The sequence below is a fragment of the Pagrus major genome, chromosome 4, assembly GCF_040436345.1.
Source record: "Pagrus major chromosome 4, Pma_NU_1.0".
NCBI lineage: Eukaryota > Metazoa > Chordata > Actinopteri > Spariformes > Sparidae > Pagrus > Pagrus major.
In genome coordinates this window covers 23,495,094-23,639,272 of record NC_133218.1, presented here as the reverse complement: position 1 = coordinate 23,639,272, position 144,179 = coordinate 23,495,094, and the positions used below count along the sequence as shown (strand labels likewise).

At 39.7% G+C, this 144,179-nt stretch overlaps 1 protein-coding gene across 1 annotated transcript; it reads left to right on the top strand.

The window, feature by feature from the left end:
• The first annotated feature begins 40,369 nt into the window (after nucleotides 1-40,369).
• On the top strand, nucleotides 40,370-119,851 carry galnt18b (UDP-N-acetyl-alpha-D-galactosamine:polypeptide N-acetylgalactosaminyltransferase 18b). Its single transcript, XM_073464785.1, has 11 exons — nucleotides 40,370-40,607; nucleotides 69,936-70,131; nucleotides 72,324-72,490; nucleotides 80,701-80,884; nucleotides 82,051-82,248; nucleotides 82,498-82,612; nucleotides 101,798-101,983; nucleotides 105,258-105,395; nucleotides 108,244-108,339; nucleotides 114,227-114,391; nucleotides 119,705-119,851. Exons 1-11 carry the CDS (start codon nucleotides 40,370-40,372, stop codon nucleotides 119,849-119,851), a joined length of 1,830 nt encoding a protein of 609 aa, XP_073320886.1.
• The last annotated feature ends 24,328 nt before the right edge of the window (nucleotides 119,852-144,179 follow it).

Below are 144,179 nucleotides of genomic sequence, written 5' to 3'. Positions count from 1 at the left end.
ATCTGAGCTTTGAAAAAAATAATAAATGAACTATAAAGTCAGTGACCATGAATCTTTAAACTGAGCTGAATTAATCAATTTGAGTCAGCAAGGCAATTTGGATTTAAGGGCCAGTTAAAGTAGGTAACTGTGCGTTATATCATAACAATTTGTAGCTTTAATTATTATTCTGGCAGCAGAATGTTTTCTGAGTTTTTAATGAGGGAAGTTTTAATAGTAAAGGCAAGGTAACTGGAGCATCAAATTCAAGTTTTTAATAAAACAAAGGCATCTCCATTCACATATTAATTAGTGTTATAATAGTAGGATGGAAAAATGCTGCCTTTTTGATAGTTTTTCATATGTGAGACAAATGAGAGAAATGGATGTAAAGATGCACTGTGATTTTCAGCTGTGTGGCTCTGGGTTAAACTGAGATCTGTGTGATAAATACTTTGTGTTTTGTGTGGACAGGACTTTGTGCATATGGTACATCACTGGACTGAAATAACTGAAGGGGAGATAAGTCACCCAACCATTCATGCCCAACAAGAGCTTACTATGTCAGGACTAAAAGATAAAAAAAACGACACTGACAGACTAATACATCCAAATCACATGTCAGAGTTTGCCACACAAATTACATTACTACAATAAAGATATTAAATAATTCATCATTCAACATAAATAAGCTGCCAAACCTCATCTTCAGAGGGAGGTAAAACTAAAGTTAGATGGTATAAAAGTGCAAAATACCAGCTGCAGCAAAGTGGAATCTGTAGTTTGATGAGATGAATTTATGGATTTCACTGTATGCAGTCCAGTGGATCCAGGCAGCAAAGTATAATGGATACGAAAAATGAGAGGATCTATACTAAATTGGTTTCTGCAAATTCTCCTCTTTCTTCCACTGGAGTAGAAGTCTGTGCTGAGGCGAGAACAATCCAAGGCCATAACACCGAAATATAAATCTGTTGAAATGATGCACAGATGCTTTATGGAGGGGAACAGGGAAACGTACAGGAACGCCTCATGAAAGCAACAATGTCGGAGTATTTCTGTGATAGCGGCCGACTGAAACTGTTAAGCAGGCAGTAAAAGTGGGACACATGGGAGGGACGTGGATCACTGTGTTTGTCTGTAAAGAAGGACAAGTAATGATCATAATGAATAAATATGAGCAGCCACAAATTATAACAGCAAAAAAGCAACGGAGGCTGCTGCCAAGCTCCCAAAAGATAGCTAGAGGAAAACTGCATGTGTAAGTAAATAGGCTTATCACTGTGAGGTCATTAAAGCACTGTGGGGATTTTTTTTATTAATACAGTATGATGTCTTCACACTAAGGCAGTGGAAGGATTTTCAATTCACAGAGCCTTTCTTTTGCTCTGTGTCCCCTAAAGGCTCTGCTGATGTGAGAATGGGTGCAACCTATTGATTTAGTCACTATCAAGACTCCAAGGAAGAAATTTAACACTGTGCAAAAAGGTGAAAAGGGCCAGAATCAAGAAATATTATGGAGACTCTGTAGAATAAGGACCATTTCTGATGCATATTTAGAGTTATGTTGATATGAGCCTTATCTCGTCAAATATGGAGTCAATTGTCAGTCGTGAGGACTACTACTGTGTTACTACTAGTGCTACTACTAGCCGGGGGAGCCGGGAATCGAACAAGCGATTACTGGACAGAACACTCAACTACTACTGCTGCTACTACTAACCACTTTTCATCCTGAGATGCAGGATTACTACTACTGTGCTACTGCTACTACTACTGCTACTACTAACCACTCTTCCTCCTGTGAGCAGCAGGAGTACTGTGCTACTGCTGGCCCAGGAAGCTGGGAATGGAACCAGCAACCTTCCCATCCCAGGACAAACCACCACCTCCTGAGCCACGGGAGTACTGTTACTACTGCTGCTACTACTGCAAGTGCTACTGCTACTACTGCCACTGCCAAGCAGTCTTCCTCCTGTGAGGCAGAAGTGCTACTACTGCTGTGCTACTGCTACCACTACTACTACAACTATTACTCCTACAACTACTGCTGCTACTGGCACACTTACAACAATAAAGTTCATTCAGTAAATATAGCAGCTCAACTAGTGTGATTCTCTTTAGTAGTCTGAAAAACATTCACATTTGTATCCTCACATTACCTCCTTCCTCCACAGGACTCTGGTGATATTGATGCCCCATTTTTCCACAGAGTTCAGAGCATTTTATATATTTTGAGCCCCACAGCCTGAGCAGGTTAGCTTAGCTTGGAACTGAGTCATTGTCGTGAGACAGAAAAGCCAGGGCTAAGCCCGACTTTAGCTTGGTAACCCACTAATCCTGCTTCGTGAGAAAGGCCCTTGAAAACAAAATCTTAATGTCACATCTAATCCCAGAAGCCTCCATCCTCCAAAGTTCCCTTCAACTAAGCTTCCTCATGCACCCGCTCGCAGTGCAAAGTAGAACTTGTGAATTGAAAATAAGCTCTTTTCATCTGTCATAGCCCTCACTTTTCACTCGTTTTCTGTTGATGTGTACAAACTGTAAATTATGTGCAAAAATAAGCCTTACAAGACAAAAGGCTTATCAAAGGATATGAATTTGAATTGAATGAATGGAGAATGACACACCTTGGAACAGGATGGATACCGTAAAGCGCTGAAATAAGAGAAATGAATAGCGAAGCAGCTTTGAAATAAGTTGCATTTGTATACAAGGACACAGTTACACTGATACATTATCCAGATTTCATTTTACTTTCATACTTTCATAGTCCGAGATCGACAGACAATGACACCTTGATACCACAGAAATAAAAGTGAATATTTTAGGTCAGGCTGTAGCCAGATTAGATAACATTCTTCTCCCATGATGGGGAAACCACCTCTCCAGGTGTCATAATAAACAATGGCTCCCAGTAGAACCAACCCACTGACCTCTAACTCAACTTTTTTCAGCACACAAAGTCCTCTTTGTTTCTTTGTCAGTTCACACAGACTCACACTGCGTCCTCATTAGCATACCAAATGCCTGAGACACGTGATATACACCTGCTCTGCTCTAATCTCCCTCAGTGCAGGTGTGGTAACATGATGCAGATCAGATTAGGCTTGTGCCTGTGTCATGTTATCTGACACAGGTGTGCCATCAATAGCAATTACGTACCTATGAAAGTAGGCAATTATTAAAAGAAAGATTGCTTCAAGGCTCCTGTATATACTCTCATACAGTGCAGTATGGGGCTGTTTTTGGTGAAAAATGATTGACTCTTATTGTCAGTGGCAAGTTAAAAGATTAAATCAAGAAGCTGAATGAGTGTTGCACTCTCAAGTAGGTGTAGCTGAAATTAGTGTGTTTTACTCCCCTACGGAGCAAAACAGCTTTGAAAGGGCGTCATAAAAGGTGACAAGTCAAACTTAAATAGCATCCTTATTGTTTGGATATACAAACTCTTTTTGTACATGCAAGGGAAACGGTGACGGTCAAGAGAGGAACGTGATAAATCATTTTATAATCAGTCAATAAGAGCTTTGACAACCATCTTTGAAGGCGTCAGATATTTAAGACCAAATAAACCAATCAGTAGACCCAATAGTTTACTTAATAGTGAGCAGGATATTGAGATTTCTGACACTAATCATTTTGCGTCATTTCTGCCAGATGTTGAGTCAATGTGGTGCATAGCACTGAGGGATTGTTAGCACAAAGTCTTTTGCAACATGTAAGCTTCGTCATTGGCGTGCAGATGTTAGCATTTAGCTCAAAGGCTAATGTAGCTACAGCCTGACAGAGCTGCTAGCATGGCTGCAGACTCTTGTTTCCTATTTCATCACAGTGCTGTTGTTGACCAGACATTCATCACACTGTCTGTTATGCCTCAAAATTGATATCTCACTGTCTGGCACTGATAGTGACTAAGATTTTATTAGACCCATCTTGCACAGTCTGATATGCAATGAATCTGAAGTATCACTGTTATCACACAGTAAATAGAGGCCTTTGGTGGTGGGATGTGAGACACACATACATGTATATATGATTTTTACATTTCTCAGAGAAAAACAGACACAGAGGGAGTGAAAATGTACAAACTTTATATCAATATTTCAACTCTAACAGTTCAAAACAAGATGATGTTTTCCACTTCATGTCTTGCTGGTGGGATTTGCTGTCTTCTCTATTCAAGTGGGGCATCTGTGAGGACTTGTGCTCAAAGCCCCTCTGCTCTTATCTCCACCCTGAGCCCAGGATAAAACAGGACAGGACTTGCTGTCGTAAGTTGGCCCTTTTTAGTCAGTTTGGCTCCTTTCCTATATCCTACGCTGACCTGGAAATGAAAAGCTTGGAGTGGGGGCTCTGGTGAGATGATAGAGCTGTGTCCCCTTCTTCCCGACAGAGCTGATCTTTAATGCCGCTTTGCCTCTCCTTAGCTGTCAATCTGCTCTCCTTCCAACCGATAACTGGCAGCTCCTGCCTTCTCCTAATTGTGTCTCTTCAGCTTAAGTTTGTCATAACATATTGGTGCATGGCATCGCGGTGGTTATGAGCATGGACAGCCTTGGCTGCTCTGACAGCTCGGTGCTTCGAAGCTTATGCCTCAGATCCCCTGTAGTGGAATTGAAGATTATTTTTTTTCTTGATCCTTGTCCAGCAACATATTTTGCGGTGCAGAGGACAGAGGACCACCTCCACCTCCATCACCGCCTCCATCATCCTGCAGAGTCACAGCAGTGCAGCTTGGGTGTCCTCATTGCACTGCATGGCTGCATTTAGGAATCTGTTTTCCCGAGGACATTTTCATGCTAGCAGGGGCTTAATAACACATTAAGCTCGGAAGGAAATGGGTGTCATTAGTGTGCAAAGGAGGAAGCTGGCAATAACCTGCTTATTAGATATAGGGTAATAAATAAATAGACATTTAAATAGATAATTTGAAAGCAAGGTGTGCCATATGGAAACGTCCAACAGAATCAGTGGCTAATCTCCGCTGCTCATAAACCCCTCATTTACTGAGGAAATATGTTCATATGAAAACAGCCTCTCTAAACCTGCCAGAAATTACAAACTCAGAGTAAAATAATTAATTAGGGGAGACAGAAACTGTCTTTCTGAATTGACATTACATCTACCAAATTGCATGCAGATTGCATTGCATCTGCCAGATAATGACTTGCTGAAATATCAGACAGATGAGCACTGAAACACACAGAAGTGCCTGAAGTACTTAATTTTCCAGTGTCGGTGTAGATTAGAAATTACTAAATTATAATGGAATGAGGACTGAGATCAGTGAAGGAAATTTAAACAGAAATATCTAATTCTTTAAAAAAAGTAATTAACTAAAATGTATTCTCCTCACTGCTTAACAAATCTCCTGTAAACTAATGGAGCAAAAACCCAAATTATAGGAACCTACAGAACGGCATAAAAGATTTTTAGTTGGCCAGACAACATCATTAGGTTGGGGCACGCTAGAGGTCCCTGTGCCTCGCTTTTCAGTCAGCTTAAACATCTCCTCACAAAACAAGGATTCTGTTTCCGAAGTTTACTTTTTTTTTTTAAAACTGTGACAAACAAGATGACATTTTAAATTTACAGATAAAAAGGAAAGTATTACACAGCAAGTGTGATAAACCGTATTCGCACGGCGGCCATTTTCCTCTGACGACCCACTCAGGGTGGGAATCCCAAATGCTGGGATAATTTCATTCTGCTTAGTTGAACAGATGTACCGTAGGGAATCTGGCAAAGTGTTATCATCTCACTACCTCCTGATTGAAAAATAATGATTGACAATGTAAATCTGGAGGGACGTTGGGCCATCTTTCAGGCTAAAACAACATGTTTGATACCCCGTTAGCTAACAGTAGCATTAAACCACTTCCTAGCTAACATTACCTTTTGATTACATTCCAATGTGTTTCCCTTCCAGGTTAAAATAAATGTGTCCAAGGTGAGTGCTGATATTTCAGAATAATTTACACCTCTCCTATGATATCATGCATCACTGTCAAATATGATATGGACCAATATCCCATCACGTGATGCACTGGGGCCCAAAAATACTTTTTCCCATAAGCTAACATTGTGAAAGAAGCGTCTTTAAAACGGTGGATACATTTCCTTCCTGTTTCCTTCCAAGGTCAAACGAAATGAAGCCATTATACAACGTGTGTTGCACTCTTCACCCTGGAAGTTAAGCATGTCTCCTTGAACAGTGGTGCAGGTCTAATAACTGGTTTAAGAGATTGGACAGGATCAGTTTCAGCATCAGCAGCTCGATTTTCTGTGCTTACGGTGCAGAACAAGGACCAGACTGCTGATATCACCGACCTGTGAGTCATGCTGACAGAACATCTGATAAAATTGTTTGGTTTTAGGTTGCTTGTTTCATTCTCCTGATTATAAAGTTATCTTTCAGTGTGTAACCATCTCCTTCTTGAGTTGATTTCAGTGTCATTGTTGTCTGTGTGGAAGTTAGCTCTCTGCTCATTTTCTTCCCACAATCCAAATAACCACGAAATGTGCATATAAAACCTTTTTATCGGAAGTAATAATCTGGGTTACTCCATTATAGACTTGTTTTGGGTGTTATCCTGCTTTCTGCCTGGTTTGAACTGGTTGCCAGACAGTTTGTTCTTGAAACTTTAAAAAGGAAAGAAAAAACTGCTTTATCTTGCTGCATAATCAAGAAGAAGAACAGCAAAACAATGACTGATTAAAAACTAAAATCATCATAATATAAGCAGCATATCTATATAGGCATCTCTGGTTCTGTTTTAGGACCGCTCAGGTTGCTCTGTAATGTATGAATGTCACACGATGAACCTCAAGTGCCTGTCCTTACACTAATATTATTCTCAATATGGATAGTGCCCTTGAGGGAAATCACACATACAGACATGATATTGGTCTCTGTTGCTGCAGGGACTTCCTGTTGACCTTAATAGCACAAATCAATGTGACACTCTCAGCTGTTTTTAGAGTCTCAGAAGCACAAATTGAGCAATAAAAAAATCTCAATGAGGCACCAAGAAAGCTTGATATAAAACATATCTGCAAGGATTACTGGAGACTAATGGTCCAAAAATATTCCTGTTGACCTCTTGATTTTTCACGTAGCCCCACAGTCAGGTGAAAACTTGCCCTTGACCAACACTTGACATTTTATTCCAGAAACCACACTGGCTAGACTTTCATGACATTTGTTGTGGATATTCATGGATTCCTGACCTTTCCTCTGCAGCAACTGCTGTCAGGCTAAAATTTCCACATTTTCGCAAGAAGTGTGGTTTCCCCTGAAATCTGGTGAGCTCTCTCACTCTTTCCAAAAGATGAACTCTTTCCTATTTGGAGACTACATGAGCATTCCTCTGGCACCATCCCCAGGTCAAAGAAACACAATTTGTTGAGCACAATCATGCTCTCAATGGGAATAAACCCATTAGATTTTCATGGTGCTTTGGCCTTTCCTCCAGCACTACCCTCAGAGTAAAATTTACATTTTTAGCTGCAGGAGGTCGGAACAATGAACAAAAAGGCTGCAACCTTGCAGAACTCGCAGGACTTTCTGACCTGTTTTTTCTTATTTCATCAGTATTTTAACCACTGTGGTCTACTATCTGGAAAAGAAGACATCCACTGTGGACTAATGATATCCTGCATGTTGCAATTTCGTTGTTTTGTCTTTGTGTTGTTGCAAAATACATGATCCAACAAAAAACAGGCACATGAACAATAAATAATGCAAACTTATTGCTGCTGTGGCCAGTGAACATGAAGTAAACTACCCAATCATCCACCTGTCTGTCATGCTTCTACTTTTCTATTCAATCTGTGTGTTTATTGGCTCAATTTAATATCAAGGTCTGTTTCGAAGCCTTATCCATTTCCACATGAAATCAAATTTCCTGACTCTGACATTGATATAAAAAGGCTCTGCTATGAGTTTATAATGGTGCAGTCCAAACACAGGGAGAGGCTGTAGCATGAAGCATTGAGCAGGCGTCCATGGCTGCTGGTCAGCTGAGGTCGAACTCAAAATGATCCACTTGCGGATTTTGAGAAAAACAGTTCATTGTCAGTCGACCGAGAAAGAGTCAAGGGAAGTGACTCCAAAGAGTGTTTACTGGACTGTCCATCTGAATATCTTCCTCCATTGTGGGCGGCTCAGAGCAGAGAAGTAAATATCAGCTCGTCCTGGATGATACAACAGGTCAGACAAGTAAGGCGTGAGACAGGGTCTGACAAGCACAGCTTTCTTTTTTCCGGGCCAAAGCAGGTGGTGCATATAATATTAATGTTTCCACTGAGCCTCTACAACTGTTTGGCCAGGTTTCTCAAACTCTTTGGTCTGAGCTATCTTCATATAGGCCTACTGTTATGCCTAAAAAGATATCTAATGAATCCTGCATTAATCTACAAGCTGTAAACACAATGTTGGCACATTATCAGCTCAGAAAGTTGTTATGGCAACAATCTTGGCCTACTGTATTTATCCTTTTAGCTCTGTTTTGGTCTCCAACTCCCGAGGGAAATATTTGGCTCTTCAGCTGCTAAATGCTCCACTATGTTGACTGAATTCAGGAATTGCGAAGGCATAAAAAAAAAAAAGATGAGATGGTGGGAATATCAACATGTTTCTCAGACAAATGAAGTTAGAATAAATGTACAATGTATTAACTTACCATCAACTAAAAATATTAGGTTCAAAAGCCTCGGCCACTTCTGAAAATGTCAGATAACACATATGACTTGTGAGCTTGGACTTCCACTGACATGTTCAGGTGGACTCTTCTCATGAACACGGTTAACACGACCTCATTTGGATGCAATATACTGTATGTTCACCATTTTAATGTATTGTGTTAGCATATTAATATTTGCTAATTGGCATAAAACTCAAAGCTCAGCTGAGGCTTAAGGGAGTCTATAGTGTCTATAGTCTATAGTTTAAATAGAAGGGGTGAAGCCAGCGTCTTGTTATGGGAAGGTTGTTGGTTCGATTTCCCTGGTCTGCATGTCAAAGTGTCCTTGGGCAAGATACTGAACCCCAAACTGCTCCTGATGTGCTGGTAAGCACCTTGCATGGCAACCACCGCCATCAGTGTATGAATGTACGTATGAATTACTGTAAGTCGCTTTGGAGAAAAGTGTCTGCTAAATGCCCTAAAATGTAAAAATGTAAATGAGTCTCATTAGTTTTGAGGTATTTTATCAAAAGTCAGGGGAGCGCCAAAAGATTAAAAACTTCCTGACTGTGGTGCAGGAATGTGTGGGACATTTTGCTAAAAAATCATGAATGCCAACCTCATGGTGGCACTAAAAAAGTCAAGGGATGAGTTAAGTCATTATGTGGGTCGCATGAACGTCACAATCCAGCCAGTAGTTGCTGAGCTATTTCACAGAATACAGTAAGTGAAACCTTTGATTTGCCGCTGGTGCTAAAGGGAAGGACGGGGATGACCAAAATCATTAGAATAGGCTACATCGTGTTGTAACCATAAATGTCTGTGCAAAATTTCATGGCAGCCCATCCATTAATTATAGTAATATTTCAGTCTGGAACACAGCGGTGGGCCAACCGAATTGCGGCTATTATGGCTTAAAACTTTTGGACAGCTTTAAAGACGAAATTGGCAGCGTGTGCACGTTGTCACGGTTTTAATTAAAATTCTTTTGAGGTGGTCTGTGTCTTTTATTTAATTCCTGCTGTTGCAGAACTTTAAAGATAGCCCTCCTCAGGTAATGTGCTGTTAAGAAAAACACTGACTTTCAGTGAGCCGGCTGAATTTTGACGAGCTAATTACCATTTTTCAGTAGCAAAGTATTGAGTGGATCAACAACCGCAGTGTTTTTGTAACCATAATATATTGATTAAAAACACTGAAGATACCAGCGTCAAGTTAAAACTGCCTCAAAAAACATACAGATTAGTTTTTTATGTTACTGCATCACTCAAACCTTCTGCTAAAGTCAAATGGGTTTTTCCAGATGACTGCAAATGCTGCTAATTTCCACACTATTTCTTACCTAGCCATTTGTTTCCCCAAATTAATTAGCTTTATTGAGGTAAATTGCCCACTGTGTGGTGCCTGTTAGAAAGCAATGGTGAATGGGAAATGGTTTGTAAGGGAAAAAGCTGGCAGATAAAAACGTGAACAATAGAATCCCTGAATACAATTAAGCAAAAGAATTAGAAGTCTCTGCAGTGAAAAAGAAATGTCCTGCCTCAGTAAATCCTCTCGTTCATGCAGGGAAAAAGAACTTTGGTGCACAGATAAAGTAAAGCCTTTCATTCCTCTGTGCGGGGGGGCTCTCGGTGTCCAAAAATGGAGGAGAATTTCAGACTTCATTTTCATGCAGGAGCTGTGAAGTCAGTGTGCATGATATTAGGAACACCTTCCTCACTCAGTGGTACTGTATTTTCCTCCCAAGACAGCGGGAATGCTTTGAAAAAATTGATTTTACAAGATGTTCCACATGAATGCTGGCAAATACTGAACCCTTGGTCCTTTCATGTTTCTGCCAAATTTGGTCACGGTGGGTCTCCACACCCACCTACAGATAACCAATTTGAATCTGAGAAAAGCCCCACGTGTAAGTTTAAATCACTTGCATGTTAATGGAACCATTCCTGGAAAATATAATCCTTGAGGAATGAGGAATTATCAGATTTACACGTGACACATTTGTCATATTAGAATATGGTTAATAAGTCTTGATGTTAAGATCTGATGTTGAATTCAAGTGTTTCTCCATTATATCAGATATCCCAGTACAGTACGTGCGACTTGGCATATGAACTGCATTTAACAGGCCAGACACACTCAGACAAACTCACCGGAGTTGCTTGCTTTAGACTAGTTAGTCCAGTTTATTTGACGTGTTTATCACCAGACGGACGATCCTCTCCACAGGGGCTCTCGACGTTGCTGTGTTGAGTTCCACATAGTCTTTGATGAAGAGAGGTGGTTCAGGGTCTCAATCTCAAACCCAAAGTTTAAATATTCAATGACTTCAGTGTCGGAAGGATGAAAGCTTTATCCACCTCATCCAAAGCAAAGTTATTCACTGCTGCTGAAGGGTCTGTTGCATTGCATCCTGCTCATCGTGTCTTTAACACTTGCAATGTGAACAACTTGTGTTACGCAAGTAACAACATAACTGTTCTGATTAGTATTTGTAATTTGATTCCTGAATGTAGGACCAGTAGAGACAAATGTAATGTGATTACAAGATTACAACACAAGCGACAAAGACACAAGAAACATTATTATTACCAGCCTGTCAGTAATATGAATCCTAATAAATGTACGTGCCGGATTTATTTTGACTTTCCGACAAAAATGTCTCCTACAAAATAAGATTTTTTCAGAGTTGCATCATTATTGAGACAGAAAAGCTAAACAGAATTTGCACTAAAGTCCTTGCTTATTATTTTATTACACATCTGTCGCACTCCGCCATAAGTGGATTAATTTAAAACTAAATATTCTCTCATCAAACAGGGACAAAACTACAGATTGGCAGAAGAAAACAAAAACTTTTGTCACAAATATATATCCCATCATGTTTTATTCTATAAAATAAGACCTATTATGCTCATTTTCAGGTTCATAATTTTATTTTGGGTTACTACTAGAATAGGTTTACATGATTTAGTGCTCAAAAAACACATCAGTTCTCTCATACTGTCCAGTGCTGCAGTTCTGTATTCTCCCTCTGTCTGAAACGCTCTGTTTTAGCTCCTGTCTCTTTAAGGCCCAAAGTCTGCTCTGATTGGTCTGCTCACATGTGCCCGACCCAGCACCTCTAACAACAACACAGCGGCTGTGTTAAATCAAGTTCTTACATGCCAAACTAGCCGCTAGGCAGAAATTATGCAAATGTGTGACATGGTGACGAAGTGTGATGTCACAAAGTCACAGAATTAAAAGAAGCGACCACTGACGAGGCATTTCAGGAGCAGTGTTTTCTGTGGGAGAGAGGAGCTTCTGTTGGTGCAGACTTTTTACCTTTTTAACTTTCAAGGTCTCAAGGTTTTACAGGCACAAGAACCTATAAAACACTGAAGGAAAGGGAAAAAAACTAAAAGCACAAAAGGTCTCCATTGAGATTCATTAAACTGCAGTGCACTGGACTGCAACATGGTCAACAAGCACATCAAGGACTGCAAAATCTGCCAGTTGAAACAAAAATTGGGGTTTAAAGAAAACATGATAGTTGAGGGTTACTGAGTGTTGCTCAACTACATGCACACTGTGTTTTTGCAGGATTTCTGTGTACTGTATGTGTCTCGGTGCTTCTGCTTCTGTTTATACTGTAGGTCGGATTGAAGCAAATATTATGCATTATACAGTAAGTGTTCCTTTTTAAAGTGATTTTGGATGATGCAGAGTAGTTTCCTGAGAGTGAATAAAAACCTGAATGTGTGCATGCCTCTGTTTGTTTTATTTATTTATTTATTTATGGCAGCTGATGTAAACAAGAACGCATCAACACAACAAACTGTAGCAAAATGACTCGATAATGTTGTGTGGGCTGCAGGATACAAAATGAGGTGTTCAGGGGGAAACAGCTTGGGATTATTTGGTTCACACATACAGAACAAGAGAAAAAAAAAGCAGCTGAGGGAATAAAATGATTGTAAATAAAAAGACATACTGATAAAGTTCTGCTGCTGAACTTATAGAAAGCTCGCTGACAAAGCTGATTAGTTACAAAAGATATGAATAATTAAAAGACAGTGTTAAACCCTTTACAGTGCCTTTAGCTGTGTGGGTTATTAAATTTTGATCTATGACAAGGTCATTTTTTCTCAAGTACCATTAAAGTAAGATAGAATATTCTGCAGAAATCTGTAATTTATTCACTGAGAACTTCAAGTAAAAGTTGAGGAGCATAAAAAAAGGCACAACTTTCAAAGGCTTCTGCACGAAGTTGTGAGAAAATCACATTGAGGGTTCAGTCTCATCAGGTTTTCATCTTCAGTTGTCACTGTTGCACATCATCATTAATTCATCTTACTTTCTTTCTCACTTAGCAGATGACACATCTCAAGCAGAGAAGCAGATGTATGAGCTGATTGATGTGATTTGTAGAACAGAAGCACACCATGCGAGGAACATTATACCGTGCAGTTTTGCATAGTTAGTCGGTTGGTGTGAAACAGATGCTGTCAGGAAACAGAGGATGACATGACTTCTAAATCATTTCTTCTTGCTTTCCTTTGTGTTTGTTATTTAGAAATGATGTTGGCATGATTTCCAAAGTTGGATTCCCTCTGAGCATGAAAACACCTTCAAAGAAGCCTTTCGTAAGATATCGCCAGAATTTTAGTTTCAAAAGTTACAAAAACATGTAACACTGTGAAGAAACAGCGGTGACATCGTGTCAAAGACGTATATGTTGCAGATGTCTACTTAAGTTAGCACGCTAACCAGCTAGCCTCTGGCCAGTCCTGTCTCATAGTACCACTTTTTTACCGCAAGAGGAGATCAGGCGTCAGATAGCCTCCATAGTTTCAGCTGAGATGTAAAAGCAGCAAGTTCACAACTTAGTCTACTGACGGTGCGATATGTGAGAAGTGGCCATTTGTCAAATTCATACTCAACAAACAAGGGGAAGCATTTTATCAGAGTAGCTGCTTACTGCTGCTGACTTTAGCTGCCATTAGCTTGTAAGCTTGGTTAACTGTGCAGCTAGCAGTCATATCAGAGCAGTGTTGGTGTTGTTTACTATCGAACTATCACCCTACAAAGTGGCTAGGGACTAACTGGTTAGCATGCTATCTTTAATAGCTATCTCTGCAGTGCAACACATAGATGTCTTTTCAAAACTGATTTCTTTGTGCTCTGTTGATAATTCCACAACAGATAAAAAAGTTTTTACAAAATAAAATAAACGCACAGAATGTCAAGAAAGGAAATATTTTATTATATTTTTTCTCGTCTTTTCCTTACTTAACAAAACAAAAAAATACAGCAGTTTACCCGCTGACTTCAAGTTTCTCTCTTTTACCAAAGTAAGACAAATTAATTGTTGTGGGCAGTCAGCTAATAGGGCCAATTAGCTCTACGGCTAATTGAGCTAGTTGCTGACAGCAGCTAATAGCTACAACCAAAGATGGCTACAACAAAGAGTATACTGAGCAGCAGTAAGTGTTATGCTGCCCCTTGTGGTTTTGGAGCTACCTTTGAATTCCTGCCATGTCTTATTCTACCTTTAAATGAATCTTTGTTGGATTTTGCTGCAAATAATATTTATATTCTCGAGCCCAGTGAACCTTAATGAGCTGGAGTGCTTCAAAAGAGACAAGCAAAAGAGGAAAACAATCTCATAACTAATGTGTAATTTTTCTGTTGCGTTTGTCACCACACACAGTGCACACTAGTTTGATTGACATGCTAAACAAGATTTATCTGTGTATTATGTCCCCACAACTCTTCATTGTTACCCTTGAAGTATAACCAGGCTTGCAGAATGGGATATACTCTATATCACTCACTCTTGACTTTATTGCCTTGTTTTCTTTTACATGCTTTGTGCAGCAACAGCAGGCAGCAGTGTAGTGTGCAGTTTATCAAAAGTGATTGTTCGTCCTGACAGCTTTCAGTGTGTGACTTTGTTTTCTCTTATTTAGTCGAGTCACAAAGTGCTTTGTATTGACCCTGCTGTGTTACAGGCACAGGGAAATTCTGCTTAAATCACTTCCATACGCTGAACTAGTCAGTGATGCTTCATCAGCAAGGACCAGAGCATTTAATTTGGATATTTACATAATTTATGCTTAGCTGCTAGTTTGAAACAGAGGAACTGATTTAGCACAGCTGCTCTGTTGTTGTTAGCCGTGCTGGTTCAGGCGTGTGTGAGCTGACCAATCAGAGCAGAGGGTATTAGGGAGGGGGGGGTGATTGTTTGAAGGTTTGTAGATGGACCCAAAAGCAGACAATCAGACAGGTGAAGGTTATAAGGTAATTGATTCAACAATCAGAGGGATAATAGTGCAATTCAGGGGTAGTCCATTGAAGCAGGTGAAAAGGGCTCTGCGAGGAGAGGGGTTACTTGAGGTCATGAAGCTCCAGAGTGTGCATAGAAGTGTAGTGGCCGGCTGGGTTTAGGTGCGGGGTTACCAGAGAGAACGGGGTCCTGAGAGCGTCTCACCACACCTCAGCCTAAGACGTACCTCTGAAACTCAAAAACAGAATTCCATACCAAATACCAAAATCATGACAACCCAAAATAAAATTATGAACCTGAAAATGAGCATAATATGTCCCCTGTAATGTAACTGTAAATGTAAATATAGTAGCCAGAAAATACCAGATCATGGTGACATCTACAAGTTTACTTCAAGAAGTTTAAAGTTTTCAGGTTTAAAATTGATCCTTTCTGATGCAACCCAGCCAAAAAATATTTATCTCACTGCCACTTTTGTGTTTTGCCAACAAGGAATAGATAAAAAACATAGTTTGAGTTTGTGTTTGTTGCATCAGTCCTTGTCTGAATCCATTTTGTGGAGGTGCTGCAGTCATTAGGCTGTCAGCAACTATGCTTGCTCTTCTATCAAATTCGGCGTTCTCCTCTGTGAGCTTGTGTCTTCATCAAAAAGCCTACAAACAATTTGAAACTTGACATTATAAAAAATAAAGAACTATATATCAGAGGACATGCAGGATCAAAATTACCAGCATATGTGAAAACTTTAAATATTTAAAAACGGCATAAAAAGTCCTCTAGTACCATCAGATCAGAGCCATGCATAAGCAGATTCAGTAGCCAGAGGCGAGTATTTAACATGGATCCCACAGGTTTGTGTCTCTCTCAACTCTGCATACATATGTTTTCAGTTCTTTTACTGCTCATAATAATGTGTGACTTTTCCAATAACCTTTACACTTTGAAAACCCACATCCTGAACACGGTCATTCAGCACAAAGCTTAAAGGATGTCCTTTGTTCAGGTGCTGAGCTTTAATACCCTACACTTAGAGGATTAAAGAGGGTGCGTGGGTGGAGGGGCAGACAGGTAAATGAGACTGTGGAGTTCAGAGAGGTCCACATCCGAACAAAACACTGGCCGGTCAGACACAGGGTACTGGGCAGGAACATACTACATGAACAGCCCTGGAGGAGTATCGGAGCTCACTGAACACTGGTAACATAAGATGCAGTGAGATGTTGTTTGATAGTGAAGTCAGCCACAGATGCAACTACCAAAACTTTTTATTTACCTGTTTATTTTGATTATGAATCTAAAATTCAAGGATTCCTTTTCAGTTTTTGTTGGCAATAGTAGGTATGCAGTGTGTGCTCTAATGACAAAGAAGACAAAGGGAAATAAATCTAATGAAGCCCTTAACAGGTAACAGGTGCTCTCTGAAATGACAATCAGTAAAAGACCAGGTGGCTCAAATTACAGTCACTTAACATCATCAGACGCTGATTTGTGCTCTTACTGCCTCGTTATATCCTGAAAAATTATTCTTGAATAAGATGTTTACCTCCTATTACAACTTTAATAATTTTTGTCATTACAAATAATCAAACCCTTACATTAAACAATATTGTATTTTTTGCCACAGTATAACCACATTATAACAGTGTTATTACATCATATTTCACAATTAATACCTTGTTTTTAGAGAGGATGGTAACACCTATAATAACCATCATTATTAACAGTAAATGTGTCATTATTTCATTGTAAACAAGCAATGAAATGCTTTATAAACCATGTATTAGGCAATTATAAAAGTTTATAAACATCAGTTGCAACTATTTAATGGCCATCAAAATAAAGTTTATGGATGAACTACACAGTATTTATTAACCATTTAGTATTATAAATATCAGTTGCAACTTAACAATAAACAGTCGCTGAATAAATGGTTTATTTTAAACAATTCAGTATGATAAGATAGAAACGAAGACCATGGGGCAATATGTGGACAATACAGTTAATATACAGTAAGTGAGGAAGTCAAACTTTATTTATAAAATTGTAAAAGTTACAGGGTTCTGTGCAATGCAAATATTGATGAAATATAGAACGTTAAAGCAGAAAATGACTGTAAAAAACAATAATAGCTACACAGAAGGTAAATACACATTACACGACAAAGCGCTCACAGAACAGGTGAGTTTTTGGCAGCAAAAATGTCAACCTCAGTGGTCTCAACGTAGACAGGGGACACAATAACAATAGTCAATAAAATATATTCAGGATGTGTATATTCAATACACTAACTATCCATATTGTGTACAGTATATAGTGTGCCTGTGCTGTTGAAATATAAAGTTGACCGCAGTGCTCATTTCAAAGAAATTTTATTTTTAACTTAACTTTATCTTTTTAACTATTATTACTATTTTTATTACTTACTATTACTATTCTTGAAGAGTTATATTAGTTAATTTTCACCGTACGCTACACAGAAATATTGTCTTTATTTTTCATGTGTGTGGTATGTGGGGGTAAGTATTGATCTGTTTTATAATAAGGTGGAAAATAGTTGCAGCAAAGCACTTAACTGTTTTTTTTATCACTCCATCTATTTTATATTATATTTTAAGCAACGCTGTAAATCAATGTGCAATCACCTCTCAGCAGATTATGTTGCTGAAAGAAGCTGAAAGTCCCTCTGCTCATCGGGCTGCTGTGTCCTCCCATCCACAACAACATCATGGTGTTTGGTATCAGCAGTTATACATGAACATAATAAATAGTCTACTGTCCTCTACGTCTGTTGCCAGTTGGAGAGTGACAAGTTGATTTATGGGACTCGGAGGAACAGTAATGAATTAATTAGGTTGATAAGATGCACTCTTCAAGGTCACTGTCGACTGAATCACATTCATCTGCCCACTGACTGTAAATCTGATTAATACACACAGAATGAGAATCAACAGTCAACAAATGACCATCCAAACGCCTGACAACTGCTCACATCCTCATACATTTTTTATCTATCGTCTTTAAATCGTCCGCCTGCTTACTGGGGCTTAAAAGGAGTCCGCAGAGGAGACACCAGTCACTTAAACATTATCTCACTAAGTAATTCAAACAATTTATTAGTTTTACACAAATGCATCTCCAGCACAACATTATCATTTCTGCTTAGTACAAAAAATAGAAACGTAATTAAAAATACAGTAATTAAAGAAAGCCAGAAGAGGACTGTGGATGTAGAGATCATAGTGTCAGATCAAATTATAGTAATTAGTACAATTACAACTTGTGCACAGAGTGTTTTTCTTGTTAAACACTCCCCTGCTGAATGTTTTGGGTCTTGCAGTAGCTGCACAACACACACATTTATGTTTTATGTTTTGTTTATATGTGGATGGGCAGGAGACAGGGAGCCCAGGACTAGGAGCTGGGGAAGGGGCAGAGTCTATAAAGGGGGTGAGAATCTTACCTGGGCCTTTCTGCCTGCAGTGAGGCACACCTGAGGGAGCAGCTGAGGCCAGCCTTTGTTTACTGTTTGATTTGTTTCCCCATGTTTGGCGAGGGACCGTGAATTGGAGTGATTTGCTTAGACATATCAGCTAAGGACCGATGTTCCAGTCACCTGCATGTTTCTGATTAAGGGAAAAGACTGCTAGTCTTAAAAGTGTTTATACAAAGACGCCCTTAGAGGAGCCAACCACTGTTGTTCCCCACGTTAGACTTCTAGAGTGCTTTTTACTTGCTTATTGAACGGGCCACTTTCTGATTTATTTTCTTTGTGGGGCTTTTGTTGCACAGTATTAGCAGGGGGACTGATGGGTGGAGTTTTCTGTAGAATCCCCCGGTTACATATTAAAGGAAATAACTGGAGCCATGGATATCTGCTTACTTAGATGTCATGAAAGATTTCCGAACATCAGCTGGTAGAGTCTCCCCAAGTGACTGGCAGAAACGTTTTGGGTTTTTTTTCAACAAAATTCAGTTTTTTATGAAACTTGATTTGACTTTGATATGTACATCAATGCTCATCATGCTCATACATGCTCATCGTCGGCCCATCTGGCAGTTCATCAAAACATTAAAACTGTCACGATGTTGAGATTCAAGTTTATTGTTTCTTATTTATTTTGTCATGGTCATCCTCATGTGTCATGTTGGATAACTTCCTGTGTTGTCTTGCTTTTCTCTCGTGAGATTGTCCTGATTAGTTTCATCTGTGCCTGACTAGCCTCATGTGTATTCAGTCCATGTGTTTTTCATCTTTCTGTCGTGAGTCCTTCAGTGTTTGCTCTTTGTGTTTCATCCTGTCTGTGTTCCCTGTGCTTTTTTCAGTTTGAGCTTAGTTTAGTTTTTGAATGTTTTTTTCGTTTTTGTTTTTTTCTTCAGCTTTTAGTTGACTGACTCTCTTTTAGCTCTTTTTTTTTGGTCCCCACCTACTCCTGGGGGGAATATTTGGCTGATTAGCTGCTAAATTGATCAGGTAGTCTTCTTCTTCACACAACTTTATTAATCCCACCAGGGGCAATTTTGTTGAACAGCTTGTACACACAAGAACAAACTTACAGTGACATGTTGACACATAAATAGATGAGTAGAAAAATAAAATAGCATAAAAGTAAAACGGAAAGTGTTAATATGTAAGTCAAATTAATAAAGGAAATAAAATCAATTGTCTGTCTGCTGTTAGGTGCTGAGCAGATAGTGTAGAGTGACATCAGAAGACAAAATATCAACAAAATGAACAAACTTTTTCAAACACAAATCTTTCAATGCCAATGTTTTCTCTATCAGTTCAGGTTTTGTTTTCTGTGACAAATGTTATTTTCAGTGCCAAAATTCACTCCATATTTCTAGAGTTTTGTCATTGGATCAGTTAATCAAAAGCGTAAAGTTGTGAGCTGGAAAAGCACCAAACAAAACAAGCAATAAAACACTAGAGCTGAGCTGAACTACAACATTGGGTGAAAATTCTCTGCAGGCTCCTTATTATGAGCAAACGTTTTACATACAAGAAGTCATGTGATCCATTGTTACAAAAGAAATATCTCTTATTGTCACTTTTAGAGAAAAACCTCAAAGAACTGAGAAGCCAGTTGCCAGTGGGATGTTATGTTCTTCGTTGTCAGAGGCACCCTGTTGCGCATACCCGAGTTTAGCCTCTTCTGTTTCCTCCGTGATAAACAGTCATCCTCTTCACCCTCTGTTCCCAGAGGTTTTTTTCAGAAGTTGAATCCCATTAGCAGACATACCACCTCACCAGGACCCCAGACTTAATTGAGTCCCAAAATGAATCCGTCACCTGTGTTCACCGCCAATTTCTTTTAGTTTAACTGAGGCACCACACTCCATTGATTGGTCGCAGGAAACTAAGAAGTTCCACTTTGCTCAGCAAAATGCCTCAGACTTGTTCCCGTGGAGGCCATTAGCTCTCTGATCAGAGGTGGTAAAGGCAGACAGGCTTTATCAAGGCTGAGGCTGTTAAACAGAGCTGGCCTGTGGGTTGTAGGTTTCATTGATGCTGCTGCTGAATGTGTTCAAGCTGTGTGAGACACCCGTAGTGACCCAGCAGGGAGCTCAGGGGGAGAAACTATCTCACCAGCTCAGCGTGTGCACCAAGCAGGCACCATTACATCCCATTTGCAAACATAGGCATTTGGATTCGATGCTGTTGTTCGAGGAAGCCAATTTAATTTTACTGCCCTGTATGCCTCATAGACGGCATCAGTTTGTCTGCGTGAGTGCATTTGTCATGCTCCTGCATTGCTGTTTCTGTAATGTCACGTTATTTTTTTCCTTTATTTGATATTTTTAGCGATAACAAGGCAACAATATCTCCAGCAGGGATCATATAGAAAAGGGTCTATAATTTGCAAAAGTGGCAATCTAATATTGCAGCGTGTTAGCATGTGAATAACTTCAAAGCTTTTTTTATAGTGCCTCATATAGGAGAGAGCGATCAGCCAATATAATTTTGCCATTGTAAGATTAAATGTTAATAATCCCCATAATGGAAATCTCAGTCGGGAGTTGGATGTAGATTAGAAGGATAGATATAATAGATTGATTTATACCTATAATTTACACCTCCTAGATTAAATCATTGTATCGGATGCAATTTGCAGTTCAGCTCAGGAACATGATGTTACAACAAAACATAGGAAATATATTAGTTACTGAAAACACTGACAAAAAGCAATATGTGTGGAAACATGACAGGGGTTTAGACCATGGCCCCTCTGTATGTGTCATTAAAGTCTGTCACAGCTCCTATTGCACATGAATCCAGCTCAGTTCAATTCAATAGGCTTCATTGGCATTGTGCTTTTATACATGTTGCCAAAGCACAATTAGAATTATGAAAAATAAGGAAACAACAACAACAACAAGTGTTAACAGCATTAGCTATTGAAAGTATCTGCACTGACAACATATGTTTAATTTGCTATCTTGCAATATGATATCTTTCTTTCTATGATGAAGCACCCATAGTTCTCTGTTAAAGGAAAAGTTCACTTGAAAATGTAAATGATCGGATTACATTTTCTACTGACATTATGAGGAGATGTTGCTACTTAACATATCTGGCATGTCCCGAAAAAATGGTGATAACATATTTCATTAGTTTGCTTCCAAAATCAGAGCCGTTGCAGCAGCATCAAGCTTTTTATGGTTACGTTCGGGCACTGGCAGCCCTCAGTTACTCGCAAATCATGCTCTTGGTGTTTAAATACATATTTCACCACAACATAATCGGGAAAACATATGGAAGATGTATATACACATATATTGTAAGAGACAGGGTTGTGTTCAACCCAGGTGAGCAGTTTACAGGTTTAGTCTGTCAAAATAAACCTGCGGTAAAAATTGGCCCAGCACTGACAAACCAGGGTCAGTACAAATGGTACAGTGTTATGTAATGGTGTTACTTTTATATTACTGTTGGGTTGCTGGGTCAAAACAAGCCTCCTGTGAGTGGTTTTCTACCCATTAGCACTGGGTTAAATTAGACCAGTATTGTACTAAATGACCTTCAATTAAAATCAGTTTTTTAAAATGTATGTATGTTTGTTTTTTTTAATGTGTATGTGACCGCTGATGGATTTAAAGGAGAACAGATGTTTGCTGTTTACAGATCTATACACACATTAACAGCAGATAACACTGTAAATAGGACAGCCAAATGTTTACAGCAGGAAATGTGTTTTTTTTTCTTTTGTGCTTTGTGGCTGAGATATGAAAAAGGCTGTTTTGACACTGCTGATGTTGTACCTGCTCAACATAAAGCTGTGAGTCATGGGAGCTCACAGGTTCAGGCAGTGGCTTTAGATGTCCCCAGAAATGTTAGTTTGTGAAGGTTGCAGCAGGCTTGTTTGTCACATCTTCACACTAAAGAGAGAATCATGTAGGTCCTGAAAAAACCCAACTCCTCAGGCGACTAATATCTTATTTATTTCCTTCAGTGTTGAGTTAAACATCAGTAATGTTGGGTTTCCTCAATCTCCTACCACGTTGGATGTGACACAACATTATATTCACCTGTGAAGTAAAACATTGTCTCTGAATGAGGACAGCAACTACACATCTGACCTTATTACAAGAGCTTCACATTAAAAATGTTTACGTGTGACAATTATCATTCACTGTCGGCAAAAGTTTCTGACGGATGACATTTAAAATATTCATATTCACAACCTTGATGAACTTCATTAAGTTTTACATCGATGGGTATCTCTCTCCAGGCAACATAGTTTTGTTGCGTGTTTGTGTTGTTTATAATTTCTTCCTCATTTACTGAACATTTTTTGTTTTGTTTGTCTCTTTTGTTTTAGGCACAAAGCACAGCTCAATACACACCACACATCAAACATTTTGTCAGCAAAATCACAGGTGAAACAAATTTAACGTTAACAATTGCTCATTCCCATCAGGTGTCCCAGTAAGCCATGCTAATGAACCAGCATGCACAGCACCAGGACCCTGGAACTGACTCAGCTAAATGGAAAGTCACAACTGTGTTTTACCTGCTATGACATGCCAAAATATCTACTGTGGAAAAGGTCTATCTGAATGGAAATGGACAGAAAGAGAAATGTTACGGTGTTAGTCAGAGGGGCATTTGCTACAAGGACGGATGCTCTTTTATTTATGACTTTCCATTTACATGTAGATAATTTGTTTGATGCGATGACTCATTGATTCAGTATCTATCTGAGGTCTGTACAAGTTAAAATCTATGGCTCCGACCTTTGTCATAGGGATTTATTGTATGTAGTAATACAAATTGTAATTGTACCATTAATTTCTCATAATTCCTTGTAATTACACTGGCACGCACAACTGTGAAAACAAAAATAAAAACATTTATATTTAGAAAAAATAACTACATGGTACTGTATTTGGGATTATGGTGAAATCGCAGTTTTAATGCAGAGCTTTGACAGCAACAGATGAACTACATTTGACAGAAAACCTAAATTTTAATTAAACAGATGTAACTTGTGTCTGCTACTTACTCTACTCGCTTTAAAAAATAATAAACAATAAATGTTTTAATCTATCAGACTACATAACTGCTTATTACACTCACCTCAGTACACTCTGCCCTGCATGATTTAGATCTCCCTCTGCTCCAACACGCCTAACTCATATGAATGGGTTGTTATCAGGCTTCAGCAGAGGTCGATGACGAGCTGATAATTTGAATCAGGTGTGTTGGAGCCGGGAAACATCTCAGAGGGGCCCCAGGACTAAGATTGAAAAAAAACACTCAACCAGTAGGTGATTTCATGGGTGACGCTAACCCTCTTATTAACAAAATTACCAAATGTATCCCCTTGTTAACCTGCCATCCCCCCTCTCCATCCCCTAGTAGCAGAGTGAATATAGGGGCAGAGGGCTTGCTTAGTTGAATATGTTTGTCTAGTCTGCTGGACTCATTGATGCTTTATCTGACTGACGATTGTGCGATGTAAAATCTATGACCCCCACCTTGGCAGGAGTGATTTATTGTATGCAAAGCTAGAAAAAAACAGTTCAGATATTTGCAAAAAATATCTTTAAGGTATTGTATTTGGGATTACAGTGACATTCCATGTAAAGAAAAGCAATATTGCACAGGCTACCCTGCTGTCAATACACTGTAACTTCAATAAAATAAAGGACTACACTATGTTTAAGTACACGGTATTATCACATAAATCGCATTAACTGTAAATTAAATTTACATGACAAGAAAAACAGTAATATCCTGCCAAAAGTCAAAACCATAAAATAAAGAACTATAATTCACTAAATTGTATTATTACAGTAACCCTTAAATATGTAACCCTGCTGCCAGTATTTTACTGTTAATCTACATAAAACTGTTTAAAGTGAATGGAAACTGGTGGGTATGAAATGGGATACAAGTGTTTAAATCAAACTAGTGCATGCCTGAGAAGGTCAGACATACCTTTGCTTGAAGATGAATCATTTTCTCTTATTAGACCTCATAATTAAGACGAGAGCGAGCCTTGTTATTTAATGTTCCTGCTGGCTTAGCGTTACAACCTCTCTTATCATAAATTCAGACAAAACGCTAATCGCAAATTAATGCAAGTGGGTTCTGCAAACATGTAAGAAAAAGAACCTATTTGTTTTCTTATAAATGGTTACAGATTTGGTCCGAAGGACTTCAGTAAGTCAGTGAAGTCTCTCTACAAATTAGGACTCTTCATTAGTGCATGGCTGTATGCTGAAGCCTCCACCAACATATGGTCCTCATGTTGTTTGTCTGGCATGAATGGTTTATATCGCAGGCTGATGCTGAATGAGCAAATAAAAGAACAGTGTCAGTGTCTGGCTGTAAAGCCTCTACCAAGGCTTTCTGAAGAGTCTGTCTGTGAGCCTGCAGTGATTTATGGAGTAATGCTGTTTTCTGAGAGCTCTTTCTGCAACTGTTTATGAGGGAACTTTTGGTCATCTATATGAAGTGAAAAAGCCCCAAAATCGCGATGCATCAACTTATAATTACAAGCTTTTTTTTCATCAGTTAGGTCATCTGTGTATTGTTAAAAAAGCATAAAAACAATGCATAATTAAGCTACATTATTCATATGGATTTTACCCTGCAACCATGCAGAATCAGAGTCTCTAGAGACAGCGGCGCGTGCTGTGTGAGCATGTGTGTTGGATGCTTCCGTGATCCAGTTTAATATAAAGTAAATTATGCCTTCTATTTTAAGCTATTACAGCGAGGTCAGAGCTATTTTAAGTACACTAAGCGGCACCTTATCATCTCTGAGCTTAGTCTTAGTTGTGTTTTCTATCGTCAAAGCTGGCAGTTCACAGTCCTGACTTCACAGCCGTGTCTAATAAAAAAGAAGCGGCGTGCTATCGGTTTGCAGCTCTGGCAGAGACAAAGGTTAGTTGCTTGTTTCCCCTCCCCTGAGCAACAAAGGAAACGAAGAAAAGAAACAGAAGGAGCAGTGTGATTGGAAGCTGGAAATCAAGTCGCTAATCAAAGCTGCGCCTGGATCTGTAACTCTAGCAGCTGGGTGTGGAGAGCTCTTCCCTGCTCGCCCTCATGGCAAAGAGACACACTAACCTGCAGTGACCAGAGGGAACAAAGATTCACACTTTAATTCATTTTACTTTTATGTTCTCCTGCTTAATGAAAATCAAATCAAATCCAAGCCAGGGGCCCCTCAGTCTCGTACTCTTTCTCTCTCTCCCTCTTCCTTCCCTATCCGTCTTTTCTTTCCCCTGTCGCTCGCCGTGTTGCTTTGAAGTGTAAATCAGATTCTACTGATGTATGAAAGTAGAGTGCAGACTGTACGCCAGAGACCATTTTACAGCACTGAGGGCATGCAGGGTGCAACCAGATGTAAGTGTATCTTTTTCACCGAGCGCACAGGTCAGTAATGCTTTATACAGCCGTGTGCACGCATCTGTTTGTGTGTTTGTGTGTGTGTGTGTGTGTGAAGCCACTTACCAAAGGTACTGCCGACTAAAATTCATAAAGGTTTTGACTTTTTTTTTGTTGCCTTAACTGTAGTAGGCAAAACGCTGTAACTATCAATTGCACACTACTTGTTATTGCTGTTATTTCCTCAATTTGTTCCTTTCAAGTAAGTTTTAGCCTGAGATTTATTCTTTTGCTCCCTCACTTTGCAGTTTGTTTTTCCTTGGGGGGGTTTAAAGAAAAAGATCTTGAATGAACAGAAGCAGATTCTGTTATTATAGAGCTCTGATCTACAAAACATGAATATTTAGTCCAGTTAATGTTAAGTTCAATCCGTCGTAAACAGCCCATCAGTTATCCCACACCCCTCTGACTTGTGATTCATAGAGATTTAATAAAGCAATCAGTAAGATAAACAATGATGAATTTAACCTGATTTGACTCATTAGTGTACTTCATGAGGAGAGACCTTTTAATAGAGCCTCACAGTCATTCAGGCTGGCACACAGGTCATTATAGTCACATTTGACATACCATCCAATCATGTACATCCATGTCCTGTCTCTAACACTTCGTGGTCTGTGTAAATATTTCGCTCCTGTTCACAATCTGAATAAACAAATGCTGAGCTCAGTATCCTCGCTGCTACAAAGCTGCCTTCCACTTCATCAACATTTAGTTGTGTGATGTTTTTTTAAAGAGCGAGTTAAAGTCCAACTGCATTGTTTTGTCTGCTACAGCATGCTACTCTGATGGCACTTGATGCTGAGGGTGGTCAGAGGTCAAACAAGCTTGAAACTCTCAACCTGAGAGAGAAGTAAAACCCTGCTTTTATGCCTACTTTTTAATTACTTACGTCCATCACATGCTGTGCATACCAGGTTCTGCCAGAGAGCTGTGCACTCAGAGACAGTCGGTATCAAGCCTCCTCGAAGGGAAACTTTTTTGTGGCTTTTTTATTTGTAGAGCCTGTTTCAATCCTGGTCCCGGTGTTCCCCTGTCTCCCTGCTCTATACACCTGATTCAAATGAACAGGTCATTATCAGGCTTCAGAAGAGCTTGATGAAGAGCTGAAAACACAAATAGCAGAGAGAGTGCTTGTGCAAAAGGGTTGTTTCCTAACTAATTGATCCCTTATCTGACTGAGGTTTGTGAAAGTGAGAATCTATGGCTCTGACCACAGCTCTGAAATATTAGTAGCCTAACTGTGCTGTGTATTGATAAATCCATGGTGCTTTCCCTTGTGCTGAAGCAAAAGACAGATTTGTAATTGTGCCTTTTTTCTCTCAGTCCCTCCCCTCTGTCAGTTTTATTTTGTATCTAGAATAACCTCTATACTGTATACTAAAAATACTCAATTCTAGCCACCTTCATGTTCAAAGTGACAAGGAGCAGCATGTAGCTGCAGAGGAGTGAGAGGATAAAGACACACAGATGCCTGTAGTTTGGTCAAGGAGACCTGCAGTAACGACCTTTGGGAGGTTTACATGGGTGTGTGTGTTGGTTGGTGGTGTAGGGAGTGGGGGGCTGTCCTCCTGGGCCATCACCCTGTTATAAAATAACAAATCTGACTCTAACCATTTGTTTTAATGATTAGTGGTATGTAAATCGTCATATTAGAAATAATTGCAGGTAAATAAAAAGTCATATTTACATTATATTTATTTACATTTTTTTTTTTTTGCTGTTTTTTTCTGCTCTATTACTGAAACACGTACCGCCAATGGCAGAGATATTTTCATCAGCATCGGAGAAGAAAGCGGGTGATTTGTATTAAAAAACAGTCACCTTGAGATGATTACTGCTCACAGCATCTTTCGACTATCCGACCTGACCAGCCGGACCACCCCAGAGTCGATGAGGAGCCATGCTAATCCAGCTTGGTATGACGGCTACTCCTGGCTAATGTCTGGTCACATGAAAAGGAAATGGACAAATGAGACAACATGAAATCAGTGACCGTGGTCTCCACCACCACATCTCAGATCAAGCTGTTGCACTCGATGGGCGTTGGACCATTTTCCAAGCCGACAGAAAGCAGGACAAGGAGAGGTGGACTCTGTGTTTACGTCAGTGATGCTTGGTGTTCACACTCAGTCAAAGTGGATGGACGGTGTTTCCCAGATCTTTGAGGATTTCTCATCACCATCTTGTTGCTGCTGTTTGCATTCACCCTGACGCGATTTCCAAAAGATGCACTATGTATGTGTGTATATTTGTATATAACCGTATATATGATCTGTGTTTTGTGTAGCATGAAGTTCACTTAAGCAACTTTTAATACGTTATGCAACCCTGTGTCATATAATGACCAATAAATGACCTTGTACCTTGAATCACATAAAGATGGAGAGTCTGTTCTCAGAGTGTATGAGTGATGTTGGGCTGTAATGTATTCACTTAGGCTGTATCTCCTGCAGTTTTGTTTCAGCATCGACCGCAGCTGTTTAACATGCATCAGAATTAGCCCGCCGCATGTTTTTACAGTAAGACTTTGATTTATTTTTGAAAGCTGTGCAGTCAGCAGTATGAGCTATATGTGGCCATGACTGCATTTGACTCATCACTCTCTTTTTATATCTGTGTGTGTTTTATCTTTGCTTTTGCTGTGATTCAGCACTAATGTAAAGTTATATATTTTTAGTTTTAAGATCAGCGCAATAGATGATTAATTAAAGTATAATACAAAAGAGGATTGTGATATTTTCCAGAGCTGCAACTGACAATCAAAACTCCACAGATACTTTTCCTGGAAGGCTTTACATTTAACCTAATTTGTTCAGAAATCAAAAGTATTTTCACATCTCGTCCTTTGAGACAGAATTTCTCTTTTCTTTCCTTCATCCAGGACTTAGAAATGAGCCACACCACCCACACGCCATGACCTGTAGAAGACTTCTTCTGACTCAAATGTGTAAAACTCATTACTAAGTCACCCACAGCTAGGAGGCATCACCTTTAATCAGTCAATATTGTTTAAGTGGATTTGCTGCAGGATCTTCTGCTTGTTACACCTCATATTGTAGAAGGTGTTTTTTTTCTTTTAGACAAAATGAGGTTCAGCATGAAATGTTTAGGCTTGTTAGAAACAGCAAATCATTCCTGGCTTAAAGGCTTATAAACAAGGGGATTTAAAACAGATTATTTTTTTCTACGAAGCTCATATTATCAGGATTAAACTTAAGTGCCCATGGGTGAGTACAATATAAAGAGAACACACAAAGTATCAAGAGCAATAAAGAGAGTTACACATTTCATTTACTGTGGTGATGAAAAAATCATTTTGTATTTTATTCCATTTAAAAGCAAATGTGCAAAGAATATTCAGCTTAGGGTGACTGGATGTGGGTAAAAAAGTGTCTTAATTGACTTAAAAATTATCGAAGGGCCTATGATGCCACACAAAGTCTTTTGTCATGACCATGAAAGGATTTATTCATCTTCACCCACGGACAAAACACAGTGTAGAGGCTTTGGGGTTCTCATTTTGTGTGACATACATCAGCTTTCCTCGCTGAGTTTGGCCAATTCACTTCATTTCCGCATGAGAGATGAGAAGAATTGGAAGCTAAAATGGATAAAGTAGGGCAAAGAAAAGAGAATTTATGCCAGGCATTAGTCTTCACAATTATAATGGTCAGAGATGATGAGTTCATTTCTGCTCCTAAGCCGCTGAAGAAAAGGCCATCAGACAAATCACATCTGAATCAGGTTATAAATGTTAAAATCTTGCAGCGCCTAGAGCTAATATACTCAGTAGCCTATAAGAAAAAACAAAAATACGACAGCATAAATGAAAGGACCCTTTTTTAATGTTATATTCATAAAGTAGAGAACATTTCTCCTCCAGCATCAGTCGGCAGTCAAAATTACAGTAAACATAATTGAGGTCACCTCTGCAGATCACTGCTGCAGTCAGGTTAATAAACAGGAATGAAGATAAATCCACTTTTTAATCATAAAAGTCACAAAGTAGTATCCCAGCTCTCCTCCTGTCAGTAAACGGCTCCGGAACAGAGCAGAATTCAATTGGACTCAGAGTGTTTATTCTCAAGGTCGGAGCTTTTATATAATGATACTGTCTACACAAAAACATCAGAAATTAGTTTGTTAGCATTTGGGGAGACATTTGTCTCATTTCTTGATGGGGCCTTGTTGTCTAAACCTACCTTGCAGCCTTTTCCTTGCCAGAAAAGTTCAAATATATAGGCCGTAAAGTTTTTTACAGCAATATCCCATAACTCATGATGGTTTTATAATTACGGTTGATGTCGTAAAGAATGTTTACAGACTGTAGCTGCAGCTAGTGTATTTGGATATTTTTTTTGTTTTTGATTGCAGCAAGTTCAACAAATACAAAGGCAGCAGTTATGCTCACGCTTTCTTTCCCTAATTGTCTGCTACCTTAGGCACAGATGGTGATCGCCTCACTCGATTCCTTCCTGCTTGCACAGAGAAAACCCACCCGTGATTTAATTTTCAGGGCATCAAACTGAGCTCATAAACTCTATTTCCTCTCAAAGCCCAGGTGAGTTCACCTACATTTTCTCCTTCACTATTGTGCCAAACATGACTGCTGCTTCTTTCAAACCTCCTGCTATCACTCTCTGATACATTAGTTAATTTATCTACATTAAAAAACAAACAAAAAAACACTTGAGTGCCCTTATGTTGTTTCTTCAGCTGAGAGAGTTCAAACCAGTCCTCTCACTGGTTACCCTCTGGGTTTGGGCTATTCATTTTTAATCATTTTTCTGAGCTCATTTGCTCTGCAAATACTTTGCCAAAATTAAAGACACCAATGTCTTGCTTCATGGTCCATTGAGGCTGTGTGCCTACCTAAGACCTGTGGCTTCTCATTTTTGGTGGTTCTATTTGAAAAGATGAGTTGCTGCACTTCACAGGCACCCTGCAGCGCACAACAACTTATTAACTTTCAGAGCACTGACCTCAAAATGCACAGAGAGATGAGATTATTAAAATTATTCTCAGTGAATGGATGCTATAATTCAAACGAGACTTCACCAGGTGGACACAGAATGGACTGTGAAAACACAAAGCAAAAGGTTTTTCAAGGTTTGTTGTGTCAGGTAGGCATGAACAGGCTTTATATGTTGTCAAGAAAACCTTCGCAGCCAAACACGATCTTGCATAACAGACTTGCAACAATCACTACAGTGTAGAGCCTTCTATGAAGCAGAATGATATCTGTCTGCATATTTCTGGAATACAATCAGCTTTTCAAACAGGCAGGTTTAATGTTCCCCCTGAAGAGGAAAGACTAGACTTTTTCTGTTAAGTCCATTTCATGTTTTATCGCTCATTATATGATGATTTAAGTGCTGCTCTTTCTTCTAAAATGTCTTTCATTTCTGAGTTCTTCTGGATGACTGATAATGAGAAACTTAGGCTATGTTTCAGGACAGGAACCTTTTGAGTGGCTGATTTTATTTGAAGACCATGAAACAGAAGACACAGTTCTTTCATTGCAAAATGATGTAATGTGTAAGAAGTTATGTTCATGTCTGACAAATGTTTTACAACTGCAACAGTATTTTTGGTGTTTTATAAGTCTCTTACACCCGCCCAGTGTGTCTAACCCTTTCCTAGCATTTTGATATGCCAAGTAGGATATGTGGTCCCCTGTATGAGATTGGTTCCTGCTGCTGAGGCTCTGCCCACCCCGCTGAACATCCTGATTGAAGTGGCACCCGGTCCAGCTCACCTATCCAGGGATGCAAATTTGGGGACACCTGATAAATTGTTGGCCGGCTTGCCAGCCGGGGCTGCTGGGAATTTAAGTGAACAGCTCATCACTGTGCCTCTTGTTACTGTTTCAGTCTAATAGATGTTAATCCTCCTTCAGGCTGATGTTAATTAAATTTGAGGCAATGGTTTACTACCTGGAGACTGAGACAGGCATAGTTTGGACTACGGATAGCCTTGTTTAAAAACATTGGCAACAAGGATGCTGTTTTGACTGATTTTTCATCAGGTGAGTCTAGTACTGAGGTTTTGCTTCCATTTTAAGAAAAGTTAGTTTGTCTTACTTAATACATAAGAATTGGCCACCTAGTAATTTGAGAAAACTAGTGGTGCAGCATATCACTGCTTACAGTAGCTGCTATCAGCTAGTTAGGAGCACCTGGTGAGTGTTTGTCTTGTCTACAACATGGACATAGAAAATAAAGTCTGAATACAGCTTTGAATTTTCCACAAGTGGGCCCCATAGAGCCTGCGCACAATAGACTTCTGCTGACCGAGCAAGTTAATTTATACCGTGTGGCTCTCCTATTCTTGGCTCAACTTCTGATGATGAAACAAGTCATTTGCAGGGGTTGTGATGTCAAAAAAACTATTTTAAAGCCACTTCCTTCACAGTGTAACCTTATAAGGAAAAAGTATTTCTGGGCACTCTTGCTGTGGCCTTGGACTACTTCAGGGGCATGCTATCATGCTTTGCATGCTAACTTCAGTAGATATCTCTGCAACACAGTATACAGATGTCTTTGACTCAATATCAAAACTGATCTTGTTATTCTGTTGATAATTCAAGTTAGTTTTATCAATGTTTTAAACTAACATTCTTGCATATTGCACCCTTAAAAGTCTTGTTTTTCTCTAAACAGCACCCAGAAGGCCTTTTTTGCCTTTGTTTCCTTTATAATTTTATTTTACCAAATTCATCTGATTTTGCGTGAGCTGGCTCATAACAAAGTCCCTGTGGGCTGGGCACTTGTATGTACATGACACAATGAATAAATGAATAAATAATAAATAAACAAACAAACAACCAGCAAATGTATTCATTTCTCAGGTATTTGCTGTACTGTTTTCATAACCTCTGCAATGTGCACACTGTATAATTCAATCCAATATAAACAGAATACAGTATGACTCACCAGAGTCAGCTCCTTTCTCACCCAGTTTCAATAACAACAAATAAATAAATAAATAAATAAATATATATATAACATGATACTGTAAGATTCAAAACAGCAGCATTTATTGCAGGATTGTTGAGTTGGATTGCATTAGACTTACAGGCACCTGTGATGTTGTGTCCACCTCTTGTAGATTGATGAGACGTGTGAGTCTTATGCTTTGTTTGCTGCCATGCATTTCACTTGTTTCATCATGTATTACAGCACTTCACTTTGTCATGTGAATGATTCTGATTAGAGCGATCCGGAAAGGTTCGTGTTTTCTCACTGTGAAGTCCTCTGAGACGTGCTCGTGATGAAAGGCTCTATAAATATACAAGCCTGAACTAAGTGTGATTCTCACCTCACAACCCCCCGTGTCCACACCAGGAAATATAGTTTCCCAGCTGCTTCACTTAATATGTGGTATTACTTAAAAATAAAATGATTAAGAACACTTCAATGTGAATAAAAAAGAAATTATACTCTAATCTCAATTTTCCTCTTCAGTTGTTGACAGTAAATCCAATCAAGTGTTTTAATAGATGATAAAAAAAATCAGATGGAGAGTAGAAGCACCAGTTTAATCTCCATCCATAAAGAAAACTGCATCCAGTTGATTCTTGTGTGAATTTTATGTGTAATATTAAAGACTAACAGCATACACCTTCAAATGCTGTGTGAACACGCATACAGATTAGAAGGAAAGGCTCGTTTCTGTCATGTGGCATGTTTTTCATTTAACTGCAAAGACGTTGTTGAATATTTTGTTCCTGCATAAAGAAATGCAGCCCAGTCACCAGAATGTGCATTTCTGCAAACCATGGATATGTTGACTCTAATATCCAGTTTTTGTATGTTGCAATTTTAAGTTTCTTTAGGTTTAATTTTATGTTGTTGTGTAATTTGATGTTATGCTGATGTATGTTTTTGCCTACCTGGTTCTGTCGCCGCAAACATGGCTGAATATTGTTGCGACGTCATGTCAAAATAACTGGTTTTGTCGGCACAAACACAACAACTGTCATTTCACGCTTAAAAAGGTGGAAACGCTGTCTTGAATAGGAGTTTCTGGTTTGGCAGCCTCCTTACCTGAGTAAAGATATCGTGTTGAAATATTACTTTGGCAAGCATGAGAGTCACTCATACAGATAGTACTTGAGTAGAAGTATCTATATATATAAATTGGTAAATTTAAACATGCACTCATTTGGCTCTGATGCAGCATGTAATCTGAAAAGTAACTAGTAACTTAAGTTACTAAATTAATATGGTGACAAAAAAGTTAGATATTTGCCTAAAATGTAGTGAAGTAAAAAGTATAAAGCAGCAGAAAATGGAAATACTCATGTAAAGTACAAGTACCTCAAAATTGTACTTAAGTACAGTACTTGAGTAGTTACATTCCATCACTGGATACAAATGCAGTCCTGTGGTCATGTATCTACCTGTTAATATACTCAAGCTAAAACTTAATAAACTAACTGCAAACTAAACTGTAGAGCAGCCTCACACCTGGCACCACAGACTTTATATTCATTTCAATAGTTTAAAGATTTTTTTGAAACTCAAAGTCTTTTTCAGATTCCTGTACAACAATGAGTAGTGTGCACCAGTTAAACATGAATTAATTGAAAGTGAGTCTGTGTCTCGGGGGAAATTTCCTTTTTCTTGTCGGCCTCCCGCCCACAGAGAGCTCAGAGTAAAGGGTCAGCCTCCTACACCATTTGAAGTGTGGATTTGTATCATTTCTACCATTAAATGGGGGGATTGTGAGACAATCAGGGGGTCATCCTCAGAACAGCACCTTTTGAAGCCGGCTGGGATTCAGTCTTTACCCAAATCTCTGCCTCGATGTGGACAAAATCCTTATCAACAAGTTCTCTGTAATTTAAAGCTGTTAATTAAAGGCATAATTTCAGGAGAGGGCTTGAAAGTTTATCACAATTATTTACTAATCTTCCCCATGTTGTCAGGCCCTAATGCTTCCATGTCGAGTGTGTGGTTTGTTGATTAATGGCCGCTGCCTCCACAGCTGAGGAACTTACAGCTGTGGAGTCTTTGTCTGTGGGACCTCACAGTGATGATTATAGGATAACCTCTCACACACACTAATTAATCAGCCCGCAAGAAGCCCGCTCGTTCAGAGTAAATGTGACAGCTGCTTGGCCGGGTGGATCACCCAGTGGGAGGATCGTAGGGCCTCTGAAACCAACCTCAAAGTGTCCCTGAGGCTGGCTCACATTCAAAAGGAATCGATAGAAGTTGCAGGTCTAACACATGCAGGTGTTTATTTCCTGTCAATTCAATGTGGACATGGCTTTGAGGTCACCTTCATGACAACACACTGTGTAACCTGGACATCCAGTGATTGTACTCACAAGGACGTGGTTTTTTTTTTTTCTAGTGCTGCCCTTTAAACAGAGGAGACGGTCGAAAATAACATAAACAAAGTGAAACCAGAGCTGAACGACACTCATACATCATGGTGTACGACGCTGTTAGATAGCGAACAAGCTAATCTTTGATCCAGTCCTTCAATGTGACTTGTCTGGTGACCTAGCTGAGATATAAATTTCTCATTACAATTTCATCGTATTTATCTGCACACTGTGCACATGTTTGCTGCGGCACACATCCCATTTGAACTTCAGAGGAAGGCACTAATCCAACATTTGATTAGAATAATTAAATGTCTCTCAGATTTGGATGAGATATTTCTACACCTCGCATTTAAAATCTATATTTTAGGTGATCTGAACATGGAAATACAGTCAACAACAACCCGCTGTGAGGACACTGGTGCAAAGTTTCATGGTACCACAATGTAGCCACAGTGCAATTACATCAAAACAGACTTTGTTAGAGGTGATTCATTGAAATATAAATCATGCAGTGAGTTATTTTCTTGATTCATCTTTTGATTCCCTGCACCACAAAAAGAGATGAGGCAAGTGGTGTGAGTGATGTCGGCATGTGACTCACTAAACTCCAATGACAAAGACAGATTCCTGCACAGACTAGTCACTTCTGCATTGCTTTATTAAAAAAAGATCAGCATTTCAGTCACAAAGACCTTCCTCAAGACAAAACATTCACAAAGTAACACAGTGTTAAAAATACAACCTTCAATTACACAACAATCCACAGCTGTGCTGGAGGCTTGTCCACAATCACATGCAACAGCTCATCAGATCAAGATCGTCATGAGCTGGCAAAGCACAAACGAGGGAAACATTTCTCACTTTTAGTATCATATACACAAAAAATAGGTCAAGTCTATAAGATACAAATACCCCAGGAGGTCCTGGAGCTCTGAATTCATCCATGCACATATTTACCAAACACATCTCCACAAGGATAACAAGGGAAAACAACAGAACAAGACAAATACAGTACAGCACTGTGATTAATAGTTTGGCCAACATCCTGATAGTGAGCTGAAACAATGTTAAAGCTGATTGATCTGTTAGTCAATCAACAGAAAATGAATGGCCAACTATTTTGAGACTTGATTAATCGTTTACAATGACTTTCTAGGATGACCTGATTCCAGTTTCTTAAATGTGAGCATTTGCTGCTTTTGCTGTTTTAGATAATCCCAAACTGACCACGTTGAGCCCCACAGCTCAGGTTTAGGTTTGCAAAGTCAGAAGCTTCATTTAAATCTCCTACTTTTATACATCTGCTGCTGGTTTGGCCTCTATCTCTCTCATCTTACTTTTATTTGTGATTTTATTATTTTTATTATGATGTGTTGCTTTTATCTTGATTTTGCACCATTTTTTGTCTTCTTGTTTTTATATCGGCTGTGTGTACTGTTTTTACTTGACCTGTGCAGCCCATTGTAAAAGTGCTAAACAAATAAAGCTTATTATTATAAGTTTATTGTTTTGTTTGAGTTTTTGGACGAGAACTAAAAAGAAGAAACTAAGTTTTAACAACTAATAAATTAATCAAGAAAATAACTGGCAGAATAACTGCTACGAATTGTTAGTTATTCTTAAAACCAAGCCGGTTTCTTCAAATTCTTTCCTTTGTCCACCCCAAACATATTTAATTAAAAGAGATATGAAATAGACAAAAGCAGAAAATCCTCACAAATGAGAAGCTAAAACTGGGGAATGTTTGGCTGAGAAAAACTTTTTTATCTATCTAAAGATGTAATCTGGCAGACTAGCTCATATTCAGCGTGTCAATCTTTTCATTAACAGTTTACACCATCAGCTGCAACTGAAGGGCACCAAATCCTCCAGTTTACTGACCTTTAACAGTATCGAGAAAACACTTTTTCATTACATCCACATAACTAGCAAATATAGAAAACCCTTCACACATTGCAAAGTAAAAACAAAACAAGCTTTTTGCTCTCTGGCAGGTCTGTTAGCTGAGATGAATGGGCAGCATGCTCCTGCATTGATCATATCGCAGCCATAAATGGCTGCTGCTGAGACCCACACGGCAAAGATCTGGACTGAATCACATAAAACACTGATGCTTTTTGACTGGAAAAATAATAAATTAGAGTAAATTACTGATCCCGGAGCATCTTTTTTAATACGAAGAGATAGAAATGCATTGGAGTTTTTTCTTTAAATGGCAGCATTTTCCCGGCTGTCAGTTCAATTCATCCATTCTTCTTTCATACGTTCTCTATAATGAAGGTGTACGATAGAAGTCGGCCACAAAGAAGACATAATAATGCGGTTTATTCCATCCATCAAAAATAATTCATGTATTATATTGATGTAACATTTATTTTTCCATCATGGAATATAATACATTCACTCTGGCAGCCTGCTGAGTCGTAGCTGTCTGGCGGATTGGATGACAAAGGCTGTTATTAGCAAATAATCATCTGGTGATGATGATACTGGAAAAGGCTGTCAAAACACAATCAAGAATTTCAGGGAAAATACAGTAAAAAAAATCTGATAGTCACTCAGATACAGCAGTTTCCATTTAAAGACACATCAGTTCCAGACAAATGTGAGATGTCCTCAGAGAAATAAAATAATGTTAGTAAAGAGCAGGAAGGACAGCTTTTAGTACTATGTGGAGCAGTCTTATATTCTCACACCTCTTGTTCTTAACAACCTCTCATCAACCACCTGCTGAATATGTTGATCTGTATGTTTGTATTTCATGTGGAAACTATTTTACCTGATTTGCTTTGCTGATTGGTCACCCTGGCCAGAATCTAAAACTGGCAATACCACTTATCGTTCTTAAGTAAATACTGATTGCAAAAATGACAATATCCATGTTTAGATGGATTCCCTATAAGCCTCACTTTCACTATGCTATTCGGCCTGTAACGGGGCTTGAGTTTTCAAGAGAAAATCAAGGTCACACTGTGCAAACAAAACAGGCAGAGGCTTTGTTTTCCCGGGTCGTCATTGGCAGGTAACAGTGGAACAACTGGAATGACTGTGGAAATGGAAATGGAAATGGAGGAGGCAAAGAAGGTGAAGAGGGAGAGTGATAGAAACCGAGGTTGAGCAAGAGTGAACGGACAGGCATTCACTCGATGGACAGCGCCGGGGTTGTGTCAAAGTCTGTTCCCAGTTGATATGTGTTTCCTCTACCAGTGGGTCTTGTGATGGTTCAAATCCACCAATCCTTCTCCAGATCAGTAAGCCACAAAAACCTGCGCGCTTAGTAATACAACAGTGTTTAACTCTGCCTTTTCGTAGCACTGAGATCAGGGTTTCTAGGTCAAATTGTGATTCGCACGGTTGTTTTTTGCTTTGGACAGTATCCTGGCTGTTAGCAGTAGCCCTGTTGCTAGAGGGAATCTGTCCAAGTTGCCAGGATTTAACGTTGGCAGTTAACGTTTCTCCAAGGTTGATATCTGTACCAAACGTGGCATATTCACATTATATTCTTATTATCACCTTTTTTCACATCAGGAGGTGGAGGGGAAGTTGGATGGCGTTATTACAGCCAACAAGGCTGCCAGTCGGCCGACTGCAGTTTGGGTCACATCACAGGATATTTTTAAGGACACCTGAGGACATTTTCAGACGCTTTTGCTGCGACACAACCGGCTATTTTTCATCTGAACTCAGAACATCTCCATCTGTGATTGTGGCAACCAAAAGAGGTATTTTAAGCCAAATCATGATGTTCTTCTCTCTCCACTCTATCAGAGTGTTTTTTTGTGCATAAACCTAACAAGAGCATAAGCACAGTGTTGCAACATGAAGAAATGTTTGGCTCTAACTTATCTGTACTTTTACAGAAAGTTCTGAGCTGAAATTTATTCTGGCAATTGGGTTAAGAGAAACACTAAGAAGGTGGGGGAAAGGTTGGAAATGTGTCTATTTCTGCTATAAACAAAGGCTGAAATGAAATGAAAGGAGCAGCAGGAGTGACAGCTCATCCAGCTTCAGATACACTGAAAAAATTATAAAGAGAGAGCTGTCAGACATGAAAACCCAGACGCTCTGCTGCGTTTACACTCCTGCACATATGAGAAATGGTGCATGGAGAGTGAACATCTTTACGATGCCTACATTTTAAGCTTTGTTCATGAGCCTCCTTTCTCCTTCTCAGCATCAGAAAAGTGCCAGAAACAAGAAATCCAATAATCACATCATGCCACAAAAAGAGGACTTACACAGTGCAAGCATGCCCCCAAACTACAGACTTTGAAGTGATCGTGATCAACACTGAAATTGACAGTTTTGTAGGAAAATGACTCATACTGTTCCTCACCACTGCTGTATGTCTTCAGGTTCACTTTATCTGCAGTATGTCCCTCTGAGCCGTAATTACTGTGCCTGCTATCTGTCTTACAGGTCTAATTGCAGCAGCAGCCTCTCATCTCTGCATCCTGTGTGTGTGTGTATATGTATGTGTATGTGTGCGTGCGTGTGTGCGTGTGTGTGTGTCTCTCATGGTGAGCTAGACCGGAGCCAGCCTTATAACATGACCCCACCACACCTTGATTTCCCGTGGAGACGCGCTGTCTCTATCTCGTGGCTCGATCCAGAACTGCAGCGGGACGAATCTGCGCCTCCGTGTCCGTTTGGAAACATCTGATCGCAGCAACTCCAAAAAGTGAGAGATCCAGCTGGACGTGTCTCACCGCTCAAGGAGGAAAGAAATCACGCATCAGATGCGCGATGTGAGGTCTGCTTGGCGCAAAACTGCGTGGACAGAAATAGGTTGTAACACTTTGCGGTCAGATCCACTCTCACAGTGAATCAGTGCGCTGCGGGGACGCGTGCAGCAGGGGCGGCTGTCAGTCCTCACCATCCCTCTCATTGGCTGCAGCGGGATGCTCGCTGTCTCTCCTGTTTCCTTGATCCTCAAATGCAACTGGAGCCGACGGAGGTTCAGCATGGAGCGAGAGAGGGAGCCTTCACCTGTAGATATTTCACATTAACCTGCCTTTCAGCATCGCGCCCCAAAAAAACGCCCGCTCGCCACTTTTCAAGTGAACGCCCCGCGCCTCGGATACCACAGTCCCCGGGAATAACTTCATTATTCCAGGCTTTTTGCGGGCGTCTGTCGCCCTGTCCTCCGGTTTGACGGGATACTGCAGGCTGTATGGAGGGATGTCGGCATGGCTTGCACCAGGAGAACCAAAACTTTGGTGTCCACATGCGTGATCCTGAGCGGCATGACCAACATTGTTTGCCTGCTCTATGTCGGATGGGTTACCAATTACATCGCCAACATTTACATCAAAGTGCCGATGCCTTTAGCGGAGAGAAAGTTGGAGGGTGACAAGAGAGGGGACACCATCCGGATCATGGAGAGGCTCGATCGGCTGGAGAATGTGGTCAACCAGCACATACAAGGTAAAAAAGCTCCATCACTTCACCTGCGGGGAGAGGAAGTTGTACTTTTTTTTTTATCTCACAGCAAGGTGTGTTCGTGTTGTCTGGTACAGAAGGAACTTGGTTTGTGTCTGTTAGAGATCAGGTTATTTGGAGGATGTGATGGAGGACAAAAGGCGCAGGGAGGCTGTAACCTCACTTATTGTAGAGTGACACTACAAGAGCAAAATAATTAGTCATTTGAAGAAGCTTGCAAGATAAATCTTATTATTATTCTGCCTTAAATGGATATCAAAAAGCCCAAAGCCTCATAACATCACAATAAACAGTGTACAACGTGACTCGGTTGGTTTACAGGCAGTGGAATTCATAAACTGTAGTTTTGGAGAAGAAATCCAAACCCAGACTTTTAATATTTACAGAATCAATGAGGTAATAATACAAACTCAGAAATACAGATTTTTGTTTTTCCATTACTGAGTAAACAAGCTGTTCTCAGAGGAAAATAAGTCAAAGTCAAACGGTGTGAAACTGTGTTGTCCTTTTAAGGTCAGTTTGTTTATTCAGTTTATTCAGTCATGAAAACAAAGAGAGCTTGTTTATAAAACTACACAGTGCACCTTTATCACTGTTAAATACATGCATGTGCCTCTTTATTAATGTTAATATGCATGTTGAATGTTGCACACTCTTTAAAATGGAGCTCCTCATACCTTGAACTGCACTCCACCTGAAAACCCAGTGTGACACAACAGTACGCATCCCCACTGAAAGCCATGAAGTGTTAAGTGCTGGCAGTAGAAGGAAATCTGCATTAAAATACAGTTACAACATTCATTTTCCGTGCTGGTGTATGTCTGACTCTGACTGTCCATTCATCCTTTGGCTACTTCTCATTCTATCAAAGTGATTGGGGAATAATTATGAAACTGTTCAATTCTCCGCTCCTTATACATTATTTAACTCGGGCTCCTTCTTTTCTTTGAGGAATGTCTGGAATCTTTTTCCTCAAATTCCTCCAAGCCTTTCGTCCACTGCCGGTGTACAGTTACTTTACACTCGATCACACATAGTTAATTTCTCTCCATCTCTGTGTCTTTAAAAGGAGCTATTCTTGTCATCACAGGGGGGCTCATATTGGGCAGGTCCCAATCTGAAATGGCACAGAAGCTGGCGCACGAGTGAGAGAAATGCAGACAGAGATCTGCTTATGCTGCTGTGAGCAATAAAGGCTCCGTGCTAAGCTTGGGTAAACATTCCTCCTGGAGGCAGGTCTCCATTTCAGCTTGGCACCCATAGGCGTCTGCTGGGCGGAGCTTTGTTCAGGTGCCCCCAATGACTTACCTCCGGAGTACATGTTCCAACTATTTCTGTTACTCTGACAGAAAAAGGTAATCCATGCTAGATTGGTTCTATAAAAACAGCAATGTTTCGGGAACACTTACAGTGAGTTTTTCCACTTTAGCAAGCCTTCATCTCTAATTAAAGATAACTATGGAGAAGCTTACTCATGTATAAAGCTTATACAGTCAATGGCAAATCACAAGAGCTTTGTATGCTTTATTTCAAGCGACTTATATATCAGTTAAAATGAGATTTAGTTTAGTTTCTATATATATTGAGCTACGGTCGCTTGACAGAAAAGACTGGAATAAGAGGAAAACAGCTAGCCCGGCTCTAAAGGTAAAAAAAAAAAAAAGTCTGTCAGTGTAAAGAGGTCAGTTATACAGTTTCCTTTACTCGTTTCCACCTGTTTCTGCTAGGCTAGGCTAACCGATTGTAGTGCCACATTTACATGAGCGTGGCATCAACCTTCTCATCTAACTCTTCCACAGAAAAAGAATTGTCGACTCATCCTTCAAAAACTAGCCGCGGCTCGTGGTCTTTTTATACCTCGTTTAAAACTGGGACAGTCATTCTGTAATTAGTAATAGAAAAAAAATCGCTTTTTTGTACTCGTTCTGTCATGATCTCATGCACAGTCAGCCTGCACCATCATTGGTCATTGCTCACTCTTTTAGATTTGTGGACCTGTTTCCAGACCTCCGACATTAAAAAAAAGCAGAGACGTGGCAACAGCGGCTCTCCGTGCTCGTCATTTTTAGACTTTGGGAGCACAGCGTCGTCGTTGACAACAGAATCTGTTGGGGCTCATGCTGAAGGAGACTGCGGATGTGAAATGCAACAACAAAAACTACTCTAACAAAATGACCTCTCTCTTTAAATGCAAGCCATATTGTCTGTATTTCCTTGATAATTGCCCTGAATGCATCCGCTGCAGATATAAACCCATAATCCGAGACTGTAAGTGGCCGATGGCGTCAACAGTCAGTGAGCTTCGGGCAGAGTCAGAGTCATTAGTGAACTTTTGACTTCTCTAAAAATACAATTTCTTCCTATATCTTTGAACAATGCAGAAATTGTATACATTCTGATTCCTGCATTCTTCAGTGCAGCACTGTGACTCGCACACTTAAAAGGATCCTGGTGCACTATCCGCACAGCCACATGCACTTAGTTTTAGTGCAGTGCAAGAACAGTCTGAGCTCCCACAGCACAGAGCATTAGTGCGTGTGAGAATGAAACATTTACTGCAGCTGAGTCACTGTGGACGGTCAGAGGAGATGTCTCTGGTGTCAGCTTCCCACTCGGGGAGGAGACAGAAATATTCCACCGCTCCAACTATGTGATGAAGTTAAGTGGCCTGTTACCAGGACAAAGCTACGTGGCAACAGCACACAAACTGGCTGAACTCTGTCTTGTATTAAAGTACAGTCAGCCGAGGAGAATTTATTGGAAAGTTGGACTGGACAGGTTCACACATGCCCACTATGAGGGCTCTTTGCTGCTCTCTTTGCCTCGTGATACCAACACAGAGGACGTGCCAAGACTGTAGACTATAACTGCTTGTGATGTGACATGAAAATGATTATTGAGTACTTTATGTCTGCACACTTGGTACATATACTGTGAATGAGGTGCTTTTGCACAGCTGTTCTATACATATGTATACATTTGGACATTTATAGCCTAGTTCTTTATCAATGTACATATCAGAAGACTTCCACAAATATTCATGTTTTTTCTGCTAAACACTGTTTATCTTCTTCTACTTCCATTCATTTTGTGTTTATTTGTTGCCCTGGGGGACGAGTTGTTGCATACAATTACTCTTGCAGGGATAAATGAGGCAGTATAGAACTAAAGTGAATACAGACGCAAATAGCCATTGTTTTCATTATTTTCCTGATTAATCCTTGAGTCTTTGAAATGTCAAAAGACGGAGGGAACAATGCACAATTTAATTTCATTTGCTTGTTTTTTTCTGTCTGACTAACAGTCCATAAACTGATTTTATTTATTTCATCACTTTATTCATTACCTCATATACTTGTCAGAGAGACATTTTTTTGGCTTGTTTGCTTGAAAGAGTACTGAAACAATTAACTTGGACCCCCTAATATTCTGAGTGCAACACCACTGTCGTAAATACAAATCCCAGGTCTGTAACAATTAGTCAGACGTCAGGTAGGTGCTAGCTACAAACAAAACTCATTATATCATAACAATGTTATGAGTTGAAAACTCTTATGTTGAAAGGAAGATGTATGTAACGCTGTGATCCTACCCTCTCACTGAAGTTACATAGTGCAGAAACAAGTGATAGAGACACCATTCACCCTGTTACAAGACACTGCACCATCAACATGATTCTGAAGCTGTTATTTTAAAGTAAAAAAAAGTTACATAATGTTCCTTTAATAATTATGTTGACAATGATATGGTCAGCGCAGGATTTATATCATTAGAAAAAAAAACCTACAGTAAGAGCTAGCAGTATGTGCATGAATGTACGGTATGATAGACATGCAGTTTCAGTAGAGGTCCTGCTTTAATAGGATGTTGTTCATGAATAGGCAGCTTGTTTCCTGGCTTGCTCTGACCTCTGAGGACGTGTATTACCAGAATGTAGTCTGCCTGCGCGGCCATGAGGCCTGCGAGTGCTCGTCATTAACGCGGTGCTGATTTCGCTGCAAATGATAGCGACAGCTCCCAAAGATGGCTTCAAGCAAATCCACCCGTCAAGTCAATTGAGCGGCTCAGTAAATCAGCGTTTACGTTGATGCTCAGAGGACAGTTATATTTGGATATTTATCTGATGTGATACTCCAGAGCGACAATGAGCGCAGGAGTAGAATAAATGAGTGTGTATGGATGTGTGCATGCATGTGTGTGTGTGTGCATGTTTGTGCATGCAGGTTATGGTATGCAGTTCCAGAGAGTACAAGTTACACTTACACATACTTCCAGGGGCTTTAAAATGCTCTGGCCGTTGGGAGAAAAGCAGTTAAAACACTCTTTTTGTTCAGTTTTAGAAGAAGGCAGCCTTGTTTCTTGCGAGATGAATACACAGTTTTTCTCATTTTTAATGTTATTAGATATGATATGTCTAAATGGGTGTCATAAAGGTTTTAAAATATATTAAATGCAAAGTGATCCAGGCATAATTACCATATATTGACTCAAACTGCACTGCATACTCCACTGCTGACTGAAATCTGTGGGCTTCATATCCAGAGACCTTCAATATTTGCTTCCCGTTTTTTAATTTCCCATTTTAATTTGGCCGTTTTCTTTTTTTTTTTTTTTTTAAATGATTTTTTCTGACAGATGCAGCATAGTGATAGATTTATTTATAGGTGCCAATTAAGTGTTTTCTAAGTTTGTTAAACGAAACAGATAATCACTGTTATGTAAGTATTATGTAAAAATATTCATGTTTTTTGTTGACAGGGAATATTTACCCCAAAAAGAAATTCGGGATGTCCTTCCCTTGTTGTTGATTGATTGGGTAACACTTCCATTGTGGCATAAAACAGTCAGAGGACTCCTGTAAGTGGGCATAAACTGATTAAGGCAGATGAGGCACAGGTGTGCTGGCAGGTGATGAGCAGGTGACTGGGGAACAGCTGGAACAGCTGAGGACGACTGCTTAGTGCAGAGTGACGGCTGAAGTGACAGGACAGGTTAGAACTGGCAGGAAAGGATGATGGCAGTAGTCTGCAAAAAATATTGAGACTATGAAAACTAGTTAGTTAATAGTTAATACAGTATCTGTGGTTGTGCACTGCCCCCCAATAAAATGTATAATCGTTCATAATAAAAGTAGGCCTACATCTGGGCATATTTAAATACAAAGCTGCCTTGTTTTCTGACTTCTCAGGTTCTCATAAGGGACGTCAAACGTAGCCACTGCCATCATATTTCACTTGTATGTTACTACAAAATACAGTTTGGCTGAGACATTAAAATATGAGTAATCCAGAAAAACAAAGTGTTAAAAATAGCAGGATTATGTTGTTGACTAAATTAATGTAGAGTTGAAAACTGCGTTACACGTACATTCAGATTATATGACAAAGACCAGGAGCTTCTCGACCCTTGTCACCCCACCCCCCCCCCCCCCAGCCTGTATTTGTAACTGGCTTTTATTTGTTTGTTTGGACCACACCCCAGACATTATTTTAGACCCTGATTTTATTTGAGGAACTATGTTAGCTAAATGCTAATGTTATCAGGCTAATATGCATGCTCTCAGTAAAAATGCTTACATTCTACTGTTTGGCATGTACAATCTTGAAGGTTCCCTGTTGACATTTTGACTTCTAGTAGCGCTAAGGAGCTGGTTTTGATGAGCTGGATTCACTTTTTTTTTTTATCTCTGCGTGACGCGACACACATTCCTGACAGTGGTTTCACACTATTCCACTGATCAACAGGTGGTGGTAACACGGCAAGATATGCTGAAATGTGTCAGTAAAGTCACGGAGGAAGAGGATTGCAAGTTAATAAGCACAAATGCAATCATTGCAGTATTACAAATACTGTGAAAATTGGTACAGCTGAGCCAGAAGGAAATGTCTTTAATTTTACCTTAATTGTAAGGTGTCTACTGAGTTTGGCATTTACAGTCGAGAGAAAATCTCCAGTGGACAAAATGAGTTTCTAAATCCGTGACAAGCCACTATTGGTTTTTATTAACTGGCTGATTTATCTTGACTGTCAAACAATGATGTGATTAGAAAAATATTTGTTAAGGGAATATTTTAATCCTGCTAGGTTGGCAGAATTTCGTGACCTATTCAGTAAGCAGCCACGTAGGACACCGAGCACATTAAGAGACAGTTTTATGCTTTTAATAGCCCAACCCTCTTAAAGGTTGTTGTGAATTCTTCAAGGTACAGTGATGATGCTTCGCAGGCCGTAAATAGAAAACAGAAGAGGCTTTACTGTTCTTCATAATTGATAAATATTAAATTATTGTGACCGAGGTCTCTATAAACATTCTGCTGTAGATTTATTACGAGTCTGATTCATCTGTCAGCACTCGCAGTTTGCAGCCTCTAGGCAGGGACACAGATGCTATGAGAGAGAGTGTGTGGGGTGAGGAGTGCAAGATATAAAACAGAATAACACCCATATTCTTGGTGGTAATTTCAATAAATTGAGAAATTATTGAAAAACAGGGATATGAATGCACTGGAGAATATTTGGTAATGAAAACAATTAATTATTTTGACTCCAGAGGGCAAAATAATCAAGAAGGCAATAAATTAGACGTGTAAAAGCCTTTTACAAGGGTGTCGATGAAAAGTCGTCCCCTGACATTTTCTACTAAATAGATCAGTTCACTATTGCAAATGTTCTCACAGTAGTTTTTCCCCACTGACTTTCTGCAGCCACAAGAAAATATGATAAGAGCCCCTTGTAAGTCAGACTGAAATCTGGTTTAGCTGTGACTGTATGAGATTTGCATTTTGTTAACCACAAGCCATTCATCTGTAAGCTTTGATAAACAGTGACGTATTCGTATGAACTTCAGAGCTCGGGGTCGGTTAAAGAAACACTATGAATATCCTCAGGAAAAACTTACAGCTGCATTCAATTTCTGACCAGTTGGAGAAAAATAGTTTAGAAAATCTCAAATTTAATACATAACTGCCTGCTCTCAGCAGACACAGAGCAACACCAGCATCCCATTAGAGTCCTCTTTCATGCCTGGTTTGTTCTTCCCGCCTCTGAGGAAAACATCTGGATCATTAACTTGGGAAATGCTCAACTCTCTAACCCTGTCTCCTTAAAGTGATAATGTATTAATTAGTGAGCTTATGGCTGGTAGACAGATTTAGTTTGGACAGAGCTAGCAGGCTAGTTGTCCAGTCTTAGTGCTAAGCTAAGCTAACCTGCTGCTGGCTTTGGCTTCATATTTACTGAATTTACTGGAGCTTCTGGAGTATCTTAAAATGCTTTCCTATGAGTGGGTAGGACTGATCTACAGTAATTTTCGAAGAGTTTCTTCAGGCGTTTCATCAAGTGTTTCCCATAGGCACTGTTTATGAGAAACACTTCTTAAGCTCAAGAAGTTTTTTTTTACAATCATCCTAGCCTAAATCTACCTTTGGGGAAGCAAGGCCTTGGTCTGTGCTGCTGCTGGTGCGTTTGGTGTCTGTCTGGCTGTTTGTGTTCACACAACATCACCCAGCTGCCAGCTGCTTAGATCTGCCTTCATCAACCATGTGGACCACCATGCCACATGCCAATTTCGTGATTTGTGCAGTTCATGAGTGCAGTCAGTACACAAAGCCAATCTGTTCACACCCCAAACGCCTCAATAAATGTAGTCAAATTCAACTAACTAACCTCTTAAACTGCCAGAGTTGTGTTAACAGAAACAATATATTTTTATACGTCAGATTGAAGCTGCATATTTTTGCCTCTTTTTTTGTCTACAACACAGTAGGTGTTAGTGTAAGTGTGCGATTTGTCATTATTGAGTCAGCTATTGCTGATGTGAGGTTATGATGGGGGATGGTGGAGATGGATGACAGTGTGAGAATCTGACAGAAGTGAATTATCACAGCCTTGAAACAAGATACATCAAAGCTAACTGTAATTTAGATCTTCTGTCAAAATATATTTTCCCAGCAGTCACTCAACATTAATCCATCGCTGATGAAGAAGAAACAGATCTGATGTTTTTTTTATTTCCTGCTATTTTTTTGTGTGCTCAGTGAAGCAAAAAACTTCAGTTGGCATCAGGCAGATGTTATTTAGTCATTTACATACAGTAGAAAACACAAAAAATGAAATTGTAGAAAAGCTCAGAGGGCTACCATATTTATTGGTGCAGCTGTTGCTCGGGAGGTTAGAGCGGGTTGTCCACTATCAGAAGGTCGTGGTTTGATCTCCAGATCCGCCATCTGCGTGTTGAAGTATCCTTGAGTAAGATACTGAACTCCAAATTGCTCCTGATTAGCAGGTCAGCACCTTGCATGGCAGCCTCTGACATCATTGTGTAAATGTGTTTGTGAATAGGTCAACGTGAAAATGCTTGAATGCTCAGTAGACTGGAAAAAGGGCGAGTCCATTTACCATCTATATGTTCCAATTTATCATATAGGCCTGCAAAGTCATTAATATGTCATAATAAACTAAATGAAGTATTATATTAGCTGTTGAACCGTCACCAAACTCTTCTGATATTCACATAATTAACAAATGCTGTAGTTGAAATTTGGTCCCTGACACTTAAAGTTGTCTGGACTTAAAGGTTCCTTAATTCTTTGTTTTCATCCCAGAGTGAAATGCCTGAGTAAATGGAAAACACTTAATGGCTTGTTTAGAATAAGGTTTTATTTGTTTTTGTCCATTAGGCTCTAACCATTTAAAGATCAAGGTTTCTCTTTCCAAACCGAGGTAACATAAGGAGAAAAACTGCTTTCAGACTGTTGTCAAGGGCAACATTTACAGAAGACAAAGGCTAAAACAAAAGATTGAATAAAAGATTTGATTAGAAAAATAAAATGATTAGAAGATCTCTTAATGAACAGGCTGTGATAATAATTTTTGTTCGCACATACTTTCAGAGGGAAAAAAGCTTGATACATCTAACTGAAGCACTTTTATGAGAACTAATGCAACTAATGTGTCGGTCTAATATGTACAAAAGACAGGAAGCACTTGAGAATTATATTTTGTGAAAGTTCCTTGAAATCCATCTAAGTGAGATTCACCTCCTGTAGTCGTGAGTTTTTTATGGCTCTGTTTGGGTTTAAATCACTGATGATAACTTCAGATTGTGTTCATGTAATGAAGAGGCTGTTAAAGTGTTTTATTCCCTGGATCTCAAACCACTCAACCTTTTCCGCACACAGAAGATTTAAGACTCAAGTCGCAGTACAGCCGCTGTCAGAGAGCATCTTAGTAACTGGTGAGAACAAGTTTCCACATGACTCAGTTGTCATCCGCTGTTGCTGACACATGTGAGTGTCAAATGCCTCAAGCTGATGACAAACTGCAGAAGAGCTGAAGAGGCTGTCTCGTCCTGTCACGTGTTGAGATCTTGCTTAAGCAGATGTATTGATGTGTTATTCAGAGCTAAAACATTTTGTCGAAAAACATTTGGTTGCATGATGGAAGTAATTGTTCATCGAAAAATGTTGAACAATTGCTGGTTCCTGCCTTTCACATGTTTGAGAAGATATTCCCTTTATCTTGTGTGTAATTGTTGCAGAGAGACATTGTCATTAAAACAATAGTCTGTCACATTTGATGGGCGCTGGCATGCACGCACACAGTAACGTTATTTTTAACAGTTAACAATTAATTCACAAAGACTACCGGCATCTTTTGAGGTGGAACATTTTCTTGCATGCAGTGCTGTAGCCAGTATTTTATAAATGCTGAGGTCAGTCATAGACCTACTAGAAGGAGCAGCATTAAAAAGGAATTAAAACAATGATGCAGATGAGACTGACCTCTCTTTCATGCATACATGACTTATTTAGTGAATTTAAATAATTCATTCATAATTTCATTTTTATGTCATATTTATGAATTATTATCTTATTATTTCAACTGTTTTTATAACTCATAACTGCCTTTATTTCATAATTTTACATCTTTTTTTTCATAATTTTGACTTTCTTTCTCATAATAATGACTTTTTTTATCTCATCATTTCTACCTGGCACTACACCTACGGTAGCATATAACTAGAGTTCCCGCTAACTGCTGCTAACTGTAGGTGCCATTAGCCTGTTACCTCTGCTAGTCTTGCAGCGAGCTGTCTTATCAATCAGTGCCCACACCACCGGAGGCCTGAGCTATCCTATCAGACTGTAGTATCTTGAGATACTACAGGAAGGGCTGGCATGAGGTGGTTAGCTTGCTTACTTTAGTGGATATCTCTGCAGAAATGTACATAAACGTCTTTGACATAATGCCAAAACTGTTATTTCTTCAAAATCTGTTAATAATTTTAGTTACTTTTTAATGTTTTAAAGTAAAATTTTGACATATCGCACCTTTAAGTTGTCTCATCTAAAATCTGGTGGATTTTTGTTTTATAGATTTGTTTGCACATTATGAAATAAAGTTATTATAAAAGATTTGATATGAACTCAAAAACATTCACATATATTCAAACACAGTTCAAACTACAAAATAAAGAAAAAGAAGAATACACAGTATACAAAATAATTCAGTGAACAGTACTGAGCTCACAGCTGATTTCTTTATTATGGAGCAGTTGATGCCTAAAGTTCAGTGTGTGCTTCTTCCTGATGTAAGTGCAAGCCATCAAATATTCACAAATGCCTCCAGGATGCAAATATTTAGCATAAAAGTAGAGCCAGCTTGGTTTATATTCGCATGTGGACGTCTCAGCTGAATTGTAGCTGAGGAGAACAACGATTGGTGAATCACGGCTCCAGAAGTGTTTCTTTACAATACTTTTCAGTTACCATCTGTGTGAAAATGAAAGTAAACGTGGTGCATTTGTTGTTGTCAGAAATAAATGTACTGGATATAGTGTATATGGTCCTGCAACATGGTTAACTTGCCTCTCATGTGTTAGTCATTTCTAGTAATAAGAGAAATGATGATCTGCGTTTTTATTTTCTAATTAACAAATCCGTGAAAATAACAAAACCTGATCTTGAATTGCAAGACACACCAATCTTGATGTTACTTAAGTGATGCCTCGATGTGGCATTTCTTCACAAGATTGCAAGGTTTTGGAAAGCTTTTGGATCCTGTGACCAAACACGATAGAGCCGTCAGGCAGTGCTTTGTCAGTCGGGTACAGAGGGCAGCGGCTGCCATCAGGAGCCTGCCAGCAGCCATTCAGTCTGCCTGGCCTGAGGTGCAAACCAGCACTGTGCAGAAACTCCCCTGTCATGTGCCTTTGTGGGGCATCTGCTGTGTGGCGATAAGGACCGGGCTGTTTCACTTTTTGCAACACAGCACAGAGTTTTTGAGCTAATTTTATATTTCATTGTACTGTTGTAGGAATTCATGCTAGATAAAATTCTCCCTCCCTCCCAAGTCCTGACTCATGATATTGTGAGACAGAGCAGGATATACATAGTTGCTTTTTTTTTTTTTTCAAAGTGATGTGTGAAATATAAGAGCACAGCAACAACAGAGCAACTAAACCTTCACAGTTCTGTACTGAGAGCTCTCTTTGCCAGTACCTCTGAATCAGCAGCCTCAGGTTCAACATAAAGACTCGCTGGACTTCTCAGCGAACACTGCGGCTAAAATATTGAAGAACATGGGTTCATTTCAGGCGGTTCGCTGAAACGCAGCTGTACCTCGCCTGGAGCTGGGTTAGGGTTAGCTCAACACATCTAGCTACTTTTCCTATGTCGTGAAACAACAGAAGCATCGTGCTCTCTTTGGTGTATTTGAGGAGGATGCAAATATAAAACCGGCTGGGGTCCGTTCAGTTCCATCTGTAAGTCACCTCCCCGACTTAAACATTTAGTCCGGATTTGAATCACAGTGAATCTATTGAGTGCCGCGTTTACAGTACTAGCCGTAGCATTTAGAGTTTGTATATTTGCCGTCACCACAACTGCTAGCTAGACTGCCAGGTTGGACAAGCCCAACATTTGTATGACTCCACTGCAGATGACTGAGCTGGTGTTGAAATAACATTAACAACAGTTAACCTCTATTGCAGCCAAACCCAAACATAAGAATAACGCAGCCTCATTTGAAAACTGTTCACCACCACTCTGTTCCTGTTACTGATGCGATATAAGTATCGGGCCGATGTTGTGTCAAAGTCTGTTCCCCGATTAAATAATGTTGCCATCCTGTTAGAATTGTGTTTCCTATTGACCCAAATCTCCACCGTTGGGTGCAGGTTAAGGTCAGCAGGTAGCACACAGATCAACAGGAAACAAACTTCACACCAGATTAAAATATGTAAGTTACATGAAGAATAACCCGTAATTTAATTACCTTGTTTTATCAGTTCAATTTCAAACTTAATCACAAAATGTTTTATTTGTGTATCATAAATGACATCTCACAGCCCACCTGCAGTACCTTCACAGTGTCACCGTGTCGCACACTTTGGGAATCACTGCTCTAGTACGAACTAGACTAACCAGCTACAACTTACTGAGTGGAAGCTAGTCAGCCTGTGTTTACATGTGGAAGACAAACTGAACAGGGTGCATAACTACTGCTACTGTGTGGGCTTGATGAAAAAGGCAAAAAATATCTCTAGGCTATAAAGGGTTATGCTCTTTTCAGTAGTGTGGCAGGATAGTTACTGCACATTCCCTGTTAGATGTCAAAAATGTCCAAAAACTGTTTTGTTTTCTTTTTATAGTTTTTGTTTTTCTTTGTTTTTTACAAATAAATGTCTTGAATCTCACATCAACTCTAACACGGTTAGTGCACTCCTCACCCTAAACTGTGATGTTTCTGCTGTTTGACTCGCTTGTTTATCACTTGCAGCCTCTCTTCACTGGAGGATTGGTGAGCCTCATTACTGGCCTTTAGCTTGTTTCTCCACCCTTAACAGGTGATGTGAAAGGTGCAACACATTTAGCCAGCTGGCTGTGTGTGCGAAGACAGCCGGAGGCTATTTTTCTCCATTTCCTCATGAATGGGCACGCCGGTTCAGACTTGCATCTGTGCTGTGAGGTTTTATATGACTGAGGTTAATGATACCTCTGATAATATTATGCATGTTACTGTGTGTCGAGTTGGATTTTATTTTCCAATTTTTTTTTTTTTTTTTTTTTTTGTATTATCCTTGTTTTGCATTCTTCTCCTGGAATTTGGACTACAAACAACTTATATTCTATGTATTATTGTATTTCAGTCAGTAATGTTTGGCTATAGTTAAGACTACAATAACAGAAACAGTTGAGTTTCTAGTTTTTACATCTTGTAGTTTGCTGTATTTTGCAGCCTGGATCGACATTTCCTTTTTCACCAAAAAATCAGCGGTTCATGGTCCAAACTGATATCGGCATATCCATCGACAAAGGAGCTTTGTCAATCAAGTGTATTCATCAGGGCCCAACAGAGCTGAGATTTTTTTTTTTCCAGTCAATCACTGCACCGTCTGATTTATTGATGTGTGCACCCACAGTCACAAAAACAGAACATAGAAGAGGTGAGTGTAGCCGGTGGAGTGACTGAAATGAAAACCTGTTTGTTGTTGTGCTTTGACGTGTGAAGAAACCGCCTTCGCAGCATTCAACATAAACCTCATTCACACATTCACCTGTTGTGAAAAGCACTGTTTTCCTATAATTTCCACAGAAGTTTTGGATTTTGAACCGCCAGTCCACGACTTTCTTTGATTTCAACAGCTCTCCTAATTTAAAGTCTGTGATGTTTATTTCTACATGAAAGTGATAAAACGGAGGGAAGGGGAGAAAATAAAAAAAATAAAAAAGAAACCTCAAAGGGTTCATTAAAAAATCTCTCCCGTAAAGGCAAGGGCAAACAGCAAATAAGGACACTGACTGAGCCACAGTGGCAGAAACATGCTCGTGTTTGCTGATAGCAACGCTGCATGTCGAGTGATTCCTATCTGATTTGAGATTAGCGTAGTTGCAAATGTCAGACAAAGACATGAAAGACCGCTGATGTGATAAACATCAATGTATTCATGTTTTTACTGCCTTTGTGACTCGTCAGAATATCTACGAGTACTCAGGACGACACTAGTTGATTTCTTGTTTGGTTGGAGAGAAAACCTAAACTAAATGATTGGCTTATCCATAATCAAAGTTGACACGTAACCAATTAAGTCCATGTGTTGATAAATTAGAGTAGAACAAGTAACTTAAATAAGAATTTATTGGATTTACTTGGGTTCGGGACAACCACTTTATCACATTTCAAGCTGGTGTTATCCCTCCTCCACAGGCAGCTCTGCAGTTTGACCTGCAGGTCATTTCTCCTCCTCTGAACAGAAATGGCAAAATCTTGATTGATATCACTGACCGGGCACTCGGCATTCTTGCAGATGTTGAAAATGGATGGTCAGTTATCACACCGTAAGAACTTGGCCGTTATTTGCCTCAGCCTGTCTACCCCATGAGCCCATTTCTGCTCCCCAGCATTTGTCTCACTTTCTCTCACTTCACTTTATTGTCAGTGTTTCCAACCACAATAACGGTCCTGTTAGCTGTGCAGGTTTTGACCCTCGGCATCGACTCGCACATCTCATTCATTCTTGTTAGGAAGATATGTTGACTTTTGTCAGTGCAGCTACTTCAGAAACCAAACCATGAAGATTTTGGACAGCATGTACATTAGTTAGCAGTACATATTATTGCAGTGAATGGTTTAGTTTTTGGACAGAAGATGGGATGAGTGTCCACAGGGTTCCTACACCCAACAGCATCAGAGGAGGGATGACTAAACGGTTTACCCAAGGCTGGTTGTTGCACTCCGACTGTTTCCACTCAGGACTTCCTAAAAAACTCTGTGTGTAGCCCGGGGTCAGCACCTTATGTCCTGTGTCACACAGGCTGTTGTGTGTCTGATGTCTCTCAGGCTGGCATTGGGTGTCTCATCACTGGTAACTTCAAACAGAGAACATTTTCATTTTAGGTGATCATTGTTGCTCCTGTCACGTATAAAACCAAAAGTGAACGCTGGTTTATTAATTCAATCCAGACCATGATCTTTTTTAATGTGTAAACCTAACCAAACTGCAACTGAAAACTTCTTTATTTATCTGAAAACAATAAATTCACAAAGTCTACTGGTATAAAACCATAAAGCAAAACTCTTCTTTCATGCAGGACACAAACTCTGTCCACTTGCATTGACCACTCGGCCAGTTCTTCTTTTTGATACTTTACTAATTGAGCATTTTGAAACTATATCATCTGAAGACCTACCTTTCCAAAAGGTTTTGCAGCAGAAAACGTCTAATAAAGCCACCCAAACGGTCTTACAAGGCAGACTATCACCTTCCATGCACACAGATTAGGTCAAACACACAAATTATTGAAAAACAGTGTGTACTAAGAACATGGGCTGAGACGGTCATGATGCTCGCTGAAGTGTGCACTGCAATGTCCTCCAAGCCATGCCTATCCTAACTGTGTCCGAATTACAGAAATAGTAAACATTTTAAGAGTGAAAGCTGATTGGGATGTCTCAAGGATACTTAGGTTTTAGGGTTACATACATACATACAAGGTGAGACAAAATATATAATAATTAGGTTTCTTTAATCCTCTAACCTCTAACATGACTGCACAAGACAAATTTCTTGTAAAAAAGGTGTTTCAGACATCAGGTTACTGTAATCTGGTTACTTAGGTGCTTGCAGGAAACCTTTCATAATACTATTTATAACCACACCAAGTAAGAGTGGCTCAGTAATTGTAGCAAACATGCAACAACAGGAAACTCAATCAAATGTTCCCATTCATGATGGTGTGAAGAGTGTGAGTGGGGAATGTATTTTTGTATGCTGTGTGCTGTTTGTCAGCTCTTTCATCAGGAGAGAGTCACATCTAAAACCTCAGCACAGACCCTCGGGTATGAGCAGCTTTTTGAATAGGGACTCTCACAATAGCTCTGGTTGATAAGTGACCCGTGCCTTATTTCCCTTCAAAACTCCCCGAGTGAAAAATCAAGGAGCTCTCCACCTGAATAATTGATTCGTGCCCCATACCAGCCATCAAGAGGCCATGATCAAAAACAAAACATAAAATGAAATACTCAATGTCTCTGTCTGCCATCCAAATCCATGTAGGCTTCATTAATATAGAGTAGAGACGTCTGTTTCTACATGCAGCGGGTAAGAAAAAGACAAACTCAACTGTGTTTTAAGGATTCTGTTACTACTTGTCAGTGAAATATTAAACACCTGTCTGTCAGAAACCTTCACATATCTTCACTATCTTTTCCTATTCATTAAAACATCTCTCCACGCCATGGTGCCATTGTAGGTTAACACTTTTGCACAGCTCGGATGGAATAATTTACATTGCTAGAAAATCATCAATTAGTGAAATACTGAAGAAAAAGGAATTTTCTGAGAGCTCAGCTGGCTCGCCGTCAAATATGTCTCGCCCTCCTGTAATAGCAAAGGTGAAATCAATTGTGATAATCCAACAATCACTGACAGACCTTGACCTTAAGAAAATACATATTTTGATTAGATGATTGACTGCTTTGGTGTTGATTCATGTACTGTTTCTGTGTTTATTTGCTTCCTAAGACTGTAGTTTAATCTGATGGATGAAATGTTTCCTCCTGAATTTATAACTGATCGGCATCCTGAGCAAAAAAAAAAAAGGCAAAGATGCAAAAGTTGTCAGTTTTCAACACCTCCAAACTCAAAACTAAGCCACATTTGCAGTCATCACTCTGGGGATGGCGAAGTCGGTTCACCACCTGAAATTTGGTACAGGCATTCATGTTCACAGCAGGATGAATTGTAATGATGTTGAATATCCCCTGACTTTCCTCTAGCGCCACCATCAGGTCAGACTTTTAATGTGTCTTATCCTGTGATTTATGACAAAATATCTGCAAAATGATGACATGTCCATCAGCCTCTTCTGGACTTCTGTGTTTAATGCTCATTAGAAAGCATGCTAACACACTAAGCTAAGAGGGTAAACATGGTGAACAAGGACCATAATGCAGCCTTACAATGTAGTATAAAACCTTTTGTGGCTCCAGAAGAAGCTGCATGTAATCTGATAAATGACCTCCATTAAGGTCACTTAGTAGCTAAGTTGCATTGTGGGTAATGTAGGCACCAGGTTTTGAAAAGGAAGAAGAATGCGCAGAGTGAAAGCAGGCCCCCTCTCTGGTTCTGCTGTATCAATTTTGATCATTTGTTTTTGAACTATCCATGATGAGTCCGACAGTGTAATAGGAGTGCAATGCTAGACTCGTAATTACACTTTAATTAGTAAAATTGGTTGAGTTTCCCTTTAAGAGAGTCCTTTTTTGATATGAATACATTTGTATGAGAGCTATTTACTCCAAACTAGTCTGCCAGTAAGTTCAGACTACAGTAGAATTCAATGGACCTCAGAAACTAAAAACATTTCACAGCGCCCAGACAGAAACTGCGGTTCATTGCTTCAGATTATCTGTAAGAGATATGACTTGACTTTTCTCTTCAGTTCACGAGGGATGCTGCAACATTCAAAGACCTCTGTTCTCTTTCTTGTACTCCTGCATTTTTCAGGATGTTCTTTTTGTTTCGTGACTTTTTGTTACCACTTGAACATTTCAACAGTGATAACAATTCAGACATTGTTCAAGTCTTTAAATGTCTATTTTCTTCCCTATTCAGAGCTAAATTTAATCCATTCTACTCATTGTTACTCTTACTTGCCAGGATAAGTGGCACTCCTGTATTCCTATTGTGTTATTGAGCGCTCTGAAAACTCGACCACAAAAGCAGCAAATCAGTTTGATGGGAAATTATAGGGATAAAAAGGCTCGGTTGAGAAATTCTAGGAGTTATGCTTTAAAACATCATCGCCAGTAAATAATTTGAACTGGCTCAGAAAGATTTATGTCCAAAGTGATGGATTAATGGCATTCTTCACCCTGTGTTTTTTCCATCCCGCTCTCAGGTGAGTGCTCTGAAATATTTTTGATTCATATCCTGCACTGATGAATGATTTTCTGAGAAGAGGCTACACCCCAGAGTCCAGTTTATAAAGAAAACAACCCCCATAAAGGACAAATGATGTTAAAAGCAGGCTACTGATAAAACTTAAGAGATAAAAAGTGAAAGGATACAGTGAGGAGGGTTTTTTTTACAGGCTCAGTGCTGAGGAAGTCAGATCTGATAGGGGGTTATAGAAAAGGCACCTCAGATGGCTGAATTTAATGGAATAACAAATCCAGCTTTTCAAGTTGAACAGTCGGAATGAGAAATGTGACACAGGAGTCAAAATGTCTGAAGATTGATATCAAATACCATCTGCACTGCCTCATAATATCTGCTGTGGTTCAAAAGAAGGCAAATATTGCAGCTAGTTGCTCAGAATTTGTCAGCGATAATGACATTGAATTTCTAGATGAGAGACTTTTCTCCAAAAAGCACAAAGGAAGCCTTTGTAGCCCTCTGAAGGGCATGGGTGATTTCAACGCTTTAATGAGGAGAAATGAACAAAAGGGGTAGAGATGACAAAGAGCGCTGCGAGTAAACATGACCCTCCTCCTAAATTCTGCCACTGCACATCCCCTCTTGGGAATAAACAAAGAAAAAGACAAAGCCGCACACCCCTTTTCTCTTTCAGGAGGAAATGTCAGTGTGACGTGCCAGCTACTGATGCGTCCTAATGAGAGGAATTCCCCCTCCTCCAGAGCCAGTAGCAGGGGCCCATACTGCACCTTTAACGTGGTGGACCCAGTAAACAGACTAATTGGTTATTAGCTGCATTCACTGTCAGGAAAAACGTTTTTCTACTGAGAGGAAGAATAACACAGCATGATAACATATAACAGTAACGCACAGCTGATCACAGTCAGTGTGTAAGAGCTGCCTGTAAGTGTCTTCTTCATAATACAGTTTTACGTGAGCGCGTAGGTAGATTGAGAGAGCTTTGGATGTCAAGAGTTGTTGACAGGAAAGTGTTGAGTCATTTAGTGTGTAACCCATGCATACTTATACAAAACAGCTCACTCACAGGTTATTATCCTCTTCTCTGTTCTGTTGACAAGTTATTTTACGAGCAGGGCATCAGTTTATTGAACCTGAATTCTTGAAACATGTATAATATGGGGCGGCTGTAGCTCAGTGGGTAGAGCAGGTGACCAGTGACCAGAAGGTCGCTGGTTCAAACCCCGGCTCCCCTGGGCGGAACTGAGCTACATGCCGAAGTATCCTTGAGCAAGATACTGAACCCCAAAACTGCTCCTGGCGCGCAGTTGGCACCTTGTGTGGCAGCCTCTGCCGTCAGAGGGCCCTGCGATGAGCTGGCGACTCATCCAGGGATATACCCTGGCCTCCGCCCTATGTGAACTGGATTTGGCCCCAGTAACCCGCAACCCGCAATCCCCTGAAAGGGGCGATAAAGCGGCAACATCTCCGCGACCCTCACGGAAAAGCGGTAGATAATGAACTGAACTGAACTAAAAGCGGTAGATAATGAACTGAACTGAACTAATGAACTGAACTGAACTGTATAATATGTAACATCGACAGGCTATAAAGTTGTCATGGAGAAACAGGCTAGGAAACGGCTATCGTTTTATACATCTAGCAGACACAAAGTGTTACGGTGTGCAAAATGTGAGGACCCAGGTGCAGAAACAGTGAGGCAGGCGACAAAAGCAAGCTTTATTAACAAAGCTGGCAACAAAAAGGCAATGAATAAGAATCCAAGAAAAACTAAGAATGCAAAAATAAACAAACCAGAAAGTGACGGGGAACAAAACCTGGAACACTGAGGACACAAGATGCAACGGCAAACACAGATGAACGACAACACGAGGAAAATAGAGGAACAGTGGAGTCAGGTGATATCGATAAGTGCAGCTGTTAAGTTAAAAATAGATAAAATAATAAATAAGATAATAATAAAGGACTGCTTTAATTGCATAAAACCAACACTGGCCTCATTTAGGTTCATTCATTTAGTAACATAGCAATCCCCAAAACATCAGCTACTGCTGTAGTTTATAAAAAACCTTTCCACAGAAGTGTGTTGTTTGTAATGAAAGGCTGTATTGCATTTAATATTCAAACCTACAGTGGTGCTGATTTAATAACTGGAGGATTGGCTGACTGACAGATAGCGCTCATCATTTTTGTCTAGTTTGAGCAATATTTGCATCAAAGACTGCTCACACATAATCAACAAATTCATTTATGTTGTACTTTCATTTTTCATCTGAACAGAGTGCAATAACAGTAAGAATAACAGCAGCGTACACAGATAAAAAGCCGTTATAAAAACTCCGCTTCCCTCACCCTTTAGCGAGACTGTGGAGCAGCCGGGAAGTTGTTTCGAGAAGATCTAAGACTCTCCCGGTCTTGCTCGTGGGGGACTTGAGATATGATTCGAAACTAGGCAAGGCTGCGATCAATTAAATCTTGAAATTGATTGTGACCCTCAGAGGCAACCTCAGATAAAACAGGAGTTATATGACTGTGTCATTTAGCATCTGTTAGGAGCCTTCCTGCAATATTTCCCACTACCTGCAGCTGAAACAGTAAAGGCAGGAACAGAAGGAGTTCAAACATAAAGAGATGAAAGCATGACTGACCTTCTCTGTGTCGCTGTGAGATAAGAGCAGTTTTATCATAACAGTGTGTGAACTGAAACACAGCGTCTCTTCACCTGCTAACGTGTCAAGTTAGAATAAAAATCACAACAAGCTGTACTGTATTTGAAAGAAGGGGGAATGGAGCCATCTGTGCCAAGCTGTTGCAAAATGTAAATTTGTGTTTTTGTCTATAAACTACTCCAATAAAACAATAAGTATAAAGAAACCGATTTAAAGAATCTGTTTCCATCGCAGCCTTCTCTTTTATTTGAATGAGACCGCTGCATTGAAAGAAAACCTGGTAGAAGTGCTGCGGTGGCCCGTCAAGTACATGCAAGCAAACGTACTTGGTAAATAACTTAAAATAAAGCATTTGCCACTGTAAAATCCTGAGTATTGCAATTATTATAATAAGTGATAAACTTTTGCTTTGTGTTATAGTGATAATAAGCCTTCAAATGAATCATATTTCACAGTCTCATCGCCACCATCAGAGGTGCCCTTTGTAACAAGGAGCTTTTACCAAAGACTTGCAATATTAAGGCATTAAAACATTTTAATGACAACAACAAATGTAATATGTCCTGTAGAGCATGAGGGCCTCAGTGTTGGAGAAGGTCCAGTTCAAAGCCATGTACTGTGTACTTACTCAGTCACAGGTGTGTCAATAAGAGGATCTAGGACGATATGGTTAAAATCAATAGATTTAATAAAGAGGATTTTCAGCTATATGAGTACACATGCAGTTGGTGTTAGATCTATCTGACACTGTGATGTTCGTGGTGTTCCTGGATTTAAAAAATGTTTTTTCAGGTTCAGGTAAAAAATACCTGGTTAGGTTTAGGCAACAAAGATACTGGACTAGGTTTTGGGAAACATGATTTGGGTTCAAATACACCCGTTCACAACATTAAACACATGTTTGAAAGCACAACTTCTCTCATGTGCATATTTTCTGGTCTTGATTGGTCTTTGCGATGATGGTCCTGGAGCAACATTAAGTGTTACATGCCAGGAACAACACTTACACGGCGATGTCGGCTCGTGCTTGATGTTAAATGCAACAAACGTTGTTCCACTGTCATGTATTACATATCACAAAGTACTTGACACGTGTAAAACAAGAACTTCAGTCATTCTTTTTGTTATTATATAATTAGAATATACTCAGAATAATTAATTTTGACAACAGGGTTTTGTTAAACGATCACACGACATGTTAATTTCATCACATTAAGCAGAGAAGTAAACAGAGAAATCTACGTAGTCTGCATTTAACAAAACATCTGTGTTGTTGAAGATATTGTATTGGAACATTTATATACTCATTAACATTGTAATTACAGTATTATTCAAGTAAGACAACAGGTGATGAATATACATTTCTCTAAAATGGGAAAAGAAGCTCAAAGGTGGACAGCTGTTGTAACAAGCTGCTAAGATGTGTAGTCTTGAGCCGCTCTGCAGGAAATGCATGTGGAAAACTGGTAAATGTGACTGTGGCAGGATGCAGAGGATTTTCTGCGCTATTGTCAAAGCTGCCTTGAACGTGAAAAGTTTTTAAAACCACTTGATATCCTCTTGTTGACAGTTTCTTTGATATCAAGTTGTAGAAACACCGGTGTGTCCTGAAACTTTCATGTGTATGATGAGACCTGCTTTTTAATAGACTGAAGTCTACGTCAACGTTCTCTCCTCCCTCTCAGTCGGTGTCAGAAAAAATACACAATGAATATTTTGACTGCACCACAGTCTTTGATGTTGTGGCTTCATGCTCCGCTCTCATTATTTTGGATGTAAAATGACAGTGACTGAGAATAAATTGCTGTCTGCTGTAATTGGAGGACATTTACAGACAAAGAACTACAGACTTGTTTTTTAAATGGTTGTCAGGTGTCAAGGTCAAATACAGATCTTTATCTGATTAAAACAAAATTCACTTGTCAGTTTTAGTTTGTAGTTAAAAGCCTGTGACTGCCTAAAGTAACTCTCTCTAGTGACAATATTGTTGCTCTGTATCTCGCTGAAAGTTCAGTCAAGATGCAAGCAGTCTCTAAATTATTGAGGCACAACACAAAAGTGAACTGCATTTGGCTGTCTGGGGAGTACAGCAACATGCAAGCCCAAAATAAGGCTGTCCAGTCATAGTGTGACAGTTTACATTAACCCTTAAATAATTAGGTCAAACATTCCTACATACCTCAGGTCTTTAGAGAATGAGTAGATATGTTCCAGAGAAGAAGTTACAAAATAAAATATTGCTTGTGAACTTAAGTACTATAATAAGTCAAAGATGTACTTTTGCCATCAACTTATTGACGCCTTCCACTGTATTCCGATATGCACATATTTTACCTATTGTGAGTACTTCTCCATGAATGTTTGTACAAACAATCTAAGTTTCTTGCTTCCGAGCAAGTTCATGCACACACATCAAGATCTTTGGTCTGTGATGCTGAAGATGATACTAATTAACCCCTTAAACCCACTCACTGTCTCTTGGATCCTCACTGAGAAACCTAAAATGACATCTGAATCATGTTAAATACCTCTAGAACCGATCAGCGAGGGCCTATAAAACCCTCCAAACCCCCTCAGGAACCTTCTCATGGACCGAGTATGCCACCAAGAACCTTGAAACGAACAAAGAACCTCTACGATTTCTTTATGGGCCTTTGAAACTCCCAAATTTATCCTATTCAATTTTCAAGAGATCACCAAACCCCCTTAAAGACCCTAGAAACCTCATCTGGAATCACTCCTTTCTCAAAAATCCTAAGAGACTCCTTGAACATCCTGAAGTACTTCTGGTAGTCAGGCAGATAAGTCAGTTACAAACTGTCAGCTGATCGAGATGGCAGTTAAGGACTGAGGAAAGAGGACCAGCTCATTAATTTGTCTGAGTAACAGCTGTGACTGTATGACACAAATCTTAAAGTTAAAATTAGACCACTGTTAACTTCACTGCTTTTCTTTTGCTCCCCTCGCATTCACAGCCACTCTCCATCGCTCGCTCAACACACTCGCTTCATGACACACACACCTTTTATTTTGGCTGTTTCATCAAAACCAGAGATGAAGCTGTGGTAAGTAACTCAATATCACTGTGCTCATCCATATTTTGAGGTGCTACAATTATATCCAGCTATAAAAAAGGTTGAAAAGCCGTCAGTTAGAGCGGAAGTACAGAGATGATACATGGTGTTGTCTAGTTACATTGGGGTGAACTGGAAGGTTTTCAGAACGTAGCAAATCAGCGCATTGCAAGGCTTCAACTCGTCTTGTCGCAAATCTTTGGTCTGGAAGGATTTTAGACCTTCGTAAGAACTTTTCTAAAACTCATCAGAAAGTCTTCAAACCCTCTCAACAAAACCCACCTCAATAACCACATAAATCTCTTCCAGGGCCCCTGAAATCTATTCAAGAACATGTTTCATTTATTCAAACACTTCCGAAACCTTTGCTACCTTATCAGAACCTCTGAAATATCAAGAATTTAAAGTACATTTCAAAGGACCTATTGAACCTCACCGAGAACGTCTCAAATCTGAGCAAAAGTCCATCAAACCCTCTCAACAACCTCTGGACCCTTCTCTTGTACTTAATGTTACTCCACATCTTCAAATGTTTGTAAGCCGTGCTTCATGTTGAAAATACATACATCTAAAGGTCCAGTTTGTCAGAACGTTGATTTTTGAATCTCATTCACAAATACTGACGCTTTGGGATTGTAGGTTGGGTCGGCCCCCACCCCAAAGTGTTGGTAATTGACCAGTTGGGAATGAGACTCAAAAATCACCTTTTTCACACAAACTGGACCTTTAAAGCATAAATGATACAAGCAAATGTTTCATACTTGGAATTGTCCATTATGAAAAAACAAAGCATATAATGTGCAGTAAATCATATATCTTGTTTTATAACTCATGTTCCTTGGTGGAAAACTTTGATTGATTGACCTGCTGCTCATGGCAAATGTTACTCTTAAGCACACATGACTGATGACTTGGCAAGAAAAATGTATTTTTCATCATCAGCTACTCCAGTCATGCTTTCATTTTCAAAGTTACTGTCATCAAAACCCTCCAATATCAAAGGACATGCTGCCCTGCAGTAAACCTGACAGACCGGCGCTGCACCATCATGTTACTGAGCGTGGACTGCATAAAGAACATAACCTGTTATTACTTATACATCTCAGGTCTCTAAAATCCCTATAAAATATGTGTAGACAACACAAAACAAAGATTTTTAACACCGGAAAATTGTGAAAAACGTGGTCTGTTTGAGGTTTCTGAGCCTCTGAAAGACTCTGAAGACCTGTGATATGTGTTTAAGGGTTAATGACTGTACAGTACATACAGAAAAGATCAATCAACCCAGATTTTACCCCATTTTAGTGTGATCTGCTCACATTTTTTCCAATGGCCAAGAGCTTCCCTCAGTCCTCCCAGCGTACAATAGAGTTCAGAGTATGAAGAGGCAGGTAAAACATTCAGGCCTACAGCAGTTTTATCAAAAGTCCACATCTGCTCCAACGTGAGCTAGCGCTGCATGGAAGTGAGTTATCTCTGCGGTGTCAAACTGATAATGATTTGTGTTTTGAAATTCAAAACATTTTTCTCTCCACAGACAAGAACGGGTTGAATAAATATAGTTTGATACAATCTGTGCGGGGCAGTTTCATCACAGGGAACTATCTTTTATTGGATCAAATTTAATAATCCAACGTGCTGCTGTAAAAAAGTAAGTTCATGTCAGACCTGAGGGTTTATTGTTGTCTTCTCTGTTAAGCATCTAAGTTTGTTCTCCAGCGATTTTTGTTTTTTCAGTATGTTAATGACAATGAGAGTGTCCATGTTGTATGTTCATATCTTCTCTCCTGCCTCTCTCCTCTGTGGCTGTGGGAGCTGACAGCTATAACTCAGTTGCCTCGCTGTGCATGCAATGGAAGCACACTTCTGCTGCACTCCACACACGCCCGGAGTGCCGCTGGGAAGCTTAGGGAATACTTCACCTGTCTACACACTCACGCACACAGTAGTTTTTTGCCTCAGGTATTTGGCTGTGCTTTACTTGAGTTAGCACCAAGGTTAGTTGACTGGATGTGTACTCAAGAGGAAAGCCTCTCTCCAAACAGCAAGGTTACAGCGAGTCACATGACTCGCTCGATGGAAAGCACGTCATGTGACAAATTGTTTTGTTCTGTGTGATTTATTTGGATCCATTTCAGTAAGGTTGTACTGGCATGTTTGTCAATCATCTGCTGTACGTGCACCACTGAACAACATGCTAAACAGAGTATGTTGCTGAGGTTACCCTTTCTAAACAACACCAACCTTAACCGCTGCTTAAGGGATTCAACACGGAGGAAACCGTCTCTGTAGGCTTAATTAATCACCACCACAAGCAGTCAGAAGAATGGGCCTTCAGGCATACTTGGCAGGATCGGAAGACTTTCAGAACTTTTATGCTGTCCTTAGTCTAATCACATTGTCGTCTTATCAAGAGCTGAGACAATTTCTCTCTGCTTCACAGCAGTGAAACTTTAACAAGTGTGTGTTGAATGTGAGGAGATAAAGTCATCCTGCCTCAGGCTCCTACTGTTCACTGTGCGCTGTTCTCTCAACTTGGATGTTGGTCGACTTTTTGATTTCTTAATGTTTTACTGAGAAGTTTAAAAATACTCCCCTGTCACTGTGGTTTGTAAAAGATAGATAACTATGTGTTTATATAAGCTACTGTTGGCCATCACATCTGGTGTAATAAATGGAAGATGCTTGGTTGCTTGTGTATTTCTTAATTAGACTCATTATTTAGCCTCAGCTATAGCATTCACTACGGCAAAAATACATACATTATCATTGAAATAAAATTGTCCAGGTGCTGCGCTCCCCTCGAGTTCAGTTCCGCCTTTTTCGTTTCATCAACATCACACTATTAATTAACATTTAGAAAACAACTTTTTGGCAATTGGTAAGATTGGAGGAGATGAGTAAGTCAGAAATGTAATCTTTTTAGTTTTGCTTAAAGTGGTTAAATGCTCCACTATGTTCAGCAGCTGGTCGCTAACTGTGTCCGCCTGGTGATTGGTTCGAGCAGGTGCTGTAAAGTGGGTTCTTTTCCCAAAATGTTTTGAAAGGTTCTTGATGCCTGTATGAAGCTCAGATGCAGTGAGGAGGTAAATACAGTCATGTCCTCGTGATGTAGGAGAGAGGTTCATACTGCATGTTTCGTTTTTTAAAGGACTCCAATTTAGTAGCTTTGTCACCTTCCAAAGACATTTCCTGTCAGCTCCCGCCTTTTCAGAAGCAGGTCTTTTTGTTTTGGTTCTTAATGTAATCCCTTCATGCATCCATATTGTTGTCTCAGCTCTTACTTGGCTGACTGTTTGTCACTGTTTGTTTGTGTGTTAAAACAATCTGCTCATGAATATTAACCTTCCCCAATCTGCTTAAAACACTCGCACCCTCCAAACACACACACCGACACATGCAAATGCACACACACAAACATAACCTTGTATTTTGCTTGCGGTGTCACCGAGGACTCAAAGCCTTTTCTCTCCTCTTTGGGTCTTTTGAGGCTTCTCAGTTTGTGTTCATTCCACAGTGTTTTTTACCCTTTTTCAAAATCTCCCACATTACATGTGGGAGATTTTGAAAAAGGGTATGCCTGCATTTTTTGACATTAACTGTTCATTCATCTTTATCGTATTCTGAAGCTTGAGAGACATACAGTGTATTAGTTTAAAACGTGTCAACAGAAATGACAGTCATGTCAAAGAATGTTAATTTAACGGACAAAAATCCTTGTTATCGTTCCTCTCCTGACTTGCATTTTGTTTTACTCTGAGTTAGAAATAAACTGTTTATTATGCCTGGTTTGTTGTGAATTATTCCTGATAAGCTGAGTCTGTCAGCAGTAACCTGAAATACAGAAGCATTATAATGAAATTGCTCTGTTTTTGTTGTTTTTATTGTCTCAATGTGCTGCAGGGGACTGCTGCCTTCTCTTTTAATGAAATTACTATGCTGTATATTAACAGATATAGCAAGCACCAATTTTCATTAGATTTGTTTGTTTATTTTGCTCATTAGGACATTCATTTTTAATAATATGCTATTATTATCCATTACATGGAATTCTATGCTACACAAATTACAATTATTAATATAGAGCACATACATGAATACACAAACACAATACATGAACACATAGTGCAGCTTTTGAGTCTGCGTCAGTGTGTATGTAAGCAGCAGCAAAGATTGGGGGTGATAAGTCAGCGTCTTCATATCAAAAGTTCAACATCTGGGAAACACTGTCCATCAAATTTGACTGTGTGTGAGCACCAAGCATCGATGTTATAAACACAGCGTCCACCTCTCCTCGTCCAGCTGTAGTCCTGTGTTCTGGAGTCCCAATTTGTGCATTTCCTTTTCCTGCGACCGGACATATCGTGACAGCCCTACTCTATTTTCAGAGGATGTTTGCATGTAATAATCATGTATTGCCGTATACATATATATGGCAGCATCACTCTTAATATAAGGGCATTTTGTGGTATATCGCATTTCCCTATGGGTCGTGTTGAATTTACGTTAATTTCTATAAACTTTCCTGATTCAACCCATCGTAAGGTTTACAGTTTTCTCAACTTCACCGTGTTAACACCACCACCCTCTCACCAGCACCTCCATATTTTCACAGATCATAAATATCACCGTGCTGTTCAGCAACACTAAAACTCGGCAGTATTCAGATCTGACTGTGGCACATTATTGAATCCCTGCATAAGGTCCCAACAGGTGTTAGGACTGAAATTGCTGCTTAAATGAAAACCCTGGGAATGCTTTTGGATGGTTAACATATTTTTATTTTTGGTTTGAAAAATAAATCAGTTACAGAATGCAATCATGAGAGTGCAGTTGGGAAACTTTCATATATTCTTCAAGATGATATCACTCCACTTTTATCTCATTTATATACTGTGTTTTTGGCATTTAAAGCAAATCCCCCTGTGGGTGATGCTCCTTGACTGCTGAGCACACTCAGAAGTTTGCATCTAAAGTGCATTAAAACCTCTTGGAAGCAGGACAGAATTTCTAACAGATGCCACCAGTGTTTTATGGAGTCTGTACATGAACTGAGTCTATCAACAAGGACTCCGAGCAGTTATATACTGTTTGTCCCACTAAATGTGTGTTTGTTAAACGTCTCTCCGCTCTCGATGCTGTCAGTTGCTGCTGCTGCTCTGGAATGAGTCAGGACTGCACTCATGAAACCTTCAGCGTTCAGCCTCTTCAACACAAAGAGAGTCCTTCTTCAACTCTCACAGAGAAACGTTCACTCACTCCAAAAATGATCACACATTACCTCTTGATTAATTATTAAAAGAAGCTTGTGCGTGTAACTACAGCGATACCTTTAGGGAAATTTGATTCACTTTCTCCTCTTTGTGTAGGTCAAAGAGCAATGTCAACTACAGAAGAGCCCACCAGCTGCTGAATCTTTTGTTCAAGGGCGCCAGAGCTCTTAGCTATGTGTATGAGGGACAGCCAGTCAGGCACTGCAAATAAAAGGCCACCCTTCATCTGCTAACATACTTTACAGCACAGGGAAAACAGCATTTATCACAGTGATTATATCAGCCCGATCATCCTTAACACATTCCTTAAATGTCACCTTACGCACAACCTCGCCGGTAGGTTGAGAGGCTGTGGCCTAAACAAATATTCATGCTATTTGTCTTCCTGTGCCTCCTAGAGACTCCAGGGAGGGGAGAGGACGGTCAGGCGGACACATCATTCTCTGACTCATCGCTGTTCGCTCACTGGGGTCAGGAGCTCGGTCCGGACAACCGACGGGTGGCACTGAAGATGTTTCAGTACTATGGATATAATGGCTACCTCAGTGATCGTCTCTCACTAGACAGGCCAATACCAGACCTGAGGCCTGATGGGTAAGACTGCAGGTAGAATGGTGCTCAAACACTGTAATTTTTACAGCCTGTCACTCGTTACTCGAGTATCTGGCCAGCTGTTGAAATAGATCTATGTTTGAGTAAATTTCAAGTTCGTGCTGCAGAAGTGCCAGTATGATTGTGTGCAAGCAGATTTCATTCTCGCTTGAAACTTGTGGTGGTTTCACATGTTATTGTGGTATCAACTCACATGTCTGTGTCTCCACGTTGGAGTGGACATGTAGTTAATTCCTTTATCACAGCATGTGTCATTTTATATTGTGATTTCAACAAAAAAACATAGAAACCAATAATTGGAAAAATGCTGAATATCGGCCCCGATAATTGGCCAGGACGATAATCACAGTGACAATACTATCATGCTCATGTTAAGCTAATGTAATGTTTATACAGTTTTCACCTTCTCAGTTTGGTATGTTAGCATGGTAGCATTTGCTACAGTAATTTGCAATAAACAGAAAGTAAAGCTGAGGCTGGATGTGGGATCTAACAACAAGGCACTGAACAAACAAATGTGTTGAGCTGATGATGGTGCTAAATGAAAAATTAAGGAATCATCAAAGTAATTACATTGCCCTCTGAGGGTGGCTTGAATGTCTACATTTCATTCAAAACTAGATTTGTTTACCTCAATGTGGTGGCAGAAGAAAAGTCAGAGGACCACCAGAGTAATTAGGAGTCATCTTCTGGGACACAGGAACGTTTGCACAAAAGTATCCACAAATATATTTACATTTACATTTAGGGATATTTAGCAGACGCTTTTGTCCAAATTGACTTACAATAAGTACATTTGTCACAAGAAAGAAACCACAACATATCACCGTCAATAAAGTAAGAATGAAAAAATAGAAACAAGAACTCACTACCCAGGAAAACACTTTGTTGTCCTCTCTGTAACGCTCTCCTCTAAATGAAAACCAATGAAGAATTTACCTCTGCCCACATCATTCAGCACAATTACCGCCTGCTGACTTAATCATATTATGCAGGCAAAGGAAAGCGCTTGTATATAATAGACTTGGTTCAGGCCTGATTCTTGTCTCAAACCCCTGAAAGTTGCAGGACAAAGTACATGGTTTCAATCTGCAGCCATAAATCAACACGTGTAGTTTCAAAGCCTTGTTCAGTTATTTGTGCACCATGGGCTACTGATTAAGTCCTGGACAAATAGCACCACAAGCCTGCAAAGTCAATACACCATCGCCTTTAACGCTGGCTGGCTGTGACTCGGTTTTCAGCACTACTTTCATGTTCGCATCACCAAGGTTACAGGAGCTCACAAAATGACATCTTGGTGCAAAGGTTTACACAGCTCAGAGATCTTCAGGGCATTTTATCCACTGCACATCACCGAACTCCCTTCAGACCATTCATTCCCACTACTACTGGTCCGTACACTTCAACTGTTCTGAGGGATACATCGATGACACACATACATTGCACATATTTCCCAGAAGTAATGTCAGAGCCATGGCATTATGAGAAAACAACAGGCGTTTGACAGTAATGAACAGCATGATGCGGTGACAGTGATGTGATTTTGTTACATTTGACAGAAAACAGGTCAGATATCACAATCGCGACACAATTCACTGACAATCCTGTCAAGAGGATTATGATGGAGATAAATCACATACAGTTAATGAGGGGGTTTTTAACACATTTCAATAACCTTAATTCAACCTTAAAGGGACATTACTTGTATATAGTCTTATTTTTACAGCCTGGTCTTTCTGCATTTCCTGGAAAAGGCATCAGTTTCTTCTTCAGACAATAGGCTCGACTCCTTATTCACACTGAAAATGTCAGCATGCAGCGGCAGAAGGGAAAGAGAATAGCTTGATTGATGTCAGACCTTAACACACGGCCAATTATTTATTCCTAAACTGATCCCTTTTATAACTGCATTGCAGGTGCACCACTATTGCAGTCGCACTCTAACCGTTAAATTTCCCCAAAAATCTGCCGGCCATGAACCGGTGCCAGTGCCTACATTTATACCTTGATTTACGAAAACAGGGTCCTGATATAGTCTGCCAAGTACCTGGGTTGGCATGAGCCATCGCCCCGCTCTGTAGGAATCAATGTCAACTTTATCTGTTAATCCTTTCAACAAGATGCAAGTCTAAACATTGCCTCACCCCGGGTTTGTTATTTGTCCTCCACAGGTGCAGGAACATCACTTATCCTTTAAACCTCCCTCAAGTGAGCATTGTGTTCATCTTTGTGAATGAAGCCTTGTCCGTCATCCTGCGGTCCATTCACTCTGCTATTAAGAGGACGCCCTCCACCCTTCTTAAAGAGATAATCCTGGTGGACGACAACAGCAATAACAGTAAGCAACATCTTTTTTATAATACAGCAGCTGTCCCATTGTAGCTTAGCAACCATAACCAGGTATAGCAGGCCTGTTAAGCTTTGTATTTCTTCACACATAAAGAGGTTAGCATGCAGCTGAGAGATACCAGGGGGTAGGGTCTTTGTTTTTTAGTTTTTTTTAGCCTTTTTCAAAACCAAGCACACGAGAGCTACAGTGTAAGATTTGATTAAACAGTGTTTGTCTGCTCTTCCATGAACTGCAATCACTAGCATGTCTGGATAATTAGCTTATATACCTCTGGGTTCAAAGAGTACATCGTTAACTAACTACATTATTATGTAGGGTTACAGATTATGTTGAAAAAAAGGCTTGTTTCATGACTAAAACATCCACTCACTTCTGTAAGGAAGCCTTATTGGATTTGGGTGGATAAGCAACGCCAGCCAACGTTACACAAAATACGTTTGCCTTGGCTTTTGTTAGTTCTCATCCTAAATGCCTTTTCTCGTAACATTACTATTTACAGCTACTGTTTGCAAATGCAAAGAAGTGTAAGATGAGCATAAAGTAAACAAATCAATCTTACATTTTCCTTATCATCTTTATTTTAATAATAGTAGGAGTACACAGCAATACAGGAACAACACTGTTTCTTTATTTCCACGTTGTCTACAAAAAGCATTAAAGCCCCACTCCAGTCAGTGTTTCTTCAACGTTTCTTCTTAGACAGAGAATAAAGGTGCGGCTTTACTCAACCGGACTGCCTTTCTAGCAGGATCAACATCACTAGCATGGATTTGTGTTGCATGGATATGAGGATGGATAAGCGATAGCAAGAACATAAGCACAGATAGTGATCGCTGTCACTCAAACAGAAGTTCTCCTTGGGTACTGAGGAGCTGCAGAATTTATTCATGATCAAACTCGAACCTGAACTGTACACGCTGCTTTTATGACACCTATTGGAGGATGACGTATGACTCCCAGATTCTACTATAGTCATACGTCATTGCTCCATTTTAGCAACAGCTTAAATTTTATATACAGTATATATAAAGTTTGAGCACAAATTAAGTCATTTGTGTTTATTGTTTGGGGAACAGTGCTCATCAACACTGTCAGGAAAGGACTCAGAAAAGTACGAAATATCATAAAGACAATATATAGTGGAGTGTGGCTTGAACTGATCAGGATACTGACTATTTGTCGTGTATCAAGTGCGTATTTAAGTCTAAACCCCCTATACAAGATGTTTCTTTTTTAACGAGTCAGCTGCCAAGCAATGATAAACAACCCTAGGCCTTGAGGCTAACGTAAGCTAGCATACCACTGTTGACAGATATAAAACCCACAGTTAAAATGTCACCTCCAGGTCTCAGTTAAGAACAGACAGCCCATGATGACCGAGTCTCTCCGACCATTTTATCATCCAGACTTGTTTCTTCTGCTTTTTTTTTATTTCTCACTGCAAAGTATTAATGTTACTCCAGCAAGTTGTCTCCATTTGTTTACATTTGAGATCCCATGAGAGAGCTCCCTCTGGCACCATAATCTTAATAATATCCTGCAGTGTGCGATGGGCCATTATTTTGGAGTCTTGTAGCGCGAGCTGGTTTGAGACTAGAGAGAAGAACTTCTGTGAAATTCTCCTCATGTTCGTGATGCAACCCGATTTCACAGCCGATTAGGAGCCTGGCTTTAGATGGTGCCGAGCAAACGTGCTAACAGCAACTTAGCAGCTCTGTGTTAAAGGGGGCCTATAGTTAACATGTTATTGCCTCATGTGTGGAGCAATCTGTATCTGTGGTATTTACTTCTCTGACGGCATCTAGACTCCTTTAATGTTTTTAATGAGGGGCTGTGTTCGCTGGATTTAACCGATAGATGAATAACACTAATTAGCAGCAAAGCCAGGAGATTTGCCCCAAGGCGGATAACAATCCAGCAAGGTGATGAAGTACGTATCTTGTCTGCATTTGCAACGCTAATTCTTACATCTGCATGCATTGGATGTCGTGTAAACAGTATCAGGTCGAACAAACATCCAGTATGTGCTGACTATGAGTAGCTTCTGAGCTCTGTTTACTTGTTATTACTGAGATGACTGATGTGTCAGATCACTGATACAGTGGCTGACCTCAGTCTGCCATGCAAGGCTCAAGAAATAGACTTGAAGTCACCTGTAAAAAGTGGACCCATAATTTATAGTGTTAGACTTAACTACATTACAAAGGCAGAAAGCAGGCTATAAAAAGGTAATGATACTGTGCCAAGGTCATTTATAGGCAAAGCACTTTCAAATGGAATGTGCTGCTTGTTACACGGAGTTAGACAGCCATTTTGGGCAATCAACATGGGAAATACTGGCATTGAGAAGAATATGTTACCAAAGTCAATAATGCAAAACATGTAGCACTGCCTGTAGCCTGCTGGAACAGAATATAGATCACGGTTGTGTGCCTCAGTATTTAATAACTTATAGTCTGGGATAAGAATGATCACTCTCCCTCTGGCTATTATTGACCGGAAAGTCATATATATATAAAGTTGTCGGTTAAAAAATGTAAAGATGAAAACCACAAAAAAGTTTGCTCCCACTCCTCCCAGCACATTATTGGATTATCACATCAGATCACATTAACATTCATATTTCACCGCGTAATTGAGAGCTAGGGAGCAGTCGTGTTTAGCTCCTCCAGGGACCCAAGTCACGCATTGACATTTTGCTGATGGCATTTCACCCTGTTTGCCTGAGCACTCTGTCACAGTGCATCTGATAGGCCTGCTGTTATCATTATCACCATGACTGTGAATCTTATGAGTGTTAAATGTCGTTAGCTTGTTGACCCGTGATGCTGCTGAGATAGTTGAAGGGGTCATCGTCCACAGCTAACCTCCCAGGCATCCCCAGCTTTACATTAGTCATCCGCCACTGTCACGGCTCACCTCCGAGAGGCATTAGCATGCAGGAGGACGTGTAGCTATCAAGGGAGAGAAGGGCAAATTGACCTAGCTGATTCCTTCTTAATTGGATAATGTCCCAAGCTGTGGCCCGAAAAAGGCTCGTCTGTGTAAGAGTGGGCTTTTGAGAAGGGCTCACTTATTAGACGGGCTGTCAGAGGACTTGTGATTCCATACTTTAACTTAAATGATAATACCAGGGAGTCTTGTATATGTGTGAGAGTGAAGGATTTCGTGATGAGCGACTAATTTCAGGCAAAATGTAGAAAGCGGAAATCATTTAATGCTTTTATCTAAATTTCTGTCCCATGGTGTCTCTGCCAGAATCCTAGTTGTCAGGGACTTTCTGAGTCTGATTCATGTCATCTGTGAAAGTAAGATAGATAGTGGACCCTTTAGCTGCACAATTAAAATATCTTAGTTTGTCAATTAATTATGTAACGAGTGAAAGAGTGAAAATCTGTTAATTAATTGATTAATTGTTAATAATACATCAGAAAGTAGTTAAAAATCCAAGTCACGGGTGAAACTGAAAGATATTCATTCTACTAGTATAGACGTTTGGAAAACAGTCACTTTTTTGACAATTAATGACGAAGTGGTCATCAAAATTGTGCTTATTAATTTTCTGTTGATCAACAAATGGATTAGGTGACAAGTGGTTTCAGTCAGGGCCGTGGCCAAGATTTTAGAAATACTGAGGTTATAAGTAAAAAATTAACGTCTAATGCATCTTTATAAAGGCCATCCAAATAATGTTTATTGATGAACTACAGAGTTTTTAATCTTAATCATTTACAAGACATTATAAACATCAGTTGCAACTTGACAATAAAATAGTTTATGAAGCATTTAATTGCTTGTAGCCTCCAGCGAAGACCTTGTGCATCTTTTGTTTATGAGTTCATCCGGTTGCCTCTTCACCAGAACTCGAGTGATTCATTTGAATGTTCTTTTTGTTACAGACTCTCTCCAACTCACTACACTGGTATTCTGAGGGTTATTTATTTGCCAAAAAAAGGGACAAACCACATAGTAAACAAAGATATGATATCGTGACATCCCTAATTTTGTTAACAGTGAAATACTATTTACTAAAGTTTAACTGAAGATTACATTTCCCATTTTTTAATGCTAGTTATTATAAAGTGTTAACAAATATATACTCTGAAATATTAAAGACCCATAAAAAATACAGAGGACATGGCCTCGGTGGTAGCTACGTGCCTGGTTTCAGTTATAGTTGAGAACAAGATGCCGTTTATTTTACCAGTGTGTAAAGTGGATTCAGACTAGATTAACATCACATAATCTGGATTCAGTCAACATCTCAGGTGTCCAGAGAAGTTCCAAGCGAATGTTTGAAACCGGTTGGATAACAATCTAGCCAATGAAATCTGGAGGGTACACAAAAGCTGGGATGATATCAGCAAAAAACAACAAAGCTGCGTTTACAGTATGTTCTGCCAACTATAAAATTCAAGCAGTGTGAACTCGCAGTGGAACTTCAGCAACATGTGTTTGAAATGTTTTTCACAAGCTGCCAGTCACATATCCAAACCCTGGACTCAGAAGGGAACGACGAATTTGTGGAGGAAGAGCAAGCATCAGTTGGAAATTTTAAACAGAGAGATTTTCACACCTGCAGTGTTGTGGAGTGAGAAATTGCCAAGTGGTGTCGTGGAAACTACACAAAAACTGTGAGACCTGTATCCATGCCGATTTGCCATCTGCTGTGCACGCAGTAAGGCTTGTGTGGTGATAAGTGGTGTTAAGTTTGGACACGCACGTAGAGAACATACAGTCCTCGAGTATCAGATGGACGAGCTCAGTTTAGACATTCATCAGTTATGAAGCAGCAACAGGTTACAGGTGAAGGGAAAAACTACTAAAATCCTTTTCATCAATCACATATCCTCTGCCTGCAAAGAACTACACTGTATTAAATTAAAGTGTCTGCACAAAGAAACAGGATTTCCAAGCCTTGTTAGACTTGCTGTAGATTCATAGATTCATAAACACAGTATCCATATTCAGGTAGTTATACACAGTTTCATGCAGTGTTTTGTGTTCTAGATGTGTGCTAAATGAAGTGTTTACCATTTTGTAGCCTACCATTAGTTTTCTATCTCCTTAGAAAAACCTGTTTCCATGACAAAATTTGAATGCTGGATTTACTGCTCGACTGCACAGCGATGTTGGAAACCTGTTTGCTTGTTGTTCCAGTCCAGCTCCGTCCCAAAGCCCATTGCTTTCCAGCAGAGCTTCAGCAGGATATTAGTCCTGAAAGACTGATGACTGCTGGCCATCAGCCATGCCCAGTGTAATGGCCTGTTTTTATTGTGATTTGTTACGATGCGTAACCAATCATCATTCTTGTTTTCAATTCACACACACATCAGAATGACTTAATTATTGATGGATTCAAATTATTAGAGATACAGTAATTTGGTGGTTTGCCATCAGCAGCAGCTCGCATGAGTGACGACCTTTAGCCAGAATAAAGAGTCTACTACATACACTAAAACTTGAATTACTACAAGTGTGTTTTCCTGACCCAGACTCCATCTGCTTTTAAGTTCTGGTTATTTAAATCGAGGGCAAATTTACACCAGGGATGTCTGCTGATTGCAATTAAACAGGAAGGTTAGAAAGCCAACCACTCTTCTGAATGGCATACTGTCATCCTTAACGTAAATGTACCGCAGAATTTAATGTTGCACATGGTGTATATAGTTTGAATATTATCCTGCTCCAGACTTGTTTATTTCCCAGTGGGAAAAAGCAGTTCTCTGAGTTTCTCAGGACTAGCGGCATCCTCTGGAATGATAAGTGGAACACTCATAGTGCATCTCTGACTGTATCTGTTTATGACATATTTGTATTTATTTCCCCAGTTGACTCATGAGGTTAGTTGTTGCCGAGGGAACAGTTTAGACAAATTGAGCTAATTGAACAAATTCAGGAGTTGTGGTGTTTTGGGTTTGCTGGGAATATACCGTAACTTAGAGGCACCCTGTGGGGTTTATGAAAATTAGTGGAGCTATGGAGCAATATGAATGAGTCTCCATTTTGTTTCTATTTTGCCTTTGCGTATGCATACACACGTCTGAGCACGAAGGCGACAAGATACACATTCCTGTTATGGTTTTATGTCATTGATTTAATGTGCAAAGAAGCGTAGCAATGCATCAACAAAGCCAGTGAAGCTGCACGCCAGGAAACATGGATATAAATAATGTCATCGCCTACTGAGTGCTGTACCAGCCGAACATCATGATTTTAAAGGCACCCACCAAAGAGCACAAAAAAGTAGTGTGTCCCCTCAGAGAGGCTGTAAGGTAGTTGTTACCGTTTGTGACATGTAGGAGAGAAAATTAAAAGAAGTTTGTTTCTTCTCAATTCCCAAACCTGTTACATTGGTGGCAGAAGTGTTTCTTTAGTGAGCCCCTTTCATTGTTTACGGACATGTAGTGCACAGACGAGGACCCGAGATGTATATCTGACACTCGCCTTGCAGGGATGCGAGAGTTCACAAAACACATATTTTCGCCTGAAGGATTCACACGATGCATTTTGTTGAGAAACAGTAAATGTAAACATAACGCCGAGGGGCTTTAACCTCATGCTTGGCATAAAAAGTCAGAGTGGTGGCAACTCAGTGGTGTAGTGACTCATGCTAAGATACCATAGTCGGGACAGTTATATCTCTAAAATATCTCTCAGCGTCACACATCTCAAATTTGTCTTTATAATCGTTATAACGTACCTCTATCCAGGTAGGCATTTAATCTATATCCACAGAACATAATTTCATAAATGACTGTGACATATAGTACCAACCTACGAATAGAAACACAATGATTAGTAAAAGCTGTACATCCTGACATAACACATATAGGTGAAAATAAATGCTGCTTTTCCAACCTCTGAAGGGATTTCTGATGAAAAAATATCATCTTAAATAATTCCCATTACATATTCCTGCATTTTATATTGAAATTCACTGTTGTAGATGCGCTGATTGATATGCTGTGAGAGTTGTTTACTAAATGGTGCCAACATTAACCAACAAGCCAGATAGCATAAATTTGCTCTTTGCAAAGTAGGAGAAAATAAGGCTGCTGGAAAATATTAAAAAATGATCCGACGCACATTTAAATGAATCTGTGCTGAAGCAGGTTCGTATGTCGCAGTGCCAAGTGTGCGGTGGGACGTGATTGGAAAACCAAAATTCCTGCTTTAATCATATTTTGTGCATTTGATCAAAGGTGAGTGTCGTGTTGTGCAGGCTGTTTCAATAATAAATACAAACTTCTACCACACAGCCAGTGTCTTCATAGACTTCATGATCAGATGAACTTTTCAGAGTTTTGTTGGTTTGGAAAATCAAACTTTTTTGGACTCACCCTGCTTGTGTAGAAGCCAGACACAGCATGATTTCATGGCGTCCGTTTTCTGTCTTTGTGCAACTGCTCTACATTCCCTTTAAACTAAAAAAGCTACTGGCGGTTAAAAATGAAAAAGTGAGAGCGCAGCCAAAGGTGATTTATACAAGGGATGATGAAACACAGTGCTGATGAAAGTTTTATTTTTTCCAGCTTTATTTGATTCATAGTACAGTATAAGATTCATGATATAATCGTGTTTTTGCTCACTTGCTGGCTTCCTCTGACATTTTACAGCTGACTCCAAAAAACAGCGTTTTTTTAAAGAAACTACTTTACCTTATCTAGTTGAACCATAAGGAGGACATCTAAATCATTGCTGTAATTTTGAGAAAGCAGAAGAATTGCTCCCGCTCATTTGGAGTACCGTGATTCTTTTTCCTCTAAGTAGCACCGACTCTTTCATCCCGCAGGCTATGACTCATCATACGGTATATAGCTCAGGTAATAATGGAGGTAAACTTTGAAGCCAAACATTAAAACGGATGGACTTCTCCACCCCACATGTTTTGAAAAGCATTGCAGCCTGAGTCCTCAATATTGCAATATCCCGTTATGACTGGTAAGCCCCATGGAGGTCTGCAGTGCTGGCACAAGCTGCTGCCTCTTTGGTCCAGTGATCAAAGCAGTGAAGCATGAGTACTTTTGGCCTCCTACCAATGAAATACTGCCCACTGGAGGAGGACATGCTGGCGTCTTGTGGGTGGAAGTTTGCTCACAACAAGCAGCTCTCACTCCGCTCACCTATCTCATGTGCCATCTTCAAAAACTCTTCAGGTATTGATGTGAAATTCATGTGTGTGCGCGTGTTTGTAGATGACCTAAAGGAGAAGCTGCAGGATTTTGTGTCCGAGACAAACAGCCAGCGTCCAGGATTCATTAAGATGGTGCGGCATTCCAAGCAGGAGGGTCTGATCCGGTCCAGAGTGAGTGGGTGGAGGGCTGCCACTGCCCCGGTTGTTGCCCTGTTTGATGCCCACGTCGAGTTCAACGTTGGCTGGTGAGTCACTCACAAGGTGTGTGGCATGAAGCTAACACAGCTCAACACAAGAGCGCTCGGTTCTTGAGTCATATCACTGTGTGTGGGTTTAGAGAAAATTATTTAATTTAAAAACAAAGACTGCGCGCGGTTTGGCTCTTTTCCTGGTGGCTGTAGTCTGAGTCTGAGTACACTCTGCACTCACAACAATCACTAATCTGCCAGAGTCCTCATTCTCCACTGGATAACTCTGCACTCTGTCCCAAATCTGTCAGGAACAACATCCACACATTATCATTGTAAACCGTATCTGCTTTCTTGATCCAGACATGAACTCATTAAAGCAATAGTTTGACAGTTATGGAATCTGCTTATTCCCTCGCTTACTGAAAGTTAGATGAGAGGGTTGATACGGCTCCTACATCTGTCCATTAAAGATAAGGCTACAGCTTGCAGTTAGCGTAGCATAAAGACAGGAGGAAGCAGCTAGGAACAAAATCCATCGACACTTTATTTTAACAGTTTAAACAATTATAGTTTCATGTACTACAGTTTGTAGAAATTGGCATTTTGTGTGATTTGGCTCTTTCTTTCACTTTCACTTTTCTTTCACTTACTTGCTTTTTATTTTCATTAAAAATAAAAGCATTCAACAGGACAATGTAAAAACACCACCCCAAGACAAATCCATGCAGCGTCCAGCACACAGTGTGTCACCCATCAGCAGGGGGGTTTATTGGTCCACTGCAGTGCAGGTTTTCTACCTTCCGAGCACGAGGGAATACCACAGCCCCTTTTCTTTGTTTTCTCTGGTCATGTAGCACCAATTTCAAAAATATTTGTGTCATTCCAGTAGCAGCCCAGTTTGAAGCATGGGCCGTCTTTCCAGCCTTGAAATATTTCTTTAAGTGGCCTGGTAACTGTCGTGTGCAGGTTGTAAATCACTCTGTAAAGTGTTGACGAATGAACATATTTCATCTCTTCACATTTTGATTAAAAAATTTCATTAGCTTATCAGATGGGGAATGATGCTTCATCAGACTAATAAATTAGATTGAATTCATCTTGAAATGGTGTAATTATTTTTGTTTTTTTTTAAAGTGCCTTACATGACAGGAGTAATCACAAAGGTGATGGAGGAAGCCTGTCAAAACTGCGACTCACTCACTCTCTTTCCGTGTTTGAAGGGCTGAACCCATTCTGCAGAGAATTAAAGAAGACAGAACCCGCATAATCTCCCCATCATTTGACAACATCAAATACGACACATTTGAGATTGAAGAGTATCCGCTGTCAGCCCAGGGCTTCGACTGGGAGCTTTGGTGTCGCTACCTCAACCCACCCAAGTCCTGGTGGCACAAGGGCAACAAGAGTGCACCAATCCAGTAAGTGAACATCGCAGTGTCTTGATAGTTTAAAATTAATAATATAACATGCTATTGTTTATGTGAAATTAGGTAAACAGCTGTCAACCCTGCTAAAAGGGATAATTCATGCAGCAGTCATGAACTTAATATGTGCCATACAAGGTCACACTTCTCTTCTAGTCTCTGCTGTCACTATAGCAACTGTGCCAAGCTAACATTACCTGTGCAGAGGAACAAAACTGATCATCATCATCTTTAATCCCCCAGGAGCCCGGCCCTGATTGGCTGCTTCGTCGTGGATAGGCTGTACTTTGAGGAGATTGGCCTGCTGGATGAGGGGATGGAGGTGTACGGGGGAGAGAATGTGGAGCTTGGCATCAGGGTGAGTAATAATCCCCCCCCCCCCCCCCATGGGTCATTGTTCATCCAGGTAATCTGTGGAAAATTAAGTACGATAATGACACGTAATGGCTGTTGGGAGCGAGGTCACTGAGGACATCACTGTCAAAACACCAAACTCATTGAAAAAGTGTCATTAAGCTGCAAGCGATGCGGTCTGGGCATTTAAAAACGGTGTAGAGGTGGAGTGGCTGTTAGTAAAGAGATGAGAAGCAGGATATCCAGCCAGCATGTGTGTTTATTTTCATTAAAGGTCAGTGTTCTGCAAACTGTCAAACTCTGCTTTAGATGATAAACTGTCTCAGTTGAATGCAATTTATCTCCTGAACTCCGGTGAAAAGACTAAACCCAACAATTGACAATCACCCCCATTGCCGCCGGTGCCTACTGAGGACTAGTCTGACTGTAGACTGTTGGTATAAGCCTGTCATTGGGCACCTACTTCCGACCAATCTCCCCTTCCTTCTGCTATCTGTGTGTTACTGTTTTCCATATCCCTATTTCTACAGGAAACAGCAACAACACCCTCATAGCTAGCACCCTATACTCTGAAAATGGCAAGTTACTAACCTGCTCACTAACAGTACAAATGTAAACAAGCTAGCAGCTGTGTTTTTTTAATCAATACCAGAATGATCATTGGTGCAGCTGACACAGTAATCCCCTGAATACAAAACGCAACAACAATAACTTCTACTGGAACAGGTAGGCACGCATCCCACTGTTGGTATCTAGGTCTACACCGGACTCAGACTGTTAACTCACAGTGTTTCTCAGGCAATGTCTGTTTTACTTACGGTTCTGATGCGGTGGTTTATGAGCTGTAGTTTCCCAGGGAAACGCAGCGGCCTCTCTGGCGTCCTTACCGATCAGCTGCTGCGCCTCGTGGGGTCACTCAACCTCTGGAGCTGCTCTTTGCTGTCAGAATATCTGAGCTAGCCGGCAGGCTGGGTGACCGCCCAAAGACACTGCAGCCGTGACAGCTGAAGAGGTCTGTTTGTTTACCAGAGAGCGTACAGCTCACAATCAGCTATCAGCTCCACCGATAGCCTTTTGTTTTATAAACCAACTGCGAGACGCATTAACACCAGACAACCGCTAAACACACAGTTAGGAAATAGTCAAAGTCCAAAGCCTTCTCCACACTGCCAGGAATCAAATCCTTCCTATACAGTATATGCATTTTAGCTACCATGTGTAAGTTTTTAATAGTAGAACTCAATCCTTGTCACTGTGTTGTTCATTGATTTTTTTGCTGTCTTTGGACAAGAATCTGTGTAATAATCCATATCAGGCTTTGGCTTCACAGCCGGAACTTGTTAAAGGGGCAATTTGTAAGATAGCTGATTATTGAGCCTCATTCCCAGGTTGTAAAATAATGACGCTTTGGGTTGGTGAACAGCCTGAGCTGTTAACCCACAGCACCAGTAACACACCACTCAATAATCAGCTATCTTCCTCCAGAAACGCGTTTTTCACCTTTTAATTGGGTCCATTCATTGTTTGTTTTCATCTCTCCATGGGATTTGTTGACAATGAGACAAATATAGAATATCACCAATCTGATACTTTAAACAGCTTGAGTCAGGGGAACTAATGACAGTACATACATGCTTTGACAGGAACAAGTGAGCACAGGGGAGGAAATGATCCTTCAGAACGCACTGTGACACGCGCTCTCTAGTTTTAGGTAGAATAAATAATCACTGCTAATTAATCCGGAAGTCTGAATGATGACCTTCATTCCCCGGTGAGCTTCTGAAGCACATGTGAGAGTTGTACGACTGAAAGTCATTGTTGCTGTTAGCAGTGATGTGTGAAGAGAACGCCGACGTTGTTCAGAGCAGATAGTCGCACTGTGTCTGTAGTTATGTCACATTCTTCTCACAGTGCCATACTTAATTTGTACACCATCAGCCGCCCGGACTTGGATGAAAATCATTTTGGTGTGCATTCAGTTCAGCAGATGGGCCAGAGAAAGAACAGCCCTCCATAGGGATAGCTAATGATAGCACGCATCTACTGTACAAGGACATTAATGAAGCTATCAGCCTGTTCAATAACAGCGAGAGGCAAGAGACAACTCGGCTCCACTCCTGACTAGATTGCACTGGAGGAGGAAACGGAGGAAAGTTTACAAAAAGACGCCGCTGAATGTGGAAAATATTCATCTAGCTAATGATAGAGATGCAATCATCAGTAAAGAAGGGAGATTAGTCCCATAAGTCATCTTCCAACAGAAATTACATGCTTTTAGGATTCCTGGGCCTGATAATAGCCCCACTGATTGCTTTATAGTCAGACATACTGATGATTTTATCGCATATATTACAAACCAGGGCCCCTACTGTATGTATAAACAGCTTGGTGATAAGTTTGGTCCATTGAGCTCCGTGTTGTTTACTTGCTCGCTTATGTTGGACTGAAGGAACGCGCCCTTGTTTGGAGGTTAATGTAGTTTAGAGTTCAGTAATGCTTTTGAAACAGAGGCTGACACAGTGAGCTGAGACACAGGACTCTGGCTTGGCCCCAGATTAGAAGTCCCATAGAGCCCCAGCAGGGTCTGTCTCTCTGACTGTCTGTCTGTCGGCAGCGTATTGGTCATGCCTCCAGACCACCTGCCAGCATGCAGACTGGCTGCTGAGGGATCCTCAGAGACACTCTCAAACCAGGCCAACAGCTACAGGCTTTGGCTGAGGCTTGAAAGGGAAGTCCTGGGTGGTGTGAGGGTGAAATGAACCGCTGCTCTCAGTTCAAATTTTGTCACAAAGTGCAAGCTGAATATTTCTATCATAATGTTCGAGAATTATCATTCTAATTCTGCATAATGACAAATGTTTTGTCTGCTGTACATTCATAAAACATCCATGAACAACTGTAGTGGTGTGTGTGTGTGTGTGTGTGTGTGTGTGTGTGTGTGTGTGTGTGTGTGTGTGTGTGTGTGTGTGTGTGTGTGTGTGTGTGTGTTACACTGCATTATAAACCGTGCGCTTTAAATTCCTGTGAAATCATGTGTGAATTAAGCAGACTTTTTTGAACAATACACACCCAGTGCTATTTTTCCTATGCTTTTCCAGTCTCTCTGCTGAAGTGTCGTTGCTTTATATTTTTATGGGAGTGAATATCTATGAATTTAGAGTCTGTCCTCATCATCTAATGGTGTTAGAATGTCCAGTTCCTTATTTTATTCATTGATATTTTATTTTGAGGCAATTAATATTTGTAGACGGCAGTGTTGGAAGGCCAAACTCTTTGCATCTTGTAATAAATAACTGAAAGATGTTGGTCCTTGTGCTCTATAAAACATGACACGGTTAGAATCCATCACAGTGTGATGGTTTACTTTGCCGACTTGTTTATGGATGTGCAGCAAACCCAAGATATAGTTTATGTGAGGTTATTCTTTAAGTCATACTGGATGGAAGAGCTCACGGCACATTGGACTGGACCCTGAAACTAAATTGTATAACAAATGATTTCCCAAAACACCTGCGAATACTGGGTATTGCTGCCAGTGAAGCCAGGCTGGAACAATGCATCACAAGAAGACCAAAGCCGACATCATCACTATCAAGCAGTGCCAGGAAGGTTGTGCTGAGAAATGAGGATCATTGAGAGCTATGAAAAACAATTATGAGGCCGGCTTTGTGTACAGTATTTATGGACGTGGCAATAAAACACCATTACAGTCATAATAATGATACACACATTATCACTTTCACCCAAATGCTCATCATGCAATTTGTATTCAACATAAACAGAGTGCGACATTATGTGTGTTTTAAATAGCAATGTGAAAAGCACAGATAGCACCGAGAATAAATGAAACCTAGAGAAATGCAAAATAAACACAGTTCCTCACAGTGACACGTTATTCTGCTGTAATATTTTAAACACAATGTGATCAACTACTATTTTTTCCCAAAATTGTACATATTAATCAGGTTGTGGTCTGAAGGAAAAGGTTGATTTCTCCATATTTTGTTCACAATTGCAATCCAGTCCTTTGTCGGTAGGTTTGCCTAAAGCCACGTCCTTGTGATGGTTTTGTTGCCTGCAACCAAAAGCACTCTATGAAGATATTTATCCTGGGGCATGAGATTGTCAGGGATTTTCGCCCAGGTGTAATGTGACAAAAGAGCGATCAACTTTTATTCCAAAAATGTAACTTATTTCTGTAGCAGTCTCCTGCCAAAATGACTGGATAAGAGAGCAGCTCAGTCTGCCATTGATTTACCACACTGCCTCCAACATTCATCCTGACCCACAGAACCCTGCTTCAATTTTGGAGTCACAACAAAACGTGTTGTGTTCTTCCAGCAGGATTCTCGCCAAGGTCTTCAGTTTGTTAGTTTTAACCAGATTTTTTCTAAATTTCATTCCAATCATCTTAAGAAATCTCGTGGCCAGATTCTCTCCCCCATTTCTCTTTGACCTGAGCAGGAGTTACATTTTTTTATAATAACATTGCAAACGCGTTGATTGAGTTTAACTCATTTACCCGTTCTTGTTAAGCCTTTACAATAAGATTTATTGTTGCTTTATTAAGATTAATGTATACTTTATTATGCAGCGACTGGATTTAAAGCAAGAACAACGCCTTGTTAGGGTTAATAGATTTTTTAACTGTTAATAACTGCATAAATGAATTGTTTAATTTGCCGTTATTAACACATATGGTTTTGTTATGGTTGATAAGCATCTTCGTCTCTTCACATATACTATATATTATATATTATATATTTGATATCATTTACTTGTAGCAGATGTTCTGTCAATGAAATCTGTAAACTTTGATTATGCTGCTCTCTTCCGTACACGCAACATTTATTGCATGTCTGTCCATCCTGGGAGAGATTTCTTCCAACCTTTGTTCGAATCAGTGGTCTCAGGACAGAGGATTATGAATAAACAGAGGGCTATATAAATTAAATTGATTTGATTTGATCTTATTACCTTATTGTCTTATGACCTATTAACTAACACTTATTACAACGACCTCAATATAAACAGGGTTCTGTTGATTATCTAAATGTGCTCAATCTATCCATGTTAGCTTGTTAAAACAGTCTCACTTAACCTGAGCCTCAAAGCACATTCACTCAATAGTAATAGTAACTCTGAATAAATGACTGACGTACATGAACACTGTCAGAAAATAACTTAAATCTGCATTAAATATATGTCAGTCATTCTCTACCTACACCGCTGGTTTGATTTTCTCCATCATGCGAAAGATACAAAAGATGTCGAGTTCTGCCTAATCATACAGGATGAATAACAAAAGTTAGGCCATAATGACTCAGTCAGTAATTGCAGAACAGCAGCGATTGAGTTTCATGACCTCACTGCAGCTGAAAATCTATCGAACCCCACTGCGTAATCTCAAACCAACAAGACAATCAATGAGAAAGTCTTTTGTCTGACAGAGGTAATGTGAATTGTGATGTAGCACCATAGGAAATGCCACAGCCTCATGCGATATAAATTCTGCCTTGTTAACTGAAGAAATGCTGTTTGAGCCGTAATTACAGTCTAAAAATAAAAGTGGTTTAGAGTAACACTTAAATGATGTGAATATATTTCTATAATGTCAACGGTAAAGATCTACAAGCAAACACCAGCCCCCTAACAAAACTCTGATGGGCTCCAGAGTACATTATTAAACTTCTAACTAATCACTTTTTTTAATCACATTATCAACCTTTGTATTTTTGTTATACATATTTTAAGCTATACAGATAACGCTTGTTGTCATAGCTACAGAATGATCACAGTTAACGCCACATTACTACTGACAAAAACATTGCAACATGGTCAACGAGGGATGTTGTTATCATAGAAACAGCACATTTCTGACGTGTTACTATAGAGACTAAAGGGTATATATAGATCAAATGGCCACTATGCTTTATTTTAAGTGCACTATAATTGTGTAGCACTGTATTATATTTAACTGGCCTATCTACAAGCTTATGGCTTCATAATCCAATTTATCTTAGTTCATGATTTCACCCATTTACTGCGATTTCTCCTTTTTCTCCTGTGCCTCTTTGTCTGTGCCATTTGAAACTTTTCATCAGACATATTCTCGATTAGAAGATGAAATAAGCTTGTTGGCTGCAGTCGTTGCGGTGTGTCCAAGTGCAGCTTTTTGGTGGAGACGCCGGAGACGTGAGGCGACGCAGTAGTCGGCCTTTGATGCAGATAGTTCTTTGACGTCAGATTTCGTTTAGTAAGGGCCTTTACTCATCGTCCCCTCTGCCTGCTGATATGAAAGTCAGGTCATGAACATGTAATGTGAACATGATATGACACATACTGTAGAAATGTCAATATGGTATGTGGTCTGTGACATGTACAAATGTGAACTTGACTGTGGTTGGCAGCAACATGAATTGGAGACTGTTCCTTTTCAGTGTTGTAGATTAAGGAGGACTTGGGGAGGGTGAACACAGTGTGGCTGCAGCAGAGTGGAGTTGTGATAGTTTTTTAAGACACCCTCTGGATGGGAGCTACAGCAGCGCAGAGTGAATACTAAAACTCGAACACGGATCCCAGTGGAGAGGATGGATCAGATTTGACAGATCTGGTAGACAGCGAACCTGCTGGATCAGGTTTCGGTGGCTTTGTGTGATATTAACTTCTTGCTGAGATATGGTATCATTCTACCCTGCATAAAGTTGTATTCACCGTTCTGTTTCAGCGATATGAAAGTGCATGCATGTGCCTTGATTTACATATTTATAACCTCAAATAAACATCAAGGCTGCAGGAGTAACTGGAATATTGAGATTCAAGTATGAAAATTTAGTTCCAAATTGCACTCTTTGTATTGTGAAGAAAAAGCAGCGTTTTCATGTTTTGTCAGCTTCTATTTTTAATGAAAAAACCTCTCATGCTCTTATGTATAAAGTGCTAATAAAGGTTATGTGTAGGTAGAAAACTTGGCTTGTGATTATGTGAAGGTGTTATCCCCCGAGCAGGAATTCTTGCACGATATGTGAACATGTTTGAATGTTTATTATGTCTCCAATTCACACTTTTTCTGCTGATGATAACAATTGTGAGGGGGAAGGTAACTGCTTATATTAAAAAATACATCTAGTCCCTAGTCAAAGAGGTATTTTTGTTCTTATTGGATTCACGTCAATGCAGCAAAACCTGCTCGTCTGCGGACTTCTTTTGTAATAAGCGCCTCTCAAGTGGTTGCAACTGGTGGGATTTTCCCATTATATAGTAGATGTACCAGGAGATACCTGTCATTACAACTGCAAAAATTAATTTCTTTATAGTGTGGCTTCTGGAGGAGGTGGAATCAGTCTGCAGCAAGGAGAAAACACCATACTCTTCTGTGGGGTTTTAGGCTAGAGTCAGACAAGCGGATATAAATGTGAAATAATACATCATAAAACTGAAATCTCTGTGAATTTATTGGTCATTTGTTAGATATTATTCTAAATTATGAATGACATCAACCCGAGTTTGTGAGTCAGTGGTTGCATATGACTATATATAGTAGTGCAGCAAGAGTCAGATTTCCAAAGACATGATGTCAAACTAAGAAGACAACCAGAATGAGGCTAATCAGCCTAACACTAGCGATCCCTGGATAATAAGATAACGCAAACAACCAATCAAACTCATCCGCATCTCAAGCCTTCGAGAAAACTCCTCGTTTTTTTGTGATGCTAAGTGATACATTAATAATGCAAGTCGAGGATTCTTCACATTTCTGTCTGCATGGATTACTGCCGGCCTGTCTCCTACAAATTACATTTAAATGCATTTATTCTTCATTAGCGATTTATGTTCAAGGGCAGCGTTCAGAAACCGAGGAGGGTCAGCGAGTATAAAAAGAATGCTCGATGGTCATATAGCCCATTTAGCCTCAACACTGGCAGCCTGGCTTAATCTCCCATGTCAATTTCTAACAATCCGCATTGGAATTTTTATGAATAATTCTAAATAATAATAATGATAAATAATATTTTCTCTCACTTACACCCGGTTACATTAATCGTGTCCACACAGACAGCACTGCAACTGCCAGCCCTATCTTTCTACACTGAAGTTCCCTTTATGAGGATCAGTGTTGGAATATAAAGAATAAATGTTAGTTAGTTAATTACATTTCTGCAAAACCACAGAGAAGTTAAAACTGGAACTTTCCTCACCTTTGTTTAGGTCGAATTGTCTATTTCTCTCTTGTCACAACGCTGTGCTTAGGTTTAGGCGCAAAAACCACTTGGTTAGGGTTCGGACAACATCATGGTCGCCACGATCAAGGATGGAGACGGCCTGGCTTGCTGTCAAAAATTGCCCATTTTTGTCACCACTAAAAATGCTGAAAATGTCTGCAGGTCTCCTTAAAAAAACACCCGCTTTTGACGGCACAAAAAAGGATTGGAAATATCCCCAGGTGTCCTTTATAAATATCCACTGGTGTGACTTGAATTGCGTTCGGCCGTTTGACAGCCTAGCTGGCTGTAATATCAGCACCACCATCCCCTCAACCTCCCGATGTGAAAGTCGAGTAATAAGCATATAATGTGAACGTGATATGCCATGTTTGGTACAAATGTCAACCTTGGACATATCTGTGGTTTGAGATCACACTCGTGATGTGAACAAAATAGTTAAGATGCCGAATGTTTGACGTTTCACAGCAGCTGCTTGGGAGACTTGTGTGAGCAGCAGGGTTCTGTTTTCTTTTGCAGTGCAGAGTTTCCACAGTTTTCTAGTTGTTTCACCGTTACCTGGGGATAGCAACCAGGGAAAACAAAGCCTCTTCCTGTTTTGGTTGCACAACTGCAGATGTGCCTCCTTTGAACTCTTTGAGCTCTAGTTTTTTTGGGGGGGAATCCCACCAAGTGGCAGATGGAACAGCACAGTGAAAGCAAGGCTTTTAGGGAACCAATCTATAAGTGGATGGTGTCATTTTTCTACAGCCCACACACTGTGCAATCAGTATTTATTTCAGAATGATAAGTCTGATTGTCTATTGCCAGTTTATAAAGCTCTGCAGTCAGAAACATGGGGACCATGATCATCTACACCAACACTTAGGACTGATTGTTAAGTTATCTTCCGCTATACTGAAATGGAGCAGATGGATTAGCAATTGTGAAAAGGTTTATTTTGACTGCAACTCCCAATTATTTTTGTTATCCATTCATCTTATTATTATTTTCTTGAATAATTGATTAGTTGTTTGGCAGATATGTCAGAAAAACATGAAAAATGTCTATTTCAAGATGCCACAGCCCACAGTGAAGTTGCTGGTGTCAGTTTGATGCCGTGTAAGACAAAGAAAAGCACCAAATCTTCAAAAGTTGTCAAAATAATGACTCAAAAAGGGAGGCCTCAGCTGACGCACACGCTGCTTCAGTGACTGAGTGGATTTTTAAACTAATTTTGCTGTTGAATCATTTATTTCCGTTGATTTAATTAACAACCACAGCGAGCATGAGGGACGTTCACCCTCGCTTCTCACCAGTCTGATCAACCCTTCTAATAATCTTCTCATCAGCGTCATCATTTATTAGGTAGAACATAGGATACTTTACATTATGTTAGGCTATTAGCTCCAATGTGAAGCATTTTCAGTTCAGTTCAGCATCAGCCTCTTGGAGCCATGTATGTTGAGGCATAAAAGTGGATTGACTGCGGTTTCCAGTGGCTCTTAATGTAATGTACTTACACTCAGTTCTTATAAAAAAGTACAAGAGGATGCACACGGACTACAGAGCAGCTTCTTCCTCGGGCTCCTCAGTTCATCCTCCACACTCCACAATAGATAATAGTTTTTTTGTTTTGTGTGTAGAATGAAGGGACTACAGCTTGCGTTCAGTTTTACAACCCTGTGTTGTAGAATGGTAAATAATTGAAGCTTGAACTTAGATAACAGCTTAAACGTAAAGGACAACAGCTGCAGTGTGAGGAGAAAATGTGGGATAATTATTTCATTCTTCTTCATGTACATACAGTTTATATTTATGCATGCTGCAGTGCGTACATGTCGATGGAATAAGAAAATAACCGATAATATATAAATGTTTTATAATGATCAAGTATAATACATATAAAATGTCATACCATCATATATTCTGTTCATACTTATTACTTTTTTATATGTATACATATATACTGTATACATATGAACCTTATTCCTGCTGTTCCATACCCATTCCCTTTTTTTTTTTACATCTCATTACTTCATACCTTACTGCGTACTTTTGCTATTATACTCTTTTATTTTATTTCTCCATTCTTAAATTAACCTATTTTAGTATTTCTATAGCGGCGTTTCTCAGCCGAAGAATTTCTCACGACTTTACTGTAACAACCAGAGTGACAATAAACATCTTGAATCTTGAATCTTAACCACAATAGGTGTTTTGTTTCAGCAGCTGCTGTTTCAACTGTTCAAGCTGTTCTTTGGCTCGTTGTTTTTATGTTTGGTATGATTATTGTAGTTTCCTTGGACCAACCTACTCAGATTGCCATGACAACTATTATTGAGACCAATATGTACAACTAGCAGCACACCGTAGGAAAGTACTCATGTTGATAAGAATGAATGTGTAGATTTGATTAGCGTTTATGGAGGCTGAAGGTCTGTGGTGGAGATGTATCCTGTTGATTTTGTCTGTAAATGGTTCAGTGTGGAGAGGACAGGAAATAGACTCCCCTTTTCAGAGACTTGATACACATACAGTGGCAACTTGATGCCAATTGTCTGCTTCAACTCTGTGCTCTGGGCAGCAAAATAGGAAGCTCGGCTTTACCTTTAAAGTAAGTCTGTGCTTTGATGTGCAGGGGTTTATTATCACAAAATACTGAGGAAATGTGAAATGAATGCAGTTGGAAATATTAGGAGGTTTTTTTTCTTTTTAAAGCCAGGTATTGGTTTCTGGGGAGGGGGCCAGCAGAGGCGGTGCAGGGAGATGAAAGCAGATAGCTTCAGATACACAGTGACGAGTATAAAATGAAAAAAGGAAATTCCTAAAGCAGCATAGTAAATCACAGAGAGAGGGAGATATGGTCGAAAAGTTCCTGAGGTTCTGCTCATCTTGTCAGCGGGCAACAGAAGTATGTCTTTCCTTTGCTGTTGCATTTCTTTTCAAGTTTCGACAGCTTTCATTGACAAGGTGTCGCCACATTTTCACAACAGAAACAGAAAGGATGCATCACTGCTACACGTTTCACAAGAAGCTCTGTAGACTCATTTTTCATCTGATTCCTGTATTGTTTTGAGTGCAAATTAAAGAATAATTCATAGACCTCACAGTGTTCATCCCAAATATGTTGACCTGGATTTAGTAGTGACTGAGCAGCCTGTTAGAAGAATGATGCAATATATGTGAGGCCTTTCATTTTTTAGTTTTTCTTGTGGTATCCTGCTAAGAAAAAATACATTCCGAGGCAGCTGCTATGTTTCTATCATATCCTTGCATCTAGTGGCATTCAAATGTCTATCAGCTTTTATTAAGGGGAATGATGTTTATCATGAAAATGCACCGCACCTCATCATATCCCTACCTCCAGCTCGCTGAGATGACTCATGGCATGACTGATGCATGAACTCATGGTTCTCCAGATCTCAGCCCGCCCAGCTTGAAATGAGACCTTATCATCTTTTTAAGTCCTCTGGTGTTTACACTATTTTCAGCAGCCTGATTGAGACATGCCACGGTGCTCCATCAGAAAAGGAAATGAAAGCAGTGTTTACCTCTCTTATGATTTATTGTAAACAGGGAAGGAATGCATTTGTAATTTCAGTCCATGACATAATGTCAAGATGAAGAGAAGCACTTTGTAGCTCAGCAATAGTAAGTTTGGTATCCTATCATGTAGTGACCAGTTCATACTTCAGCAAAAATATCCTGAGGTAATAAATATGGAAGCCTATCTTATTAATAAGAGAGAGGGCACGCCCCTTCCAGTGTGTACAGCAGTCAGTGGTGAGAGAAAAATAAATTCCTGATCCTGTTTGAATTGTGCCTTAAATTACACATATGATGTTTGTCAATTTAAAAGATCATTTTGCAAGTCAAGAAAGTCAGTTTGTTGTAAAAAATAAAAATATATTATTTTGTTTTCTGTATCAGTGAGCGCATATACGTCACCAACATGGCTGTCACCTCGGCACAGAGAAAGTATTTTAAAAAGTGAAAATCACAACAAGTCTTCTTGAAAACTGCAGTTATATGAAATGAGTCAGTCAGTTTTGTGAGCTAGCTAATATAAAGGATCGCCTGGTTTTGGTGAGCTTAAAGTTGAGTCTGTAGTCTTTCTAATTATGTACGTTCACAGGCTTGTACTCAGTTAGTTTTATGACCAACTGCGACTTTCTCCCATTAAAAGAATATCTATTAATTTGACAAGCATCATGTGTGTAATTCATGGCACAATACAAACTGGATCAAAGAATTATTTGTATCTGGCCATTCACTCCCATGTGTATTTTTTCTGAAATCAGGTTACATAGTGGTCCATGGTGGAAGAGGTGTAACTTTGCCTCTCTATGTGATGATGAGAAGGTTACTGTAGGTTTGACACTCAGGCCTTACGTTCACACATGCAGCAGAATGCAGTTTACAATAATGACATCTGTAACTTTATCACTCAAAATTAAGTAATTTTGTGAGAAGTTAACAAAAGCTTCTCATTTCTAGCCAACTACGGTTAGTTTTATTAGCTTAAATGATGACTGTCACTCACACAATTAGCTCCAGCCAGCTAGTTTTAGTGACTTAATTAAACGTTTAACCCTTTAAAAAGGACCATTGATGCTAAATGCTGATATCACGCTAAAAGAGTTCAGCTAAAGCTACATATGCCAGGTAAAAATCTGCATCCTCATCAGCTGAAGATCTGTGCTGAAGTCATAGAAATTAAACTAGCAGCATTGTTGTTGTGCTGCAAGGTCGCTACTTGGTCGTAGTTAAATACAAATGAGCATGATAGAGCTAACATCAGCCTAAACTCTGGTCCAGTAGCATCCAAGACAAAATGTAGATAGCTAATGACACACTAACCGTTACACCTTGAAATTAAATCATGGCGAGTACTGTTCGGTAACATTTGCAGCCCACACAGTTTATATCTTACAATTTGTCAGTTTCAGTAAGGCAATAGTCAAGTCCTGATGTCCCCGTGCACGCTGCCTCAACACGGAGAGCATTCAAAAGCTTCACACACCTGCTGTGCGGTGGTTTCTATCATGAAACGTGCTTCTGTTCCAAATACAGAACTCTGAGGAGGGAAATGGCATACCAGAGTTGTCAGTAGATAATACTGAGCATTGAATGAGCAGCAGAGACATGTTTTATGCTGCATGAGTGATTTTTGACATTTTCCGTACATCTCCATCCCTTTTATTTATATATATTTTTTGACTGTGAAAGTCTTGAAATCTGTTGTAACTGTGACGTGACTTCAAGCTGCTGCCGTTCTTAGAGAAGAAGAAAAACAGAATTTCACAGCCGCTGTTTCAAGTCTGCAGGGGGCGACTGCTCGACTCTCTAAAATTAGATTTTGGGTGGTGCACTTAAAGGCAGCGAACCATAGCCAAAAACGGAGGTTGCAAGAAGTTCAAGAAATAATTACATAGATTGACAATTCAATCATTAAAAATGTATTTTGTACAGTTTTATTTGACATATTGCTGCACGATAAAGCTGCATCATTATCATGCTTCATATCCTCAAAGATTTACTGAAATAACCTTGTGAGTGCTCCCATCAAAATCCAGTTTAAGCCACTAGACGCTGGTATCTGTCTGGCATCACTGAAGACAGACAAATGATTAAAGCACTTCCACTCACATTACATGTACATTAAAGGTATTTAGCTCTTGCTCTTATCCAAAGCAAATTATGATGAGGGCAGCAGTAAAATTAGCCGAGGCTCGGGCTGATGGAGCCTTGATAATAGATCTAAGCAAACACTCTTGTACTCTTGTGAGGAAGCTTCAGAAAAGTTCAGCGAAAAGAAATTAGAGGAAGAACAGGTAGATAGCGAGGAAGATCAGATTTAGACAGGAGCATATTTGCGAGAGGATATGGCAGAGGAGGCTGTGATACAAGCAGGAGGAGGAGACGTGAGGTATTTCTTGAAGAGATGACTTATAGGCTTACAATGGGAGGGAATGGTTGTGCTGTCCTGACAGAGATGGAGTCAGGCAGATGGGTGGAGTGAGGACCTGACTTTTAATGACAAAGCAGACTCAGACGTGGACATAAAAGTTGTGGAGTGGTGATTTGATTTGTTTGTACCGCAGCGAGAGTGAAGTACGGTACCACCCGTAAATGACACAGACCGTGTTAGAACGTTTTTTAAACCTAACAGCTAGTTTACACTTTTGTGAGAGCGTGGACGTGCAGTCTCTCAATCAAGATCGAGCCACCGTCTTGGAGTAAAGTGCAGTGTTTGTTGCAGTGCTGCAGATGCTTTCCGCTTCTTCTCCGCACAGGAAAAACACATTGTATGAGTCACCATGTAAATTAGATGGTGGGTTTGATCATTCGAGGGGGGTGCACTTCTGGATACAACTGTTTCAAATCGGTGTATTTTGAATGGAATAACAATACAGCCCTCCTGAATGGAATAACAATACAGCCCTCCATGGTAATGAAAGACTCCGACTTCTATCTTGACAGTAATTACCCATCTATAGTGATTAATTTGGAAAAAGGCAGCAGACAATTAGTAGTTAACTGCAGGGGGCGTCACAGGCAAAAATGTGTTTCCTTGTCAGAAAGGAAGTTGACACTGAAGAATGGAGAGAGAATACAAGCTGTTATTTATTGTGTTTAAGGAAGTGCTGGAACATTTGTCCCGGTGTTTAGGGCGCCATTTACATCTTGATTAAGTATTGTGTTTAGTCGTGTTTGGAGGAATACAGTCTGCAGCTGATTATTTGACGTCATTTCACCACTTTGGGCCACACGTCAGTATCTCAACAACTGTTGGATGGATCGACATGACATTAGACATATATATCCCTGGTCCTAACGACCCTGGTGATCCTGGGACAGGATGAATTGTAATAACTGTGGTGATGCCTTTTCTTGCCATCTTTCCATCTAGTAGGATTGGCCTATTTGAATATTTTGTTAATTTAATGGCCTGTCTCAAAAACAAAGACAACCAAAACCAACAGCAGAAAGAGGCCATCAACAGCAGAGCGAGGCAGTAAAGGAAAAAAGTGAGTAGAGCCATAATATTTTCATATCTACCCGGTACATTAAAGGTTTCTTTCAGCTGAACCAGAGTTGGTGATTGTGGAACAATGGAAAGACGGACCAAGGTGGTTTTGGTTAGTTGAATTTTGTTTCTGTCCAGCTTGAATGAGGTGTGATTTAAGATGAGTTAACAGGGCAATTAAGCTAGGCTAAGCTACTCTGAAGGCGAGAAACTTGAATTCAGGTGCACATTTCTTTTTCATTAATAAAAAAAAACAGGTGAAAGAATATAAATCCTTTTGACATTCTGTGAATTTGTTTCGTTTATTTATTAGACTAACAAAGCTAAGAGCACTTGTGTAACGTAGTGAGCTCACGCCTCTCCTGAAGAAGAGAGGCAAACATTAATATTTAAACATTAAGTCACCGTATAAAATTACAAATACATTCCTGAAAAATATTTTACATTCCCCAATTACCCCACTGAGAGCACATTAGCAAGCCTACTACTACTATTAGCATTTAGCTGCAACATTGAGCCTAAGCATGGATGTAGACTCTTTATCTTGTTTTTCTTATTATTATTAATTGACTGTCCTGTCCGACCAGCATTCCAAGACTCAAAGATATTCAATTTACTATTATATGAAACAGAGGAAAGCAGAAAATCCCCTGAAGCTGCCAGCCAAGCCTCTTTGCTTGAATAATTACTTAAATGGATAATTCATTTTCCAAATAATTAGCAGATAATATTCTGTTATTCTGTTATTATCAGTCAAATTAAGTCATCCATATCAAACAGCAAACGGTTACCAAGCATCATTTGGTTGCATCAGACTTGACTGGACTCTTGACTGGACTGGACTTCTTTGTCATAACTGCTGTAACATGAAGAAGAATATCTGTGAGGAATCTGGAGTTCCAGTGTGGTGCAGGGACACCACTGCAGCTGCACAACGCTTGAGGCATTGAGCTTAAATGACATGAACCTTTCATTCATTAATACTTGGAGAACATCCAGTCACACTGAGATGAAAAGCTCACTTCTATGTCCGTCCTAAAATTGAAAGAATTATAGGAGATGTTCTACAGGAAGCTTAATAGTCTGAATTGTTAAATTGATATTTGATCGATTGCCTCTCAGTAAAATCTGTCTGTAGAGATACATGTTCAGCCTTGTGCTGTGGCCTGTTAACAGCACAGCACCTTGAATATGTGTGTGTATACAGAGTATAATCATAATGTACATAATGCTCATCTAATTAGCAGCTGTAAATCCTAATGTCGGGACCTCCGACAGGTTCAAGGTGTGCTGTTGCAAAACAAACACCTCTCCACCTTTTGAATTTGATTTTGTTATGAATAAAATTGCTCCTAAAAACACTGGGAAGACTTGAATAGTCGTCAGTGACAGCACACTAACAGGTCACGGCCACATCTGCTCGACAGCCATTTCAGTGGCCATAGAGCGTTCCCTGTCGTCAGTGTCCCAATCACATCTACAGTTTATGTCACATCTGATGTTTGTTGTTCATCCTCGATGATAGCCATCTGCATCAAACACTGTTTATGTTCTTTGGCAGCAGTTTTTTTTTGGTGGAAATGAAACATTTTCCTTTATAAGGATGTCAGCTGTGCTATTTGGTCCTCGCATAACAGCACAGCAGGATGATTTCAGCCTTATTCATACTGAAACACCGGGTGTCTTGGAGTAATGTGAACCTCAGCACATTTAAGTGATTTCTGAGCATCCTCCAGAGGCTCTGGTGGTGACGTCTCCTTTGATGACCTCAATGTGAGCGTTTAAACAGAAAATCACATCGTCACTGCTTCTGTTGAGTCTTTGAATTGCTTTGAGATACCATTCAAATTCTTCAGATACTAATCAGCAGCATTGTGCGGCCTAATTCATTTTCTTATTCATTTCCCTCCCAGCTTTTAGCCTCATACATTTATTTAAAAAGTTTTTGTGACTTCATCTGCTTTTTGATTTATTAACGTTAATCAAGTAATGACAAAATACATTTAAATGTCATTAGTTAAAATGGGTAATTAAATAATACAGGAAAGAATGTTAATAAGATTATAAATAAATCAGAGTCAGAATTTGATTTAATGCCAAGTAGGTTTTTCACATACAAGGAATTTGCCTCAGTATACTGGTGCATAATAATAACCATATTATGAGAAAATGTTAAATGAAGACAAATGTAAATGAAGCATCAATGGAAAATAGAACACTGACAATAACATATGATATTATACAAGCAATGAAAACAATATGTACAATATGACAAGAATTTAAGGCTGCTGTAAGTGTTTTTATTAAAATAAGTGTTAAATAGCTCTTTATTCCAACAGTTCTACTGTTATAGAGTGTTTAGTCAGTAACCCATATCTCTCCTCCTCCTGCTCATGCAGTAAAAGAGAAAAGACATTTTCTGGTATCCCGTCCCGCTTTAGCTCAGTGGTGCATGAAGCCAAAATGGCTCGACTTCCCGGCTATATAATTACCTGCATCTTCCACGTTGTGCGGCCCGTAGAGCGTGTGCACTGGATACTGCCGCCGACCAAGCCGGCTAACATGAATAGAAATAAAATGACTTAATCTTGTGGCTCTTCTCGACTTTCCAAATTTTATTAGACCGAATGTCTTAACTAATGATCAAATTAGTAATTTCATTGGGGTTGTGAAGCAAAATAAAAAATATCCATGGTTTAAGAGCCGCTTCTTTCCCAATGTAAGCGTATGGAAAAACGTAGAGAGGAGGGAGGGGATTGCTGACTGCAAAACAGACAGGAAGTTAGCTAAAACAACAACAACAACGCTTACAGCAGCTTTGACTGACAGAGATATACAGATTTGTGCAGGAATGTGCAAAAGTTCACAGTATCGGGTTTAAAGAATCTTTACAAAGTGTCACTAAAGATGTGTGTTAAAGTTACATATTCCAGTTGGTAAACATACATAGATATAACCACAGAGGTGATAATTTAAACGCATGACTACATGTTATTTAGATGTGTGTATGTATGGAGGAAAGTATGGTAAAGGATCATTATATAATGAGATGGTGTTAATCAGTGATTGTAAAAATGCACAATATGAAAAAGATAACAGCATCAGTTTCTTTCATCCTTGCTGACTGTGATGATGCTGTACACAAATATTCCAGAAAGAATATATCCAGAGATATATATATATAAAAATATCCGTTTATTCTTTGTGAGCGAATCTGTTATCATCTCCCGTCATGGAGGTACCACAGTCGGGAAGCGTTTGCACAGATCCCTGCACCGGGGTCTTGAGCCTCCCAGAGGTCTTCATTATTGAGGACTTAGTGCCACTGGCTTTTAGTCATCAAGGACTCAGGCTTCTCCTCCTGGGCACTGGGACATTAACGTTTTCCACCGTGGAGACTCCTTCCTCGCAGTCAAGGATACGCTAGGCTGCAGAGGTGATGAAGGGCCTCTGCTTGGTGGCCAAAAACGTGCTTTAAGCAGCCTGGAAATGATGCCATCGAGGCCCACTGCACTGACTGTAGGGAGAACAGTTTGTTTTTAAGTCTTACCGACAGAGCGGTGATACATGCACTTGCAAAGCACAAAAAAGAGGCTGAAGAAAAGAATTAGGGTTCAGAGCACGACACAGAAAAAATAGATCAAGTTAGCTTCAAGTTAATTGTGAAATAAGATAATAAGATTTTATAAGATTTGAGCTGGGTGGCACCATGAAGAATTGGGCTTTACTGAAAGTTTTTACTATTACTTTCGACTTCAAACGCTTTCAGTGCTCGACAGAAGGCTCAACTTCACATCACACGCAGGGTTCTACTGTGGTGCACATGAACATCTGTGCAGCCTTTCGTATAACTGTGGTTTATAGTTACAACTTTTGGTTTCTGTCAGGCCACAACTAAACATTTTCAACCGAACTGAGTGACATTTTTTCTCTCTTCTCTGTGTTTATAAACCAGGTGTGGCAGTGTGGCGGCAGTGTTGAGGTCCTGCCCTGTGCCCGCATCGCCCACATAGAGCGTGCTCATAAACCCTACACCGAGGACCTAACGTCTCATGTGCGGCGAAACGCCCTCAGAGTTGCAGAAGTTTGGATGGATGAGTTTAAGAGTCACGTCTACATGGCCTGGAATATTCCCATGGAGGTGAGTGATCATGTGAATAGTGTTTGAAACAAATTAAGCTAAAAAGCACAACCACTCAGTATCAAACACTCAGCTGCTTATTGGGATTATGTTGTATAATTTTTAACATGATGTTTTCTAGATGGGTTAGAGTAGAGATGCAGACAGGAACCAGAAAGAGATGTTGAGGTTTGATGACATTTTCATCTTCAGTTTTTATTAATAGAAGAGTACTGAGCTGTAGAGGACCTGCTCTAAACAGTTTCTTCTTGGAGAGGAAATGTACTAATGTTTGGACATGTCAAGACTGAGGATGTCAAAATATCGATTCCAAATCAAAAATCAATCGAAATTAGATTTCCATTTGGATCATCAAGTCCGATGATTTCCTTAAAGCAATATTATGTAGCTTTTTTACCTTAAAATATCAGCTTCATGTTGATGGTACAGTGTCTTGTAATAGGGTGAATGGTGTCTCTATTACATGTTTCTGCACTGTGTAACTTCAGTGAGAGGGTCGGATCACAGCGTTACATACAGGTTTACTTCAACATACAAGTTTTCAACACATAACATTGTTATGATGTAATGAGTTTTGTTTGTAGTTAGCTACACATTACATCTAATTGTTACAGACCTGGGATTTGTATTTACCACAGTGGTGCTGCTCTGTGCCAAATCGCACAGAATGGCAATTTCTACATAATGTCGCTTTAAGAGAAGGGTTCACTTTTGGGGGATGAATTGAAGTGAACTGATAACATTGCCAGATATCCTTTATTGATTTGCATGGGGAGGTGGGAACTTGTGATGGGAAGACAGGTTTGATAAAACTGAACTTCTGTATTTTGTTCTTTATTGTTGAATCACTAAAGAGTGGTATTGTTTGTTTGTCTTCATTTTTGGTGATTATTATTTGAACTTGTCTGACCTTCAGTCCAGTCCAGTGTCCAGTGTTGGTCATGTACAGTGTATTGTTCTAGTTCCTGTGAAAACTAAACTAGTCTAGATTTCCTGGGACTATTCTGAGACTAATTCTGCCAGTCACCGGGAAAACAGAGTTAAAAATGAATGTTTGAAGAAAATGTTATGATCTTCGGACTTTATATGATTTCTCGATGTAACACAATTGGAGATGCACATGTGACGAATACGATATAACAAAATGTTATGATGTTTATTGTAAACATTAAGTATCTGCATTTGAAACCCCAGGAGGACTGGATGGTGTGAAGAATAATACAGTCAAGCTGATACAGTAAAATAAAGTTTAAGAAGTTGAAAATGTAAATGACAGTTGTCAGGGCAAAAAATCAGTGATCTGTTGATCTTTACAAATCCAGATCGTGTCTTACTAACAATAGCTTAGCTGTCAGTGCTCAAACCATGACCTTAATGGACATAAAATAGTTTGTGTGTGATAATCTGTGTAACTGATCAACAATATCCCAGTTAAATTGCAGGAAATTGCAAGATCCATCCTAAAGTTCTTTCAGTTTCTCAATTTTATAGACAGCTGAGATGAAACCATCTATGCTTTAACTAAATCTTCAGTATGTATATGTGTCCTAGTTTTCAAATGTCACACACAATGTCACACAGCTTGCTACAGGCTGAATTGACAGAACTGTTGAGGCAGAAAGGGAAGAAAACACCTCAAATGTGAACAAGTCAACTGTAGGTGTCATTCTGTAAACATGTCGCCATAGACCACACCAGAGTTGATTGCAGTATTGATTATTTGTCTCATCCCTAATAGAAACATCATGGCAACCAGTCGAGCTTCATTCATTTGTCAGAGCTCGATGTATAGCTTTCAAAGTTACCTGTAATGTTGCAGCCATTTGTGTCATGATTCACAGGGACGCAGAAACACACAGATATTAATAGAGATAGTCAGACGATAAGGTCACAAAACTACAGGACCAGCAGGCAGCTTCATTCTGCAGCCGCCTAATCGAAATGTTACAGGGTTGAGTGTCATCTGTTATCAGCTGCTGTCCTCCCATCGCAGATGTTTAGTTGAATCAGGCCTCTGACATCTCCAGAAGGCTCAGATTTAATTATTTCTTATCACTTACAGATTGGCCTGAATTAAATATGTGCCACAGAATAAATAAATATTTAATATTACTCAATAAAATAGTCGAAACTGCGACATTAGCATTTATAAAGTTAAAGTTTTACAAGGAATGAAAGAAACTTTTGGGATTACAGCTGTCAGTAGGAGCAAAATGATGAATGATTCAGAAATAAAAGATGACGTACAGAGAAAAAAGGAGAAATGCAGTCAGTTTCTTTTCAATCTCTTCACTTGAGGCTTATTGTTTGAGATGTTGATTAAAACATTTGCAGTGTCAACAACGACACAAACCGTTTATGCTACAAGTGGTTGCATTAGTGTTATATTTCAGCTGTTTTCAGTCGACATTGATGTTTATTTCATCTTGCACTGTATTCAATAAATTAAGATAAATAATCACACTATGTCATCCGAGGTTAAATGTAGCATTCCTCAAAGGCGAAGTCAAATGTTTGTTCGCTGAAGCTTTTTTCTTCTCCTGCATAATCTGTTTGAATATGTAAATCCACGTTATGAATAGATGAACATCTGCAGGCAATTCATTCAGTCAATAATGAGGCGTTTAACACAGTCTGTACTCAAGAAGCATGAAATTTAGCCCCAGCTTTAGCCCCATGAATTAACTACACAGCAAAATTGTCAGTGTTAATTTACCTCTGAGAGTGTGAAAATCAACACTGTGCCAGTGTTCATATTAACTCCGAGTTCACTTTTTGATGTTTTTGAGCAGCGGAGAGCCCCGTCAGCAACATTTGCGCCCACTTCAGCCTTTTGAGTTATTAAACGGAGGCATCAGTGACATTAGATGAGATACAGTGGACAGCATGCGGCGGATGGTAACATGCCGTGGTGGAGACAGTACTCAGATCTATTACTTAAAGATCCCCTCCACACATGTATTTAGGCAAAGTCTCTGATGTGTGCCTGGCATGGCTCAAAATACCTCACAGTTCAGTAGAGTACTCAGTTACATCCATCACTGGCAACATTAAACTGGTCTGGCGTGTGTGTCTGTGATGTGGCAGCTAGAATAGTGGACGGTTTTCAAGTCAGAAGAGGAAAACATCAAAACGTCATAGAAGCTTTTCAAATACATGACAAATGGTTGCACAATGGTCCTCAATGGCCCATTATCTGATTTGCTTCTCCACAAGCCTCTGTTAATCAATTTTAAGCTTTGTGTGAATCTGTGTTTTTCTCTCACTCTCTCAGGACTCAGGGATTGATATCGGCGACATCTCTGAGAGGAAGGCTCTGAGGAAGAGGCTGCAGTGTAAAACTTTCCGTTGGTACCTGGTCAACATGTACCCTGAGATGAGGATGTACAGCGACACCATCGCATACGGAGTGGTAAGCTGCCGCCACCTCCTCCCTCTTCATCCCAAATTTAGTTCAATGTCTGTAAAAGCCAAAACAAGGCCAGAGCCTGCCTGAGCAAATCATTTTAATCCCTTGTGTTGGGCTCCGGATGGCTGCTGTCAGGAACACAAACAGTTTACAGAGAGGAGGGTTCGCTGCAGAGATGTTGACTCTTTCCTTCTCACTTCAGAAGTTGCTGAACAAATATTTCCCGTTGGATTAACGTGAGGAAATTAGATAAATATATAGATTAACCGAAGCTTACTTTAAATGTAGAGAAGAGCTTTGCAGCAGAATTTTATGAGTCAGAGACGCCAGGAAAAACTGACAGCCAGCGGGGCATTCTGGCAGTGTTTCTATTTGCCCATTCCTAGTTGTTCTCAAACAGCTTTATTTCCACGGTCCTCCCACCTCACATCACTGCGATGCACCCTAATACACAGTGACACACAGGCCGCAGTAGTATGGCACTGCTCTCCGTGTTGTGAAGATGATGTATTTTTTTTTTGCTTTTGACAAATGGTGGAAGGGTATAGCGAGGAAACAGGCCGGCCTCATTACGTTCATTTCTGCGAGTTAGTCGACCTCATTATTCGATATCTGCTATACGCATTTGATGGGCCAGTCAGTCGTGGTGGTTTGAGGAGTGTTGATTTCTGTTGGCAAAAAACTTACTTCACACTTCCAAAGAATATGCTCGAGGTCTAATGTATTCAGTCCGCCCTCATCCTCCTCCTCCTGTTATAAAAATGTGGGTGAGGGAGGTGCAGGTGGAGGCCTATTGTCCTCTGCAGCTCTTTATTTGCTAAGCCATGCCCACGTTAGAGGAATACAATCAAATCTGAGGGATTTGATTTAAATCCCTCTTGTAACAATACTCCGCCTACGTTTCATTCACAAATACGTCACATAGCAGAAGCTGAAGATGCTCTAAATGTCTAATGTTGTCCCCACAGGTGTCACTGTTGCATATTTTCTATTTTCCCACTCTCCGCTGCTAGTAATAGCTCAACTTGAGCTGCTGCACGGGACCATGTGGATTTACTGATTATCAGATAGAAGTAGACATCTCCTGAGCCAATGGGGAGCTGAATCATCCCGAGCTTTGTTCTACTGATCTCACATCTTTACCTAATTCACCCCACACACACACACACACACACACACACACACACACACACACACACAAACCACCATCCCTGGAGCTCCCTGCAGCGCAGTTTCTAACTCGCAATCAGGCAGACCTTTGTCAAGATGTGCATGAATAACCCTGTGGGCCTCAAAGTCTGAGTCATGTTCATCAAGCGTGATGTTCCTGATTTACATTTTTATAAAGAAAAGATGAATTTAAGAGGATTCAGCATATGATTCAACCGCTCAGCTTCAACTGTATTTTCTCAAATATCCTTTAATTTTTAGATTCTGTTTATGCGAATCCCCAAGAATAAGCTAGGCTGATCTTTCTCCTTTCTCTCTTTTTTCCTTTTATAACTACCTGTCCAAATTGATGTAATCTCGTGGAAAACATTGTCATATTAACAGCAAGCACCAGAGCAAGCAAAACTCATAATATAATAATAGTTTCTTTACCCCGTGGGAGAAATAATGTACTGCAGAGTTGAAGAGAGCAGGTGGTAGATGCAGCTTCCTCGCTCTCACTGTGTTTTGGCAGTAGATGGTTTAGTCTGTGGATTGGACATCACACATGGTCAGCAATTCTTTTTTACTATTATTCGCAGCCCATCAACTTTTTTTAAAAGCTGCAAAACCTCTCTCCAAGTACACAATCCTCCTTCCTCCTGATATTAAAATTGGGGTGAGGGAGGTGTTTCATTCACCTCGCCAAACATTTTCAGTTATCCTTACTGGATCAGGGTGGTGTCTAAGGTTGTTTTTAGTTTCCTTATCAAATACACAGACCATAAATCACTCATTTGATTTATAGATCAACAATCAATACTAGGCATACAAGACTTTGTCGCCTTTTTTTGCAAAATACTGTTTTTACTCTTGTAAGAGAAATTTACAACAGAATTATAAGAGTAGAGTAAAACTTTAAAACATAGATACATACAGTATAATACATAATATGCAAACACAGCACAAGATCCATATAACCTACACTGTTACCAGAGATCATGGAGGTTATAGTTTGTTTAAAAAGCCAATAGCAGATGGAACACAAGAGAAATGGCCGTCTGAAACTCAACATGTAAAGGATATAAATGACAAGAAACAAAATATGTCATTTTACAACCCTCATTTTAGGATATTCTGTAACAAATAGTCTTTCGTCTTAACCCATCAATGTTTGAATTTCCATTTTTAAAACAGAATGCAGCAAAGTCTGTATTCTTTAATTTTAATTTTTCAAAACACAGTTTCCCCAAATGTCTTTCATCTCCCTGAACTTATGAATAACCTCTAACTAATTTAAAAGTTTGTCTTTAAGCTCATGAAAATTTCCACTCTTTCTTTCTAACATTACATATTTATGACTAAATAAGCAGCAGTAAAAGTTACAACTAGAGTTCAAGACTCAAAAACTCTACTTGTCAAGATGGGTGAGGTGAATAAAGGGTGGCATACATTGTGATGGTCTTGAATTGTAGATCACAATGGTCTCCACCGGGCGGGGTGTGCATTGTCAAAGTGAAAGACCATTATTCATGAGTCACATGGTATCAAAGGTTCACGTGAACTTAATGGTCTTCATACTTTTACCTGAATGTGAATAATATGTGTCTGCTTGTACATGCAGACTCTGTCAAAATACTGATTTGATCCCCTGACAGTTCATAACTTGTGTTTATGTGTGTGTTTATTATTTGTCTGTCAGCTGAAAAACTCCCTGAAGAATGATCTATGTCTGGACCAGGGACCCGACAATGACAACATGCCCATCCTGTATCTCTGTCATGGGATGACACCTCAGGTAAACGCCCTCTCTCCCTCTCTCTGTCTCTCTCTCTCTATGTATATATATATAAATATATATATATATATATATATATATATATATATATATATATATATATATATATATATATATATATATATCCAGATTTAATATATCACCCATTTGTGTTATTTCCATCTTGGGTATGTCTTACTCAATAAAACCTGTTCCATCTCAAAGAAAAATAACCCACCTTTTCTCCGCTTTCAGATCAGATCAAACTCAGCAGCTTTACTTCATAAACCAGTTTTATATTTTGGCCCTTTACAGAAACAGTCCTCCATGTTTTTAAATACATATTAAACTCTTCTCCATTTTTCATACGACTCCATTTAGGTTTGACACGTCCCCAATGAATCCAGCTCAGAATAAAATGCTGCAATATTGATGAAACACAAAGTTAGATTGCGCGTGAACGTTTGATTCTATCTGCAGCTGTCTTGGTTTAATATCAAAAGGTTTATTTTCTTAATATCACACAGACATTTTATATTCATATTTGTTCAAACTGATATTCGGTTTATTTTGCTCATTTCAGTGTATAATTCCCAAAAACAATTGTACAAGTCAAAAAAATACACTTTGAACCCCATACTTATACACATCCCATGAACAAAACAGATGCAGAAGAAGAAAAACTTATATTACCTGCTCCTTTCTTCATAATAACATAAGATACTGTAGATACAGATGATCACAGCTTTTTTTGATCACCATTTTCTTTTCAAAAATCGCATAAAAATTAAACAATACATACTCAGATACATCAATAGCATCTTCGCATAAATGCATTTTAAGTTAACATCCAGGTATTTTCCACAGTTTCACTCCATGTACTGATATACACATCCTCTGTAATGTAGTTTGTGTAAAATGGAGTTTTAAAATTAAATTTCCTTTCCCTCTGATTCTCATCATTTGATCTTAAAGGAAACATATTATGCTAATTTTATTTTGGTTTACTACTAGAATAGGTTTACATGCTTTAGTGCTAAAATACATCAGTTTTCTCATACTGTCCAGTGCTGCAGCTAAAACTGCTGTCGTAGCTCCTGTCGCTTTAAGGCCCTCCCCCCAAATACCCAGTCTCCTCTGATTGGTCAGCTCACACACGCCTGAGCCAGCATCGCAAAAACAGAGAAGCTGTGCTAGATCAATTCTCACATGCCTTACCAGCCACTAGGAATAAATTATGCAAATGTGTGACATAGTGATGTAGTGTGAACACTCCCCCGGTCCTCCAGGCTCCTGGTCCGGACTGCTATCCGCACAGCTAACTAGCTAACGGTTAGCGGCAGTTGGTTATTCTGGTGACTGACTGCCCCCTATTTGTTTTGAGTATAAACTTGACTTTGTGCAGGAGTTGATTCAGATTTTCTGCAACAGTCCAGAGGATGTGACTTTTTGCACGTTCTCAAGGGAAAGAATCGAAAACAACCTCTGTATATTTTCATGTAATAGTCTGTTTCTGGCTTTACATGTGACAACTAAATCTTTATATTTCAACACATTTGACCTGTTAAACAGTCTGTTGGTACGTTCTCTTACAAGGATTAAAGATTAAGTCAGCCCTATAGACATCAGATCTATTTCAACCACTTGCGTATTATATGTGTTTTCCATCAGTCAGTGTCTGTATCTTTGCACTCCTTGTTCAGGATATATCTCAGCCCAAATAACAGGGTGTTTAAGTGATTTTAAATGTTAGCACAGCTTGATTAGCATTTACTCTCTCCAGCCTTTTTCCAGCTCCTATCGATCCCTCCATCCCATTATGTCTGAGCAGATTGTTTAACCTTGCCGTGGCAGCTGTAAAGTTGTCGCATAGAGTGAGGCTTGATCCTCGCATTATCCTCTTAAAATCAAGTGAATTTATTGGACGTTTCAGACACTGTGCCTGTATTGATATTTACATCAAACTGAGACTTTTTCCTTATAAAACCCACAAGTCAACATCTGCTGCCCGTTCTGAGACCCTGAAAAGTTTAAACTTGCTAATTATAAATCTGTTATATGCCATAAATCTCTCGTAAATCCAGGCATATCAAACAAAGGATGGAAGTAGCAGCCGCGTTCCTAATGAGATTATGGATCTCCTCTGCAAGACAAATCCAGTCTGCTCTATTTTTATGTTTCAGTGTTACATCATCGAGTGGAATTAGTCCCTGGATTGCCTCTATAATCATACAGACTGTTGTTTGCTGTATGTAGTCGTGCCAACTGTACTTTTCTAGAGCTAGACTTTGTGTCCGAGGTGCTGCGGTAAATATTAAAGACCTCAAAGAAAATTGCCCAGGCGCTCATGAAAAGAAGGGGAATGACAAAGCTTGCAATCCACAACACGTGACTGACTTCACAAGAGCATGTTGCCAGCAACCATACAGCGCAGCACTTCAGCTCGAACAGAATTACAACGCACCGACTTAAGCACAGCAACAATAAGAACCACAGTCACATACGGCCTGGCAGTCAGCACTGCTCCAGAAATGAGCAACACAATAAAAAAAAAAAATCACACTAGTCAGACTGTGTAACGGCTGGTGTGAAGGAGGCAGGAGGCTGTTTGGGCGATTGCAGACAAATAAGATTAAAGTGAGAGGATAAGAGTGAGAGTAAGACAAGCAGCAGAATAAGCAAATATGGCCCTGATTTTTTATTTTCAATAGAAAGAAAATCTCTGCGAGGTGCTTTGACAGCAAATGGGGATGCTGATTCAGAAACAGTCTTTGACATCTACAGACAGTCTCTATTAAAAAAATGTCTGCTTTTCTTCCCAATTTTACTCTGATACGAATCTTATTCCCCCAGACTCTTGTTAGGCCTCCTCATCATTTGGATTCAGAAAACTAATTAATGTGTCCTGCTCGATTCTGTTTTTTCAGACTTGTTTGTTTAAAACTGCTGATGGTGGAAAGAGTATTCACATCATTTACTCAACTAAAAGTACCAGTACAATGTAAACATACTGCATTAAAAGTATTCAGGATCCTACTTCCTACTCTGATGGATTAATTATCATATATGACATAAGTAGATTAGTGATACTGATGTGTATGTTGCGTTTTGCTGTTGTAGTTGGTTGAGGTGGAGCTAGTTTGCAATTTATTTTCTACACTATCTGCATGTTCATATCAACTACTGTCAGATCATAACATACGTATAGACATATCAGGACAATAAAAGAACATAATAGCAAATAAAATTAATATTTTTTATCTTCATTCATTCATTCATTTAATTTTTTCAGCATTTTAATCGTTATACAGCTCTGCCATTAAAGACAGTAACAAATACAAATAAGTAACCAACCATACACCTGCACCTCTGATCGCTCCTTAACCCTGACCTGCCCCTTCCCAATGGGTCTCTCTCTAAACTCCACTATGCATGCAGGAAAGTTTCTCAGGAGTTGGAGCTCATTTTTATCATTTTATGCAGTATAAATCTGAGGGGTCGTGAGATGATTGATGGAGGAGGAAAGAAGAAAGACAGAACACAAATTTGCATTGATTGTTTCGAACTTTTAATCTTTAATTTTAATCTTTGCTCTTTTTTTTATCAAATTTTAGATAATGATATCTCTTTGGGCCTCAAACAGATATGCAAATGAAACCATGTGAGAAGTGTAGGGGGGAATGTCTCAGGGTGAAACGACTGCATTGGAACTAGACATTTGTTTTTCTGAAAGGAGTCACAAGTCAAACAAGGTTGGAGCTACTCATTTAACCTGTTTTATAAGCTTATTTTTTATTTGTTGCTATAAATATAACTTTAAAAAAATGCAGTGCAGTAAAAAGTACAATATTACCTTTTGAATTAGTGGAGTAGAGGTCTACTCAAGTGATGTCCAAGTACAGAGCTGAATTGATTTATTACTTTATGCCTGGGTAAGATGCACAAATGAGCAATTTTATATACCATTTATTATCATATACAGTACATTTGTCACAGTGTGTGCACTAGTGTTGTCATAAATATCAATACATAATCGATTCTGAGGGTTTGAAACGGTTTCAATGCTCATTCTCCGCAGTATCGATACACACACGTACCAGCTGCACTTTATCACACTCTCTACTCTCTGATGGCGAGCTGACACACACACCATCGTGCCCACATATTGTAGGCCCACCTCCTCCCACTTTTCAAAGTCTCGTCAGTGTGAGAATACACAGACTTGGACCCAAACGCAAGACACACAGGCCGGTAGGTGAGGAACAAACAGCGAGTTTTAATGATTGCTGAAATCCATATCCAAAAAAGCCCAAAATATGAATGCTAACACAGTTCAAACCAAGACAAGCAAAGTACCAACCAAAAGCAAAGTATCAAATCAAAAGGGAAGGGTTCAAACGCCAGAAAGACACGACTGGGAGGTGAAACCGAGAGACACTGGAACAGAGCAGAACAAGACAGGAAGCTGAACAGATAAACCGACAAAGAGCGAGGAGCAACAAGGGCTTAAATACAAACTAAACTAAGGAGGGGATGAGGTGCAGGTGGAGCGAGGCGGAGAAACACAGGTGAGGGAAATGAATGGAAAAACACTAGAAACAGGGAAGGGGCTGGTAGGCTGGAAAACGCTGGAAGGAGGGAACGGCTAATGAGGTGAGATGAAGTGCAGGTGTGGAAGGGAAAGCTGATAGGGGAGGAACTCAGGTAACAGGGCTGGACTAATGAAACAGATACAAGACAGGTGTGGAGGGACAATCAGGCTGGTGAGAACAACAGGAGGGAAAACATCTCTGGAAAAAGGGGCAAAATAAACCACAAAAACCTAGAAAACAGACAAACAATGAAACTAAAATGACAGGACCATGACAGTCAGAAGTAAATTAATGCAGATGCTGTTGTGCCTAACACACAGTACACAAGCCTTGTTATAAAAAACAAAAAAAGTCCCTTTAGTGTTGAATGTGAATGTCTGAATTTGTCCCTGTTGTGACCAAGATGGTATCAAATATTGATATTTTTCAAGGTAATTTATCAAAGTTAGAAATCCCAGTATTTTTCCCCCTGATGAGCAAACTCCAGTGTGACCTCTTAGCATTCTGTATGCTGCTTTCTCATCACTTAATCCTCCTGAAGTGGAAAGATGCTACCCATCCTTCTCATACACAATGGATCAGGGATGTCTTATATTATATGAGATTAGAAAAAGTTAAGCACAGGCTGCAAGGTCCTTCCAGCAAATTCTATGAAACCTGGCGTCGCCTCCTGGAATACTTAAAAATTATCATTATTTTATTTTCTCTTTATTTATATATTTTTCTCATCCATACTTTTTTATTTTGCTCTGCATAGTCCATCGCTATATTTTCACGAGTGTGCATGACACCAAACTAAAGTCTGCCTGTCTGTAAATACAATTCACATATTCTCTCTCTCTCCCTTCTCTCTCATGCTTGTATAACTTAGCCCATTTCTTCTTTGAATACAGAACATGCTTTATTCCTGCAAGTGATTTTCAGCTTTTGTCAGCTTTATATGAGCAAAAAGCTGCCCTTGAAAAAAGCAGTTGGAGGGATTCCTTCAGAGAGGGCACAATTATTCGGGTTTTCTCCCCATTCTTGAATTAATAATGAGCTTCTTTTCTGTGCATTGCCTCGTCTCTCCCTGTCCTCCATTCACTCAGGATAGCTGAATAAATACGCATATTTAGTGTATGTAAATCAGCTCAATAGATGTCTCTTTCATAACTAAAGACAACCCAGGAGCGAGCCTCATTTGCTGCATAGTTTATCACCTGTATGGCCACATACAGCTCTGGAAGGGCCATTATCTAAATGTCAACCTCAGCAGTGTAAATGTACAGCACAGCGCTGCACACGTTGTTCATAGCAGGGTGTGGTGCTTCTTGCAGAATGTGTACTACACCAGTACTCAGCAGCTCCACATCGGCCTCCTCAGCCCCACCGTTGACGACGACGACAACAAGTGCCTGGTGGATGTGAATAGCAGACCGCGCCTCATCGAGTGCAGCTACGCCGCAGCCAAACGCATGAAGCTCCACTGGCTCTTCACTCAGGTGACAAAGCCCTCCCCACTCATTGTCAGAAAACACAAACATTCAGTTTTCTGTTTACATTCAGCATTGAGTGAAGGTAATTCGTTAAATGTGACGGGAAAATCAAAACTGTGGGAGGTAGATTTTATCTCCGAGTTTCCCTCAATCCTGTAAACTCATTTAGACAAGAAGAGTCTTTAATGATCATCTTTCTTTATCAGTGGCTCTGTGCTTACACTGTGTTTTAACAGAACAAACAGCCACCTTGCAAAATGTCCCATGACAGCAGGTGAATTGGATTTACTGCATGCTTTGATTTGAGCTCATAATGTTGTCTGTGTGCTGTCAGTGTGGCTCTAATTATATGTTTTGTTCCCCTTTTTAGCCAAATATGTATAAAATCCCACATATAATTACATATTATATGAACAGTATAAAATATTCTTTTGACTTTGTCACTGCCACCTCAGGTGTGTCTACTTGGTGTAACAGTGTTACAAGGTTTTATACGCACGCACTCGAACGCCACATATCCTAACACTGAACTTTAAGTGGTTATTTTTGTTAACTCTGTATAATTCAGGAAGTAGGATTGGGACATATCAGCTCGGCTGGAGTGTATCATGTCTCTGAAATGTGACATCAATTATGGATACAGTTTTGACTGCACATGTGCAAAGTGTCAAGCTCAAACAGAGAGAGATTGCCTTGATGCAGCCGTCGCGACTTGGGGAAACGGAGCACTCTGCAAATTAAAGAAAGAGAGAGCGAAGGTTTCAATTTTTTATATCTTAATTCAAATGTTGCACCGTTCTGCACAAAATCTGATTAACTGGAGATGTTCTTAATCTCTTCCCAGTGAAATGTGCAAAATTGCTTCACCTCCCTTATCCTCTGTAAAGACCTCTAATTATCCACGAAGAAGTAACTGAGATAAGCCCTGATTTGTGAAAGAAATTAACTGTGTGCTTGCATGTAAGTATTAGTCATATGTTGGCAGGTGCTGATTTTTCTGATTAGAAAAGCAAACACATGTTCAGTGGGCGGGACGGTATGGTATGGTTTATTTTGCTCGTGTGGTTTGTGGGTATGTGTGTGTGGGTGATTCCTTTTTATTTTTCTTTAACAAATACCTACAGTTCTGTATATAGCATAGTAAATATAATGTAAACCCTAACAAACCAAAGCACCCTAAATCAAATAACAACCTTCCCACATGCTTTATGCTCACATATACCTTCATTAGCCGACTCCCGGAGGGTGTTCTAACAAGCAGCACCAAGACGCTGTATAGATAACTTGGCTGAGTCAAACTCAGAGCAGCTCCTTTTATCAGTTTATGTTCCAGATTTTCAGGGATTCTGGGTTTTACTTTGCCCTCGTTCCAAGCTTCTGAATCACCGCCCACTCTTCGATTTGTACAGGGATTCAAATAGGTCCGGGGTTGTGCTAATGAACTGCTTTTTGCTGCAGTTTGAGAAACAGTCAGCCAATCAGGGCTTTGTAGGCAAGATTAAGAATCGGGATGTCAGAAAAATAGATCTCTGTGGAGATATCTGTGGAGCGAAATACAGATGTATAGTAAGTTGACTTACAAAACTGTTAAATGTTAACTGCTAAATGTTTAAGCTTCAGTGTGATGAATGATGTATGTGCATTGTTTGATGGAAGAAGGCTGTTTTCACATTCTTTGCTCAATGTGCACGTTTCTCTGTGCTCACTGGAGACGAGCCTGCAAGCATGACATCACGTAGCCGAAGAAGCCGATAATTTCAAATATAATTACAAACATTTTTTATGTATGCCTGAATACATGTGTGGATGGGATCTTTAATACGTTTTAAGTTGACACTAAAGGACACATAAACACATCAGTTTTCTCATACTGTCCAGTGATGCAACACTGTCTTCCCCCTCTGTCTGAAGCGCTCTGTTTTAGCTCCTGTCTCTTTAAGACCCCCCCACCGAATACCCAGTCTCCTCTGATTGGTCAGCTCACACATGCCTGAACCAGCACTGCTAACAACAACAGAGCAGCTGTGCTAAATCAATTCTTACGTGCCAAACTAGCTGCGAGGCATAAATAATGCAAATGTGTGACATGGTGACGTAGCGTGAAGTCACAAAGTCACAGAGGTAAAGGCGAGACTACTGACAAAGATGATTTTGGATGAAGGAAAAACATGTGTGGAGGACTGTATGTTCAACAAAGCAGGGATTACTCAGAGTACAGATACAACATAGCAGCAAAGCTCATGGGTTAAAGCTGTGTTCTGTAGTTAGGAGCCATAGAGTAATGTCAAGAAAGGCTTCCACAGCTTTTGGAAATGATGTTGTGAATTGCTGTTCCATCTTGGCGACAGAGAGCATCCTACTTCTTAATGCATGGGGTCGATGGGGTCTTCCAGTTTAGTTAGATTACCTTTTTAGCTGCAACCATGTTCACATTTTCTATGACATTTAAGCGGCTGTATGGAGTAGTGCTTTTGCTCCAACTGCTGACCGTGTTGATAAGCAGGACAACCAACACAAACCTCCTGTTTTCAGAGCACCTGCATGCACCTGTCACCTTCACTTTACACTGTATGTTTACCTCATGTGCCTCCCTCTGAATGTCCCTGTCAACTGAACTGAAATAACCATTTCCTGCAGCCGCTGCAGAACTATACAGTCCGAGCCTGGAAAGACATGTTGTATTCAAAATAAGTTGCAGCATAAGACTGTCAGATGTTGCTTGGTTTTGTCAATAGTTTATTAGCATACAGTACACAGACTGCTGTGGGTCACTCAACATGTTACACCATCAATGAAAGAGCATCTTGGTCAGGCTACAAACAAATTACTTTTGTTTTTCCCTAAAGGTTGACATTTATTGATTCTGGTTTCTTACCCGAAAGTTAAAAACACATATTTTACATCAACACCATCTCTGAATGGGGCTTAACACACACACAGGTGATTTAACACATTTATTTCTCCAGTCTTAGAAGATAAGAGCAGTGGAGCTTGTGTCTGCATCAAAACATTTCTCTATTAATATGTTTTTGAAAATGTCTCCTAGCTCTTTTTTCTGCCACAGACTTTCTGCTGTACACTTAAAACCTTTTCTAAAAAGTCTTCTTTGTAAAATATTAATTTCTCAGTTGATCTAGTAATGATTGAGTTTGAAGGTTCAGTGTTGACCTTGCAAGCAGCATCGTGAACAAAAGAATTTCCCTTACACAAAAAAACACATGAATTTCCCATGTTTTCCACATGTGGGAACATGTGATCACATATTTTTCACGCTAGAAAAATATGACACAGTTTCACCCAAATCAGTGAATAAAGTTACAAATTGAGGGCCAGTTAATCACATTACGAGATACAGGATGTTTGATGGGCTTCACAAGTGATCTCATAGGCTTCACATGGACATTTTTATGGCTTCAACATGGATATATACATGGGTTTTATATGTCACATGGGTATTTACATGGCTTTCACATATAATCCCATACATTTCACATGTAATCCTATATGTTTCACATGTAATGCTATAGGTTTCACATGTAATGCTATAGGTTTCCACATGTAATCCTATATGTTTCACATGTAATCCCATAGGTTTCACATGTAATCCTATAGTTTTCACATGTAATCCCATAGGTTTCACATGTAATCCCATATGTTTCACATGGGAATGTACACCGGCTTCACATATTTTATAATGAAAATGTTCCTAAACCACGTTTCCCATGTGCAAAAGCACCTGTGTTCCACATATTTCATACATTTTAACATTTTATCACATGTTAAATTTCCCATGTGCTAAATCACATGGACACATAATCTCATGTGATCACGTGTTTTTCCACATGGTAAATTCATGTGTTTTTTCTGTAAGGGTTTCAAAGCTTTCAACCACAACTTGTGGCCTTACTCAGCAGATTGAGGTACTTAGTTGTCATGGGAATGGTGAAGATATTATCAGTTCATAAAATATAATAATCTTATAATCTCTGCTGTTCACTTGTTCACAGCTCATCTGAAAGCTGCTTTACCCACAATGGGGATTCAATAAATATCGGATCTGAATCAAATCTGGCTTTATGTAGCTGATACCGTTCAGTTGAAAAATGCCCCTGATTGCCCCATTCACTGCATTTATGGGCTGGCTCACATAGTGGACCATAAATGCCCACTTTCAGCAGTTATTACCAATCTGTTATCTATAAAAAGAAATGTCTCTTGGACCTCACAGACCAGGCCAAACTCCTGTGAAGGTACAGAAAGAATAATATAGCTCACAGGTTGTATAACCTGTCCAATCCTAAGGTCTTCTTCCTCCCACATCCCTCTCGGCACTCCTCTTATAGTGTTGGAAAGAGCTCTCCCCTCACAGCTCTCCACTCACTGTATTGACTGTTGAAGTCCTCCTCTACAGTCACTTGCCGTCGGTCAGCCGTGACAGTGTAATGAGAAAATCCTGCCTGGTTTCATCAGGACAGGCTGGAATATTCTCGCTGAGCTGATGTGCTCACTCTGTTCAGACTGTGACAGCAACAGCTGTCATATAAAAGTTTGAGAATTGTTGGACCTTACTTTCTTTTTGCACTAAAGGTTTTGCTCTTGCTCCAGGCATATTTCTCACCCACCAGTCGATTAAATAATTGACTTAACTTATTTAAAGTCCCCCTCCAGTCAGAAATGAGTGTTTTTCTTCTTGTTCCGACAGAATGTTTAAGCTTCACTGTGTAGAATGAGCTGTGCACTGAATCTGACGCTAGAAGGCTGATTTCACATTCATTGCTGAAAGTCCAAATGTTCTCTGTTTTAATGTGGTAATTATACTTTTTTCTGCAAAAACCATGTCAGACACATTAGAGATTTTTACTGTATATCTTTAATCCATGTGTGGAAGGGAGCTTTAATGTATTTGAATTGATTCAAACAATATTTTAATGGCTCTGAAACTTGATGTGAGGTTCTCTGTTTCAGTTTCTCTTCCACCTCAGCACCAGATGTTGTTGTCCGCTATTGTTTTCCACTTTCCAGCGTTTTTAATCCAGTGTACTCCCTCCAAATCTTGGCCTGGCGAGGGAGAAAGTTAATGACTACTCTGGCAATTGCATTGTTGTTTTTGCCTTGAAACCATGTTGATGCTATCTGGTGGGCCCAGTGAGGACGGTAGTGTGAATCAGCCAAAACGCCCAGAGCTCACGGCACTTCAGCAGCTTACATCCCTATCCTTCCACAGCAGTGTGGGCTTAAAGGAGGCGAGATATATTGTGTGCACAAATTGTTCTTCTGGAGGCCGGCACAATTTTAACCAGCATGCTTTTATCTTTTCAGGGAGGATCCATTCAGAACAGGAAATCAAAGAGATGCCTCGAGCTTGTAGCGAGCAGTGACAATGAGTTCGGCTACCAACTGGCTCTGCAGAAATGCACCGGACAGAAATGGTTCATCACAAACGTGCTGTTTAGCAGCTCCTTATAATCAACTGCTGAAAGGAACATGGCAGTGAATAGCACACCGGACTGGATGGAGACGTTTCTTTTGTGTGCACATGTATATGCGTGAGTGCGTGTGTGTGTGGAAGGATACGACAGAAAAGTGGTGCCCGTTTGAACAATGTTAGTTTGAGCACCACGATGTCCTCTGACATGCAGTCGACATCACATCATAAATGTTAAACATTTTATTTTGCCTACAGGATCAGCCAGAGTTGGCGAATATTTTGCAGATTTGAAAAGGTAGAATATTTAGATATTTTGTGGTAAATACAGTACAGTCAGATTTTTGTTGACTTCAAAGATGTAATGGGTCCAATATGTTTTTGTACTGTTCATATTTGCTACTGTGTAGCAAGCTTTCTGAACTTGTCCCTGCTGTAATTATTTTGATTTAGTGTCTCAGGTTTGTAGGTTTATTATGCGATTCAGCTGTATAGTCGTGGGAAAATGTTGGAATAAATCCAAAAATGACAGATTATTTTCTAAGTGTTGATATTTCCAATTATTTGTAATATGTAACAGTAAAATAACTCATGTAAACTACTGAGTGCGAGTGCCTTTCTTTCATTTTTGTTGCTAAAGACTTTATTAGTCTTCAATTCATAGCTCACACTAAAATAAATTCACAAAACATACAACATACACAAAAAAATGATCAAAAGTCAATATCTAAAATTTACATCACAAAAAATATGACTAAGTGTGTGAATGAAGACCTGTTTCCTTTAGTATTTATAACACTTTATTTCATCTGGAAGTCTCACTGAGATGGAGACCTCATTTACAAGTGAGTACTGAGTACAGAATAAAACATAACATTGAAAAAGACAATTGCTTGACAATGAAAACTTGAGCGAGCACAGTGACGAGTGAAGCACATCAGACATCCACGACATTTCTCCCACAGAAAAACTGAGAAATACCCATTTGATCTGCATCAGTGAGACATCGGGAGATTAACAGGAGAAATTACTAAACAGCGAGAAAAAGGACTGAGAATAGAGATACTCCAGCGAAAATTGATAGTGTTAGCACGTATGCATTTTCTACTATGGTTGCCCGAAGAGTTCACTGCACTGTGGCTTAAGAAAACACATGTAAATAAATAAAACGCAAATAAATGTAGAAAACACCTTCACCTGACAAATGTAACATAAAATCAAAACACTGTAAAGTCAAGTTAGTACAGAAATGCTGCAGAACAGGACTTGCATGTTTTCTTCAGCACACTGCATTGTGTTGAGCTCTCCGAGCCGCCATAGATTCGGCCTTTATAAAGGGGAATTTAATCAAAAAATACACACTAATATACATGCACACACACCGCATGGAGAAAATCCAGAGTCATGCGAGTGATGTTGTTAGTTTATAATGACAAATGCAGGGGGCAGAAGCTGAGAAACGGGGCTGCTTTCAGCTCCGACTGTTGTGAGCACCTGGGGAGGAGACGAGTGCCACAGCCTGTTTTCAACGTGCCAGTTCTCATTACCATCCACATTCACGCAGGGCTGTGCAAACCATGGCATTAAATATACATGGAAACCCACTTTCATCAAAAGGACCTCCCTCACTAACACGTCTTAATATATGCAATAAGAGCGCCTCTGCACGCTCAAACTTCTGAATGAAAGAAAGTCAACAAAACAGTATTCCCAAGCACATTGCTTACATCCTCTTTGAGTTGACCCCGTGTCCTGATTTCACTGCTGCACTTTCCAAACATCACTTTCAGCTTTAAAATGAGTGACGATAGGGAATCTGCGTATGTACATTTGCTTAATATTCTATCATCATACATACATTTATCACCCCTGTTGATTTAGCACATCTTGTTCCACAAAATAAATTGAAAAAGGTTTTTTCATTCTGGTTGGCACAAAGTACACTGCAGAGAATTAAAATCCCTGAAAATGTGGAGTAACGGATACATCCAACTGTATCCCACAGTGCTGCGGCGCTGTGTGAGCATAAGTCATATAACATCTCAGAAAAGTGCTGGCCTGATTCTGATGAAGACGGGGTGATAATATGTCGGTCTTCCCTTTGAGATCCAGCTTTCACAAAATTACAGTCATTTGACGTGCTGTGGGAATTAAATGCTGACTTTTAACAGGTTCATCTCCTGCTGTCACGGCTGTTACTGTGAAAACTGGATTCATATGAGCAATTTGTCACTGGAGAGAGGCTTTTTTAGAGTGCTTCTTCAATCTGAAACTTTCTGTATGCAACAGAAGTTTGTAGTAACAACATGGAGCAAAAGGGCATTGTGCAGTTATTTGAGGGAAACATGAATGTTTCTCCTTGAGTCCCAACAGTTTTGTGGTTGTCTGTGTTAAATTGCTTTAATTGTTTTTGCTTTGCTGAGTGCAGGAGCTTTGTCAGTGACTTATTTTGTCATAAAGATGCTGTTTGGTTATAGTGTAGAAAAGATGTATATAGCTCAAGCAAAGCTTTAGATCACCGTATGTAAATTACAGTGTAATTGTCTCGAGCATTTAGGTTATCAGTTTATAAAAAACATACCGTAAGAACAAGGGATAAAGACAAGAGACTTGGTGCTTAAGAGGGAAATAAAGTATTTTTAATTACTATGCATCTATTTGATAATTAGTATTGTTACGGGGTAAGTTGAAAATGGGTAAAACGGCGCAACAGTGCCAATAATTCAATGAAATAAAATATGAAATATATTGTAGTCAATGGCGAGAGACAAATACATTTTTGATCAGGTTTGAATTGAGCCACAAGTAACACATTGACATTTGTCAATTTAAAAGATAATTTTTCAACTTAAGAAAGTCCCAGTTTGTCAGAAAAACTATATTATAGAACATATTGCCTTAGTCTCTTGGTCCTCTTTGTGTACAGTGATTATTTTGGTATTCTATATGCACAAAATGATAATATTTAAGCAGTAGTTTAACATTTTGGAAAACTTGTTTGGTTTCTTTTTGGCAAAAAAACTCCAAGGAAGTGACGGATCCTCACCAAGAAATAGTACAGCAAATAATGCCCCAATAAAAAAATCTAATTGTTGTTTTTTCATGTCAGTTTTTGTATTTTGGATGAACAAACGAGATTTAATGATATCAGTCATCTTAAAAGGATCAAGTGGGCTGATTTTGTTACTTTGCGGGCAATGACTGTTTCCTCCTGTTTCCAGTTTTTTTGCTAAGCTAAGCTAAGGCGTATACCATAGACATATGAGGGCGGTATAGATCTTCTCATCCAACTCTTAAAACTAAAAAGCCATATATACTGAATATATAACTCTTCCTTAAAATAAAATCTAAGTCACCCCCTACCTCTCACTCTCTCCCTGTGTTTCTGCATCTCTCTGTACCTCTATAATTCATCTTCTTGCCTCTTGTGGAGCTCTGAGGGGCAGCTTATCATGTCTTGTCATTATTTTCTGCCCCCGACATGGAGACATAAAACATTGAGGAATATATTCCTGGCAGAGCCCGCGGTGTGATCAGGGGAATCCGCTCGGTGTTGAATACCATATGGCAAAAGGAAGCAGCTTGTCAGAAGTGAGAATATCTGAACACCCCTCAGGATTCGGAGAGGTTTTCTCTGTTCTCTCTCCTGCAGGTGAGCCACAGGTAGCTGAGGGGGAGGCTGTCAGTACTGCAGGGCGAACGGGACAACGCACAAACACAGAAACAGAGAGTGGGAATAGTCCAAGTACATACTTCTCCGTTGAAAATAAACATAAACCCTGCCAAAGATAAAATGAGTGTTCGTTTTACAACCTGCAGCAAGCCAACAGTGTTAGAGGGAATGCTTAAGCAGAAAAACAGATTTAGCAGAACAATGCACGTGGGTGTGAAATTTGTGTTCACCATGCAGCCAAAACGCTTCACATGTGGATAAATGTCAGTGTTAATTGTTTTCAGTGAGAGCGAATCTGAGTTGTAACTGCGTTGCCATGGCTGCATATTCTCAGATATCCTCAGGCATCAGACCATAGGTGAGCATATTAACTCTAAAAAAAAACCCTGTCAGGATGTAATTGCCCACAGATGCAGACGTACCTTTAATCTTTGCCCTTTTTATGTCGCGCTTGAATACTTGGACCTATGCAAATGAAGCAGCCGACGAATCTATTTGTTTTTGTGCACATCTGCCCGCGCTGTATGTGAAGTAAGAGAGCATGATGGTGAATAAGGGACTTGCTACAGTGGAAAATTAAGCTCTCCACATGGGGAGTGGAGGTCTGAAGTCATAATGAAAAGGCTGAAAGAGAAACGCAAATCATCTCCAACCAGCCAGGTAGAGACTGGTACTGATAATACCGTGTAAAAACCCTCTTCCAAAAAATCATTTTAAATATATCAAAATAAATGAAGGTTTCACTAGATACCTTCAGATACAATTGTTGAATAAAAATGTAATACTCTTCAATATAATTTAATTGTACTTGGAAGGAAGTTATAACTGGTTATAAAACAGTCTCAAACAGGACCGTCAGCGAGAAGATCGGCTATTGTGTTGCCTCTTTCTTTCACCCGAGTCAGATCAAGATCTTTAGCACAGGAGGCGGTGGTGCGCATACCAGTTTATTCCACAGGGTCACCAGAATCAACAAAAAACAAAAGTTACTGGTAGCTGCTTTAAATAGATAGCACACAGTCTAATTAAAGTTGAGAATAAGTGAAAAATAAATTAATAGGATACTTGAATTTTATGCTGCGTTGATTACGATACCTTTGGGGGGCAAAACAGGTTGTAAACACAACATGAACATATTACTTTATAAAGTCAATATACCATTTATTTTGATTAGCAAATCTAGCAGTTACAAATCAACATTAGCATTTGTAAGAGTCATGTTTCTGTCCACCTGATGTTACTATTCAGACTCTATTTTGGTCTCCCCCAGCTCCTGAGGGAAATATCCGTATCTTTAGCCTCTAAATCCCCTAAAGTTGGCCCGCCTTAAGGTTCAATTTGACCTGACAGATGTTTAAAAATTATTTGAAAAGAATGTTATAAATATATGTAATGTTTATGCTGAGGTAAAGATGGTGTAGGATCACCTTTATTAATTATTTTTCATAATATGGACATGTCTGGCAGAGTCACACTTTGTGCAGGAAGTCAGTAAATTAAGGGAACTTGGCATCCTAGTGCCATTTTGCTTCTTACCAATACAACAGGTACTTGCTTTTGGCCCTTGGCCCACCATTAAGATTCAGTTTTGGCCCTCCAAGGGAAAAAGTTTGGGCACCCCGGCTCTGAGTGCTCCACTAGCTAGTCAATTATTTTTGTCTGTCTGCTTTTTTAGTGCTAGATTGGTGTAATACAGTCGGTCTTTAAAGCTGAAAAAGAGATGATGGTGATGATGAGCGCTATGAGAGTGAATTAAATCAGTTAATTTGTTGGCTGGATAACCAAAATAAAATAGCTGAAAGAAGCTAAATTGCACCCTAGAGCTGAGGGTAACTGCAGAGCCAGGGATGCTGTGGGTTCAGCACAAGAGCAACACATTTCACATTACACACAGTCTTATGAAGCATTCTCAAAATATTGATTATTTTGGCCAGAATACAAACGATGATGAGAGGTCATATCAGGAGGAAAGAGCGGTGCACAGAGAACAATCTACTGCTCAACGTCAGCAAACCAAGGAGCTGATTGTTGATCTTACACCACGGTCTACATCAGTGGAGCTGAGGTGGAGCAGGTGAACAGTTTGGGCTTCCTGGGAATCAACATCACAGAGAAACTGTCTTGGACATCACACAGAAAAGGATCTACTTTCTAAGACAACTTAAGAAAGAACTTCCCACACCGGGCTCTTGTTAACTCTCACAGAGGAGCAATAGAAAGCATCCTGACTGGAAACATCTCAAAGGGTGAGATAAACCCTTGCATGAATTTGTCTGGCATGTCATTTTTCTTTCCCCATTTTAACACTGCAGGTCATTAATAGTCACTTAGTTTCCAGCAGCTGAAACAATGAGCCTGAATATGACATCTTTCAGCTGTCTGTCAAATAAATCATCAACACAGATTTTAAAGAGCCATAAGGCTCATTGCCTGAGCAGCTGGGATCTCACAGTGCTTTTCTTGTACTGCTATTGTGATATTCAATAAATGTTAACAAGTGAGAAGATGTAAGTATTGTGACAGTTTATCCATTACAATTTAACTGGCTTTTGACAGTGATGGATGAGGCTCCACGAGGAAGCCCATAAATCAGATTAAACTGTGAAAATGGGTATTGACTGTATTATCTGCAGTCTGTTTGCTTTCAGCCTTCAGTAACTTCTCGCAGAGGTTAAAGCTGTTGGCCTCTGCGGAAAGTCGTTGTGAGTATTATCGCTCTTTAATGCAGCCATCAGCTGCCACCGACTCAATCACTGATCATGATCTTGATTTATTTAGTTTGAATAAAAGCTGAGTCAAACCTGCTGAATATATTATCCTCAATGAAAATCTCTGCTGGTCGTACAACATTTTGTGTCCCCAACCTGACAGACTGAATAATTCATGACCCGATGTTCTCGATGAAAAATGACAAAAGTGACATTTTGGGGTAACGCACTTATTCTTTTTCTTGCCAAGACTTTAATGAGAATGACTCGGTCCAAAGGTAATAAAGTCCACCTAGAAAGCCTCTAATTGCTCGATCCATGAGTTAACTGGGGAGGTTACTGGGGAAACAGTTATGGGTGATACTTCCGGTGTCCAGCGGAAGTTGCATATTATAACTGGCACATCCCCCTAAGAACGAGGATCCCGTTGGCCAGAAGTTGCATCCATTATTCATGCATGGTATCATGGTGGGTATAAGGTTGATATCTTGCCAGACTATCTCTTTGCCAGGAACAGTAACTTCCTGGAGTCTCAGCTGGTTGCCTAGCAACTGAACCCAGAAGGAAGCCTTTTTGACAGAGCTAAGCTAGCTGTTTCCCAGTTTCCAGTCTTAGCTAAGCTAAGCTAATTCACTGTTGGTAGCTTCATGTTTACTGCACAGCCATAAGAGTGTTATCAATTGTTTCGTGTAACTCTTGAGAAGAGAGAAAAATAAGACAAACGATTCCTTTGAGTCTGTAGTGTGGACAGACTTTGTTATTTTCTGCAGATTCATCTTTTCTCCATTTAATTTTTAATTGCATGTGTTTTTAGGGGCAGCTGTAGCTCAGGAGGTAGCGTGGGTAGTATAGTAATCGGAAGGTTGCTGGTTTGAATCCCCGGCTTCCCCCAGCTGCATGTCAAAGCATCCTTGAGCAAGAAACTGAACCCCAAAGTGTTGTAAAGCGCTTTGAGCGGTCTGTAGACACTATAGAAATGCAAGTCCATTTACTTTAAAGGTTTTGGAGAATACATTTTAATAAGAAGAGAAAAATCTTCATTGATTTTCATCACTGAATAAACTGAATAAACAAACTGTCTTTTCTCGCTTCAAGCTTTGTTCTGGTGATCTTCATTTAGTTATGTAAATAAATGTTTCTGAGGTTTTATGATTACCTTATTCATACTGTTTATATAACAATTCTGAGTTTGAATTTCTTTTCCAAAACCACATAGCACAGTCTCAATTATAGAGCAGCTGCTCTATACATCTTAAAATGTGGGCACTTTTTTGTCTTCCTTTTATTGTACACTATCTCAATACGTATCTAATTTTGCTAGTACATCCTTCCAAAGTTAATCAGGGCAAAGCGAGGAAACCTGTTCTGAAGGCAGGAGTTAATGAAAACATTTTGGCTCACAGGAACAAGGAGAGACTGGGACAGCATGGGTTAATTAAAATTTAATCACACCTCAGACAGGGATTTAATCTGTGCTTGTTTCACAGTACATTAGGTTAGACCAGACACATTGAGCTTATTTATACTTCACTATGCTGTGACAACAATAGTCTGCCTCCTGACTGCTTACTGACAATAGCCAGCCCTGACACCACTGACCTGAGAAATCTCAGACACCCACTTTCATCTGAACGAGAAGAAAACACTGAAGTCTGTGAACTCACATACTAGACACTCTCCAACAATGTCTAATCACTGCAATCTGGATTTAGACTCTGTCCCCCCGCTCCTGCAGCACAGTTGACAAAGACATCTTATGAGCTTTGGAGCAAAACTCTATTTCTATTCTTGTCCTCCTGCACACAGAGTCGCATGTGATACAAGATCCTCCCGAGCAGACGAATTGATCATTATTCTTCAACTGGATTTAGATCTGTGAAAGATCTCAGTGTGTCTGTGTAAACATAAAAAAACTCTGCACAGCATATACATCTAACATTTGTGGTTTAATGCAGACCATAGACATCAGAGTTGCCCTCTCGTCAGCTTTATGAATCCTGCCGTCGTCTTCAAGCATATGCTATTCTGAATCCTACTCCTGAATGCAGATAAGATTGACAGCACGTTCGTCTCTGCAGCTGTCTCACACAATCTGTCAATCAGTCTGTCTTCCCCTGTGTGTAGCTGTCAGTGCTAAAAAAAATAGATACTCAAGTAAAGTACAGATATCTGAAAAATCTACTTAAGTACAGTAGCAAAGTATTTGTACTTTGTTGCTTCAAACCTCTGCATTTGAATAACTCCCATATTAACATTTATTATAAGGCGGTGACCTCGACAACACTTCGTCATACCTAAATGATCGAATAGGTCGATTGCCAATGTCCCCAAAAACTACACACAGTATGTGACAGTTCCCAAACGACATAGCCTCCAATATATGACAGTTGGAGAGTATCGATGACAGACTTCTAGATGTTCACCATACCAGGCTTTCATCGTTAAGCGGTTAACATTGTGACACAGTTGTAGTTAAGTTGGGTTTAGGCAACAAACTGCTCGGTTAGGTTTAGGAAAAGATCCTTGTTCGGGTTGAAATAAGTATGTTACATTGCTGATATAAGCTAAGTGCATTATGTAAGTTAAAATAAACCAATGATGATTTTTGGCTTCACACAGGACACGAACAACAGTCTCCTGGGTGAACGCCCAACCTCCCTCACATTTCAACATCTTCTCTCTTTAGACGATGTCACCTGACTGTAGTATGAAGTATTGTGTGTCTAAAAAATGTGTTTTGCTTTGTGATCCCCTAATAATCAGCTCAATTCTTTAAAGAAATACTTCTATTGTATCTGTCATTTCATTCCCTTTGCAAGTAATTTTCATGTTGCCATGTGTTTGATGTTCGAGGCTCCAAACAAACATGTTGACCTAAATGAAAAATGAATAATAATTTCTGGCAAACAGCATCTGTCAAGCAGATGGAGAGTAATGATGTATCGGTATGGAACGTGAAGGAGAGAAGCTCATTTCTGAGGCCACCTGGCTCTGAACTTATCAAGAGTACACACACAACACAATAAACTGTAATCCTCCGTATACTGCAGGAGAAGAGCCATCAATAGCCTATTTCTGAATGTCCTTACAGAACTCAATTAGATGAGCCTCAGAAAAACAGATTGCTTGCCATATTGAAATTCAGAAATAGGCTTCTGTCTAACAAATTTGTAATATTTACTTTGTGAACCACCTCTTACTTCATTCCACGGTGTAATCACGAAACAGCAACCCCTGACCAGTTGGATAAGACTGACTTCAAAAAAATCAATTTTCTGTTTCACGATTTGCCTGACAAAACAGAGCTTACACTTGTTTTGAGAGATGGAAAAAATGATTGATTCTTACATTGCAGATATGGCAAAATAATGCATAACAATTGAGAAGACATCCTGTTGGAGATGTGGTGTGATCTGTACAGAGTTACTAATTAAAGAAAAAGTTTTGACATTTTGGGGAAATGCTTTCTTGACCAGAGTTAGATGCCACCCTGTTCAGTAGATACGAAGCTGGAGTAAGCAGCCAGTTACCTTAGCATGACATAAATGCTCTAATTGCTCTGTCCAAAGTAAGGATGTCAACAGTTAGCCAGAATGTTTCTGACTGGTTATGCATGTCGGTCTGTAGGTTTATTTGCATGCAAACACACACTAAAGTCTGCTAACGGCCTCACGAGAGCAGTCTGAGGTAAAAGTGAAACTGGCTGAAAGAAGCTCATTCTGCCGATCTGTGTGATAGAGGGCACGAGATTCTAAGGGTTACTTCGATAACATTATCTCGAGCCTGAGTACTTTATGACACCAAGAGCTATACTGCGACTTAACACGTGGAAAAGTGACTGCTGGACAGCTCACATAAACCAAAGTTAACTTCACAACTACCTGTCACTTCATACATGCTGACAGGGAGGGAGATTCAGTCTAGCGTGCACAAAACAAATTGTGGAAATAAGTTCAGTTATGATTAGTGTAATCTATAAAACAACTGAATTGTAAAAATGACAATTTTATAGTGTACTATGTGCCGGACCTTTCTTTACTGGGACCACTAGCTTGGCGCTTTTGGCCGTGTTTTCCATGCATAACCAAAATGCTAAGCTAGGCTAACTCTCAGCTTAAAGGGCAAATAAACACATTTCCCAAAATGTCAGCTAGTAAAATGTTTGTTGTCTTTGCTTTGGCCACAACAGTCACTTGGGAATCAGCAAGCAGCTAATTTGTGAACATAAAAGCCGCCAGGGGAGTGAACAGTCGACTTAGAGGTGACAGCTGATGGGTCTGAGTCAATGACTGTAACAAGTGAGGATCCATTAGCTTTAACTGTGGAGCAGAGAGGAGGTGAGAGCGTGACGGGTCTCTCGGTGGGAGGAATCAGGGTGAGGTTTAGTCAGATTAGTCGATGTGTTCATGCAGCTGAGCTAAGGTTTGTGCTAATTGGAAAGTGAATGGAGATATGTCAAGAACACGTTTCGTCAGCACATCACTGTAATGGGAGCATGTACTGCACAGCCAGACAGAGATCAGCTGTTGTCGACAGGATATTTCAGATGTGTGAAGCAATCTCTCCTTTTTAATCTCTTTTTCATTCCCTCTGATGTTTCGCCAGTGACTCACACCACACTAGTTTTACAACTGCAGGTTATTGTTATAATTTCATGAGCAAAAAGATTCTCAAACGTCTTAATTGTGGCCTTAGTAAATGTTTGTGCTTGTTGTTATTCATCATTTCTGTTTCTTAATCAGTAGCCTACATTTTAATTCCTTTTCTGAAGCTGCTGATCTCACACAAATCCACCACTGAAATGTGCCTTTGAGCTCTCCTTTCGTTCGCAGAGGATAGTCCCAGGCACTAATCGTGTAATTAGCTGCTGTTTCTGTTAGGCGGACGCTACATAATCACAAACAGCAGCCAGAAATTGACCAGGAGGCGTTCGTGTATCCAAATCCGACCTTTGAGTCTTTATTTTCGTTGACCATGGTTGAAATAAATTGTATTTTTAGACCCCTTTTACTACAAACATCTCATTTCCATTGGAAATAATCTACAAAGTTTACATGAAACGAGATGAAGAAGTTAAAAACAGTATTTCGGCATGTTGTTTTCGAACTGGCTTTGCTAATAACCACAGTTTTGCTGTTGCGTTATCTTGACTTTACACAGAATGTCGGCTTCAAAGTGTACGGCGGCATCAAAAACAGACACAGTCGATGTTGAATGTAGTCTCGTCTCATGTTGTTACATTAAAGAGAAAACCAGCATTCCTTAATATCAGTGTTTCTTCTCAATCAGTTAATTGAAGCAAAATGTTAATAAAATGAAGAACTGCAGACATGAGAGTTTAAAAATAACAGGTGCAAAAGTAAAGCGTGTGCACAGTTTGATCATTACCCAGAAAGTCGATTTGGACACTTTGGATGACTCTCTGGCCTCATTTATAAACAAGGCCAGGGAGTCATTTGGGAGAGTTCAAAACAGCAAAAGCAAAGCGCAGGGCAGTGCGCTAACAATCCCTTCTTTAATATGCCTCTCACTCTGCCATCCTCAATCAAAACAAATGACCTGAGCGCCATGAGACACGGGGGTGAGCAACTCTGATCTTGTTTTCCTGAAAGAGGAGATGTGACAGATTTTCAGATGCTGAAACTGTTTGAAATGCTAATGAGCGCTGCCGGTGGAAAAAATAAAAACACATGAGGGGGAACACCGATAAACACCCACGAGCATGTGTGCAGAGAGCACGCCAAGTCACAAACAGGTGAGGAAAAACACACACGTCGCTCACGGGTACAGTATATGTTGCGTGATGGATGGTCACTGACGTGTACTGTGAGGAAACTTCTTCTCCTTGTTGAAGTTTAGTTTTCTAGATCTCTGAAGAATTACAGACTCAAACAGGACAACAAATGCAGATGTCATGACAGGTGTTGATCATGCCCTCCCCCAGCTAATCTGACTTTCTGATAGCACCTCAGGTGGAGAGAATCCCCCCCGCATCTCAACTCCTGACATGTTCGAATCCATTCATTGATTTCTGGATCTAAAAAATGTTTAATTCCCTCAGAACACCACTGTGAGCCTGCAGTCACTCCAGAAAGCAGGACTGTGCTCCAGCTTCCACTGTCTCCTGCACAATGAACACTGCAGGACAGGTACGGGTAAGGCCGCTCATTTGAGCTGTATTTGGCACAGTTAAAGGGGTCGCCCGGGGTCATGAACGAGGACGAGAAGAGTTGTGTGATTAATAGCTTTGGTGTATGACAGTTTTGCAACTGGAGCACCACGCACCTTGGTATCAGACCTTGGTAGAGAAAAAAAGAGCTAAGCCACAGATCAGAGCTCTTGATTTACTGACCGAGCCTCGTTACGACCATCACGCATACAAGCACCTCAAATGAGAAGCTTCCAATAGGGAAGCGGGTCGTGCTCTGAGTGACAGAATGAGGAATCTGTAATTTCAGGGGACCTTGGCATCGAGCCACTTCTCCTCCAGGCTGAGGTACAACAGCTCAGGTGGCTTTGGCTCCAAACGCCCCCTGCTGGAGGGAGACAACGGCCCAGACTCAGTCAGGACTTGGTGTCGGGATTATTCCTGCCAGTTCTCCTCACTTCTCCTCTCCTACTGTCATCCTGACCTGAATACATGACTAGAAAATGGACTCACATATTTTCAGTCACCTCTGTATAACTTCTTCTCAAGGATCACCCTGATTCTCTGTAGTTGAGGTTGCACCAAGTAGAAAGAGCACCAAAACTGTTCAACACCCTGAAAACCTGATTTCTTTTGGTTGCACCAGACTTAGTGACTTAGTGTTGCTTTATGCTTTATTTTTCACTTCCTGTCTTTGTCTGTTTTCCCGCCATTTTTCTGTGTACACCTGTGTTTCATTTGTTCACTAGCTATTGTGGTAGAATGAATTTTTCCTTTACTTTTTTGTTGCCTGCCTTTTATTGACTAACATTTTGGATTTCTGGATGTCAGATGTCATTATTAAAGCTCGATGTTTTGTAAACTGCCTCCATCTGTGTCTGCATTTGTGTCCTTTGTGCTTACGATGATGTCACACTCAAACAGCGCTGATGAATGTTTAATAATGTGCAGGATGTTTGAGGATGAGGATGTTTCAACTTTAAATTAGATTTTCGCTTATACCGTCACAACTGTTTAATGTGATAGAAAACCACAATTCAGGGGCTATAAGTGGAACTAAAACGCTGAAAGTCCCAATTTAGTGATTTTCTATATTTACCTCACGTGTCCCTTTGGTGCCATTCCTCATGCTGTTTGGGGATTATTAACACTGCATTCATAGCATGCAAAGTGTGGTCAAGTAGCAAGTGGGCCAAGTGTAATAGCCACAAATGCATGCATATTTAATAAACATCAACAAATTGACCTGCTCCATTTCTGGTGGTGCAAAACTGCCTCTGCCATTACTGAGTGCTACAAGGCAATTAAGTTGTGTGCTATATATGCCTATCATCCATCACAGCCGCCTCCCTACAACCTCTCCGCACTGCAGAAATGAGCCACTTCCTTCTGTGTAAAAAAAAAAAGCGTTTCCTTTGCATAATCCTGGCAGCAATGATGTTTCCTTCAAAACATCTGATAAATTGTTTTGAATTCATCACTTCCTGATTGATCAGCAATGGAAAAGATGATGGATAGTGAAAATCTGGAGGTACAACGGGCCATATTTCATTAGAGCAAACATAGCTGTTTAATAGTCTTACATGATATGATAAGAAACAAATTAATTACAAAATATCAACACACATCTTGGACATATTTATTGTTGTATAACGTGACGTGTTGTCCATCATCTTTATAGTGACGGATCATTGATTACAACTTGTCATAGCCCTTCGCTTATACGACTGCCGTTAGCTAGTCTGCTCAGTTAGCCGTGGCCAGAAAGTGTTGTGGTTTTATTTTCTGTTTCCCTTCTTGACATTTTGTGAATTTATATTGTTAAGAGTGAAAAAGCTTAGCAAACTTGCCGCTTACATACTTCTCCCAGCTGGAACTAGCTGGGGGGCTATCACCTACAAAGTGTACAAAGTGGTATGACGAGATGGGATGGGAAGAAGATGAAGATGAATTTTACCTTTCAGTACAGAGTCACTTAGTGTCAAGTGAGAGTTAAAGTGAGATAGATGAGGATGTTTTTCAAAATATGAGCCTCGCATTGAAGAAAAACAAGAAACGCGTTGGAAATTAGCATGCTACGCTAACATACCGAACCATAATAGCAGGGTAACTATGCTCATTTCAGGGCAAGAGACACACTGTGTATTGCTGCTATTTGTGAGAAATGATCTGCTAATTTTTCCCCTCTCTTCCTCCAGTATCGTGCAGATAAACATCTGTTTTTGACAGTTATATTGGATTCTTAATTCAAACTGGAGAGGATCATTAGAGGTTTAATGGAGCGCAGCAGACTTAGGGTGTCTTGTGAGCTCCTAATCGAAGGAGGCTGACTCAAAGTGAGTGGGAGGCGCTGAACCACTTTCAGATTAGGTTGCAGTTTTTGACCCAACTCCACACAACTCAAGCATTTAGGCCATTGGGGGAGTCGAGAGGAACCAAACTGAAGAAAAAGAAAAACTGCACCAAGGTCTCATTGATATTTAAAGGGACAGCTGCGCTCCTCATTTTTTTCAAGGTTGTCTGCAAACGTCTCAGAAACACCCAGTCGGTCTGTTAGTTTTTAGAGGAATGAACTATAAATCTCTCCTGAAGGACAATACAATATTTACATGGGTTTGCTCTGTGTTGTTAAGTGCATGTATTAGCTTCCTTCCGAATTAAGTTTAGCTGTTTTTTTTTAGTGTTGAATTCATTTCCGGACTTATGAATATTGGCATCTACATTTCACTGAATATTCATTCAAGTAAATTGTGCGAGTAATTAAGATTTATTTCGGGACAGGATGAGGTAAACAGGGAGCTGCAGGAGAAGGTTGCAGAGAGGTGAGCAATTAGCCCAAGTCGACATTTAGTTGCTCTTTTCACATTGCACTCCTGATATTGTTGTTGTTTCTTTGCCTTTTAAGGATTCATTGTGGCCTTTTAGCTTCTGACTTATGCTGATAGATATTTCCTACCTGACAGAATGACCTACCCTATTTTCAACTACCTTCACGGACACAGTCGCCCATCCTGTTAGATATTCTCTCTGTCAGACTGACCTACCTTATTATTTATTTCATATAGTCCATTTTGATAGATACTTCCTTCCTGACAGTGACCTACCCTATTTTTAACTATAGAGGAAGCAGTCCAATTTGATGTATATTTTCTTCCTACCTTTTCCTTAATCACATATTTAGAGAGGTAGTCCTCATGGTTTGGCTTTTTGGTTTACATGTTTTCTCCTCATGTCATGTTTTTACTCTCCACTTGTGTTTTATGCCACCTTTTTTGATTGCCTTATTAGTTTCACCTGTGTCTTGTTTGTCTCTTTCCCTCGCATTTTGTCAGTTTTAATTTTTTCATCTTCGTTTCGGTGCTCGTCTGTTCCCTAGTCCTGTAATCCTGTCGTGTTTTACCTGCCGATGTCCTTGTGTGCTCGTGGTTCATACTTAGTTTAGTTTTTGGTTTCTCCTTTGTCTAGTTTTTTTGCTCTTGGATTTCTCCTGTTTTGTTGTCAGCCTTTTCATCTGCCTCTTTGTTGCATTTTGCAACTTATTTCAGCTTTTTTTTGTCTTACCTGTCACGTTGTGTTTGCATCTGGGTCCTCACCTGATGTTAACCATCAGAGTTAGATGTTTTCTACGTTACACACACATTGTCAGTGTTTCAGTGTCTGGCCTTGAAACGTTTTTAAAAGACCTTTCTGAGGAGCCTGATGGAGCTAAAAATGTCAGTGTGTGCACATGAACCCTAAAAGGGATAAAGCATTTGGGAGATTTCAAGGTGCTTCTCTTCCCCTGAATGAACAAAAATACATCAATTTAGGAAAACAAATAGATGTCAAATATTTCTCAACCCTCTGCTTGTCCTGGAGCTCTGTTGATGTAAAACTGCTGCTTTCACCCTCCTTGAATCACAATCACCTGCTCAAGAAAAGACAAAAAAATAACGTTTCTTAAGGTGTTAAGAATAAATGAAGCTGATTCTGGGTTAGCATTGCCTCTACAACAAAATGTGTTTGTATCAGTTACTTTAGTTTCACTGTGCTGTAAAAAAAAAAAAAAAAAAGGGTTTGATTATCTACAAGCCAAAACGTCTCTGTAGATTTACCCCCGTCCTGATGAACAAGCTTCAGCACCGACACAGGGAGGCGGGTTTATTTTTAATATCACAAAGAGCAAGATTTTCCTCAGAGACGCACTTTCTCAGCTGCAGTCTGTATATCAGCAAAGCTTTCATCGCATTTTGTTCATTGAATTTTATTTAGAAACAAGCCAATGTTGGAAAGCAAGGGGAGGAAGTGTAAGAGTACATGGTGACATTTAGTAATGAAGCTACTCTGTAGATTCCCACTTGTTATGTGCTGTCCAAAACAGGGAAACGCTCGGAGGGGGAAAGTTGAAAAGTCGTCAATATCTCAGTTTTACATCTTTAATTGAATGAAACATTACATTTATGAGCTGGAGACACAGAAGGTGGTTGGGGTAGACGGCAAAATCCAGTCATATTTTAATATAAATCATTTCATCAATCTTTACGATTAGTGTATATGGACTTGTATTGAGACAATTCACGCCCATGTACACAAATCCTACAGGTTATATTTCATTACTATTTCACAAACTGTCGTGATCCTGGGTTGGATCATTTGCTGTCACATATTTTGTGTGCTAATGAGCACGTATAGCAACAGGACAGTGTCTGTGGGAACAGCAACAAAAAACCACAATGGCCATGTTCATTATATGTCCATAATGAAGGAACACCCAGTGAAAAGGTGAAGCTCAATGATGTGTTTATAATAGCTTTTGTACAACAATGGATGGTTCTGTGGCAGAGAAGAATAAAATATAGCAGACAATCAATTCAGTGTTGTTTTTAGTCTTTTCATGGGATTTGTTGACAGCGAGAAAAGCAGATCAAGTAAAGTTAAAAGTTCAAATAAAGTTAAAGAACATTTTGTCTCATTAAGCTTTTGAGTTTCAGTCTGGTGGCAAAGCCGGAGGAGCATTTTCTCGATTTTTCTTTCTAAACAGCAGCGTGAAGGTCCATTAGGCACATAGAGTTCTGGTTATGGCACTTAAATATTTTGCATCGAGCGCTGCAGGCGATGGTCTGTGCTGATCACACAACCATGCAACATTTATGGCTCAGATTTGTTGTTATACTCTTAAATGTTGTGGAAAAGAGCTCGCTTCCAACTGTTTTTCTCCCTCTTAAACCCTGATTTTCACAGCAGAGGAGTTGAGTAAAAAAATAAAAATACAGACAGCAGTCTTTCTGTTTCTTTCTGTTTCTTTCTGCTTCTACACTGCATGGACGTCTGCCGGCGTAGAACATCCACACAATGAAACCACGAGTGGTGTGACAAGTCAGTGCCTTACCACAACAGCATGACGCAGCGCCTGGGAACAACTTCACATCCTGTCAAACAGTGTGCCGTGTTAACTGAACTCAAAAGGATGAGTAAGGCAGTCTTACAGTCTGGAGCGGTTTCTTGATAGCTATCAAAAGTGACACAAAGTCTCGCCTCCACGATAGTTTCACTGTGAAGCAAACACAGTAATACTGATTTAAAAGACACTGTGTGTTGGGTGACACCATGTTAGCTTCCTCCACCATGGATTGTATTTAATTAGATGTCGGTCACTCATTATAACTGCAATATTTAACGCTGTATCAGAGAAGAAAGATAACATTTTGTCTTAAAATGATATTTATCTCTGTGTGCAGCAGTAACAAGATCTAGAAGGACAGATAATGTCTTCTCAAAAACAAAGATTACCCCTCAGTGTTTTCCTTTTCATTTGCAGCATATTGCTTTCTTTCTTTCTTTCTTTCTTTCTTTCTTTTTGCTCTCTTTCACCCATATTTCCATGATTATTCTTTATGCATACAGATACATTATTGCATATTTTGTTTTGCCCTGAAATGCAATTTTTTGAGGCAATAACTGATATCCCATTACCTAGAGGCGCTGAGATTACCATAAGTGTAATTCTTCTCAGAAGTACAATAGCTGAAATCATAAATCAAAACTGTCGAGGCAAAAATAAGACTTAAATCCACAAGTCTTACTTGAAAAATCTCCCCGTCATCCGTGTCTGGAGAGTTCACTGTATCTGATGTTGGCTCATTTCTACTCTACACTTTGCATGCAGGGAAATAATTCAGTTTCAATCCTGGAGGGGGTCCTGATCTTCTGAACCTGATGATGGAGAATTGATTGCCAGAGTCTCCTTGAATCTTTGATATTGATTATTGTATATGTGTCAACCTAACAAGCCTGGCCTTGATCATGCATTTAGTAATAACAGGAAATCATTTTATAGAAAGCTGGAAGGTGGTTATGATGCACGTTGTTTGCATATATATCTGCCACACTGATTCCCACCAAGGGGTAGCCTACTTGTGCCTCATAGGCCTTCTTACACAGTGATAGGGGATACTTGGACAGCTAAACTATATATAGAGGTTGATAGTGTTTGCTGAAAGAAGGTGATGGATTAACAGTTGAAATTGTCAGAGACGAAGTAGGCTAGCCTAGATACAAGGAGCCTAGGCCTAATGGATAACCAATTGAAATAGTAAGCTAAAGTAAATAGTTGAAATAGTGAGCTAAAGTAATAAACAGTCAACGGTTAGCTACAACAAATAAAAATTAGCAGTCAGCTAAAGGTAGGTCTAGTAGGCTGAACTGGTTAGCTAATAGTAGGCTAAAAAACAGCTGAAATGATTAGCTGAGGCTGTTTATATAACTGGCTGAAACAGTTGAATTAGAAAGCCAAAAGTAACGGACAGAATTGAAATAGTCGTGAAACTCTTGAAATAACTGGCTAAGATTAACAGTAAAAAGTTGTGTAAGTAATGCATTATCACTTTAATGTTTTGAATGCACGTGAATGTGAATGCAAACTTGACAAGGCTACACAACCTAAGTGTTGTCAGTTAATTTGTATAAAGAATACTGAACAATATCCACATTTATATAATGAGTAGAGTTAAATGTCAATGAAGGGATCATCTGATGGGGCTGATTAAAACGGTTGAGTATACTACAGTATATTTATATACGGTTTATACTGTAAACCAGGTTGGGTATTTTTTGGACAGTGGCAAAAAGTACATTTCGACCCCCGCCTTGTGTTGATGCTCTCAGGATGGGGTGTGTAGATAAGTCACTGAGGCTGCAGGTAAATTTCAGGCATGGGGACAATGACTCTGATGTGTGCTGACAGAATGAAACTGCAGACAGGACCTCAGTGCTTCCCAGAGCAGACTTGAGCACCAGGACAGAGAGACAGATACTTAAAGAGATAGACAGCAAAGGAAGGCGGCTCAGCTCTCCCTGTGCAGCGCAGACGGTCTCAGGCCCGGTCACATTACCTCAGCTTGAATGGAGTTTGTCTCCCAGCTGCTCAGCTGAGTCCTCACCCTGTCACTCCACTCTACTGGGATCTATCCCTGTCTGAGTATATGCTGGGAGACATCTGTCAACATGTGTAACGCACTCCAGGAACAAAACCCAAGCCTGTACCAAGTGGGAGAGAGCTATCAGTGCCAATACATCTCAACCTGCAGAGACATGGGGGCGGTGATCGGAGGAAATGGATAAGCTAGCCGTTCACATACCTTTTCCAGATGTTTAATACATTAAATGCTTTTAAGTATCAAAGGGGATGAACTTAAATTTACAATGTAAAATATGCAGCACTGTGAAGCACAAGAGCTACTGTACAGTTTCTGTACTGACTTTCCGAATGAGATCCGAAAAGGAAATGGTGCGTAACGTAACATAAATTTTGTAACGTCAGAATCCAGGGCTCTTTCCATCCTGCCATAAACCAGCATCAGCAGTATTGATGACTCCAATGTGCTCTGTATGGATAATGAATATTCAGCAATTCGATGAAAAGAGCGAGGGGAGTGAGCGGTTGAGTGATGGTCCGACCCTTTCAACAGTCTGAAATCTCAGCGCTTTTTCACAAACTTCTGCCTGGTTCAGTGTATTAGTTAAAGCTGAGTGCCTCCTAAAGCCAGGCAGAAGAAATGCCAATACATCTAATCAATATTTTTATGATTAAAGCAGTCATATGTCCCACAATGCACCTGTTGTGCGCTACCTTTTCAGATTCAGTACTCAGAGGATCAATGTGGGCACCAGTGAATAGATGCACATATACGGTATTGAGCTGTTTATTTTAAAATCTGCTGATAAACGGGAACGCTGTCTCCTTCTCGACGGAAAAGCCACAGAGCACGAGTATGAATGTCAAATCACACTAAGTACAAAGAAAAAAACACAAGTCTATAAGCTTCTCCATGTTCTTCATATTGACTCATTAGTGGATGCGTGACTGATGACTTCCCTCAGGGTAACATCCTCGCTGTCTAAGTAAAACCCTTCAAGTCCTTTTACTTTATTTATTTAATTAGAGTCAAGCGTGGGGCTTTCAGGATGTAAGTGAGAGATGGCACTGCTACGAGACAGTTTTCTTTTTTCTCTCTTTTTTTTCATTAAGAGTGCGTAGAAATATTTCATAGATGCATGTGACCTTTGCTGTACAACAGTCCTTGATATGGTGAAATTATTCTTTCTTATTGCTATTTCATGCTTTGAATACATGACATTTTATTTCCTGAGCTATTATCAGCCGATAGAATCCAGCTTGTTCCTTTATGAATTACATTTTTCTTTTTTAAAATACTGATTCCTGACACACAGCAGCAAAAAGGACCAGACCAGTGACAGCATGGTTGAACTTTGATATTATGTGAGTATAGTAACTCCAGTTACAGCTAGTCATCTGGTCTTAGTTGCATTGTGGGTAATGTAGGCGGTTTGTGGAGTCTCTGATTCTGTTATATCAATTTTAACCTTTTTTTTTTTTTAAACTGCCCATAATGAGTCCAACAGGGTGACAGGAGTCTAGCTCAGTGGACTGCTTTTCAAAATATGGTGCCTACATTACCCACAATGCAATTTGAGTGACATCACTGGAGGCAATTTATCAGATTACATGCAGCTTCCTCTGGAGCTTTATACTACTCATTTCTCACATGCAGTAGTCCCCCCCGAGACCTGTCAACACACTTTCATGTATAAAATTGTTGGAGGTACCCTTTAAATACGTTTATAAAGAATTAAGGGGTGGCTATAATCGCATTTTATTTAAATAAACAAGATTTAGTCGTGCATAATTACCTGTAACCAAAAGTGATTATCCTGATTAGATTTGCTAGAAGTAGAAAGTTATAAAAGGCATGAAAACTCACTGTGTTTTCTAAGACTCTCCATTAGCATGATGCCTCGAAACGCAGCAATAATTTGTCATTGAAAGGATAATAAACCTCTATTTGCTGCCTTTTATCCGGACCACAGGCTTCAGTGCGGCCGCCACAGAGTGATTTTGATAAATGACTTTATTACTTGTTTGGGTGTTGCGGGAAGATGTTTTTGTTCTGCCCAGTACATTAGTTCTTCGTCCTTACAGAATGATGTCAACAGACTTCACCTGAGGCAGACAGTACATTACACTGACTGGTTTCATACAGGAGAAGAAGCACCTTCTCTATTTTTCTAGGCCCAAGGAAATTGTCTGTCCCACAATGATGCTGCAGGGCTTTATACGGTGCATTGTCACCTGGATTAGTGGGCTATGCTATTTTTGGGAACGAGCACTTGGCCACCTTCTGGCTGCAGGATGGCTTGATGGGTAAGGACACTGTCCCAAACAAGGTCGCAGGAAGAGCGCAGTGCGCATGTGACAGCTGGTGTCCATCCTGCTCAATATGTCCTGGACGCTCAAGATCTCTGAGTCTGAATATCTGGGGGATCAGTTATATACTGCATGAAACTTTTCTTGTTGAATGGGCACTCAAACTAGTAAAATAACTCGTTGAGACAACTGATGGTGTTGTTCTTTTGGGAGAAACAGTCTCCACTAGCTAATAAAGGCAAAATTGTCAGAAAAGATACTTTAACAATGCTCAAGGGCCGTCCACACCGAGAACTATAACAATAACTATGAATACATCATTTTTAAAATCGTTCTAACTCAAGTGGATGGCTGATTTCCCAGCACAACTATAATGAAGTCAGTGTTGACCGATATCGTTGGGATCACTTTCAGAGCAATGATGGCAACAGAAACACTAATAGCCAATCAAAGTCCATCTGAATTTACAGGGTGCCACATTCACAACTTATGAAATGCTTATAATACTGTAAATTACTTAAAAACATCATCTTACCTGAGATATGCTGTCAGACAGTCTCTGAATTTTGTGTTGCCCTTACTGCTCCTTGACGATGGCTGGGATAAATGATGTTGACTCAGAGGAAAGTAAGAAAAAAATTTGTCTTCACAAGATGACAGCAGAGTGTTGGTTTCTCCCAACTCCTCTCATCTTTGAAGAATTTCATAAACCCACATCCCTCTGAGGCTTTTTGTTTGTTTCTATGAGCAGTGTTCAGCAGTAACAGGTCATCAATATCCATTTTCCTGAGCTGCCACACAGCTGGAGTGCGCAGTGCGTGTTTGGCAAAACCTTTCACAGAATGTTATTGTTCATCAGTGAGTGCGCTCACATCATTATCATTATAATTATTGTCATAGTTATCGTTTTTAATTAAAAAAGAACCATTTCGAAGTCATGATCTACTCACCTTCATGCTGATTGGAAGTCAGGGAAGGTTTCGTAGTCAACAAAACATTTCTGGAGCTTCACAGCAAAACAGTGTTGCAGCGTTTCTCCTAAACAACTAAAGTAGCTGGAGACTTTGGAATAATCCAAGTCGCTAATATTTGCCAATTAGCAAAATACAGCTGATGGAAATGTCAAACATTTGTATAAAAGTTTAAAAATGCGTGCATATCTGCACACTAGATAATTCTCCGGGGAAGATGTTTTACCTCCATGTGACATTTAAGTCACAAGCTGAATGGCTTCAGGTCACATGGAGGTAATAAATGTTCAGTAAGGTCAAATATTTGTTCATTAACCAAATTATCAGGCAAACAGATGACAAATCATGGGATTATCAAAGCTATTACGATTTGTTCTAAGGAGACACTGAATAACTGGACCAATATCATGGCAATCCAAACGATGGTGGAGATATTTTGGCTGAAACTAAAAATGTCAACCTCATGGTGGCACGTGAGGAGAAGTTAGAGGATCACCAAACTCATAGGAATCATCCTCTGGAGAACATGAATGTCTGTGCTGAAAAAAACTGTTGAGATATTTAATATATTATTTTGCTTCATGAGAAAAACATGTATGGTGTAATGTTATCCCCAGAGTCATGCTGTCAGCGTGTTTAAAACATAGCATATTCACTTACATATGTTTTCATGTGATTTATTTTCTAACAGTGTAACATGAAAATATAGATATATACCTACATCACACAGTGCACACCGAGATCTGGATCGCTGATAAATAATATTTTTCACGCAACTCACAAGATTGGATGTTCAGCATGTGGTCTCCTTTGTGGTTCACATTACGGAGAAAACACTTTAACTTCTCCCCAGGGAGCGCTCTCTCCTCCAACAAATCTCATGCTAATACCATCAGGCTCCAGGTAGAGTCCAGCCAGAGTGTAAGCAGAGCTGGAATCAGACACAGGGCTTGTCACTGATGACTCAGACGGTCCCTCAAGCCCAACACAATTTGGCGCGCAGGACGGCCACCGTTGCTCTACCTCAGCATATTCATGCAGCGTGTGCTCAGAATATTAAACACACAATCAGCACAAGCAAGTTTAGGAGTCCTGTATGTTTAATTTGCAGTGATATCTGAGGCCGCACACCCTCTCTGCCATGTATGAACCACTCCATCAGCAAT

What these genes read in the sequence shown, in the direction of transcription:
- galnt18b (XM_073464785.1), top strand. Translation starts at nt 40,370, where the DNA reads ATGGCTTGCACCAGGAGAACCAAAACTTTGGTGTCCACATGCGTGATC. An exon ending in ATGTGGAGCTTGGCATCAGG is followed by an intron (nt 82,613 to 101,797) that starts GTGAGTAATAAT and finishes TTTATAAACCAG; the next exon opens with GTGTGGCAGTGTGGCGGCAG. An exon ending in CCTGGAATATTCCCATGGAG is followed by an intron (nt 101,984 to 105,257) that starts GTGAGTGATCAT and finishes TCACTCTCTCAG; the next exon opens with GACTCAGGGATTGATATCGG.